A 144,179-nucleotide genomic window follows, 5' to 3' on the forward strand; every position below is an offset into this window, starting at 1 on the left:
TTTAATTGAGTCCGCATCCCCCGCCACATCGAGGTGGCAATTGAAGTCGCCTGCCACCACACAATGCTGTGTGGACAGCACCAGATCAGAAATAGCAATCTGCAGGTCCTCCAGAAAGGAGCCCATAGGACCAGGAGGCCTATAAACCAATAACCCCCTCACGGCTTGGGATGAAGACAATCTGAGCGTGAAAGCAAGGGACTCAGAACCCCCGATAGAAATCTGGGGGAGCATAGAACAAGACACGCTCTTCTTCACCACCACAGCAACCCCACCACCCCGACCCTTCACTCTGTCCTGCCGAAAGATATTATACGCCGGCGGGATGGCAGAGAAGATGTCCGGATTAGATGCCTCGCCTAGCCAGGTTTCAGTCAGTAGCAGACATAATGGATTTTCCCTGACAAGAAGATCATAAATGTACAGGGCATGGCTACCTACTGACCTCGTGTTGAGCAGCAGGCAGAGATGTTTAACACGAGCCGCGGCTGCTCGGCAACCGGTGACCGAAGTCCACATAGGGGACCAGCCACAGCCCGGGCAACGCCTTTTGCCATTAACACGGCCCGGAAACACAGAGCGACAGGAGCAAGAAAATGTCTGTAGGGCGCGCAGCGTCGCCGAGGAGTAGCAAATCATCTTCAGCTGAGGCTGGCCGGGCCAGAGTCCACCCTCGCTCCGTAGCTTCCGAGACGCTGACGGGCGCAGACGGGCAGGACTCTGGCGCGACTCAGGCGCAGCGAAGGCGCCCACCGCTGCGCGTCACCGCTGCGCGTGCAGGTGGCTGGCTTATATGCCCCGACCGAGCATAGGCTGCAGGTCTCCTCCCCCAATATGGCGCCCGGCAAAGTCCCACCACTACCCCAATCCAAGATGGCGAGCAAACACTCCCCGACGCTACCCCAGAAGGACAGGACCCGCCAAACAGCAGTGCTCAAACAATTTAAGGTGCAGGTAAGTGGAAAACGGCGCAATTAAAAGCAAGGAAAAACGAAATAAAAGTTAAACGCAAATATTAAAGAGGAGATTTAAAATAGTACTACAAACAGCGCTGCGCTGAGCTGTGCGCTAATATTATGCCGGTCAAAGCTGAAATACCTTATCTGGCTGACCCGTGCAACTGCCCGCCTTATATGCACCGACCGAGCATAGGCTGCAGGTCTCCTCCCCCAATATGGCGCCCGGCAAAGTCCCACCACTACCCCAATCCAAGATGGCGAGCAAACACTCCCCGACGCTACCCCAGAATGACAGGACCCGCCAAACAGCGGTGCTCAAACAATTTAAGGTGCAGGTAAGTGGAAAACGGCGCAATTAAAAGCAAGGAAAAACGAAATAAAAGTTAAACGCAAATATTAAAGAGGAGATTTAAAATAGTACTACAAACAGCGCTGCGCTGAGCTGTGAGCTAATATCATGCCGGTCAAAGCTGAAATACCTTATCTGGCTGACCCGTGCAACTGCCCGCCTTATATGCACCGACCGAGCATAGGCTGCAGGTCTCCTCCCCCAATATGGCGCCCGGCAAAGTCCCACCACTACCCCAATCCAAGATGGCGAGCAAACACTCCCCGACGCTACCCCAGAAGGACAGGACCCGCCAAACAGCGGTGCTCAAACAATTTAAGGTGCAGGTAAGTGGAAAACGGCGCAATTAAAAGCAAGGAAAAACGAAATAAAAGTTAAACGCAAATATTAAAGAGGAGATTTAAAATAGTACTACAAACAGCGCTGCGCTGTGCGCTAATATCATGCCGGTCAAAGCTGAAATACCTTATCAGTTTGGCGGGAGTGCCCCAAACTGATTTATTGCACTTTGGCCTCTTTACCTGTCATGCTGTCCAGGTAGGTAAAGAAATAGTGTTTCAGCTCAAGATACAAATGTACATGATGTCTGCAATAAAAGGCTTACATTGTCATACTATTATGTGTGGCAGGCCAGCACAACACCAAATAGTGAGAAAGATATATGAACAATGTACCTTCTGTACAAATACATCTCCTAATCAAACAAGGCAAACTGACTCAAGTGCTGGCAGTGTAGGTATGCGATATGGAAATGTAGTCACAAATTTAATTATAACCATTTCATTACAGACACTAAGGGCCCAATTCCAATGTCGTTCAGAAGGCCTTCAAATCGGATTTGGCTTTGCCACATCCAAATTGTAGCCCTTGTTTAAGACCATATCTTACACAGGTCCAAACGACCAAGTACGATGCGAAGATCACATATGCGCCGACCAAATAGTTTCCGGGAGCTGACACCTGTCTGTACGACTCGTTCGTAGCCGAATCGTGCCGCGATATGGACTCTAATTCCGTCCGAGCTAGTACGATGCATGATTCGGACAGCCGCTTTGCCCTGGTCTCAGCGAAACTAAACGGCTGTTGGAAGCATACTTCGGGGATCCGTAGCAGGCCCCCATTCACCCAGGGCCCACCAAATCTGTCACGGGGGTGTGCCCATGGGTCCCCCAAATCCAGGCATGCACAGTGTGGTGGGCATCATGGGGTGCCCGCCACAGGGTGTATGCTATGGGAGCCTGTGTATGCATCTGCACACGGGCTTCCATAGAGCTCAATGGGAGTCCGAGCGAACTGAGTCCGTAAGCATACAGCAGCATCATACTCACTCGTTAGGACTCTCGGTGCACGTCTCGCTCGGAAAGCCCTCCGGATTCGAGTCGTATGGAGGGCTTTCCTAGCAAGATCAGAATCGGACCCCAAGTCGCAAGGATGATGATGTGCCTATATGAAATAGGACATATGGTCCAGATAGTGACACTTTGGTGCTGGTCTTGCATCATGCAACTGGGTTTTTAATAACATGTGAAATCAGTTAAGTAAGTCAAGGTAGTGTGCCTCTGCATTGCATCACTGATCTGGAAATACACAATGCAACACACATTGCTGTTTGAACTAACTCAGTGCAGGGTGATCAAAACATTGATGGAGGGTGGGTAGCTACCTCCTGTAAGACATAACTGTTATACACTTCAACAATATGGGTTCAGGCAAATACCAGGAAATCTAACATATAGCTTCATGGTATAAAATTTCCCAAGGCTGATTTCCTCCCCACACATTTCGAATTAGGCAATGCATGTCAGGAGTGTGTGCATGCATGCTGTATTTTTCATCTGTACCAGTACTTTGTGAAGCATGATGCAGGAAACCTTTAACCATGTGTCAAGTGTGACAGCATTGGTGCTGGCCAGTATAAGTTATCCCACATGTAGGCGAGCAGTGTAATGGGCTGCATGCTGCTCACACAGTACACCCCTGCATGTGTACTTTTACACATTGCAGCAAAATTACTGATTACCTGGCATTGAAGAATGTCTCCCAGAAATGGGACATATGGCATAGGAGGTCATGAGTTTGGCATTTCAAGCAATTCCATGTGCAGACCAGTGACGTGTCCCTAATGTGCTCCAAAATATTCAGTTTGCAGTGAGGTAAGTCTCTTGACATGCTGTCATGACCTGCCAAGCCATATGTCCATACAACTATCAAGGATCACAACCCTTTCAGAGCCACAATCATGTACTTATTACACCTACTAATAGCATTGGGATCCTAGAAGGTCTCAAATTCTCCTATGGCATATGGTGCAAGTACACCTACAAGACAATAATTGAGAAACATTGCATTGTAATTAGAGCAAATACACACTATCTAAATATCATGAACAACACTATTACATTCCAGTGAGTTGACATATTCAATACGTTGGACACACATATGTATACAATGTTTGGAAATATGAAATGCAGTTTGTCACTTTACATGGTAGAGGGGGCTGGATTTTGACACTCAAACACTTCTCACATCACATGCCTGAAGCCCAAAAATGAAAATGTTGCCTTTAATTCAAACAGGTTTGAAAAAACGAATTTGAAAAATGAACAACTGTCGCAATGTGGACATGCCAATACAACTTGCACACTGTACAAAATCTATCTACCTCCCTGCACCTCTCATCATATTTAACTTAGCCACCTATATTTTAAAAAGTAAAGTAGCCATCTCCTACCTGACCGCAGCTCTTACTTGCATCTGATCTTGACCGCGACGCTCCACCAACTGTACAAACAGGTGCACAACTCCGAACCTCAAGCCTGAAAGGAAAAAGGACAATTTTCTCCATTAATGTCAATTGAAAAGCATGTGAAAATGCTTTTAAAATTCTAATTAAAAGTGTTATGCACTGTTAAAGAAATATGTTATATTTTCAAAAATGAAATAAATTATTTTAAATATTGTTCTTTGTTTTAAAAATACTTTAGGTAGTTTGCAGTTTTATTCTACTATGATATTCTCATGTATTAAATTGTATTGTCTGGGTATTATCATACTTCCCCACCTAATACCCCTATATCCCTTACATTCCACCCTTAAAGGTTACTGTGACAGTTCTCCAAATAATTTAAATACTTACTTGTATATTTAAATTACATATTGTTTAATTGTTAAACATTAAAACTCATGTTTAAAAATGAGTACCTGAGTATGAATACACTTCCTCACTCAATATCCCTATATGCCTTGCTTCCCTTCCCTAAAGAGTAGTGTGACAGTCATGAAAATAATTTAAATAATTAAGAATATATTTAAATTACATAGATTTTAATCCTTGAACATTAATACTTGGGTATTAGAATTTATAACCTGAGTATTTATTACACTTACCCACCCAATACCTCTATAGCCCTTGCAGCCCATTCCTAAATGTTTATGTGGCAGTTCTGCAAATCATGTAAATAATTAATTGTATATTTAATGTACATACATTGTCACCTTTAAACATTAATACTCAGGCATTCATTTCAATAACAGATTATTAATACACGTACCCACCCAATATTCCTATATCCCTTTATACAGGTTAGTGTGATAGTCCTGCAAATTACTGAAATAATTCAAAAAATATTTAACTTGCATACATTCTAATCTTTAAACATGACTACCCAGGTATTAATTTTAATACCTGAGTATTAATACCCTTTCCTCACCAGATACCCTTATATCCTTTGCATCCCATACGTAAAGGTCGGTGTAACATCCCTACAAATAATTGCAATAGTTCATTGTATATTTAAATATCATACTTTTAATCTTTAAACATGAATGACCAGGTATCAAAATTAATGCCTGAGTATTAATCCAGTTCCCCAACCCAATAACCCTATAATCCTTGCATTACGTTCCTAAAGGTTTTTTTTATAAATCATATATTATACATTAAAACCATCAATAATATGTATAAATACATTTTAATCATCTATAATTCAATAAACCATATGCCTAAATATATAATTATCTGCAACCATACCGGGTCGCCGGGACGCCGCTTGCTGTGGCATCTGTGCGCCTTATAAATGTAAAATAACATAACATAACATAACATATATTTACCCAGTGAGAGTGGTAAAGGCATGCATGGTAAGCCTACAAGTCAATAGCTTGTGGTAAAGACTGCATGGTGAATGTATTGCATGGTTAAGACTGCTTTGTAATGGGTTTTTCCCCAGCTTCCTGATGCGTATATGGGCATTTTTCTTTTTAATATTAAGAGTCGACTGAGACAGAGGATTCATTAAAACTGTCTGTTCTGGCAAGCGTAATAATTACAAAATACCTTAATATATCAAGATGAATTTGTCAAGTTAAAATTAAGAAGAATTGAACTGGATGTTACCATAGAAAAATATGAACAATGTAATGCATTTCCGTTTAAGCCACTATAGAGAGACATCTCTACAGAGAAAGTCTTTTAAAGAGACATTACTACAGGGATAATTGTGATTGTAAGTTGCCACAGCAAAAAAAAACTATTATAAAAAGGGTGGTATTAGCTAAATCGGAAACATTTAAAGAAAACGGTTCATAATGCTGCAACGAGAAAGGTAGGGTTATGTGTTATACCAAGAGTTTGGATTATAGTAAGGGATGGGGTTTTGGCTATGGTCAGAGTGTGGATGGAAGTAGACACTATGGGCCTCAATAGGCCTCAACAGGCCGTCAGTGGTTGTCCACCCAACATCTAGAGAAACCATCTGACTGTCAAATTGAGATACAAGCGGTCAGAGTGCAGCAGGCGTGGAAAAGATCCAGCCTACAACAGTCTCTAGTAACCCGTCCGGGCAGCGGCCAGAAAGTAATCCCTACAATGAAGGCGGTGCCTGCACAGGCAACACCGTAGGGATTACGTTGCCCATTTTCCATAGCCTTATAATGGTGGTCCCAAAACGTTCCCACTGTAGGCCTCCACTATGCGGCCAGGGGGCTCATGTGGTGCCCCCCACAAATCCATGCACTGTGTACCAGACATAACACGGTGCCTGGAACTCATGCATGGATGTTTAAAGACATGCCTTTTACTACTGCTGCTTGTGCTACCCTTTTCCGGGCTGCAGCACAAACCGCAATAGTAAAAGGCATTTTCCAACTGCCTACACTGTGGTCACATCGTAATATGGCGGGTGGAGCCTCAGACAACTTGTCACCCACTTTCCATCCCACTACAATAGTGGCTGGATGCTCATCCAACCACCATAGTAATGAGCCCCTAACTATCTGGGTTTAATTTAGAATGTCATTTATAATTAGGGATAGGGATCGGACTGAGTTGAGTAAATTTTAGAAAAAGCATCTGCAATACATTTTAATTCCATTGTAATAATTTTAATGTTGATTTACAAAGAATGTAGTTGATATTTATTTGAAGTTGTAATTACAAGCATTCTGTGTATCCTGTTGAGGTTGGTGACTCAAGGGACTGTCCTCATTCTTTAGTGCTTTGTATAGGAATTATGCAAGTAAGATCCTGTACACTAGGTTTAGCTCCATTCAAGCAAGAGGGGCTATACCCTATTAGAATGTATAATAATATAAGAAATGTATTCTATTCTTTTAAACATTTGGGACCAGATGTAGGAAGAATTATGTGTCACAAAAATAAATGTTTTTTGGTATGAACTTACCGAATCACAATATAAGTTTCTGACCCAATACAATTCCATATTTGGAAGGGGCGCGTTTCGGACATCTCTACCAAATACCGAATAGGATCGGTATGTATTACCGGAAAGGGAATGTTTAGGGCATCTCTTCCAAATACGAAATCAGATAGGTATGGATTATTGTCTTGCGACCAAATTCCGGTCGCAAAACATTAACCTTTTGCACCTCCTCAAAGGAGGTGATAAGCCAATAGCAAATGGGAAGGCATCCCCAAGGGAGTCCTTTCACTTTATGAATGTTGAAAAAATTGTTTTAAGAGTGAATGACTCCATTTATTTTCCAAATATTCCCCGTTTTCCTTTAATGAAAAGTTGTTGTATTTAAAAAAAAAAATCTTGATTTAAAAGCAATTTCATACATGGTGGTCTGCTTACCTCAGAAGGTTACCATCCCTGTGTCAGCTGCGATTTCTGGTGGGTCGCAGTTTGTGAGCTACTTCATTAATATTCACGAGATAGGTCAAATTGGATCAAATCCTTTCTTTCCAACAGAAAGTAAGCAGTCCATCTCCTCCCTTTAACAAGGAGTACAGTGAGCTCAATTGCGGTGTACCACAGGGATCCTCTTTGAGCCAGAGTCTCTTCAACATATATATGGCCCCCCCATGCTGCTATTGTTCAAGCGTGGGATTTTAATGTGGTGTCCTACGCTGATGACACCCAGTTGATATTTGCTTTGAAACACCTGGACGTCTCAGTCTCAGCCAACTTTCAGGGCTGTTTATCTGCAGTAGCAGGCCAGATGCATAAAAGCTGTTTACACTTAAAGTTGGAAAAATCTGAGATTCTGATATTTGGCACATCCTTCATATTGGACCGGGCCCATCTGTGGCCTACTGAATTGGGACTCTCCCCGGTACCATCCACCACTGCAATAACTTTGGGGGTAAAGCTAAACCATGCTCTCTCATTCAAGCCATTTGTCTATGTTACCACAGAAGTTTCATTTTCCCCGCTGAATTCTTTAAGAAAGACTCTCAAATTCCTGATGGAACACACCGGAAAGATCATTATCCTGCTGCCTCACCACCTCACCCCCTCAGACGCTCAACACACCTGCTGCTAGGAGGTCCAGGTACCTCGTCTCCTCAATGAGTTTCATCGCCTGGGACATGTTATATGAAGCAGACACCATGCCTGACCTATTATACTCACATATATGAAAGTTGAACGACTTTGCACAATAAGCGCTAAAGTAACAAGATGCTACTGTCCTAATGCCATACAAAAGGGGGTGGTGATGGACGGAGCATCAGAACCAATCAAACACTCACACCCAGTCTACAGATCTGGGTTTGATCCATCACCGTTCTTTAGCCCATTCTGCCACCCCATTTCAGACATGGCCATATGCAAATCAGTCTGACCCTGTGCCTCATGGGAACAGTCCAGCCCGAACTGCCAAGCCATGCCTTCCCTGGACCGGAAACAAGCTTCCTAGGACCGGTTTCTGGCATTTCAGCCGTCTTCAGCCAGGCTTGCTTGAATCCAGTGGCAAAGTGAGCAAGGGACTCACGTCTGAGCATACCCTGCCAACTTATGGCGAACAAAGCGGTACAAAAGGGGGTGGTGATGGACGGAGCATCAGAACCAATCAAACACTCACACCCAGTCAACAGATCTGGGTTTGATCCAACACCGTTCTTAAGCCCATTCTGCCACCCCAGTTCAGACATGGCCATATGCTAATCAGTCTGACCCTGTGCCTCATGGGAACAGTCCAGCCTGAACTGTCAAGCCATGCCTTCCCTGGACCGGAAACAAGCTTCCTAGGACCGGTTTCTGGCATTTCAGCCGTCTTCAGCCAGGCTTGCTTGAATCCAGTGGCAAAGTGAGCAAGGGACTCACGTCTGAGCATACCCTGCCATCTTATGGCGAACAAAGCGGTACAAAAGGGGGTGGTGATGGACGGAGCATCAGAACCAATCAAACACTCACACCCAGTCAACAGATCTGGGTTTGATCCATCACCGTTCTTTAGCCCACTCTGCCACCTCAGTTCAGACATGGCCATATGCAACTCAGTCTGACCCTGTGCCTCATGGGAACAGTCCAGCCCGAACTGCCAAGCCATTCCTGCCCTGGACCGGAAACAAGCTTCCTAGGTCCGGTTTCTGGCATTTCAGCCATCTTCAGCCAGGTTTGCTTGAATCCAGTGGCAATGCGAGCAAGGGACTCACGTCTGAGCATACCCTGCCAACTTATGGCGAACAAAGCGGTACAAAAGGGGGTGGTGATTGACGGAGCATCATAACCAATCAAACACTCACACCCAGTCAACAGATCTGGGTTTGATCCATCACCGTTCTTTAGCCCACTCTGCCACCCCAGTTCAGACATGGCCATATGCAAATCAGTCTGACCCTGTGCCTCATGGGAACAGTCCAGCCCGAACTGCCAAGCCATGCCTTCCCTGGACCGGAAACAAGCTTCCTAGGACCGGTTTCTGGCATTTCAGCCGTCTTCAGCCACGCTTGCTTGAATCCAGTGGCAAAGTGAGCAAGGGACTCACGTCTGAGCATACCCTGCCAATTTATGGCGACAAAAGCGGTACAAAAGGGGGTGGTGATGGAATGTGCATCAGAATCAATCAAACACTCACACCCAGTCAACAGATCTGGGTTTGATCCAACACCGTTCTTAAGCCCATTCTGCCACCCCAGTTCAGACATGGCCATATGCAAATCAGTCTGACCCTGTGCCTCATGGGAACAGTCCAGCCCGAACTGCCAAGCCATTCCTTCCCTGGACCGGAAACAAGCTTCCTAGGACCGGTTTCTGGCATTTCAGCCATCTTCAGCCAGGTTTGCTTGAATCCAGTGGCAATGCGAGCAAGGGACTCACGTCTGAGCATACCCTGCCAACTTATGGCGAACAAAGCGGTACAAAAGGGGGTGGTGATGGACGGAGCATCAGAACCAATCAAACACTCACACCCAGTCAACAGATCTGGGTTTGATCCATCACCGTTCTTTAGCCCACTCTGCCACCCCAGTTCAGACATGGCCATATGCAAATCAGTCTGACCCTGTGCCTCATGGGAACAGTCCAGCCCGAACTGCCAAGCCATGCCTTCCCTGGACCGGAAACAAGCTTCCTAGGACCGGTTTCTGGCATTTCAGCCGTCTTCAGCCAGGCTTGCTTGAATCCAGTGGCAAAGTGAGCAAGGGACTCACGTCTGAGCATACCCTGCCAATTTATGGCGACAAAAGCGGTACAAAAGGGGGTGGTGATGGAATGAGCATCAGAACGAATCAAACACTCACACCCAGTCAACAGATCTAATACCAGCCACTGAGTCACCAAGACAAAATGGTGGCTGTTCACCTTAAAATATCCACTTAAACACCATTGGCTATAAAATAGCCCAACGATGCCAAAACCACCAGCAGTCCTTGAACTGCTCCATTTTCCCAATAATCCGGGGAGGGGCAGACCTCCTTGTGGTCGGTGCCCCCCAAAGCGCCATTGTGACTGTGAGGACGCTTTGACTAAAGATGCTTATTACATAAATATGTACACTGTCCATGGGAGATTTCACATTAGGATTATATAAAGATAGCATGAAAGTGCCTGCAAATAATGCTCCTGGCCTATTGGTATTGTCTGGGCTTTGCAGAATGTCATGCATTAATCTCATTTCAGTATGCTGAAGGGAAAAACAAACACAGCTTGTACGTTCCAATAAACACCACTTCTACAAAGGAAATAAATAAGAAACGCCAATAAACGAAATTGAACCCTTCATGCATCAGCCCTCATTTATGTGCTCTAAGCTCTCCTAGCTACCACTGCTAAGAAGACCATCAAATCAAAAGGAGAGAAAATACAGAGCAACTCTGATTATGTGGCAAAGCACAGTAACCATTTAAATTATGTGTTAATTATAATATCATTCAGTGAGTTTTGCAAGGTGATGTTATCAGGTTTTCTTTAATGGAATATTGATTCTTGCAGCGATCAGGCGATGTGATATATTTTTAGGTGCTCCCCCTGAATTGAATCCTATTTAATGAAACTCAAACGTACACTGCCAAGAAGATGATTCTACATTTTCAGCGTGGAATGTCAGCTTCCAGTCATACGACTTGTTTGCATTTACCACATAATCTGGTGACAGCTGTCAAGCAAACATCCTGATGCAAAAAGTGTGCTTCTTGTATTATATTGTGTTTGTATTGTAATTGCATTTAAATATTGCTTACTACCCCTGATGAGGCGTGGAATCGCCTTTTTGGGGAGCATCACGCCTCTTCGGAACCCATAAAGGATTAGTGGTGCATTAGTATAGTGAAGTATGAAAGTAATTTGAGTGGTGGATATATTAGTCAGTTATTTGGATTGAGAAGGATAGTGGAGGGATAGAAGAGGGAAAAGGCTTGCATTGATATAGCGCGTGTTATCCTTGATGAGGTGTTGAAGAGCTTTTCGATGAGTAGCACACTACTCTGGAACCCAAACAGAATTAGTGGTAATTAATATAGAGAAATATGCAATAGAAATATGCAATTAATTTGAGTGATGGACATGTTAGTCTGGTATTGGATTGAAAAGGATTAGTGGAGGGATAGAAGAGGGAAGAGTCTAGATTTTGTTTTGGGGGTTTATAGTTGTGTTTAAAAAAACACTTCCCTTGGCCATATGTGGGAAGGTAGGATCTGACTGCATGGTTACCCCCACTCTTTGCCTGGTGTTTTGCTGGTGGTTTTTGACTAGTCTGACTGGGATCCAGCTAATCAGGACCCCAGTCTATCTGCTTTCTCCCTAAAATGTTATGCCATGTACTTAGGTACACTCCACATTGGATACTGGGGTACCCTTGTCAGTCCCTAATATATGGTACACATGTACCAAGGGCACCGGTATCTCAGAGACCTCCCATAGGCTGAAGAATGAATTATGCCACCCATGAGAGGCCATGCAAACCTGAACTACAGGCTTGCCATTGCAGCCTGTGTAAGATGGTGCATGCACCACTTACTTTAGATATAGGTTTACTATATCTATAGGTCACTACACTTAAAATCTATAAGTCACCCCTATAGCAGGCCTTGACAATCCAGAAGGCAGGGTGCTGGGTTTTACGTGAGAGGGTGCTCCTGCATAACCAGAGCACCCCTGCAGCCTTCGGAGACCATTCTCCCGGGTTATCGGTGACCCCGCCAGGCATATAGGTAGAGGTGCATTATATGCTCGCGCAAAATGCTATCTCAAAAACGGCTGCAACAAACCATGTCGTATTTGGTATCAAACACCTTGGAATCATACCTCCACACTGGTAACCAGTGTGGGAGGTATGATTTCACCCTTCAGAAGCAAGCTTTGTGGAGTCCCTGGTCTTCCCGGTACCAGCCTTCTCGACCCGGACAGCTGCCGACCACAGACACATTTCTGCCCTCCTGCTGCTGAGCCAAGCTTGAGCAGTGGAAGGCAGCACAATAGGCATCCTGTCACAGGGAGGTATGACCACCTCCCAGACAGGATATAGGGCCATATGTAGGTAGCTACACATTTACCGACTCATAAATACCGAATTTTACCGATTTGGTATTTATGAATCGGTAAATGTGATGTAGGTAATTAATCGGTAAAAAGATTTCGGAAAGGGTCGGTAATTTTGAATCGGTATTTACCGATTCGGTAATGAGGCATACCTTCCCATTGATTCCTATGGGCCAGGAGGCCCATAGGAATGAATGGGAAGCCAGTTACCATTACCAAATCGGTAAATACCGAATCGGTAATGGGGGAGGCAGTATCATGGGTGGCAGGGTGTCACATTGACACCCTGTTGCACCCCTGATTCGTCCATGTGTGCACATGTGGCGCACATACATGCCCTAAGGGCATGTATGTCTGCCACATGGCACTTTGACATCAGCAAAATTTCACGTTTTGCTAGGTATTCGGTATTTATCACCAACCTATATTTGGTGGTAAATACCGAATTCTAATTCCTACTCATCACTCATTTGGGGTTTCCTACATATCATTTCAGGATTCGGTATTTACCGAATCTGTATTTTTACCGATTCGGTAATTTTACCGATACGGTAAATTACCGAATCCTGAAATATGCCCCCTACAACTCAAATAGCTAAATACCGGTCGGTAACGGGATATTTACCGAATTTCGGCCGTTACCGACCGGTATTTAGCTACCTACATATGGTCCTTAGTGTATTGGTGCTGGGTGGGTTCATTTCCAAAGTGCCTGAAAGTCTGCATGTGGAGCATATTTGGCGCACTTTGCATAGTCCAGTTCAAACCAGTCCTAGGAGCCGTTGGCTCCTGCTCCGGCGCGAAACTGAACAAAGGACATGGGAGTAGCCTCCCCCTGTCCTGACCTGGGAGGGTCCCCTGAATCTGCCCAAGTCTCACCCATGGGCACAAAATGGCTTACCTGGCTGTAGGACCCTAGATTTGACGTGAATAAGATTCTGAACAAGAAACCACTGACCTTCGACCATCTTGACCCTCTGGACTTCGCTGGACTTCAACTGGGCCCGACTTTGTCTCCCTCATCGTCCAAAGCCTCGTCTGTGCCCGTGCACCATACAGGCTCTGTGCAGGACCTGTGGAGCATCAAGGACAACTGAAGAATCTCCCTTGAGGACAAGGAGTCACTTCCTTGTGTTTGCAGGCACCTATAACGCAATTGACGCTGCCAAGGCTTGTTGATGCTCTCGCCAGACACCAACCCTTCAGCACTCAACATCCTTCGTGGGACAGTGCGTATACAGCACCTGGTCATCCTCAACATCTCCTGGTCCCTGCAGCTGTAGAGTCAAGGTCTCCATCTTCACACCTGAAGCACCCCGACATCGGTGGGCATTCATCTACCGAGGCCCTGGTCACTCCTGAGTGACCCAGACTCTGTCCCCTCTGCTTCCAGGTTTCTTCCTTCAAGAATCCACCTGTGGGTTCCACCAGACACTTTTCTTCTTTCCAGCAGTGGCATTTCTTTGAAGACTCTCATTGAGAACGACGGCCGTTTCTGACACCTCTTCTGCCCTATGCATCAGGCTTCCCTGGGGTAGGTAACTCTGGTACTTTGGTATCCATGGGTGGGTGGCTCTCCAACCTTCTATGTTCCAAAGGGTTTTCTCGTAATCCACTGGGAATGGTCCTCAAACTTTAAAACTGCAACTGTGACTCTCCCATTGAATTGCACGTAGCATGCAGTCGGGTTCTCACACTGCACCCATCCTCTGTGGAGTCCCTACTTACTCACTTTGGGTGGTTCCTTGAGGTCCCAGTGATTCTACATCCTCTAGACACTGTCTCGACTCGATTCGTGGTTCTTATACCACTATTTTAGTATATGGTTTGGTCTCCCCTGGGAGCCCACAGTGTATTACTGCTACTTACGATTGTTTCTGTGCTACAGTATTGTGTGCTTTGTGTATATCTGCAAGTAGCAGATACTGTGAGGTATTTAAGGTGTGTTATAATAATAAATATATATTCTTATTACTACTGTGTGGTTCTCCTTTCATTTAACCAATACATTAAGATTGCATTCTGGTAAAACACGCTGCTTAACATTCCTTTAAGTCTAATCCTGAAGGCTGTTCTCCACAGGTACCACTTGGATAGCTTTCTAAGGTTATCTTTGACCTCTTTAATCACCATATGGCTTGTTTGGACTGGTGCAAGGTGCCCACTTTAACTAGTGGACATCATATACCAGGCCAACTTCTCACACCATAGCGCAGCAGTCCCATAACCTTTTAGTAAAGTGAAGTTAAGAAAAGGAATGTAATATGCATGGACATCATTTTTTAATTACCTTCCAATAGTTGAGCCCCTCTCCTCTTCAAATCCAACTCATTTATGTATGTGGGATTGCTCACCCACTGCAATCCAGCTTTGGACGGTACCAGTGGTGCAAGTTGGAGGTTCCAGTGGAAGATGTGGGCAGCTGCCTGCAACAATGTTTTCTTTTTTTTTTTTACAAATTAAGCACTGATATTACTAAAACTTTATTCACTTTTTAACCAACCCTCTATCTTCATTGAATGCCCATGACTGCAGCAACAAACACACCACCAGTTGCTTGATGTTTTATTGTAGCTGCAGTCTCCTACATTAAATAAAAATTAGCACACGCACACATGGAAACCTAAAACCAAAACCTTTGTAAAAGTTTCATCTGCTGTATTTGGGGGCCAGAACGTCAACTGAGCCCCAGATGAACATGGTGAATGCTGTTTTTCCAGGGTTTGGTGTCAGTAGCCAGAAAATGTAATCTTACTCTCCACTTGAACCAGTCTCACACCAAGCATGCAAAGGGAGCAACCCCGGTCCTATTTAGAAGAGTTTCTTCCACCATTTTACCCTCCGTCCATGTTATCTTATGTTACCTGAGTTTCTACAGCACACAGCTGCCTCAGCAAAGAGGCGTCCTGGCGCTGCCAGCAGCAGAAAAGACCAAGAGGCTAAGTAACAAAACAGGTAAGCGCAAGGAACGGGAGAGGGCTAGGCAGAGAGGAAAAGAAAAGTTTTAATAGCTTTCCTGAAGTCCAACAGGCAGTCCAGGCTACGGATCTGAAAAGGCAGAGAGTTCCATAGCTTGGCTGCTAAACAGAGAAAGGATCGTCCCCTGGCCCGAAGACGCTTCACTCGGGGGACTCTAAGCAGGTGCTGTCCCAAGGAGTGCAGCTGGCGAGTCGGGAAATAGGGAACTAGCAGATTAGCCAGAAGGCCGGGAGACGCAAGCTTCAGGATCTTAAAAGACAGACAAAGGGTCTTAAATAGGATCCGCTTGGCCATGGGTAGCCAATGCAGCCGCCGGATGACACCAGTGGAGGGGCAACTATGCGGAAGCCCCAATAGCCCTCTGGCAGCAGGATTTTATACACGCTGCAAGCGCATGACCTCAGCCTGATAAGCCCGAAGAAGGAGCAAGCTAGCATAGTCTAATCTAGATAGAATGGCTCATTGAACAATCAGCTGGCGTGTAGGAGGATTAAAGAACCTCAATAAGGGTCTAAGTCCCCGAAGGAGACCGAAACAGGTGCCGGCAACATTCTTAGTGTTATCTTGAAAGCTGAGGATAGAGTCCATCCATACCCCCAGGTTCTTGGCCACCAACTTAGGGGTGGGAACACTACCAAGAGCAGTTGGCCACCATTGCTCACTCCAGAGATTCCTATCCTTCCCCACCAGCAACCTCCATTTTATTAGCGTTCAGCAAGAGGCAGTTGGTGGTCATCCACTCCGCGACGGCGGCCAGGTCTCTCCTAAACCTAGAAGCATCCTGCATTGAACCATCAGAGAGGGCCACCACCAACTGCGATTCGTCTGCATATGAAACCATGGTGAGACCCTGGTTCCTGGCCACCTTCACGAGAGGTTGAATGTATAGATTAAACAATACGGGGCTCAGCGCAGAGCCCAGCGCAGAGCCCTGAGGCACGCCCTGACTGATGGAATGAGCCTGGGAGAGAAACGGGGGGCCGACACTCAGAATGATCTTCCTGTCAGAAACGATCCCACCATTCCAAAGCTAGGCCCACAACACCTGCTTCCTCCAGCGGCACTAAGATCAAGCAAGATCAGTGCCGCCGTATGACCTGAATCAAGAATGGTCTGCAGATGTTCTGTTACAGCCAGGAGAGCAGTCTCTGTACTGTGACCTGGGCGCAAACCATTCTGAGCGGATCCAAGATGTTATTGGTATTCAGGAACCTCATTAAGATGTTATTGACATGAGCCTCTGCAATCTTAGGTACCCATGGAAGAAGGGATATCGGGCGAAAACTTTCCAGTTATGCCAGGTCAAGCGAAGGATTTTTTAGTATAGGAGACACTCTCGCCTGTTTCCACAGCTCAGGGACCACAGCTGTAGTAAAAGAAGTATTAACAACCTGGCACAAAGGAGCCAGGAAGACAGAAAGTGAGTCCCTAAACTGGGCAGGTTTTAGAGGATCGGCCGGGGAACCAGATTTTACTTTCCCACTCAATACTGTGAACTCTTCCTGTGTAATGATGAGAATAGTCTCCAGAGAATGCAATGGAGGTGATCCGCGAAGAGCAACAGAAGGAGAAAACCCTTGCGGGAAAGACCGATAGATGATATCAACTTTATCAACAAAGAAGGTTGCTAGGTCCTCACACTGTTGTTCAGATATAATCACGGAAGCAGAGGAGTTTTTTCTTACTCTGAGGTCCTTGAGAATTTTAAAAATACATTTGGCCGGGTTAGGGCGTAGCTTGATTTCATCTATCTATGTCTTCACCTTTCCATCTTTAATCCATCTTTTAATCCATTCATCTTTCTGTTGATCCACCTGTGCACATCCAGTCATACTTTTTTTAAACATCCATCCATCCTTTCTAGTACACATTCATTCATTCTTCTACTGTTCCACCCATCAACATAAAACAGCATATTCATTCATCGAGCCATTCATCTTTTTATCCATCCATCCACTCTTCATCTTCAGTCTATTCTTCATTTCTTCTATCCACCTTTTCACTTGAGCTCATCCTACGTTTCCCTCCCACCTTTCCATCTACCCATCCATTCATTCTCTCACCCTTCTGTCCTACCTTTCACCTCTTTGCCTTCTTTCCTTCCATGTTGCTTTCCTTTCTGTCACCTGCCCTTCCACTCCCTGTTCTTTCTTTACCTTTTCCATCTATATATCATTTTTTGATCATCATTACTGTGTCTCACTTGCCCTTATCTCATCACCCTCATTTTGTTTTAGCCCTCTTCTGTGTGTTGTCCCTATTTCCATAATTTGGTCCTGACACCTCTGGTATGCATTTCTTTAATAATGTTATTTATGAGCATTTGTCTGCAGACTGAAGAGGCACATAAACATCTAAACACCTTTAAAGTGGGTTCTAGTTTAACAGCCAAGGATGAGTTAAATGGTAGGATAATAATTCCATTCTTAGTCCAGTGGCTGGTCCTAATCAGTGCTTTAGGGTGCACCCCTGGCTCCTGTGATGTACCACTAACTGCCCCTTGCCAAAACTGCTAATTTGTTAACTGAGCTGTGTTCACCAAAACATGGCTTTCTTGCCAGTTTGCAACTTCGTCTCCAGGCTCCTGACATCAGGAGGAGCTATGGGGATGAGCCACCATTAAGCTACAGTGTGCTGTTTAAAAATGAAGTACTTCGTAGGTGACTATCTGGTTTGGACATGTCTGGGGGCGTAGTTCAATTATGGTCTCTTTATGCAGACACTATCTATTTTCTTTAGCAGACATAATGTACTTGCCTCAGGCACCCCAGTACATCTGTGAAAATATGGCTATCATGGTGCACATCAGTGCAGTCCTGATGGCAATGAGGAGCCTCACAGAGGCGCAGAGCCAGAATCCCCAGCACTGTCCCAGCTTTTTTATAGGGGTGTGCTTCCAGTCCTATCAAGAAGCTGGGAGAAGGATTCAGGTGGCTCTTTCCTATTTCAAACCTGGCCTTGTTGCTCTGTCTGGCTCCTCATTATCATTCATAGCTTTAATGTTGAGTACCGAATACCGGCCCTGCTGCTGTGATGGAGCCCCCGAGTTGCCAGCAAAGGAAGCGTGCTAATTAAAAGGAAAATGTATAGTATTTGTCTGTGCCTGTGTGTATGTGTTTGAAAGTATATTTGTGAGTGGTTGTGAAGTAATGGAATTGAATGAGAATGTGTGTGTTTGTTTGAGAGTGTTCGTTAAAGTGATTATATGAATAAGTGGAAGTAATTGTGAGAGATTGAGTGAAGGAGTGTGGGTCAGTGGCGGCTGGTGACATTTGAAAGTGGTGTGTCGTAAACGTTGGGCATGACATTTTTATAGTGAACGATGTGAACAACTTCAATGGACAAAAATCTGGGGGAATAAATCCCATTACATTGCATGCATTTACAATGTATGTGATTACAACATGGTTGTTACAACGAACGCATTGTTACATCGCAGTGCCATTACAACAGAAGTCCTGACAGCGAGTTGCTATAGATGCCGCGCTAGACTTAGGAATAGTATAATTTACTATGCCAACTCCAGTGTGTGCAACAGTAGGAAAGGTGTTGGAATAGTAAATTATACTATTCCTTAGTTTAGAACACCATCTAGAGCAAGTCATTTTAACGACTTGCGTTGTAATGTACTGTGATGTAACAACATGGTTGTTGTAACGACCGCGCTGTAAAGGTAACGCAATGTAATGACCATGTTGTTAAGATTGTATCCCATCTGGGGTCCAGGGTGAGTCCCTCTCCCGAGAAAGAAATGAAATAAAAGATTGGCAAATGGTGCATTTTAAAGAAAATGAATGTAGCGCTAAAGCAAGGTTCATAAAGCAGTGGGAATGTATAGTCTTCAAATATAAAACCCATTAAAAACTGCCCCATATCTTCCTGCATTTATAAGTTCCGCTGTTGCTGCAATGTGTAAATGGTACATGATGACAACTTTGGCCCTTTAAAAAGTATGCTTGCCCAGTGTCTTGCAATGCATGCAGCATTTACTTTGGAAAAATATGCTCTAACCAGACTTCGAGAAGCACCCACAGCTGCTTGCTGTAACAAGTCATATCGAAATATGTGCAGACAGGACTTTAAGAGGAATGAAAAAAGTGGGGGCTTTTTTATAAAGGAACATGTCAAATACATTACAGTGATTGCCATAGTGTGCCACCTGACAGGTATTTTGGTTTCTCTCTAAGATTTAATTGTATCCAGATAATTGACACAACAACTGACACACACCTAAAGCCTGTCAGTATGATTGGCTTTGTCAATGGGTGTTAGCTGTTTAAGATAAATGAGTAAAAACAATGATTTGTTATAAATAATCAACATTGGAAATGTTTAAATTCTGAAACTGTGAGTCTGTGAATTAAAGAGCACTGAGGCCTGAGGAAAGAGTTTTGTCCTTCAGTTATGTGTGCTTTATGTTAGATATGTATCCTCTTTTTTTCTGCGTATCTTGTTCATCTGCACATTTTTAGCCTCCTCTCTTTCCTCTTCAGCATCCTCTTTTCACTCTTCCCCAAATGCACTTCTTTGCATCTCTCTCACTTCACCACCCCCAAACATGCACTGCACCCCCTCAAATTTAAGCAATTTAATTTCTCTATCTTTTGCCTTACCAATATTTTTACATCTGTGTACCCTCTTCACACATATATCCACAGAATTTCAGTTGCAAATGGAATACATAAACATTGTTCTGTGTGCTCTGCAGAGAGGCCAACCCACTGACAGGCACTTTGTTTGGCTTCAGTCTTAGCACTTGCGCGCTCAATAGAAGCCCCTCCTAAAGACCTGTCATGGCTCAGTCCTCAAAGTATGCGCAGAACAAAAATACAGATAAATAACATAAAAAAATAGCCCACTCTTGGCGAATGTAGGTTAAGTAAAGCATGTGACATAAGAGAGGAACTTAATCCCTGAAATGCATTCCCTTAACGTTTTTAAAATTCATTGTTTGCAGGCCAATCCATGTTTTTGGCATTAGTGTTAACTTAGGGACATGAAGAAACATCCAGTTTTAATATCATACATCAGAGAACTGTCCACTGTAAGCACATATTTCTCACCATGCCTGACTCGGATATATCGATCAACTTCGCAAGGGAGCAAGAACCCTGCTTGTTATTTGAATTCTTTTCATGGGGGAACAAATACTGCAGCTCCACTACTAACGAAGCCAGCAATCTGCAGCGAGGGCCAGGGTTGTCACAGTGGGGGAGGTTAGCTTGATGAGGGGTCTCAGCACAATATACATAACAAAACATTAGTATGCAAACACTTACCATTACAGAGAACAAGGCACCAGATCAGACGTGTGTGGTATCTCATGTTATGAGATATTAAAGGGTTGGTGTTCTAATGACAGAACTTATTGATGTCATGGACTGTTGTGCTTGACAATGTTCTGAAAACCTTCAGTTATTGGACTGACTGCTGGCTGTTGGATGAGGTCTTCTGTACTACAATAAATCTACTATTTATCATCAAACCATTGATCAAGTTTCTTATTCAAGATACTTCACTGGCGTAGTCGGCATTGGAATGAGAAGATCTCAACACAAGAGTTAAGTTCCTGAAAAAAAACTCTTTTCCTCAAATTAATGCAAACAAAATTAAGAGGAAGCCACAACTTTGATAGGTCTACCACTATCAAGCATTGGATTATCTATATGAAGCGGGCTTGATTTCAAGTACACCCGGATCAAGATTATCATCGTCTAAGCAGATTCGATTTTGATGTGATTGCTGTCTTGTAAAGGATTGGAAAAGCCACATATACAATCAGCCTAGGTTAGATGCTTAATAATCTGCCTCATTGTGTGAAGCCCAACGCACTAGCGAGAGTTTTATTCTCGTGGCGCTACACTCATCGTCTCTGCTATTTCATTTTAAAGGAACTGATGCTGCAGTTTGTATAGTGTTGTGCGAGGCGGATACATATGCTACAGCCTTCCGTTTGACTTTGCATTCTGGTCATCTTGATCATCGTTCTCGTTTCAAGGGATTGGTTATAGCAAGAATTTTTCAACTTTGATCTACTTTGACATTGAAATGTTCAAAGATAAACATTTGCTTCTCAACGGTCACAGAGAGGCATACCTGGAACTGGAACCTCCACGAGTGGTAACTTCCAAAGTCCATTTTGAGTTCCTGCATTCGGAGTTTTCGTTCCCTGTGAACTGATTCCACGAAGAACTTCTCAACACGTCATCGCGCAGCTGAAACTGAATCTGAAATTGACTTCACGGAAGACTCCGTTCCTCGTCATCGCGCATTACGTTATTCTCGACGTGCATGGTGGCCATCTTGATTACGGTTGCTTAGCAACCGGGAGAGTCTCGACATCGCATCTTTTCGTGACTGAGAGCGCTTTATTCACGTTGTGTATTACATGAACAGTGACTATATATGGATCGGATGAATAATATCAACAACCTAAAGTAGTAGGTCCTTAGTAAATTATCGCTAGTTGGTCTATATATATAATTAAAAAAAAAATTAAAAAATGGTTTCAATTTCAAATGGTTTAAATTTCATTTAAAAGCAAAGGAGCAAACTAGTTTAAACTTTATTTGAAAACTAAGAAGCAACTAGGTGTAATAACTACGTTATATGGTATTATGTAGGGTCACACCTGCAATAACAACTGGTATTACATTAGTTGTGGGCTAAAATATAAGTAAATCAATTTAAGAGTATTATAGGCATGGCACTTCTTTGAGACATTATAGGTAAATTTATTAATTGATATTTGTAAACATTTGCTGTGCAACCATGCAGAACGTTACTGCAGCACCTTTCTTCTTATCGTGCCCTGGTTCCCCTTCAATCAAATGGAAAAAGTGGAAGGTAGTATTCGAAAGATATGCAAGGGTATGTGGTCCGTCATTAAGTGCTGAAAGACGGTCGGCCTTGTTACTCCACTGTTTAGGATCGGAAGGCCAAGATGTGTTCCATAATTTGCCAGATCTTTCAGCTGATGAAGCTAGAGATCTAAATGATTATGAGATCTGTATTAAGAAGCTCGATAAGCATTATTTGCCCAAAGTTAGCACAATCCTTGAAAGGTATCAGTTTGCAAAGAGAATGCAATCTACTGATGAGTCTATCGAGGATTACATAACTCAGTTAAGAAAGCTTGCCTCTTCATGCAAGTTCGATAATTTAACTGATGAACGCATCAGAGACCAATTTATGTATGGTTGCAACATGGAAAAAATTAGAGAAGAGTTATGGTTGAGGGATGAACCGTCCCTAGATGAGGTGTTAATTGTTGCAAAACGCATAGAACACTCATTGAAATGTGTCACGGTGATAAAGAAAGTTGCTGAAAAGGGGGCCAATGTTGAGGTAGTAAAGATTAAAACAGAAAAATGTGATCCTAATATCAAAACACAATCGGACAAAGTAGGGTTGGAAAGAAAGTGTTTTAGATGTGGTAAAGCGGGACATTTGGCTAACAATAGAAAATGTCCGGCTCTCAGTCAAACATGTTCAAAGTGTAAATTAAAGGGGCATTTCACTGCCTGCTGTAAAACAAAACCCAAGACAAAGGTCAAGGAAGTAGAAATTTATCAAAGGGATTGGAGAGAACCTAATTATGAGAATTTAGTTTGTGGGCAAATTGTGGTGCAAGTTGAAGCAAAAACTGAAAAAAAATCAGGTCCATATGATGAGATTGTAGTGGGAGGAGAACGCACCAAGGTATTATTTGATTCTGGTGCAAAGATCACCATAGTATCAAATGACTTTTATGCATCTAATCTCAGGGGAAAGGTTACTCTCACCAAACCAGACATTATACCTTTGGCTTATGGGGGAGAACCCATAAAGTTACATGGATACTTCAATGGTCTTATAGAATATAAGGACCGGTTGATCAATGGAAAAATCTATGTTTCAAAGCGTGGAGACAGCATTATTAGTTGGCTGCATCAAGGGGACCTAGGGGTGTTTCTTGATCCAAATGCAGATTTTCCGATACAGTTGAGAGAGAGGATTCAATCTGTGGATAAGAATGCTGATGATATGTATGCCCATATACTTGAATCTGAATTTTTTAATGTATTTAGGGAAACCTTGGGATGCTTGGAGGGGTATAGACATAAGATACAATTAAAAGCTAATGCAATTCCTGTACAATGTAAGGTGAGGAGTGTTCCACTATCAGTTAGAGATGACATGAAAAAGGAAATAGAAAAACTGAGCAGTTGTGGGATTATTGAGGAGGTTGAAGGATCGGAAGGGCTTGATCCGGTCGTTGCAGCACGCAAACCATATTACAATTTGCGTTTGTGTATCGACTTGAGACAACTTAACAAGTGTGTTGTGGTGGACAGATATCCATTGCCCAATATTACTGAACTGTTGACTTTACTTGATGGAGCAAAGGTTTTTAGTACGTTGGATTTGACCTCGGCGTATCATCAAATTGAGCTTGATGAGTCGTCTCGAGACTGTACCTCGTTTATTACTCCATTTGGTACCTTTAGATTTAGAAGAATGCCTTTTGGTTTGGTGTCTGCGTCCTCAGTATTCCAAAGGGTCATGGAAAGAATATTAAAGGACCTTCCTGGAGTGTGTGTCTACCAAGATGCCATATTGGTCTTTGCAAAAAATGACAGAGAACATTAAATTAGGTTGAGAGCTGTGTTAAAAGCCTTGAGCAAGCATAATCTCACAATCAAAGTAGAAAAATGCACATTTAGATCCAACACCATTAATTATCTAGGTCATAGCATCTCAGGGGAAGGCGTGAAGCCCAAATCCGAGTTGGTCGAAACCATCACAAAAATGTGTTCTCCCACCAATAAGTCTGACCTTATGAAATTTTTAGGGATGATTGAATATTACGCCAAATTTGTCAAAGGGTTTGCGTTAGCAACTGTGAATATGAGAAAGTTACTGCGAAAGGGTGAAGAATACTTGTGGACTGAGAAATGTGAGGATGAGTTTGTAGCTATAAAGGAAAAGCTGGGACTAGCTCCTTCATTGAAGAGTTTTGATCCTTCGGTTAAATCCATATTGGTGACAGACGCGAGTGAGAAGGGGTTGGGAGCCGTGTTGAAGCAGTGTGGTGTTGACGGCATGAAAACCATTATGTTTCTGTCCAGAAGGCTTAGAGATCCAGAGACTCGGTATTCAGTTGTTGAGAGGGAAGCTTTAGCTGTGTTTTGGGCGGTAAAAAAACTCAGGAAGTTTTTGTGGGGTGTAGATTTTGTGGTGCATACAGATCATAAACCTTTAGTTGAGATTTTCAGTAAGAAAGGTTTGGATCTAGTACCTGGTAGAATAACCAAGTGGGTGATTGGTTTACAGGAGTATAATTTTATGATCAAGTATATTCCAGGTATTGAAAATGGTGTAGCGGATGTTCTCTCGCGTTTGGTGCCTTCTGTCAGTTTGCATGAGGACAATCCTGAGTATGAGGAGGATGATGAAATTGTTTGTGTAGTAGATCAGGTCATCATATCGGAAGATAGGTGGTTGGAAGAAATACAGAAGGATACAACTTTGAGTGAGGTTATATCCTTGTTAAAAGTAGGGTGGTGTTCTAACAAAGATGTGTCAGAGGATGTAAAATGTTTTTGGTGTGTACGAAATGAATTGTCAGTGGACAACAATCTCTTGTTTCGTGGGACAAGACTGATTCCTCCGACTAGTCTGAGAAAAGAATTGGTGGACTCTGTGCATGTGGCTCATTCGGGACTAACTAAGTGCAAAGAAAGATTGACTGCTGGCTGTTGGATGAGGTCTTCTCTACTACAATAAATCTACTATTTATCATCAACCCATTGATCAAGTTTCTTATTCAAGATACTTCAACGTGCTCGCATCCACTCTCGCGTATGACGAAAGGGTGAGATCTCTGCCTTTGAATGACAGATGTCTGAAATCAAGCAGGGATAAAGGCTCAGACACCCGAAACCGTGATGCTGATTGCATCACTAGCCTACAGAGTACATGCAATCATAGACCACAATGGCAATGAAGGGCTTTAAAACAGAAAGCCCTGCGTCGTGCATCACAGTTGAGAACGTTGATTTACTGCCTGGCTTCCGTCTCCTGCTTCAGGCGAGGCGGGGCAGGCAGCCTGAAACAGACAGCCCAGAGAACTAAATACATTGATTTATTTGGAGATATGATCATATCTATAAATAAATTGATCTATTTAATATGTTTTATGTAAATGTGAAGGAATTTCAGAGGGATGCAGTCCTTGGGCCCTAATGGAGAAACCGCACCTGGTGTGAGTGCATTAGAAGGAGTGCGTTATTGGAGATTGTGAGAGGGAGTGTAAGTGAATCAAAAGTGTAGCTAACAATGGTGCAGCAGGTATAAGTTGCACAAGGGTCCAGAGTCAGTGTATGTGAAAGGGTAAGTGTGTGTAAGTATGTTTGTATGTGAGAGTGAGAACCAGTGAGTATGTGTATGTTTGTGTGTGAGTAGTAATGAGTCAGAGTGGGAACAAGTAAGTGAAGTGAGCGAGTGTGAGTTAGAGTGATTGAGGGGGAAGAGAGTGAATGTGAGATGGACCGAGTTTGAGAGTGTGACTGAGTAAGAGTGCATTTGTTTTATTATTGTGAGTCTGCAGCTAACCATGGCATACTCAATATAATTCTGGACTTATGGTGGCACCCAAGGCAGCACACTTCCTTTGGCACATTGGAGACAATTCTTGTCAAAAGAAAGGGCACCTGTGGCAAAATGCAGACACTGATAGACCAGAAGTAATTTTTGGCATTGGGGCCCCACTGGAAATATGCTGGAGATTGCATACTGGAGGAAATTCCTGTCATGGGGGAAAATGCTGGTGCTGGGAAATTGGAAGCAATTCTTGGTGTTAGGGAGGGCCCCCAAGGAAAAAATGCAGACCCTGAAAAACTGGAAGTGATATTTATCATAAGGAGGCAACTATGTAAAAATGCTGGTGCCGGCATACTGGAGGAATTTGCTTGACTCAGAAACGTCATGCATGTCATCTTGGGGCTGATCGGCTGGGTTGGGAGAAGCAAACTATGATAAAATGATAACTCTAAATTACTGGAGGTTTTTTTAACTTACAGCTCACACATGTATATAGGCAGTATCAATGGAAACATCCCGGTAGTGAAATATTGTGTGTTATACTTGGTATGTGGGGGCACTCATAATAAAATGCTGACAGTGCCAAACTAAAGGTATGATTATTATAATTATTATTATTATTATTATTATAGGTTTACTTCCACAACTAGCTCATAAAACAGTCATACTACAAAGCCAAATGTATAAATCACAGTTAAGATGCATAAAAAAATCCTAAAGCAGTTGGTTAAAGTGCATCCACCAAGCAGCAATTCACGTAAACATCATTGAATTATCAGCTAAAATCTTGTGCAAAAAAGTGCAGACGATAGATATTTCATACATTTTATCTAGAAAAAGCAGTTCACATTACATTCTTGATATAATTCCATACTAGCTTGCACAATGCCAAATAAAAACAATAGATAATTAAAGCAGCAGTTAAAGAGCAAAGAAAAGAAAAAAAAGAGAAAACACATTTGAATGGAGCACAATTAATTAAAAAACTATAATGAACTACCCAGTGATTTTCTTGATAACCAAACTGCATACAAGTAGCTGCTTAGACTTAAAACTATCCGTCCAAAAGATTTGATAAGCTACTTTGAAATGTCTCACACCCAGGGCAATACAAGGTGGCTTGATCCAAGACTGTTTTGGTCAACCCATCTACCAATCCTCCTGATTTAACATTATGATGGTATAGTTTTATTGTGCTGTTCCAAAATGCCTCTTTGACAACAGCTATAGTGTTGCTATTGAACAATGAGGCATTCCTCCAATACATGCTTAAACCTAGGCCGCTGAGATGTGAATTAATGTGTGAGAGCCACTGGATGAGAGTACATTTCCCTAGGTTCAATACACCTTTCAAGGCACATTCGACAGTGGATAGTTCTGGGGTTGACCAAAATCTTACCCAAAAGATGAAAGGTTTTAATGTGGCTAAACTGCCAATCCAAAACCATTTTTAAAAAAATAAAGAGATGATTGGGGTAATCTTGTGTAAGCTAAATACTGATCTTAAAAAGCTTTGCATGTCAAACCACCAGTACATCCTGCCCCCCTGGATTCCCCCCCCTGATATAGAGACTCAGCCTGCGTCTTTGCCCCATAAACCTCAATGACCGGTAAGACAGATATTGGAGTAGTAGCATTGTACTTCTTGGTAATGGCAAATACACTATGGAGTAGAGTCATTTCAGACTTTTTGGGTAAGAGACTTCCTTGTACATAGTTTATGTATCCTAACTCCTAAATAGTCACAATTGTCAACCAATGGCAGTGTCATTCCCTTCATTTGAAACTCTCCTCTAAATGATCAGTAGGGTTTGAACACCATGATCTTGCTCTTAGAGGATAGCAGCAGGGTGTCATCTGCAAATAACAATGCTGGGACAGAGAAGCCCCCAATCTGGGTGAATCAATGATCAGCTACATCAATTTATATAAAGCGAATACAGCATCGGGGTGAACACGCACTGCTGGCGCACCCCTCATTCTATAGGTATGCAATCTGTTAGCTCGCCCCCTGTCCCCCACCTTCCTTTGGCGAAATTCATCCTGTGAATTCAAATGGGACCATCTAGAATTTTGGTGTTAATTGCCTTTGAAGGAAGAGTGGGCCATAGTTGCTGTCTGGGCACAAGATCGAATGCTGACCTCAAGTTCATGAAGGTTGTGTTCAAGTGGTCTTTGGAGAACTTTATATATTTCCAAGCAATTGAGTAGAAAAATGTGGTCTGTTGTACTCACCCTAATACAAAAATCCTTCTTGTAGGGGGTGGGGGAGAATTGTGGCTCTGTCTATTCAGTCTAGCAGTCTGTCAAGAACCTGGTGATAAAACATCTTCTGTAAGTTGTAGATAAGACTGATAGGTCTGTAGTTGCTGGGAATTATTCTATTACCTTTTTTAAACAATGGGATTAATTTGGCACCATGTCACGTGTCAGGTATTCTCTTGTCTGCCATGATCCTATTTGATAATGCATTTATGTAAGGTCCCCACATGGCTGGCTCAGAGGGCAACAGATTTCCTGGGACCTTGTCTGGGCCTGATTCCTTCCTGGGTGTCAGTGACTGGATGTCCCTGGGAGTGTCATTCAGTGAAAATTGTATCGGATCTTGATCTGTAACGTTCCCTGGACCCTGAGTATCTAATACAGGTTCTAAAATAGAGGCAGTCTCTGAACTAATTGGTGTGTACATTTCCGTGAATTGTTCCACCCACTGTTGAAGCTGCACAGAGAATTCAAGAGGACTACAAGATTTTAGACTACTGTGTGCAAAAATAAACAAAATAATCTCTACTCTTGGAAGCCTCAACCAAGTCCAACCAATTAGAATCATTCCCCTCCTGCTTAGTGGAGGATATAATTAGCTTGTATTGAGTGTGGGCCTCTCTCATTGGCTTGCGAAACCCCTGTTTAATAGCCTTAATTAATTTCCCTTTAGTCTTGTGGGACCCAATTGAATACCAAGAAGGTCCAGGATGATCCATTGTTTTACTACATTGAGTTCCTGTGGTACATACAAAATTTGAGGCCTTAAACAAATTGTTATGCAGGTCAAGGAATGGAATCATGTCAGGGGAATAGTGTGCAATTGCATCTAAAGTGTGGCTGAATTTGGTATAAATTTGTAATAAGTGCCAGTATTGGACTGTAATTTTGAACATTTAACTGTTTTCCTATTGTTTCCTAGGGTTAACACCGTCTTTGAATATGCGACCGAGTCAGTGCATTTCATAAGCAGTTTGTCCTTCAGTGTTAGCTTGAGGGCATTATGGTCACTGTCTAATCTAGGCAAGATTTCAAACTCTAACGCAAAGTGCCAGAGATATGTATCTAGCACTTTGCTCACTTGCCACTGGATTCAAGCTAGCCTGGCTGAGGAGGGGTGTTGCCCCAAAACCGGTCTCCGGATGCTTGTTTCTGGTCCAGGGAAGACCTTGCTTGGCAGTTCAGGCTGGACTGTTCCCATGAGGCACAGGGTCAAGACTGATTTACATATAGCCCTGCAAGAGCACTGCTGCATAACCGACCCCAGTGACAAAACCGCCCCCCCACCCCTCGAGACCACCGAGAAAACGCATGGTGCCAGCTGCCGCCAATCCAGCCCTGCGCCTTACCTGGTATAATTTAGCAGGGAGCAGAAGTCCCCAGTCATCGTTTGTCCCTCACAGTAGGTATGCTTGCAGTGCTTCATAGTGCTGTGTGCTCCGCCACTAAGGCAGGGATCACTGGCACTTTCCCTGGTACAATGTCAGCCGGGAGCAGGAGTCCCCAGGCCGTTGTTTGTCACAATGAAGGTAATTCTTAACATATGGAGAACTCTCAGTGAAAATGTATAAAAAAGAAGGGTGAAATCCTGAAATTATGACATCCACCACTTTCAAAGATCACCAGCCTTTACTGTCTCAGTAGGTGTCCCAACAGACTACAAAAGAAACTTTTGGCCAATATTTTGTTCGCTCATTGTTGAATTCATCAACTGTAAACTGCTTATGGGGGGTGAATTTAATTTGGATTACATCTTGAAATGGATTGAGCCAATCCCAACATTCATGTCATTAGCTGCCATTTCCTTGTTAACTGTCAGCTTTCCTGATTTGGGGCTCGTTTTTAATGTACTAAAGGTACTGTCTGGGATACAAGTAAAGACAAAGTAAATTATATTAAAATGTATTCGCATTTCCTTCACAGGTGTTTTTTTATCAAGCTGGCGCCCCTTTTATGATCCAACGACTTACTAGTGAAAGATTGATATGCATGTGCAGGGACAGTCTTTCACACCCCAATACTAAAAAAACACATAGCTGCTTCTTCTTTAAAATAATGTTGGATTCAATGCATATTAAACTTTATTTTATCAAGGAAGGTAAAACAATCACTAGTACTAAGCCTTCTAAAAGAGGCAGACATAGGAACATTTTCTATTTTTCTATCCTAATAATCATAGCAATAATAACATTTCATAATAATATTAATGACAATAACAATAATAATAATACCTGTATGCAACAAGAACATCATCAGTCATTTAATAGGCTTGATTTTAGTTTTTTATTAGCAGTTTCAATGGCACACATTTTTTGTCAACCACAGAAGAATAGCAGTCTAAAGCAACAAAACTGGGATTTGAACCTGTAGCATGCAGGCTCAACAATAATCACTGAAGGAGACTCATTAACTCACAGAGCTAGTTTACTCTTCTTGCCCCTTTAGACCTGCTGTATGTTTTTTTTGGGCTTTGCCTCGAAATAAAGAAAAACATCATCCACAAATCAAACATTTTAGAATATGTTGATTTGGATTTTTAAGTTCCAACCTCAAAAGCTTGACAACCTCGTCCAAAAAAAAGTCCTTGTTAGATGAGAAACATTGTGTCTCACGTCCTAAATGAACCTTGGTGCATTGTAAACATCGGAAAATATTGTGATGGGCAGACTTACCAATCAGACAAATGTCAGCGCTTTTGCTATTATGTCAGCTGTACCAGCCAGCTTCTTGTTTTTTTCAGCGCCATGAAATATTCAGTCTGTGTCAGAAAATAGAGCTCCGGAGGTATAACTTAGAAGTGAAATTAAGCACGTGTCAAAAATAGATTTTTAAAATATTGAGACTGACAGGCCATTAATACTCATACACTGTGTTCTTTATGGTGTTAGATGTGCTCCTAGGAGGCCGTTTATCTGCCTGCACGGCCTTCCTGAGAGTGAAATATGCCGCAGTGTGCAGCTCAGAAAGAATATGCAAAGACTATACCGGGAATCCAGATGAACCCAGCCGAAGAATGCGATGAGACCATTAAAACACGGAAATTCTTGTAACCAGTGAATCTGTCCGAGCTGAATGCCTGCCTATCTTATACAAAATGAATTGAACAGTGCGGCTCATTATAACCAGCGCGAATGTACATTTCTCAATGCTCTGAATATAAATGATAAGATTCATAAGCTATATTGGATTGTTAGTGCCAAGAAGAGAACTCTCTGGTGTACAGCATGGACGCTAGTTAACCAACATGCCAGGGATGGCAGAGTGACTTCGTGAACGCTTTGACCCAGGAGGCCTCAAGGGGGTTGTCAGACCCCCTGCTCATGAACTGCCTCCTCTTTGTGGCAGAGTGGTTACTGGAAGAGAGAAGAGTAGGAACTATGAAAAATATAGAGGGGTCTCAGAGTCCTTTTTCGTGCCTTGTTTTGCCTTAAGGACATCAGAGTGCAGAGGCCGGGTCGGCTTTAGTGCCAGCGACACTCAGTGGGCCAATGTTTATGGCGCCCCCCAATGACCACCAATGCCACGGATTCCCACACTACCACTCTTTAACAGTGCCCCTCAAGTCTCTATAACCACTCTCTCAGATGCATTTAATTCGTTTTATAGTGCCACTCATACTGGTGTAGGGTGTCAGAGCACTTTGGGGCATATTATCAAGCCAGGCGATAAAATTATCGCCGCAGAAAACTGCCGCTAAAACGGCGATAATGGGCTTGATAATATGCCCTATGGAATTCCAATTGAAGCTCAGGTTAGATGTCCTTCACATTTAACATGGGTTTCAATTGGAATTGCATAGAGCATATTATCAAGCCCATTATCGCCGTTTTAGCGGCAGTTTTCTGCCACTAAAGCGGCGATAATTTTATCGCCTGGCTTGATAATATGCCCCTTTACTTCATACACACACACACTACACAGAGACAATCAATCATAGGCATGTAAATCAGTGTATACAAAATGTTAGGTAAGACAGAGGACAACAAGGTGTAGGAGTCACAGGTCATCTGTACTGGTCGACAGGATAGTTTAAGAGTGCTTGGTCTGGAGGAGAAGCCCAAACTCATAATTTAAACTGTAACACCACGGTTGTGGGTTGTCTTTACTAATAAGAAAGATTTATATCAAACAAACCATTTTCACAACATTAGGATAATGAAAGATGGGGGAATCATAACCCTACAACCTATACTTTGCAGTTAGCATGCACTCTTTGAAGCTGTTAATAGCTCACTGTTCTATACTAGGATTTTAACCTATAAACTGCAAGTAACCAAAGGATCTCTCTGACAAAAGCAGTCACCATCTGAACTAGCTACTTTATATGGAGTTTGTGATCTGCATGGTACACGGTCTTTGCAGCATGCATATTAACCCACTGCGTTACCTTACCATGAGTTAAAACTTCCACTAGTCAAACCTCAGAGTCATCTTGACATTTGTATTGTTCCCTGAAAATTACTGGAGGCCAGAAACGTGGCACAAGGTGCTTTTCAAACCAGAATATACTTGCAAACAGGACGCCCCCACCCGAAGTCAGGGCCCGGTGTGGTCAAACTGGTCGCACCACCCTAGAGAGGCAGCAAAGGCAGTTCCAAAAGGACCATAGGACAGGCAATCAGGAATAGATGCTACCACCTGGTGATCTCGAATTGACATCCATGTCGGATTGCATGACATTTCTTAAGAAGTCTTGCTATCACCTCTTCGGATTACATATTGGCTATCAATCCAGGTGCCTCGGGGATATTGCATAAGATTTTCCACAAATATCCCACACCCTGAAACACTGATACCTTGATTATAGATAATTCCAGCTGCAGTAATTCTGTGGTATTGTCAGTGGCACTTTGAATGTCAAATGAAAAATCCGAGGGCTCTTTTGCAGCCGATTTCCTCATTTTCGTCTCGTTTCCAAGCCAGAGTATTTCTATTGGCCGCTTCCACTTTCATTTTTTACCATTTTTACTAGCATTTTTAGATCTTGAAGTATCATTAAGTACAACAAAATGTGTCTCACTTGATCAATATATGATAATCATTCTTATCTTCCATGATAAATATAGTTCTCGATCCATGCCATTTGTTACTTGGATAACACTCTGCTTAAACTTATAAGAAAACACATATACAAACAATAACCATACTAAGAGAACCATCATGATGGTATCTTATCTGTTAATTCCCTACATAATACTAGGTGTATATATGTTTGATGCTACTGGCAGGTTACTCTGACAGGAGTTGATAAGCTCTCATGAAAGGAAAGATACAGCTTAGGTTTCTAGATAAGTGTTGAGGTTAAGGTGTGATGAAAGGGCCTTCTTCAGTAACTTACCTGTCTATCGTCAACAAGACGATGCTACTACACCCCTGTTTGCTACCATTGAGTATCAAGTTATGCTGGTGCTGGCTTTCACCGAGAAGTGCAATCAAGTTGTTTGTCCTTTTAAACAATTCCTTAAGCCCTGTCTTTCTTTGCATAAGTTCTCTACTGCCTCTGTCCCTTCAATTGTCAAGCCTTGGCGTTTCTGTTTCCATTTTGTCCCAGTATTGCATTGCTCTGACCTACTGAGTTAGCTGGGGGTCTTGAGTGGATTTACTGATCATGCCCGCTTTTACTAGTAAATCGTATACTTATGTGCGCGGGGATCTGCGCCACCATTGGAGAGCCCCACAAAAAAAGTGTTTGGAGATATGGAAGAGATGTTCTCGGTCATAGGGTTGGGAATTGCATTTTGTAGAACGAATATGCATTTTTTTTAATTATGTGAGCCGAAGTACTGTACTATTACTTACGTATCACAAAATCCAGTTTGTCCATCCATCTGTCTTTCCGCCCATCCGTCCGTCCGTCCCTTCGTCCGTCCGTCCGTCCGTCCGTCTGTCTGTCTATCTGTCTGTCTATCTATCTATAGAAGCATGGATAGATAGATAGATAGATAGATAGATAGATATATAGATAGATAGATAGATAGATAGATAGATAGATAGATAGATAGATATGTGTGTAATTATGTATGTAATGCAAATATACCTATTTAATGCATGGTAAAGAAGTATTACTGTATGTTTAAAAAAGTAGATATTCACTGAAAAAAACAAATTTTAAAGTGACGTTATAGTTAGGTGAGAATTTCAGTGACAACATAATGTTTTAAACTTACAAAACCACTAAAGTTCACCATTTGTAGTTAGCTCAAGTAACTATAACTAGTGGCTTAAGGTAACTATAACTCATGCACCTGCCATGCACCGTTTTCTCATCAATAATTTCATTACAAATGTTGTAGTGATATCAATGATGTCATAAAGGGCCACATGCATCAAGCATTTTACTGGTCGCAAACGGGCCAATTCGCAGAATCGACCCATTTGCGACCGGTAAAATGCCTTTTCAGATGCATCAAAGGCATTGCATTAGCTAAATAGGTAATCAAAATTAATTGCAATTACCTAAATTCTTAATGCTTTTAGGGAATCGCAAATTGTGATTCCCTTATATTGGATGAAACAAGCATTTTAGGATACGCTTATTAGCATAATCTGCACGTTGATGGTAATTTGCAAAAACTTTGAAAAATGCACAAAGGTGCATTTTTTAAAGTGCCATGTGGCGCACACACATACCCTTAGGGCCTATGTGTGCACCACATGTGCACACAAGCCAATTTTGGGGGTACATCAGGGTGGCCTTTTGGCCCCCTAGCACCCATGAAATTGCATGCGCAATTTGCGATTACCTATTTGGTAATTGCAAATTGCAAGTGATTTCCTATTCATTCCTATGGGCCGAGGAATGAATGGAAAGGCATTCCCTAATAGCAAATCGCAATTTGTGTAGGGAACATGTAGAAATCGCAATTTATTTAGAAATTCCTACATGCATAAGGAATTGTGAGTCCTTAATAGCTCTTCCTTAAAATCACTATTAAGCAATCGCAATGATTTACTTTGATGCATGTGCCGCAAAATATGTGATAAGTGAGGTAATATGTGGGAAAATTAACAGTGTATGGGGAGGGTGTCAGGTATAGCTACCTTAAGGCACAATTATATAGTTACTTTAGATAACTTTAACTCGTGAAGTTCAGTGGTTTTGTATGTTTAAAATGTTACGTTGTCACTGAAATTCTCACCTAAGTTTGCTGTTATTTAAACTTTTTGCTTTCTCAGTGAATTTCAGAGTTATTTGTAATGTATAGTAATATTTTCTCACTAAATGTAAAGCCAACATCCCACTGCACAAGGGGTGGTGGCCGCAGGGCCTAGCCACAGCATCCAATTCCCCACAGGCAGCCAACCCAAAACCAATCCATTAGCGCAGCAACCCCCAAGTTAATTCATGGCCTGGTACCAAAACTCAAGGCCTTTTTTCTTTTAAACGGGAGGGGGGGGCATGGGGCTCCTCTCCCCAAGCTTATAGCGGCCCTGGGGACCCCTTCCCCCAGGCCAAATTTCTTAAAAAGAGAAGTAGGGCTGCACTGCCCACCTCAATGAACCTTAATATGTCCTGGGGATCCATCCCCTGAGCTGAATACCATAAAAAAGGGGAGCGGGCCATGTGTGCCCCTTCCCAGAGCCTGTATAGGCCCCGGAGACCACATCCACTGGGGTGCATGTTTTGAAAAAAGGGAAGGGGCCATGAAGCCTCCCCTCCCCGAGCCTCAATAAGCCTTGTAGACCCCATCGCCTAGGACCCTAATTTTTTTATGTGGGTTCCCAATTACCAACCGGGGCTGCTACCAAACAGCACATTGGGGGCCGTGGGTGGAGTACATTTTTGAAAAGTTTCAAGTAGACTTGCAAAACAGTGCAAAAGTTATTAGGAAGACAAAAAAGGCATTTCCTATAGAAACATAACCAAACCTACCCAGAGGTGTAATATATGTGTATTAATATTTAGTGACTAAAAAAAGATTACAATGGCGTTATAGTTATGTATGATAATAATATGTATCTTTATGTTTAAAACACACCTAGAAATTCATTGAAAAAAACCCTTGGGTAATATGACATTACAGTTTGGCCTTGTAGTAATATAAAAACGGTCATTTTAAAATTAAAATAACTCCTAAAATTCACCAGTTATAGTTTCCTGAGCTAAGTATGACACGTGTCCCCCACCATGCACTACTTATGACCTCATTTATTACATCATTCATGACATGTTAAATGACATCTCGCACACACACACGCGCACACACGCACACACACACACACACACATATACATATATATATATATATATATATATATATATATATTACCTACTGGTGGTTGCCAGTAGGTAGTTAAAGTTAGGACCTATTGTTGCCAGTAGGTAGTTAAAGTTAGGACCTATTGTCCATAGGAAATATGCAACATTCTATTTTATTTAGAATAACTTTGGCGCCGGTTGACGAATCTTCTCGATATTTTCAAAACTCGTGGCCTGCTCCGGTCCGCTCCTATCCTGAAAGTCTCGGGGTGATTCGTCAAGCAATACTCACATTGAGACTTCATGTCCCATGGTGCATCACATAAAGTCGCACTGAGCATACGCCCACTGAGGGCCGAAATAGAAATAAAAATAACCGGAAATATAACAATGCGAGTGTCAGATGTCCTTTTAAGCCCATGAAGAAGGGGTTTGTATACCCTGAAACGCGTTGGCAGCAACAAGATGAAAGCAAGCAGGAAGGCAAGCTGCATGGGATAGCCGCATGGCACGGTGTTGTCGAGTGCCGTCCCAAAGCTTCAAGGCAACTTTGACGAATAAAATTATACACGGCAGCCTGGCCGTGGGGACAGAGCACCATCGCCAGTTGGGTAAGGAGTCAAAGCCAGCTGGGAGAGGCTGCAGTTCTGAATTGTTCAGGACTTTGAGCACAGCGCACTATATGCAAAATTAGCATGCCGAACTGCCAGACTACCTACTATAGGATATCAAAAGTTGTTTAATTTTAAAACGGACATTTGAACTTACTTAAAGGTATACCAATACTCACATTGAGACTTCATGTCCCATGGTGCATCAAATAAAGTCGCACTGAGCATACGCCCACTGAGGGCCGAAATAGAAATAAAAAGAACCAGAAATATAACAATGCGAGTGTCAGATGTCCTTTTAAGCCCATGAAGAAGGGGTTTGTATACCCTGAAACGCGTTGGCAGCAACAAGATGAAAGCAAGCAGGAAGGCAAGCTGCATGGGATAGCCGCATGGCAGGGTGTTGTCGAGTGCCGTCCCAAAGCTTCAAGGCAACTTTGACGAATAAAATTATACACGGCAGCCTGGCCGTGGGGACAGAGCACCATCGCCAGTTGGGTAAGGAGTCAAAGCCAGCTGGGAGAGGCTGCAGTTCTGAATTGTTCAGGACTTTGAGCACAGCGCACTATATGCAAAATTAGCATGCCGAACTGCCAGACTACCTACTATAGGATATCAAAAGTTGTTTAATTTTAAAACGGACATTTGAACTTACTTAAAGGTATACCAATACTCACATTGAGACTTCATGTCCCATGGTGCATCAAATAAAGTCGCACTGAGCATACGCCCACTGAGGGCCGAAATAGAAATAAAAAGAACCGGAAATATAACAATGCGAGTGTCAGATGTCCTTTTAAGCCCATGAAGAAGGGGTTTGTATACCCTGAAACGCGTTGGCAGCAACAAGATGAAAGCAAGCAGGAAGGCAAGCTGCATGGGATAGCCGCATGGCAGGGTGTTGTCGAGTGCCGTCCCAAAGCTTCAAGGCAACTTTGACGAATAAAATTATACACGGCAGCCTGGCCGTGGGGACAGAGCACCATCGCCAGTTGGGTAAGGAGTCAAAGCCAGCTGGGAGAGGCTGCAGTTCTGAATTGTTCAGGACTTTGAGCACAGCGCACTATATGCAAAATTAGCATGCCGAACTGCCAGACTACCTACTATAGGATATCAAAAGTTGTTTAATTTTAAAACGGACATTTGAACTTACTTAAAGGTATACCAATACTCACATTGAGACTTCATGTCCCATGGTGCATCAAATAAAGTCGCACTGAGCATACGCCCACTGAGGGCCGAAATAGAAATAAAAAGAACCGGAAATATAACAATGCGAGTGTCAGATGTCCTTTTAAGCCCATGAAGAAGGGGTTTGTATACCCTGAAACGCGTTGGCAGCAACAAGATGAAAGCAAGCAGGAAGGCAAGCTGCATGGGATAGCCGCATGGCAGGGTGTTGTCGAGTGCCGTCCCAAAGCTTCAAGGCAACTTTGACGAATAAAATTATACACGGCAGCCTGGCCGTGGGGACAGAGCACCATCGCCAGTTGGGTAAGGAGTCAAAGCCAGCTGGGAGAGGCTGCAGTTCTGAATTGTTCAGGACTTTGAGCACAGCGCACTATATGCAAAATTAGCATGCCGAACTGCCAGACTACCTACTATAGGATATCAAAAGTTGTTTAATTTTAAAACGGACATTTGAACTTATTTAAAGGTATACCAATACTCACATTGAGACTTCATGTCCCATGGTGCATCAAATAAAGTCGCACTGAGCATACGCCCACTGAGGGCCGAAATAGAAATAAAAAGAACCGGAAATATAACAATGCGAGTGTCAGATGTCCTTTTAAGCCCATGAAGAAGGTGTTTGTATACCCTGAAACGCGTTGGCAGCAACAAGATGAAAGCAAGCAGGAAGGCAAGCTACATGGGATAGCCGCATGGCAGGGTGTTGTCGAGTGCCGTCCCAAAGCTTCAAGGCAACTTTGACGAATAAAATTATACACGGCAGCCTGGCCGTGGGGACAGAGCACCATCGCCAGTTGGGTAAGGAGTCAAAGCCAGCTGGGAGAGGCTGCAGTTCTGAATTGTTCAGGACTTTGAGCACGGCGCACTATATGCAAAATTAGCATGCCGAACTGCCAGACTACCTACTATAGGATATCAAAAGTTGTTTCATTTTAAAACGGACATTTGAACTTACTTAAAGGTATACCAATACTCACATTGAGACTTCATGTCCCATGGTGCATCAAATAAAGTCGCACTGAGCATACGCCCACTGAGGGCCGAAATAGAAATAAAAAGAACCGGAAATATAACAATGCGAGTGTCAGATGTCCTTTTAAGCCCATGAAGAAGGGGTTTGTATACCCTGAAATGCGTTGGCAGCAACAAGATGAAAGCAAGCAGGAAGGCAAGCTGCATGGGATAGCCACATGGCAGGGTGTTGCCGAGTGCCGTCCCAAAGCTTCAAGGCAACTTTGACAAATAAAATTATACACGGCAGCCTGGCCGTGGGGACAGAGCACCATCGCCAGTTGGGTAAGGAGTCAAAGCCAGCTGGGAGAGGCTGCAGTTCTGAATTGTTCAGGACTTTGAGCACAGCGCACTATATGCAAAATTAGCATGCCGAACTGCCAGACTACCTACTATAGGATATCAAAAGTTGTTTAATTTTAAAACGGACATTTGAACTTACTTAAAGGTATACCAATACTCACATTGAGACTTCATGTCCCATGGTGCATCAAATAAAGTCGCACTGAGCATACGCCCACTGAGGGCCGAAATAGAAATAAAAAGAACCGGAAATATAACAATGCGAGTGTCAGATGTCCTTTTAAGCCCATGAAGAAGGGGGTTGTATACCCTGAAACGCGTTGGCAGCAACAAGATGAAAGCAAGCAGGAAGGCAAGCTGCATGGGATAGCCGCATGGCAGGGTGTTGTCGAGTGCCGTCCCAAAGCTTCAAGGCAACTTTGACGAATAAAAAAAAAATATATATATATATATATATATATAAATGAACAGCAAGAGACCTCTGAGCCCAGAGGTCAGGAGAACATGCACTCAAACGGAATCCACTTGTTTAGTTGCAGTTGGTTTTAATCCAAAATCAAATTCATCAGCAAAACAAGCCAAACAACACTGGCCCAACGCGTTTCGGTTCTTACTCGAACCTTGATCACGGGTTACCTACAAAATGACCAGGCATCATTTATTTCTATTGTTACCTTAACTTCCTGTTGAAAAATTGGCAAACCATTCTGGTCATTGTAGTGCATTTAAATTGCACATGCTGGTGAATTACAAAAATTCAAAATTTGTAAAATAACATATGGAGAAAAAAGGAAAAGGGGATGAGTTTGTCATTAATGCAATTCTTAACAACGCACTTTTACAAATAGCAATGCCCAATTATTGTGATAATTTGGGAACTCAGCTTTTGAACTCTAAATAGCATTGAATCTGCAGTTCCAGATTTTGAATACCCTCTAAGCGGCAAGAAACCGAAATCCTGTTTCTATCCCACCTTACCACCTGGCAATAAGATTGATTTGTTCCATGAAACAATCATACATGATTTATATCATCTTAATCAACGCAAAGTAAAGGACAATCTCTTGCCTTCAGAAAGACAAGCGTTAAAAAATCTACAACAGGATTCAACAATTGAAATCAAACCCGCGGATAAAGGCGGAAACGTTGTAATCCAAAACAAAGTAGACTATTTATGGGAAGCTAACCATCAGTTGCAAGATGAATCATGTTATAAAGAACTCAGTACCAATCCAACTAAAGAAATTGAAAAAACTATCAACAAACATCTTAATGATTGGTTCAACGAGGGTCTGATAGACGAAGAGGAGAAAAAATATTTAACAGTGTCAAATCCTATTGAAGCTACAATTTACTTCTTACCTAAAGTGCACAAACGCTTAATCAGACCACCCGGCAGACCCATCATCTCTGCCAATGGTTCAATCATGGAACCCATCTCTAACTATATTGATCATTTCTTAGCTCCCATTGTAAAAGATCTCACCAGCTACCCCAGAGACACAACTGATCTCCTTCAGAAACTTGAAGGAATACCTTGGAACCATCAATACAAACTTGTGTCAATGGACGTAGTCTCTCTATACACAAGTATAGAACATGACATAGGCCTAAAAGCATGCAGCTTCTTTTTAGGCAAAAGAAATATCCAATATAAACAACACAACACCATGTTGCTACAAATGATTACTCTGTGTTTGCAAAATAACATCTTCACCTTCAACAAAAAACATTACCAACAAATGAAGGGTACAGCCATGGGCTTTTCCTTTTCTCCAAATTTTGCAAATCTTGTAATGGGGTGGTTTGAACAGAAAATCGCATGGAACTGTGAAAACGACAAACATGTGCAAAAAATTATCGCATGGTGGCGCTTCATCGACGATTTCTTCATAATATGGGATGGCACTAATGAAGAATTTGCAACATATTTCCAAATCCTGAACAATAATGAGACCAACTTACAATTCACTTATGAGATAAGCTCGAATAAAATCTCATTTCTTGACATTGAAATATATGTGCAAAATAACACAATACAAACCACTCTTTTTAGAAAACAAACAGCCACAAACTCAGTCCTTCATGCGGACAGTTTCCATCCCATAAATCAAAAATGGAATATACCTTATGGGGAATTTTTAAGACTACGCAGGAACTGTTCCGCAGACAATGAATTTGAAAACCACAGCAGAGCAATGAAAGTTAGATTTGAAAAAAGAAAATACCCTGGCAGGATAATCCAAACAAGTCTAAAGAAGGCCAAACAAAGAAATCGGACAGAGATACTCAAAAATAAACAAAAGACAAACCAGGAAGACTTCACAAAAATACGCCTTATAACAACTTATTCCACTGAAATCAGTGATCTGGTTCACATCTTGAAAAAACATTGGGGCATCCTAAAATTAGATACCACCATCGCAGACCTCATAGGGGATCATCCCAATGTCACATACAGGAGAGCACCTAATCTAGGTGACAAACTGACTCGCAGTCACTTCAAAACTAAACCACAGAAAACATGGACTAACATCGAGGGTTTTTGGCCATGTAAGAATTGCAAAGCCTGCAAAATTGGCATCCCGAAAAAAGAGGTTGCGGGCAGAAAAGGCGAAAAATTTAAAATTCAACAACACATCTCATGTAAAAGCAAAAATGTGGTGTATGTGGTGGAATGTCCATGTAAGTTGAAGTACATAGGCAGTACAATCTGTGAAATCAAAAAAAGAATCCTGGAACACATTAGAGCCACTGTGAACTTAGATCGTTCTAATGCAATCGCTAAGCACATGGAAAGCATGCATGAAAGCAAATGGGAACTGCTTCGTTACTACGCCATTGAACAAGTGCCATATTTGGAACGCGGAGGCAACCGAGAAAAACTTCTCCGTCAAAAGGAGTCTAAGCACATTGTTTCATTTAGAACTCTGACTCCTTATGGCTTAAATCAGGATGAGGAACTTTTTGTACATTTGTGAACTCATTATTTGGTGGTTATAGACCATTCTCATCAATTACCGTAATATAAGTTTTCTCGCAGTTTTTTTGTAGTTGTAATCCATGCATGGCGTAGCAGCACAAGGCTTAATAGTATCTAGCTATTATATTAATTTTGTACACATGGGTCCAATCAGCCAATTTTGGCATATATAGATGCACAATGTCTCAAACACCCACTAGAGGGATGTGATTCCATGGTTATGTATAGCACCCTGTGTTCGATTCCGGACTCGAGGGTCAATGTAGCCTTAAAATACTGTTTTAATGCCATGCCGTTGATATACCCACTAGAGGGTATTCAAAATCTGGAACTGCAGATTCAATGCTATTTAGAGTTCAAAAGCTGAGTTCCCAAATTATCACAATAATTGGGCATTGCTATTTGTAAAAGTGCGTTGTTAAGAATTGCATTAATGACAAACTCATCCCCTTTTCCTTTTTTCTCCATATGTTATTTTACAAATTTAGAATTTTTGTAATTCACCAGCATAATGTGCAATTTAAATGCACTACAATGACCAGAATGCTTTGCCAATTTTTCAACAGGATTAAAACGAACTGCAACTAAACAAGTGGATTCCGTTTGAGTGCGTGTTCTCCTGACCTCTGGGCTCAGAGGTCTCTTGCTGTTCATTGTACCGGTTGCCCTACCGGGCGTACTACGCACCGCCCCGAACAAAGAGCGCCGACCCTCAACCAAGGGCATCACAGGATTTATATATATATATATATATATTACCTACTGGCGGTTGCCAGTAGGTAGTTAAAGTTAGGACCTATTGTCCATAGGAAATATGCAACATTCTATTTTATTTAGAATAACTTTGGCGCCGGTTGACGAATCTTCTCGAAATTTTCAAAACTCGTGGCCTGCTCCGGTCCGCTCCTATCCTGAAAGTCTCGGGGTGATTCGTCAAGCATGGCCGAGAAAAAAGGGGGCTCCCAAAACGTGTTTTCCCCGTGCAATTTTCCATAGGGAACTTTAGTCGCAGCTACAGCCCGAACTGCTGAAAGGAATTACACCGAAATTTGGCAGAAATGTAGACCTTGGTTCAGAGTTGTGCCTTTTGCTTAAAAGGTGTAAATCCGTTCAGTAGTTCCTGAGAAAATCAAAAGTAAAATAACATATATATCTGGGCGGAGCCTAACCACACATCTCATCCTGGGATCTGATTGACTGTCAGCACTTCATCCAAGAAGTGTTGGCAGCCAACTTGGGACCAATATACATGATAGCACCTCATTAAAAAGCATTGCAGTTAATAGAAGGTTTTAATACTTTTGTTACATTATAAATCATTTGTTGATGGTACCATACTCATTTTAGGAATTGTGGTATGTTCTAAGGTGATTTTACCATGCGAAAAAGCATTCTGTTGGGATATCATGAATCATGTTTGAGAGAAAACTATTTTCTCATGCTTTTTCCACAGAGGTTTTGAAGGTGATCTATAAGCTAAACTGAGAGCATATTTTCTGTAAATTCACATTATCTTTCTCAGTCATGTGAGAATGAAGTCTGACATTCTCAGTCAAACATGTACATCCAACAAGGGCAGAGACTGTCAGTTGATTCCTTTGTGTTCTACTGCAGCTTCCCAGGGAGTTCCAAACAACAACTAGAGCGCTAACAGTCCTACTTATGATAAACGTATGGCACACCTGAAGCCATCTTGATTGGAATAAAGTGGTAACTCTTAAAACATTTAATTTAAAAAGGAACAAAATGAGGGGGTTCATTTTGCCATAGAAAGTAAGATTAGTGCTGCAGAAAGAAAAATGAGGGCACATTTTGAGTGACTTCTCAAATCCTCTTCTATTTCATTAAAAAATTCTGACTTGCAGAATGAAAGATGCACTTTCAATACCAGCAGCAGACTTCCCTGGTGAGCAGTAGCTTTACTACAGTGATCTAATGAGCAACTATAGTGCTAACATTCGGAATTTATGGCAAATGTGTGACACATCTGAATGCCTTCTTGATGGAATCAAAGTAAAAACCTGAAAATATTCCTACTGCGGAGACTGTAGCAAATGAGGAAATTAGGAAACTTCATAACAAATAAGTCTCCTGAGATGGCCACCAGAGACAAAAGAGCCCAAATGTAGCACAAATATCACCCAGATGTAGCCCAAGTATTGCCCAATGACAGAATGTGCCAGAGTGCTCTAAAGAACAACTAGAGCGCTAACAGTCTTACTTATGACAAAAGTATGGCACACCTGAAGCCATCTTGATTGGAATAAAGTGGTAACACTTAAAACGTTTAATTTGCAAAGGAACACAATGAGGGGGTTCATTTTGCCATATAAATTATGATTGTGCTGCAGAAAGAAAAATTAGGGCACATTTTGACTTCTCAAATCCTCTTTTATTTCATTAAAAAATTCTGACATGCAGACTGAAACATGCACCTTGAATACCAGCAGCAAACCGTCCCTGGTAAGCAGTAGCTTTACTACAGTGATCTAATGAGCAACTAGAGTGCTGCCATTCAGAATTTATGACAAATGTGTGACACATCTGAATGCCTTCATGATGGAACCAAAGTAAACAAGAGTTGAAAATGCAATAAGTCTTGCCCTCGTTTAAGTTAAAGCAATTCTGTTTGTAATGAGGTGGCTTTTTAGCTTTGCTTTTGTTAGTGTTTTTCAAACTTTCATGTACATAACATGCATATGCATGCATATTTGTATATGTATATGTATGCATGCATTTATATTTGCGTTTATATAGATAAGCAGATTTTATATATATGTTTATATATGTATGTTTATATATACACATACATATATATAAATGCATATGCATATATATGCATATATATGTGCAATTGTGTGCGTGTAGAGAAAGGTAGAGAGGTAGAGGTGTAGAGGTAGAGAGGTAGAGGTAGAGACGTAGAGGTAGAGAGGTAGAGAGTAGTAGAGAGAGAGGTAGCGAGAGGTAGAGAGTAGATGATGTGTAATAGAGAGGGAGGAGTAGAGAGTAGTAGAGAGAGTAGCAGAGAGTGGGTAATAGAGAGTGAGTAGTAGAGAGCAGCAGAGAGTAGTTGAGAGTGAGTGGTAGAGAGTAGTAGAGAGTGAGTAGTAGAGAGTGAGTAGTAGAGAGTAGTAGACAGTGAGTAGTAGAGAGTGAGTAGCAGAGAGAGAGTAGTAGAGAGTAGTAGAGAGTGAGTAGTAGAGTGAGTAGTAGAGAGTAGTAGAGAGTGAGTTGTATAGAGTGAGTAGTAGAGTGAGTAGTAGAGAGTAGTAGAGAGAGAGTAGTAGAGAGTGAGTAGTAGCGAGTAGTAGAGAGTGAGTAGTAGAGAGTAGTAGAGAGTAGTAGGGAGTGAGTAGGAGAGAGTGAGTAGTAGAGAGAGAGTAGTAGGATGAGTAGTAGAGAGTAGTAGAGAGCGAGTATTAGAGTGAGTAGTAGAGAGCGAGTAGTAGAGAGCAAGTAGTAGAGAGTGTGTAGTAGAGAGTGAGTAGTAGAGAGTAGTAGAGAGTGAGTAGTAGAGAGAGTAGAAGAGAGTGAGTAGTAGAGAGAGTAGTAGAGAGTAGTAGAGTAGTAGAGAATGAGTAGTAGAGTGAGTAGTAGAGAGTAGTAGAGAGTGAGTAGTGGAGAGTGAGTAGTAGAGAGTGAGTAGTAGAGAGAGAGTAGTAGAGAAAGAGTAGTAGGGAGAGAGTAGTAGAGAGTAGTGAGAGTGAGTAGTAGAGTAGTAGAGAGTGAGTAGTAGAGAGTAGTAGAGAGTAGTAGAGTCAGTAGTAGAGAGTAGTAGAGAGTGAGTAGTAGAGAGAGTAGTAGAGAGTAGTAGAGTAGTAGAGAGTGAGTAGTAGAGAGTGAGTAGTAGAGAGCGAGTAGTACAGAGTGAGTAGTGGAGAGTATGTAGTAGAGAGAGTAGTAGAGAGTAGTAGAGTAGTGGAGAGAGTAGTAGAGATTGAGTAGTAGAGAGTGAATAGTAGAGAGTAGTAGAAGAGAGTAGTAGAGAGTAGTAGAGAGTGAGTAGTAGAGAGTGAGTAGTAGAGAGTAGTAGAGTAGTAGAGAGTGAGTAGTAGAGATAGAGAGTAGTAGACAGTAGTAGAGAGTGAGTAGTAGAGTAGTAGAGAGTGAGTGGTACAGAGTACTAGAGAGTAGTAGAGTGAGCAGTAGAGTCAATAGTAGAGAGTAGTAGAGAGTGAGTAGAGAGAGAGAGTAGTAGAGAGTGAGTAGTAGAGAGTGAGTAGTAGAGAGTAGTAGAGAGTGAGTAGTAGAGAATAGTAGAGAGTGAGTAGTAGAGAGTGAGTAGTAGAGAGTAGTAGAGTAGTAGAGTGTGAGTAGTAGAGAGTAGTAGAGAGTGAGTAGTAGAGTAGTAGAGAGTAGTCAGTCAGTGTCAGTCAGTCAGTCAGTGTCAGTCAATCAGTGTCAGTCAGTGTCAGCCAATCAGTGTCAGTCAGTGTCAGTCAGTCAGTGTCAGTCAATCAGTGTCAGTCAGTGTCAGTCAGTCAGTGTCAGTCAATCAGTGTCAGTAATTGTCAGTCCATCAGTTTCACTCTGTGTCAATGTCAGTCAATCAGTGTCAGTCAGTGTCAATCAGTCAGTGTTAGTCAGTCAGTATCAGCTAGAGCAGCTCTGCTGACCTGGTTCTCTTGCTCTAAAGCAGCTCTGCTGACCTGGTTCTCTTCCTCTCAAGCAGCTCTGCTGACCTGGTTTCTCTGGCTCTACAGCAGGTCTGCTGACCTGGTTCTCTGGCTCTGGAGCAGCTCTGCTGACCCGGTTCTATGACTCTAAAGCAGTTCTGCTGACATGGTTCTCTGGCTCTAGAGCAGCTCTGCTGACCTGGTTCTCTCCCTCTAAAGTAGCTCTGCTGACCTGGTTCTCTCCCTCTAAAGCAGCTCTACTGACCTGGTTTATCTGGCTCTACAGCAGTTCTGCTGACCAAGTTCTTAGGCTCTACAGCAGCTCTGCTGACCTGGTTCTCTGGCTCCACAACAGCTCTGCTGACCTGGTTCTATGGCTCTAAAGCAGTTCTGCTGACCTGGTTCTCTGGCTCTAGAGCCGCTCTGCTGACCTGGTCCCTTGGCTCTAAAGCGCCTCTGCTGGCCTGGTTCTCTCCCTTTAAAGCAGCACTGCTGACCTGGTTCTCTCACTTTAAAGCAGCTCTACTGACCTGGTTTCCCTAGTTCTACAGCAGGTCTGCTGACCTGGTTCTCTTGCTCTAGAGCAGCTCTGCCGACCCGGTTCTTAGGCTCTAGAGCAGCTCTGCTGACCTGGTTCTCTGGCTCGAGAGCAGCTCTGCTGACCTGGTTCTCTGGCTCTAAAGCAGCTCTGCTGACCTTGTTCTCTCCCTCTAAAGCAGCTCTGATAACCTGGTTCTCTCCCTCTAGAGCAGCTCTGCTGACCTGGTTCCATTGCTCTAAAGCAGCTCTGCTGACCTGGTTCTCTGGCTCTAGAGCAACTCTGCTGACCTGGTTCTCTGGCTCTAAAGCAGCTCTTCTGACCTGGTTTCTCTGGCTCTAGAGCAGCTCTGCTGACCTGGTTCTGCGGCTCTCAAGTAGCTCTGCTGACCTGGTTCTCTCCCTCTAAAGCAGCTCTGCTGACCTGGTTCTCTGCCTCTAGAGCAGCTCTGCTGACCTGGTTCTCTGGCTCTATCAGCTCTGCTGACCTGGGTCTCTGGCTCTAAAGCAGCTCTGCTGACCTGGTTCTCTGCCTCTAGAGCAGCTCTGCTGACCTGGTTCTCTGGCTCTAAAGCAGTTCTGCTGACCTGGTTCTCTGGCTCTAAAGCAGCTCGGCTGACCCGGTTCTATGGCTCTAAAGCAGCTCTACTGGACTAGTTTCTCTGGCTCTACAGCAGCTCTACTGACCTGGTTCTCTGGCTCTAGAGCAGCTCTGCTGACCTGATCGATTGGCTCTAAAGCAGACCTTCTGACCTGGTTCTCTCCCTCTAAAGCAGCTCTACTGACCTGGTTTCTTTGGCTCTACAGCAGCTCTGCTGACCTGGTTCTTAGGCTCTAGAGCAGATCTGCTGACTTGGTTCTCCGGCTCTAAAGCAGCTCTGCTGACCTGGTTCTATGGCTCTAAAGCAGCTCTGCTGACTTGGTTCTCTGGCTCTAGAGCAGCTCTGCTGACCTAGTTCTCTGGCTCTAAAGCAGCTCTGCTGACCTGGTTCTCTGGCTCTAAAGCAGCTCTGCTGACCTGGTTTATCTGGCTCTACAGCAGCTCTGCTGACCTGGTTCTCTGGCTCCACAACAGCTCTGCTGACCTGGTTCTATGGCTCTAAAGCAGTTCTGCTGACCTGGTTCTCTGGCTCTAGAGCCGCTCTGCTGACCTGGTCCCTTGGCTCTAAAGCGCCTCTGCTGGCCTGGTTCTCTCCCTTTAAAGCAGCACTGCTGACCTGGTTCTCTCACTTTAAAGCAGCTCTAATGACCTGGTTTCCCTAGCTCTACAGCAGCTCTGCTGACCTGGTTCTCTGGCTCTAGAGCAGCCAGTGTTCAGAAGAATTTCTGTATAGTTATACAATAGGCATAACATATAATTTTGCCCTTCTTGCCCAATGCATTTCGGGATATGACAATCCCTTCTTCAGGAGCCTATAAGAAATAAACAATAACAAAGCAATGATAAAGAATTTATCTAAGAAACACGGATCAACAAGTTAATCAAGCAACGGCTCTATATACAACACCCAGCGAGGGAAAAAAGGCTTATATACGTTCAATTAGAGGCAAGAGGAGAGTATATCAAAGGGTGTAGTTAGTCTCTGAGTGCGATGAGATAGTTGAAGAATTAAAGGGAAATGAAAAATAAATAAGGATGCCAATGCATCAAGAAGTATATGAGAAATCACCCTGCTATCGTGTTTATTGCCGAATCAACCACTTCCAGTGATGTAAGTACTAGCAGCAAAACTGTTAAGTGTCAGAAAGATCATTACAAACCGTGTGATATTTAATTACCATTGTAGTAGTCAGTGTATGTATTATGTATAACCTTACTCAATGGTTGTGGGCTGAAATGATGTACTGACGAATCCAAGCGCGACTCTAGTAAGCACAAACTAGAAAAGAAAGTACAACGGTGGCGACCATCATTACTAAACCAACTGGCAACCAAGTGGATGTATGTTAAAAAAAGATTGAAAAAGCGGGATTTACGTCGTCACTCAAAAGTGGATGGGCTCTGTTGATGAAACAATTACTAAAGAGTACACGTGTATCCTAAAAAACACAGATAATGACTGATGTTTATGGTATCATAATCAAACGTCGAAATAAACTGTGCATATAGTGAAAAATTATGCTTACCCAGAATATGGCTTGGAAAAAAGAACAACCACAGCAGAATACGAAGAAAGAGTCACTGGTATTTCACTATATTTATCTACAAGAAAAACCCAATGATAAATTAACACTTGCGACTGCAAGTAGTCGCAGCAACAATAGAGAGACAGGAATGTGCTTCAGAGTTTACACTTACGTTGTGATAAAAATGAGACTCGGTGCAACGTGAAGCTGGAGTGCCGAGAATCGTTCCTGCCACAGACAGCTACCGGCTTAACATCGCTGACGACCAATTTTAAACTGGTGAACTCAGACTGTTCCCGCCCCAGAGAAATGAAAATAGTACTCGCGGATGATAGTAACAAGCATCATCTTAGAATGGTGTTGTTTATGTGATAATAAAAACAACATTTTACTGAGATGACTCCCCACACTCGTAATCTAGAAACGTGGTATAAGCTGTCACTGATCATGTCATGAGTGATGTAATATGTGATGTCATCAGCAGTGCATTGCGGGCGCGCAAGTTATAGTTAGCTCAACTAACTATAACAGGGGAATTTCTATGGTTTTATATGAGTCAAACGTCCAACTAACCATAACGTCCCTGAAACCTATTGTGTTTTAGTGAATATATATATATACATATATATATATATATATATATATATATATATATATATATATATATATATATATATATATATATATATATGTAGAGACGTTATAGTTAGAAATTAGCATTTAAAAAACCTTAAAAATTCACAAAAAAAACAATAGTTTTCAGGAGTGTTATGGTTAGCTGGCCATTTCACTCGCACAAAACCATAGAAATTCCTCTGCTATAGTTAGTTCCGCTAACTATAACCCACGCGCCCGCAATGCACTGCTGATGATGTCACATATTGCATCATTCATGACATGGTCAGTGACATCACTGATAACATCTCAAATGACATCACTGATGACATCACTGATGACATCATCCAGTGAATGTGGTTTAGTTTGAAATTTAAATATGTATTATATATATACAAATCTGTATTGAAGATTGAGTGGATATATAACTGTCTGGATGGAGGATTTAGTAGCTGTCTGACTGTTTAAGTGAGTTACTCACAGACCCACTCAGACAGTGATGCACCCAGCAGCGACTCATCCATAGTGGCAAATGAGATCTGCACGGCCACTTAAGAGCCAAACAGTGAAAACATTTATGTGTTGCATCGTGAAGGAGGAGGAGGTGTGGTCCTCCTCTGGTAATGCAGCTACAGACCAAATGGCTGCTGTAAATTAAAGTGTACATATCAAGCTGGACAAAAGCTCGGGTGAGTCCATTCCGGCATATACACTTTAAATGCCTGTGATAATGCACTGTTAGAGAGCATGGCGGAAGAAACACTGTTCTTTGGTCTCAGATGGAGTTCTGGGTTGCTCTGCCCAAGCCAATTCCAATTCGGCTATCGTAAACTTCAATGAAAGTCTAATGCTCAGGGCTGCACTGGACTGATGTAGCATAGGCAAACTCCACTGGACAATGGAATCATAGGAGGACCTGGGTGAGTGGAGCAGATGTGTTTCAGATCAGAATCTTCTAGATAAAAGGTGGGTAACATTAAGCCACAATGCTGAGTTTGGTTATGCATGCCTTTTGTGTCACTCCAAGAATAAATTGAATGCAAAGACATGATAATAGTTTGAATTCCATTCACTCTTAGAGTGATGCAAAAGGAACATGCAGCTCATCACTTTTAAATGGCACTTTCCACTGCTGCATTCACCCACTCACTCACCCTCACAGAGGCTTATGCACCCACTGACAGACCCACTCAGACAGTCAATCGCCCACTCACAGACCCATTCAGAGATTCATGCACCATCTCAGAGACCCACTGAGTCACTCATGCACCCACTCACTCATTCACTCAGAGACGTATTCACCCATTCACATTCCAACTCAGACACTCATGCACCCACTCACAGACCCACTCAGTGAATTAGGCAGCTACTCACAGGACTATCCAGAAACTCATGCACCCATTCAGTAATCCACTCAGAGGCTCACACACCTACTCACAGACCTACTCAAACAGTCACATATGCATTTACTCAGCCAGACACTCAGCTACTCATACATCCACTCACTCACCCACTCAGAGACTCATTCAGACACTCATGCACCCACTCACTGACCAAGTCATATTTGCATGATCCCAGTGACAGACTCACTCAGACACTCACCCACCAATTCACAGAGCTTTTCAGAAAGTCATTCACCCTCTCATAGACCCATTCAGACACTCATGCACCCAGTTACAGAGACATCCATACACTCATGTACCCACCCACAGACCCACCCAGATCACGCACCCACTCACAGAGCCACTCAGACACTCATGCATCCACTCACAGAGCCACTCAGAATAACACACCCACTCACAGACCCACACAGAGATTCATGCACCCATACACTCACCCACTCAGAAGCTCCTGTACTCCCTCTCAGTCCAACTCACAGCTTTGAAACCACTCACAGACCCTCTCAGAGACTTGTGTACCCACTCACAGACCCACTCAGTATCTCACATACACTGACTCACGTAGACACTTGCATCTGCTCACTCACCCAGTGAGTGGCTCATCCAGCCACTCATTGACCCACTCAGACATTCACAAACCCAGTCACAGTACCATTTAGAGACTCATGCACAAAGTAATAGACATACTCATATTCACTTGTACTCACTCAGAGACCCACTCAGACACTCATGCAACCCTCTCTTTCATTCACTCAGAGGCTTATGCACCCACTCAGACAGACACCCATGCACCCATTCATAGACCAAGCCATATTCTCATGCACCCAGTGACAGACCTACTCATGTACCTACTCACAGACCCAGTCATATTCTCATGCGCCCAGTGACAGCCCCACTCAGACACTTATGCACCCACTTACAGAGCCACTCAAATATACATTCATCTACTCACAGACCCTCTCAGGTACTCATGCACCCACTCAGACACTCATGCACCCACTTACAGACCAACTTAGACACTCCTGCATCCACTCACAGACCTACTCAGGCTCTTACACAGCCACTCACAGACCCACTCAGACATTCATGCACCCATTCAGTCATCCATTGAGAGGTTGATGAAGCCACTTGCAGACCACTCAAACACTTTTGCCCCACTCACAGACCCACTGAGATAGTCATGCACCCACTAAAATACCCACTCAGACACTTGTACACCCACTGATGGACCCACTCAGAAATTCACACATCCAGTTACAGATCCACTTAGAGACTCACGCACAAAGTCACAGATCTACTCATATTCTCATGTACCCACTAACAGACCCACTCAGACACTCATACATCCACTCACAGATCAGCTTAGAGATTCATGCAACCACTCACACACCCATTCAGTCATCCACTGAGAGGTTAATGAAGCCACTCACGGACCCAGTCAGACAGTCATGCACATACTCAAAGACCCTGTCAGACATTTTTACACTCACTGATGGACCCAGTCAGACACTCATGCACCCAGTCACAGACACATTCAGAGATTTATGCACCCACTCTCACATCCACTCAGACACTGATGTACTTGCTTTCAGACTCACTGAGACATTCATGCACCCACTCACACACCCACTTACAAAGTGATGTGTTGACTCAGAGACCCACTGAGAGACTTATGCACCCACTTACACACACACTTAGACACTCACAAAACTACTCACAGAGCCATTGTTACATGCATAGAGTCAAACTGAGAGTTCTAAATCTTATATGTTGTACATTTAGCTTTGCGGATCCATGACGGAATTTACTTAACTTTTTGAAAAAAGGATTTAAAATGAAAATTATTTGCTGTATATGAATAGGGTGGCTCTTAGAGGAGCCTTTGGGTTTATTGTGTATAGGTGATAACTACACATAAAACAGGATGCAGTCTTTCAAGCTGTTAATGAATTTCCTGTTGCCTTGCTCAGAGAAATGTATTTTATTACTTCTAGATTATTGCTCAAAGTCAAAGGTCAAGTTGTTGTAGATGTAGCTTATGTTGTGGTCTCTAAGGAATCCAGAAACTATTTTCTAACATGTCTCCTGGCTTTGTCTATTTGTGGACAGAATTCTTCTGAACTTTTCCATTCCTGCCTTTGGTAAATTTTTGAGTACACCAAGGCAGTGTGGGAGAAAATTGCCATTAATTGCGATTTCCAATCCTCTCCCAGTAAGACTGCATAGGTCATTGCCACCACAGTGCACAATTAAGAGGTCTGGATGTGGGAAATTTGCAATGTTCTCAACCAAAGGCAGCAATTGCTGCCACTTTAACCCACTGTGGCCAATCCAAGTAATGTCCACATTAAGCAAACCCAAGTCCCTGTCAATGCCATTCTTTCTAGCACACTCTGCTGCACAAAACATAGCTGTGAGCCACAATCCACACTCTAACCATTTTAAAGGAAAGAGGGATAGCATACAGGAGAAGGTATACATCCCCTAATTCTTCAATGAAAATTGCGATATATGTATAATACATATTTAATATAACGTACCAAACAACATTCACTGGATGATGTCATCAGTGATGTCATTTGAGATGTCATCAGTGCTGTCACTGACCATGTCATGAATGATGCAATATGTGACATCATCAGCAGTGCATTGCGGGCGCGCAAGGTATAGTTAGCAGAACTAACTATAACGGAGGAATTTCTAGGGTTTTGTACGAGGGAAATGTCCAGCTAACTATAACACCCCTGAAACCTATGGTTTTTTCAGTGAATTTCTAAGGTTTTTTAAATGCCAATTCCTAACTATAACGTGCATGAAACCTCTGGTTTTTTCAGTGAATATATATATATATATATATAACCTACTGGCGGTCGCCAGTAGGTAGTTATAGTTAGGACCTATTTTCCATAGGAAATCCGCAACATTCTATTCCCAATAAATCTGGCGCCAGTTGACAAATCTTCACGAAACTTTCCAAACTTTTGGCCAGCTCTGCTCCGCTCCTACCCTGAAAGTTTCGTGGTGATTCGTCAAGCGGGGGCCGAGTAAAAAGAGGGGTCCTAAAACGCGTTTGCCCCATGCAATTTCCCATAGGATCTTTTGTCGCAGCTACAGCCCGAACTGCTGAATGGAATTGCACCAAATTTGGCAAAGTCCTCAGTTCAGACTCGTGCCTTTTGCATAAATGGTGTGAATCTGTTCAGTAGTTCCTTAGCAAATAAGGGTAAAAAAGTTAGTGATATCTATGGCGGGGGAGGATCCGCGTACCCTACCTGCACCGTAAGCAAACCCACCCCGAACCGAGCGCGCACCCTGACGATCACACGCTGAATGCTAATTTGCTGTCGAGTGTCTGTCTACATTCGAAACCAGTAACTGTTGGCGGCGATTTTCTGCCTCGGTAGAAGCGAGGCTGAAGAAGCAAGGGGAATAAGTGTTTTAAACATATAAAGGGGGCAGAGTGGAAATACTTTGACCCTCTAGATCTGCTAAGGGGGTCCCAGAAGGACCCCCTGGAGCCCCCTTTAAAAAAAAAAACCCGCAAAATACGCGCAGGGTGTGCGCATCCTATCGCGTTGGGTGCACGGATTCTCTCGTGTTGGGTGAGCGGTTCCTAACACGTTGGGTGCGCGGATCAAAGGAGAAAAAAATTGACTTTTTGGGGAGATAAACATCAAGCTTAAGTGTTTTGTTCTTGAGTGGCTCTAAAAAGAGCCGTTGTGTTCATTGAGAGTTGTTGGTACTTATAAGTAAGTACCTATACAGAGTCTAAAGTTGTTGAGGAAGACTCTGTTTCCTTCATCAGTAAAGTGTTCTCCATCTCTCCTATACATCTCTTGCATATGAAAGCGCAGATTGTTATTGAAAATTGACCCCATTCTATAGTCTCGGAGAAAAGCAGAAACATATTTATTCACATGTTTCCTAGCTTTCTCAATTTGTGGACAAAAATGATTGGACCAGTTCAATTTCTGCCTTTGGCATATGTTAGAATACACAAAGGCAGTTTTGGGAAAAAGTGAAATCAATTCTGCAAAGGTGTCCTTCATAAGCATTTCCAGACCTACTCCAGTCAAAGTGCCTAGGTCATTGCCACCACAGTGCACTATTGTGAGGTCAGGGTGTTGGATATGCATGAAGGATTTCACCAATGGCATCAATTGGTGCCACTTTAACCCTCTCTGTCCAATCCATTTAATGTCTACATTTGGCAAATCTAGGTCTTTGTGAATGCCTTTGTTTTCTGCATACCTTTGACTCCAGAAAATATGGCTGTGTCCCACAATCCACCCTCTAAGCATCTTGGAAGGAGGTCTGGATGCACTCAGATGGTCTCTGTAAATGAAATGGCAGTTTGGAAAGTAAGATTTTTCTAAAATGGTGGCTAAGATGCAGTTTTGAAAAAAGACAAGAAATCATTGGTTGTTTGACAACCTTCTACACTGAAAGGTAGGGTGCATATTTCTGTTTTTTAAACGCATGATTCTTATTGGTTAACAAAAAGTGCGTGAAAGGAACATTATATATGATAAGCTGATATGTTGAAAAGTCAAGTACAATTGCTGTTTTGATTAGCAACATTGTGTGCTGAACATGTGACCTGTGTGCTCAGTACAATGTTCCATGACCTGTTTCTATGGTAACAGGCAGAAGGCAGATTGGGGGAAGGGTTCAAATGTATGTCATTTGGAAATGGTTGAAATGTTTAACCAATAGGTTTTGAATTTATGTGGGAAGGAATGTGATTTGATGTTTACATGTATATGTGGGGAAAATGAGAGGGAAACTTTACTATTCTTTGGCTTTGCTGACAGGTGCACAGTGCAGAGATTCTGTATAAGAAAATCTGGTGTGTGACTGATATACTTCTTAATCTACAAAACTACTTGAAAGGTGAGGTCCTAGCTTGCTGCTATTAGACTTGGGACACTGCACCAGCACTTTTTCTTACCCCTGTGGCCGCCCTGGACGTTGCTGACAGCCCTCTTCCACCGTCTCTCCTGCCGCCGCACCGCACAACATCGCGGCCGCAGTGAAGAGGGACTTCACCTCCCAGGCTCCCCAGCGGTGTGGGTGGAGTCGGGAGACGCAGCCTACGCGCCAGGAGGCGCTTCAAATTACAGCGTTGCTCCCGCATTGCGGGACCGCGCACGGGCGGCGCCGGGCTAAGCCCGGGCAAAGGGTGGGCCGTCTACGGCCGTCAGAGGCCGAAGGAGGCCGGGCTGGGCCACAAACCTTGGTTCAGCGAACTGGAGAACCGTATACTTCCCAACTACTGTTCGCGTGAGACACTCCCATATTGTGGACCTTGCTCGTCTTTGTGTAGGAGTAATTATAATTTTTATAGCTTGGTACTTTTCAAGGTCAGGACATCTCTATTAGTGTTGTTGCCCCCATTTGGTCTATTATTGATTTATTACTTATTATATCCCAACACTGATCATGCCTATTGGTAAACATGATAAATCCGCAGCTGGAGCTGGTCTAATTGACAACTACCTGGTAAAAGTGGTTAATAAAATTAATAATGACCGGAGAGCCTCACTTGGCAAAGGGGGCCTTCCTGCCCCTTTTGACATTACCTCCAATTCTGCCGTTCGTAGTCTAATAGAGGCTTGAGCATCCAGGCGGTCACAACGGGCGAAGCCCAGGTTTACCCAGAGCCCTTGGAGGATCCTCCGGATCCATCCACTATTGATTTAGAGGAAGCTTCCCCTAGTCCTAGACCTGTGAGAGCCTGTAGGAAACAACTTAGCAAAAGGGGGGGAAAGCATACTAAAAAAAGAGCGGAAGCTCTGCACCAAGCTCCAAATAGCATTGCTCATGGAACTGTTTTGCAGGAAGGTAACTCCTTAGCTTGTATTAACTTATCACCAGATCAATTTGCATTATCAGTATGTACCTTAGAGGCTAAATTTGAGGCTAAGTTAGCCGAGTATACCCAATCTCTAATGCTTCAAATAAATACTGCTAATTCGGAAGTTAAGAGGCTTGGCGACCTCTTAGAGAATCTTTTGTCCGCAAGTGAAAGAGCTAAGGCATTAGCCACGGGTTCTGCTGTTGTCTCCCAGGGTTCAACATGTGATTCTTCTCAGCGACCCTCTCAGTGTCCCGTTATATCGGAATTTGTCCCCTCTGACCCTATACCATCTAATGGCTTATTTAAGCTATCTTCCATGGGTCAAGGGTGTACATCAACCCTTAGACAGGGAATAAATACTGGTTTTACTAATCTTCCCCCAGATTGCGCGCCATATGTGGTTGTCTTGACAAATGTGCCCCCCTTAGAAAATCAGCATGCTCAGCCTCGTGAGGAATCACATGAGTCTTTAAAAAATAAAACAGTGTCATGGCTCAATAGGAGATGTGGCTTCCCGACAAACCTCGCTGATCAAATCTTATCCACTAGAAGGACGAAGTGGGTCGGCCCATCTCGAAAAATCTGTAGTGGGGATTGCATTATAGTTAACTTTAAATACCCCCAACATGTTAATACAGTCTTGCTACGTGCAGCTTCATTGGTGGGCGATGCTAACAGCGTTTCTGCGCGCCCGCTGGGCTATTTTTATACGCACTTAATTAGATCCCCGAACCGCGTGAGACCTAGACCATTTATCTTCAGGGAGCCCCAGACCCCTGTAGTCCCCCAAGTGTTTAATGTTGATAATTATTGTGGGTTTGGATCTAACATCACCACCCAAAATAGATTTGAGGCACTTTCGGGCATGGAGGCCTGTGATTGACGTGAGGTCCCTGAGATACAGGGAAGGGTTAGTCCGGCGGCTTCGGGTTTCCGAGAAACTGCAGACCCAATACTGAAACATGGAAATTTCCAACCCAATTTTGATAACGTTGTAATTGATTCAGGGGAAATGGTAAAATTGTTAAGTTGGAATATTGCGGGCTTACGGTCAAAAAAGAACGATAGTGGCTGGCAAAATTTTTGAAAACAATATGACATTATAGCTCTTCAAGAGACCTGGGATAAAGACTGTGACTTCTGGCTTGATGGTTTTACTTCCTACTTTGTCCCTGCTCAGAGCTCTATAGCGGGAAGAGACAGGGGTGGTCTCATGTTTTTGATCTCAGTAAATACTATAGGAAGAGTTAATAAGGTTGCATGTACCTCCCATAATTGCCTTATATTGGAAGTATGCCTGACAAAAAATACCAAGTTTATTTTAGTTAACTGTTATAACTCACAGCAAGAGGAGTCCCCTAACGAGCATATTCCTTGGCTGTCAAAATTTTTAGAATCCTATAAGGAAAATCAATCCACTTTTTGTTATTATATCCTGATGGGTGATTTTAATGTGCATTTATGTAATCTAAATTGCCACTATAGAGATAAGGATGGCCCACAATTCACAACCCCTCAACATTTTGAACATAGTTCTAAGGGGGAAGCTCTGGAGGCCCTCTTGTCTAATAGTGAACTGTATGAAGTAGGGTTCCCTGACAAGAATATTCGTGTCCCCACGTATGTTGCTAGGGATTGTGAATCTATAATAGATTACATATTTTTATCTGCAGGGCTCTTAAGGCACGTGATTTTTTATAATGCTTTACGTTCCTGTTTTAGTGATCATAACCCGGTGGCAATGAAATTAACTAATGACTTCTCCCTTATGGATAAACCAGCTTTGACACTTGCTTTAGTCAATGTGAAAGTCAAAGATCAGGGGAGGAGATTAAATTGGAGTAAGGTAATCCCTGAAGATTTTTTTTAATTCAATCACTTCAAAGGTTGGCCTACATTTAAACATATGTGCTGATCCGCCTTCTTGTGGCAGGGATGTAATAACGTCTTTTGAAGCTATTTGCTCTCAAGTGGCTAATGATCTTACTACGAAAGGCAGTGTTGATAAAAGTAAACCTGCCTGTGGCTGGTTTAATCATAATTGTTCTTCAGCCCATAATTTACTTAAAAAAGCCCTTAATGACAATCCTAGAAATAAAGGGCTAGTCACACAGCTAAGGAAAGAGTATTCGCAAGCAAGTCAGGCACGGAAAAGGGAAATAAAACAAGATGCATGGGTAGCCCTAATGGATAAAGCCACACTGAAAGACAGCTCCAAATTTTGGGAAATTATGAACTCCCTCCTGCTATCTGGCTCCCAGAACTCTGCGCTAGAACTGAACATCTCTGAGGAGGACGGGTTAGGCCATTTTGAAAAAATCTATGGGAGTAATCTTGAGCTGGAATCTTTTGTGGTACCAATTTCCAATCCTTCTTTCCCCCCTATCAATTTTACTCTTGAAGAGGTGGAGAAAGCTATTGAGGGTACGGCCGGGCGCAAGGCGCCAGGCCCAGACGGGGTGCCCTCTGATATGTATAAGGCTAACCCTAAGTACTGGGCTAAAATATTGCTAAATGTTTTTAACTCCGCGGCCGTGACAGCTTTTCCGAAGTCGTGGTCCCAATCGATTATAATCCCTGTGTTTAAGAAGGGCCAAAGGGGAGACCCTAGATGTTATAGGCCCATATCCCTGTTGGATTCCTCAATCAAAATCCTAGGAAAGGTTATTTTAGCCAGGATATCAAACTGGGCCACAGAGAAAGGTATAATTTCCAATGCCCAGTATGGTTTTAGATCAGGGAGGGGTACAGAGGATCAATGCCTCAATTTACACTTAATTGTCGTAAAATACACAAAAGCTATAGGGGGCTCGATTTTTCTAGGTTTTATGGACCTGTCCATGGCTTTTGACCTGGTCAACAGGTCTAAGCTATGGTCTATGCTCCTGGAATTGGGGCTGGATAGGACCCTTGTGTACTTTTTGGCGGAATTACATAAAGATCTGAAAGCCTCAATAAGGATGACTCAGGAGGGGAAATGTACTGCTAGTTTTAAATCTGGTAGAGGGGTACGCCAGGGCTGTATTCTAGCTCCTATGCTATTTACATTGTACATAAACTCCCTAGAAGATAACTTGTTAACTGCTTCTCTTGACATCCCACGGATAGACGGTACTCCTATACCTGTACTTCTCTATGCGGATGATACAGTTTTATTGGCCCGGACTCTGCTCGGGCTTCAAAGATTATTGAATTCTTTTGGGGATTTTATGAAATCTTTGGACCTGGTGGTTAACAATGGTAAATCCCATATTATGGCACTGGGTAAGGGAAAGAACCACCTCAAAACCTTTTATTGCAGTGGAGAAGTTATTACTAGAGTGTAAGTGTTCACCTATCTGGGAGTCGTTTTCGAGGATAAAGGAACCTGGGCACCCCAACTATCTACCAAGGTGAATGTGGTACGTAGCTCCTCGGTTGCAATATTGGGTTTTGCGAAAAGGCTGGGAGGGAAACCCTGTGAGGCTATTCTAAATATATACCAAGCTAAAACTGTCTCAATAGCTAGGTACGGGGCTGCAATTTGGGGGTATATTAAACCTGATCCCATACAAACAGAAGAAAATAAATTCTTACGTGCCCTTCTTGGCCTCCCTCAATCTACAGCAACACACTCGGTCCATCTTGAATTGGGGATAGGATATATCTCTGACATCATAAAAATAGCCCCAATTCTGTTATGGATCAGAACCTGGTTGAATCCGGATCTTACGCTGAATCATAGTATCCTGAAAGATTGTATTAAATTAGATAATATGAAGGAAATTCAGTGGCTGTCCTATATTAAATTGATATCTAAGAAAATTGGACGCCCAGAGTTTTTCACCAATCCCGAAGGCCTATGTAAGCACTGCGAGGTTGAGTGAGAATCCCAGGAGATAAGCAAACCTACAGTAAGGGCTCACTTCTTGCTTATTTTATCTTTGGCTATGCACCCATATCTGTCAACAGTTACGAATTTCTATCACAGATGGCTATTGACTAAATTCCGTTTCAACCAGATTCATCTAGTATTAAGTGTCCCACAGGGTTGGGCAAGGCCGGAAGATGTGGCCCCTTGTAAATGTGATGATTTTTCTCTCCAAGATACAATGCATTTTATGTTTTTCTGTCCCCTGTACCTTGAAGCTAGGAAAAGGTTTATTTTCCCCATTTTGAGAGAGAATGCCTTCGTACAAATCAAACCTGCACTATTGTTTCTACAACTAATGGAATCCCCTGTAACTATGTTTGGTGTTGCCAGCTTCCTCGTTTCATCCATTAGGTCAAGGAGGAATAGACTGGCAGTCATATTGGAGGAAATTAATTAGATTTTACTAATTTGAGCCACCGAGATAAATTATTTTTTTTAACTATGAAACTGTTGGAACGTTTTTAAACTGTTTAATCATGTACTGTATACTTTTATGATTTTAAATAATCGAATAAAGTGGTTTTGATGATGATGATGATGAGTTATTTAATTGAGAGGAGGTCTTTGTGATAAGCATTTGTGTTTTTCATGTGTTTGCAGGGAGATAACTGTGCTGTTTTTATATTTTGGTACAAATAGAAATCAGTGATTGTTTATGAATTTGTGAAATGAGTTATGTTTCTACACTAAAATGTAGTACTCCTTCTATATGAAGAAATGTGTTTTGGTATAGTGCAAGGGATAGTGTTGTTTGTCTAGAATCACACAGTGAGTCTAGGACACCCCCGCGCCGCACGGCCACCAGCTGCTGCGTGTGCCTCCCCGCATTTGTGCCTCGTTGCCCGGCTGCCGCCGCGTGGCCACGCCCCCTCCTTCGAGCGGCGTGGTCCGCTTCTCTCCCTGTGCCCCTGCTGTCTGATTGCTTAGAATTGTTTGTATAATTGTATTTTTGCCTTCTGTATCTCGTGTTTTCTTATCCCTGTGCCCCTGCTGTCTGATTGCTTAGAATTGTTGTATAGTTGTATTTTTGCCTTCTGTATCTCGTGTTTTCTGCCTGCGACTAGCCTTCGCCTTCCCTCCCCGCTCCCCGCTTCCCGCCACCGCCGCTAACCCCGCCCCTTTTTCCCTTCTGTACCCTCCCCGCTCCCGCCTCCCAGCTGCTCCGCCCCCCCGCGCACTTCGCCATATATGGCGACCGTGCGAACGCGCAGCGGTCACGCGCAGCGGGCGCGCCGATTGTGCGCCGAAGGCGCGCCAAAGGTAAGCCCGTCTGCGCCCGTCCGCGCCTGGACCGCGCCCAGTGCCAGGACCCCTGGCCCACGAGGACCCCGGCCTGCCCGCCTGACGTACACCGCCACCACCCTCATCGCACTCAACACCGGCCGATTCCCAGGATGCCACCGAGCCACACCACGACGCACCCACGGACCCTTCAGCTGCCACGCCTGCAAGTTCTCCTGCATCCGGACCTGCCTCGCACCAGCACCCGCCAAGTCGAACACCAGCAGCACCCACCTCAAGTGCATCCTGCTCAACACCCGCTCCGTCCACAGACACGCCATCGAACTCTGGAACCTCCTCGACACCACAGCTCCAGACGTTGCCTTCCTCACGGAGACCTGGATGAACGCCTCTTCAGCTCCCGACATCGCCATCGCCATCCCAGAGGGCTACAAGATCACCCGGAGGGATCGCACCGCCAACCAGATGGGAGGAGGCATCGCCATCATCCACAGGAACACCATCCGTCTCACGACCAGCACCGACAACACCCTGACCACCGCCGAACACCTGCATTTCCAAATCCACACCGACCCGAAGACCACCCTCAGAGGCACCCTGATCTACCGACCTCCGGGACCACGCACCCAATTCAGCGAGGACATCGCCGACTTCGTCAGCCCGCATGCCCTCCCCTCCGCTGACTACATCCTCCTGGGGGACCTCAACTTCCACCTGGAGAACAACAACGACCGCAACACCAGCACCCTGCTCGACAACCTCGCCAATCTTGGACTCAAGCAGCTGGTGTCCACCCCCACCTACCTCGCCGGACACACACTCGACGCAATCTTCTCATCCAGCACAGACATCGACTTCAGCCACGCCACAGAGCTTCAATGGACGGACCACAGCTGCGTCCACTTCACCTTCAAAAGAACGACGACCCACCACCACCAGCAACAGGCTGCCCGCAGAAGCTGGAACAAGATCACAGCCGACCAGCTCGCCACCTCCCTGAGCCAGCACCCTCCTGCCAGCTCAGCAAACCCCAGCCAGGCCGCCGACAACCTCACAAAGTGGATCAGCAACTGCGCGGACGAGCTCGCCCCGCTGAGGACCCCGCCCAGCAGACCCGGCAGCAAGAAAGCCCCATGGTTCACCGACGAACTCAAGAGCTCCAAGAAGAACTGCCGAGCCCTCGAGAAAGTCTGGAGAAGGGAACCAACACCGGACAACAGGACCACCTTCAAGCTTGCCACCCGGAAGCACCACCAGCTGATCCGCGCCGCCAAGAAAACTGCATTCAAGGACCGGCTGGACAACAACGCACACAACTGCAAGGAACTCTTCAACATCGTGAAAGAGCTATCCAACCCCAGCGCAGGAAACAACGACATCACCCCATCGCAAGACCTCTGCAACTCCCTCGCCTCATACTTCCACAACAAGATCGCGGACATACACAACAGCTTCAACAACCAACCAACGCACACCACGACCGAACAACCACCCCCCACCACCACCCTCCACGCCTGGACTCCGATCAGCACCGAAGACACCATCCGCACGATGAACTCCATCCACTCCGGATCGCCGACCGACCCCTGCCCTCACCACGTCTTCAACAAGGCCGACGCTGTCATCGCACCCCACCTGCGAGACATCATCAACACATCCTTCGACACCGCCACCTTCCCTGAGAGCTGGAAGCACGCCGAACTCAGCGCTCTACTTAAGAAACCCACAGCGGACCCCACCGAACTCAAGAATTACCACCCCATCTCGCTCCTCCCGTTTCCAGCCAAAGTCATCGAGAAGACCGTCAACAAGCAGCTGGCCGCCTTCCTTGAGACGAATGGATCCCTCGACCCCTCACAGTCTGGCTTCCGAGCCAACCACAGCACCGAGACCGCCCTCATCGCCGCCACCGATGACATCCGAGCCCTGATGGACAATGGAGAAACAGCGGCCCTCATCCTCCTAGACCTCTCCGCGGCATTCGACACTGTCTGCCACCGAACCCTAGTACAGCGCCTCAGCAACGTCGGAATCCAGGAGAAGGCTCTGGAATGGATCATCTCCTTCCTCGACGGAAGAACACAGAGAGTCCGCCTGCCACCGTACAAGTCAGAGGCCACCGAAGTCATCTGCGGCGTCCCTCAAGGATCCTCGCTGAGCCCCACCCTCTTCAACGTCTACATGAGCCCCCTCGCGGCCATCGCACGCCAACACAACCTCAGCATAATCTCCTACGCCGACGACACCCAGCTGATCCTCTCCCTGACCGACGACCCCGCCGCCGCCAGTGCCAACCTGCACGAAGGGATGAAAGAGGTAGCCGAGTGGATGACGACCAGCCGCCTGAAACTGAACTCAGACAAGACGGAGGTCCTCATCCTGGGCTCTTCACCCTCCGCCTGGGACGACTCCTGGTGGCCTCCCGCCCTGGGCACCGCACCCAAACCGACAGACCACGCACGCAACCTGGGCTTCATCCTGGACTCCTCCCTCTCCATGACCAGGCAAGTCAACAACGTCTCCTCGGCGTGCTTCAACATCCTACGCATGCTACGGAAGATCTTCTGGTGGATCCCCACCGAGACCAGGAAGACCGTCACCCAGGCCCTCATCACTAGCCGACTGGACTACGGCAACGCCCTCTACGCCGGTACCACCGCCAAGCTCCAGAAGAGACTCCAGCGGATCCAGAACGCCTCAGCCAGACTCATCCTCGACATCCCACGAACCAGCCACATCTCCGGACATCTGAGAGACCTACACTGGCTCCCCGTCAACAAAAGAATCACCTTCCGCCTCCTCACCCACGCACACAAAGCCCTACACGACCAAGGCCCGAGCTACCTCAACAACCGAATCAACTTCTACGCTCCCAAACGACACCTCAGATCAGCCAACCACGCCCTCGCCGCCGTCCCCCGCATCCGAAGGGCGACTACAGGAGGAAGGTCCTTCTCCTACCTGGCCGCCAAGACCTGGAACTCCCTCCCGACCGACCTGCGCCTGACCCAAGACCACCTCTCCTTCAGGAAGAAGCTGAAGACCTGGCTGTTTGAGCAGTAGCGGCACCCCCCTCCCCCCAGCGCCTTGAGACCCTACGGGTGAGTAGTGCGCTCTATAAATGTCTTTGATTGATTGATTGATTGATTGAGTCTGTGTGCAATTGGGATTCACTGTAAGAGAAGCATTTGGTAACATCATGTATTTGCTGACTTATAAATTCACCCATGCACTCTCCTTGCAGTACTGTAATCTTTCAGTCAGTACCCAAGTACTCATTCAGCAACCCAGGCCTTAGCACATGGACTGCTTCAAACCCCTATCCACTATGCATTCAGTCCTCTAACCCCCTACACACTTGTCTTTCACACCTTCAATTCCCTAGTCAGTATCCATACAGTCCAGCAAACATCCTGTCACTCCCTTTGCACTCCTCTAGTGACCCATTCAGTACCAAGTACTAATCCATTCACTGCGCCAAAAGCCAACCACTTATAAATTCACCCAGGCACTCTCCTTGCAGTACTCTATTCATTCAGTCAGTACTCAAGTACTCATGCATTGAGCCAGGCCTTAGCACATGGACTGCTTCAAACGCCTATCCACTATGCATGCAGTCCTCTAACCACCTACACAATTGTCTTTCACACCTTCAATTCCCCAGTCAGTTTTCATACACTTCTAGCAAACACCCTGTCACTCACCCAGTGTGTTTCCTTATAGTACTGTAATCATTCAGTCAGTTAGCATGTAGTCTTTTAGGGCCTCATGTAGGTAGCATACCAGTTACCACTTCTAAAATACCGAACGTTACCGAATCGGTATTTTAGAAGTGGTAACTCGTATGTAGGTAATGAGTCGGTATTTTTTACCGATTCGTTACAATTCGGTAATTACCGAATCGGTATTTACCGATTCGGTAATGAGGCATACCTTCCCATTGATGGGAAGGTATGCCTCATTACCGAATCGGTAAATACCGATTCGGTAATGGTGGAGAAAATGCAAGGGTGGCAGGGTGTCACATTGACACCCTGTTGCACCCCTGATTCGGCCATGTGTGCACATGTGGCACACATACATGCCCTAAGGGCATGTATGTATGCCACATTGCACACTGCTACGCGCTTCAAAATGCATACACACATACATTAACTATTTACCACCAACTATAAGTTGGTGGTAAATACCGACTCCTAAACACACCCACACACTCCCCCTACATATCATTTCTGGAATCGGAATTTACCGATTCGGTAAAATTACCGAATCGGTAAAATTACCACATCGGTAACGTTACCGATTCGGTAATTTTACCGATTCGGTAGTTTTACCGAATCGGTAAATTCCGATTCCAGAAATTGACCCCCTACATACCAATAGCCAAAATACCGGTCGGTAACGGTATAATTACCGAAAATCGGCCGTTACCGACCGGTATTTGGCTACCTACATGAGGCCCCTAGTGAGGTAGGCTTTAGGGCATGAACTGCTTCAAAGTAGTATGCACTTTGCATGTAGTGTTTTAACCATTGTCACACTTGTGCTTCAGGGCTTAGTTTCTTAGTCAGTTTTTATATAAAATGTGTTTCTACAGTAATAGAATAGTATAAATTTGGAAGTTATTAACATACATTTATTTGTGATTCTTTTTTACAGATACTGTTTTTCAACGTTAAAATAGAGAAATCATGACAGAAAAAAAAAGAAAAAGAAAAGAACAGAGACAGGAGGATTACTTGAAGAAACATCAACCACAAGTATTGAATGTACAAGATAATGTGGCTAAAAGGAAAAAATCTTCTGGTAAGATCACAAAGCAATTTATTAAAAATGTTTGTAGGACCGAACAGAATGTACATAATGCTGGAACTACTGAGAATGCTTCAACTAAGAAAACAATTCAAAATAAGAGGAATAGCAAAAAGCAAATGGTCAGTCAAAGGAGATAAAGTATGGTAAAAGAAGGCAAAATCAGTATAAGGAATTACGCAAATAAATATTTTACAAGAGAGTAGTGCATAATTTGGTGAAAGATGTGAAGAGATATAAAAAGAGAGCTTTATTTTATTAAAAGAAGAAGCATATTGAAAACATTGTTGAAAAGGCTTTTGAAATAAAAAGGAAACTGTTCATTTTAGTATTAAACAGAATTCGATCACTAGATAAACCAATCCATGTAATGAAGGCCAAAAGTAGGAGGAAAAGAGTTATTAATAAAAAAAAATGTTGTGATTTTTTTGGGGAGAATGGAAACACAGTTCCAGTTCAGAGCCTTTATTTAACGAAGAGAGTTATTCACAGAGTGAAAAATTATTGTATACAGTTGACACCAGTGGTAGAGGTTATGAGGTTAGAGACGGTTGTCCAATTCAGAAAGAGAAAATGGTTGAAAGAAATGCAGAAGAAGTGATAGCTGATGAAGTTTTAGGGAGACGTGCTAAAAACCCTGTGTACACTTGGGATTGCAGGAGTATTTGCAGTGTACGACAGGAATCTATTGAAAAATTATGTAGTTTTTTACGAGCCTATACTAAAAAAAGTGTAAAACAAAAGATTAAGTTGTTGCAAGGACTAGACCCTTGCAGAGTGAGAAAACATACTGGTTTCCAAGGTCATTCTCTGGCTTGTCTTTCTAGGAAAGTTTTTCAAAGTGTTTTTCACCATTTCAGAATGCTGGCAGTACATCATACTCAAATGCAGAAGTTAGTGAGAAGATTGTATTATGCAAAAAGTCCAGCGCTAAAGTTAAGTGAGTTGAACAGTGCTCTTTTGCGTGGGCCAGTATCAGATGTGAAGCAGGTCTGTGATGATATTGAGTTTTGTTACTTTGGTCCTCAGCAAGAGAGTGAAGAAACTAACACATTAGAAGATCAAAATGTTGAAGACAATGTACAACCCCTAATTACAGAAAAATGTGAGGATGAAATCCCAAAGTTTAAGGTAATTTCAGGTGAAAGACCAATTGTTTCTTGTATTTGTTGTCGGCGAAGTCACTATAAAAATCAGACTAGGGGTGTCAATCTGTATTTAAAAAGTGAAATAGAAGATAATGATAAGTGGATGGAATTTGAAACTTATTTGATGGTAGAGGACTGTTTTGATTTGGGATCTGAGCAGCATATTTGCAAATATTGTTATAACATATTAGATGAGAATAAAATGCCTGCTAGAGCTGTTCATAATAATCTAGAGTTGGTTGCTATTCCTCCAGGGCTGATAGATTTAAATACGTATGAGTCTATTCTCATTCACGTGTACTTGGGCCCGGTGATGCCACAACTTTCCCACACAAAAATGTGTGAAAAAAGTGATTTTTTCAGCTAAAATTAAGGTTTGCAGGGGATTCTGGGTAAAGAAACGTTGGGTGATCCATGCAAGCCATACCTCCCTGGAAGCCCCCGGGTGTCTAGTTTTCAGAAATGTATGGGTTTGGTAGGTTTCCCTAGATGGCCGCCGAGCACCGGGACAAGAACCCAGGTGACCCCCCTTGCAAAACCAGGTGGTTTTGAGATAGGCAATTTTGATGTCACCACACTACGTTTTGTGCCCTTGCCTGTCGCGGGTACTTGGGCCTCCCACACAAGTGAGGCACCATTTTTACCGGGAGACCCGGGGGAACGCTGGGTGGTGGGAAATTTGAGTGAGCCTGGTGATGCCACAACTTTCCCACACAAAAATGTGTGAAAAAAGTGATTTTTTCAGCTAAAATTGAGGTTTGCAGGGGATTCTGGGTAAGGAAAAGTTGGGGGATCCACGCAAGCCATACCTCCCTGGAAGCCCCCGCGTGTCTAGTTTTCAGAAATGTATGGGTTTGGTAGGTTTCCCTAGATGGCCGCCGTGCACCGGGCCAAAAACCCAAGTGACCCCCCTTGCAAAACCAGGTGGTTTTGAGATGGGTAATTTTGATGTTACCTCACTACGTTTTGCACCGTTTCCTGTCACGGGCACTAGGCCAACACACACAAGTGAGGTACCATTTTTCTCGTAAGACTTTGGGGAACGGGGGGTGGGTGGAAATTTGTGGATCCACGCAGATTCCTGAACTTTCCACGACAGAAATGTGGGGAAAATTTGTTTTTTGACAATTTTTTAGGTTTGCAAGGGCTTCTGTGTAACAGACCCTGGTGGGAGGAGGTCAAGTCACCCCATCCTGGATTACCCTGGGCGTCTAGTTTTCAAAAATGTATAGGTTTGCTAGGTTTACCAATGTGCCCGCAGAGCTAGGGTTAAAAAACTACAGCTAGTCATTTTGCCAAAAAAGTGTCTTTTTTCAGTGCGAAATTGAGGTGTGACCACGTTGTGTTTTGCGCCGTTTCCTGTCGCGGGCACTAGGCCGACCCACACAAGTGAGGTACCGTTTTTCTCGTTAGACTTTGGGGAAAGCGGGGTGGATGGAAATTTGTGGATCCACGCAGATTCCGGAACTTTCCACGACAGAAATGTGGGGAAAATGTAGTTTTTTCGACAATTTTTTAGGTTTGCAAGGGATTCTGGGTAACAGACCCTGGTGGGAGGCAGTCAAGTCACCCCATCCTGGATTCCCCTGGGTGTCTAGTTTTCAAAATGTATAGGTTTGCTAGGTTTCCCAAGGTGCCCGCAGAGCTAGGCTTCAAAAACTACAGCTAGTCATTTTGCCAAAAAAGGGTCATTTTTCACTGCGAAATATAGGTGTGACCACGTTGCATTTTGCGCCATTTCCTGTCGCGGGCACTAGGCCGACCCACACAAGTGAGGTACCGTTTTTCTCGTAAGACTTTGGGAAACGCGGGGTGGGTGGAAATTTGTGGATCCACGCAGATTCCGGAACTTTCCACGACAGAAATGTGGGGAAAATGTGGTTTTTTTTGACAATTTTTTAGGTTTGCAAGGGATTCTGGGTAACAGACCCTGGTGGGAGGCAGTCAAGTCACCCCATACTGGATTCCCCTGGGTGTCTAGTTTTCAAAAATGTATAGGTTTGCTAGGTTTCCCAATGTGCCCGCAGAGCTAGGGTTCAAAAACTACAGCTAGTCATTTTGCCAAAAAAGGGTCATTTTTCACTGAGAAATTGAGGTGTGACCACGTTGCGTTTTGTGCCGTTTACTGTCGCGGGCACTAGGCCGACCCACACAAGTGAGGTACCGTTTTTCTCATAAGACTTTGGGGAACGCGGAGTGGGTGGAAATTTGTGGATCCACGCAGATTCCGGAACTTTCCACAACAGAAATGGGGGGAAAATGTGTTTTTTTGACAATTTTTTAGGTTTGCAAGGGATTCTGGGTAACAGACCCTGTTGGGAGGCAGTCAAGTCACTCCATCCTGGATTCCCCTGGGTGTCTAGTTTTCAAAAATGTATAGGTTTGCTAGGTTTCCCAAGGTGCCCGCAGAGCTAGGGTTAAAAAACTACAGCTAGTCATTTTGCCAAAAAAGTGTCATTTTTCACTGCGAAATTGAGGTGTGACCACGTTGCGTTTTGCGCCGGTTCCTGTTGCGGGCACTAGGCCGACCCACACAAGTGAGGTACAGTTTTTCTCGTAAGACTTTGAGGAACGCGGGGTGGGTGGAAATGTGTGGATCGGGCGACTTAGGGTAATTCAGATTTGTAAAGGAACTGTTATTATCTATTGACTTTCGATGCATTTCTGCCTTCCAAATGAAAGATATTGTGTAAAAAAGAAGTCATTCTAAAAAATGACTGATAATTCTCATGCTAGTATGAGTATTCCCAATTTCAGAAATGTGCAAATATCTACTGTTTCTAAACTCTATATTTTGTTCCCATTTCAGAAATACATAGGTGTCTTTCATACCGATTTTTCCATGTACACATTTTTACAGAATAATTACTATACACCCAGTACATAATAAAAAACCATTGCAAGTTACTGCTCAGTTTTTGGCTCTGGGTTCGTCGGGTTCTTGGTGAACCTAAAAGTCCTATATATCCCCACAACCAGTAATGTCCAGCGGATGCAACGGTATATTGCTTTCAAAGAGCTGTCATAATTAGAAGAAGTTACAGGTGAAAACGTTGACACAAAAGGCTGTTTTTTTCAACTAATTTTCAATTTATCCTATATTTAACTGTTTGTTTCTATAAAAAACTTTGATGGATCTACACAAATGACCCCTTGCTGAATTCAGAATTTTGTCTCGAAAATGTATAGCTTTCCTGGATCCATTATTGCTTTTGTACCCATTTCTGCCATTAACTGGAAGGAGGTCAAAAGCACAAAAAAATGCCAAAACTGTGGAAAAATTTTTGGATTTCTGACAAAAGTCTGGTATCCCCGAAAATCTGGGAAAATGGTGATTTTAACCCCATAAACCCTTTTTTGATAACATTTGCAGGGAAAAACCCAGATGCTTTCATTTGCAGCCCGTTTTTCCAATTTTTCCGAAAAAAACCAAAATGTTGATGTATTTTGGTTTATTTCTGTGACCCCTCTAGGAGAATCCACAAACCCTGAGTACCTTTAGAATCCCCATGATGTTGGAAGAAAAGGACGCAAATTTGGCGTGGATACCTTATGTGGTCAAAAAGTTACAGGGGCCTCATCGCGCACTACCCCAAAGAGCCAAAAAAAGGCTTGGCACAGGAGGGGGAAAAGGCCTGGCAGCGAAGGGGTTAATAACCCTCTTTCTGCTTGTTTCTCACCTTTTCTTTGCCGCTTTCTACTTATTTGTCATGTTTATTTTGCTTTTTTCTGCTCCTTTCTGACTTTTAATCCACCTTTTTCTACTCATTCCTCACTTTTGATGTGTCTCTTGCTGCTCGTTTCTGACCTCAATTTTGCCTCTTTCTGCTCGTTGCTAAACTTTATTTTGTTTTTTCCTACTCATAGCTGACCTTTATTCTGCATCTTTCTGCTTGTTTCTCATCTTTATCATGCCTCTTTCTGCTCGTGCTGGCCCTTATTCCCACTCTTTCTGTTTGTTTCTGACCTTTATTCTGCCTCTTTTTGCTCATTTCTCACCTTTATCTTGCCACTTTCTGGTTGTTCCTGAACTTTAGTCTGCCTCTTTCTGCTGGATTCTCACCTTTATTCTGTCTCTTTCTGCTAATTTCTCACCTTTATTTTGCCTCTTGCTGCTGCCTCTGCCATCTCTTCTGGCTCTCTGCCCCCTGACTGACCGTCATCACTCTCACAGAAAGGGAGCTGTAAACATGCAGCTCCCTGTCTGTGAGAGCAATCGTTTTGTCTGTTTCCCTGCCTGCTTGACAGCAGGCAGGAAACAGATGAAACCTCAGCTTCCAGCAAGCGAGAGCATTTTGTCAGCTATCACTTGCTGGAAGCAGAGTGTTTGGTCTGACTTAGCTTGAGCTTTCAAAGCTACAGCCAAGTCACAGCAAACAACCATGTCCCAGGGGTGTGCACCCCTGGACATAGCAGGAGCGGGCCCTGAGAAGTGGCAGTCCCCAGATCCATGCATGGCTCCAGGAGGAGAGCAGGATGGCTGCCTTCTTTTGTAGTAGACGGGCCAGCCACAGAGAGGTGATGGTCACTGGAGCTACTTATGTCCCTGGATGGGGGCCTTGTGGCTCCCCTCCATTTTGTAAAATGTTAATTTGGCCCCAGGGACGTGCCCCAGGGAGGTGGTGGGTACTGGGGCTTGAACCCGCCCCAGTAGGGGGATCCGTATGGCCCCCCTCCGAATTTAAAGTAAAGCCCCGGGGAGGTGGTGGTCCCCGGGTCTCGAAAGAGCCCATCGACGAGGTTCCACTCGGCCCAACTCCATTATATTGTAAAATCCTCAGGCAGGTGGTGGTCCCCAGGGCTTAAGAGAGCCTTGGAAGGGGGACTTATGTGTCTTTTAATCTACATGCCCCCAGACCTGGCCCAGTAGAGAAGCACAGGAGCCCGCACTTCTTTCTTTTTTCATTTTTTGGCAGGAGCCATGGATCCAGCATGACTCCTGCTGAAAAATATAAACAAATGGAGGGTTTTGCCCTGCAGGACCTCAGGACCCGAGCTACTGTATCAAGGTATTTCTGCCCTGCCTTATTTTCTTTTTTTAAATGTGTTTTCAGGGAGTCAGCTGAAGCAGAGTCCCAAGATGGCTGACAGCACTTCTTTTTTGAAGTTTTGGCAGGCAATCACATTTCAGCGCAGGACTGTCAAATCCTCAGAGGATTTGCATCCATATATATACAAAGTAGGTTTTCCCTTAATATTTCCAAAATGACAGAACGGATTTACACCAATTTACAAAAAGTTTGTTTTCTGGACCAACAGTTACCTTTCTGACAAAATGTGTGTAATTCCGTTCAGCTTATCGCGCTGTAGCTGCATTTTGGGACCTCCACTTTTTCTCGGTCCGTTTGATAAATCACCCCAAAACTTTCAAGACAGCAGCTGAAGTGAGTAGCAAATTAGTTTTCAAACCTTTGCAATTATTCGTCAAACGATGCCAAAGCTATTGGCAAAACAAGAAAAGTGTAGTAATTTAACTTATGCTGTAGCTTCGTATATATGTTTTACTCTCAAAAACCTGTATCTAGCACTTACACTCACTGTATGATGTCATTTGAATTTGATCTATGATGTCATGAGTGATCTCACTCACTATGTCATGAGTGATGTAATATGTGAGGTCATTAGCAGCGCATTGCAGGGGCGTAAATTATAGTTAGCTTAGGTAACTATAACAGATGAATTTCTATGGTTTTGTAGGAGTAAAACCTGAGCTTAACTATAACATTTTTGTAACCTTTGTTTTTTTCAGTGACTATATATGTATGTAAATCAAGTTTCCATAGGAAAAGCATTTTTTGACTTGCCTACATCTTTGGCGCTATTTGCAAAATCTTCCTGAAAATTTTCCTCAAAAAGTGTCTAATAAGGTCTTGTTTAGCATGGGAAGTTTTTGGCAGTCCATCAAGCGGAAGCCAAGAAAAAAAGTGGGGAGGCCAAAAGAAGTGCATTTCTCATGTTAATTCCATAGGGATTTTAGACACGACTAGTCCTACAGCCCAAACTAGTGGACGGAATTACACCACATTTTGCAGAAAGCTAGCTCTTGGTCCAGAAAGCGTGCTTTTTAATATTTAGTGTAAATCAGTATAGTAGTTTTTGAGATAGTAAAATAAATCTAAATTTGTATATCTATTGACACAGATCCTTCAAGAGGCCTACACGGAGCTTCGCTAACACACGTGCCAGGAACAGTGTTGTCATTGGCTGGCCACAGCCTCTGTAGAAAATTGCAGCCACCATTTTATGAAGCAGGACATGGTCCTACGGATTAAAATAAAGATTGGAATCTATGGAAAGGGTCATGGAAAGGGTACCCTGCGAAAACCAGTCGTAATCGCCAGGTCTTTGTATCCAAATTTTCAACTAAATCAAATACTATTAAAAGAATCATCAAAACAAGATGGGATATATTGAAATATGACTCGGATTTTAAAGGTTTGTTTGATCAAGAGCCTTTATTTGTATATACTTGCAGTAAAAATCTCAAGGAGATGTTGACACAATCCCAACTTTTTGATCACAACGAGTTTACAGGCATGCATAAGTGTCACAACTGCGTGAACTGCAACAATGTCATCATAGGAAATACCATTAACCATCCTCGTACAGGCAGAACTATTTCACTAAGGCACAATGGTGATTGTAATTCATGTTATGTCATATACGCTATCAAATGTCCCTGTGGTTTTCTTTATGTTGGGCAAACAACGCGAAAAATTAAAATACGCATTTCTGAGCATAAAAGCACAATACGCACACAGAACACTAAATCATATTTGGTGTCGCACTGGCTTGATCAACATCACACAAATGCACAACTGAGGTTCACCATTCTGGAAATTTTAAAATGTATACCAGGTTTTGATAATGCTAATAAGCTGAGCCAGAGGGAAGTGAGGTGGACAAAATTGTTACAGACTTTGGCACCAAGTGGTCTTAATGACAAAATTGAGATGCAGTGTTTTCTGTGATATACTGTTGATGCATACTTTTATTTTAAGGCATTGTCTTATCAATATGTAACAGCAGACTGTACATATGCGTTCTGTTTCTGGCAACATTCACAAGTTATAAGTTACCTTCTTCACCCGGGTGCAAGTTTTTTCATTATTCACAATATATTTTTTCATTCCACTGCATCTTCCAAATTTTTGTTGTTACTAATCTCACCTTATAAATACATGTCACCATTATTTTTACTGTAATTCCGGGTTGATATAGCTCAGTTTACTCAGCTTTCAGTATTCCATTTCACATAATATCAGTGTTCCTACATTTGCAGTTGGGAAACATTCGTATATAGCGCTCGACTCGTGTCTCTTTTCAGTAGCTCCTGTTTTTATAATTTTTAATCTTACATATACTTTCTTTTCTGTTCATTATACTCCAAGTCGCTGTCACCAGACTATCTTCTATATACCACGTTTCTAGATTACGAGTGTGGGGAGTCATCTCAGTAAAATGTTGTTTTTATTATCACATAAACAACACCATTCTAAGATGGCGCTTGTTACTATCATCCGCAAGTACTTTTTATATTTTCATTTCTCTGGGGCGGGAACAGTCTGAGTTCACCAGTTTAAAATTGGTTGTCAGCGATGTTAAGCCAGTAGCTGTTTGTGGCAGGAACGATTCTCGGCACTCCAGCTTCACGTTGCACTGAGTCTCATTTTTATCACAACGTAAGTGTAAACTCTGAAGCACATTCCTGTCTCTCTATTGTTGCTGCGACTACTCGCTGTCGCAAGTGTTAATTTATCATTGGGTTTTTCTCGTAGATAAATATAGTGAAATACCAGTGACTCTTTCTACGTATTCTGCTGTGGTTGTTCTTTTTTCCAAGCCATATTCTGGGTAAGCATCATATTTCACTATATGCACAGTTTATTTCGACGTTTGATTATGATACCATAAAAATCAGTCATTATCTGTGTTTTTTAGGATACACGTGTACTCTTTAGTAATTGTTTCATCAACAGAGCCCATCCACGTTTGAGTTACGAGGTAAATCCCGCTTTTTCACTCTTTTGGTAACATACATCCACTTGGTTGCCAGTTGGTTTACTGATTCCGGTCGCCACCGTTGTACTTTCTTTTCTAGTTTGTGCTTACTAGAGTCGCGCTTGGATTCGTCAGTACATCATTTCAGCCCACAACCATTGAGTAAGGTTATACATAATACATACACTGACTACTACAATGGTAATTAAATATCACACGGTTTGTAATGATCTTTCTGACACTTAACAGTTTTGCTGCTAGTACTTACATCACTGGAAGTGGTTGATTCGGCAATAAACACGATAGCAGGGTGATTTCTCATGTACTTCTTGATGCATTGACATCCTTATTTATTTTTCCTTTCCCTTTAATTCTTCAACTATTTCATCGCACTCAGAGACTAACTACACCCTTTGATATACTCTCCTCTTGCCTCTAATTGAACATATATAAGCCTTTTTTCCCTCAGTGGGTGTTGTATATAGAGCTGTTGCTTGATTAACTTGTTGATCCGTGTTTCTTAGATAAATTCTTTATCATTGCTTTGTTATTGTTTATTTCTTATAGGCCCCTGAAGAAAGGATTGTCATATCCCGAAATGCATTGGGCAAGAAGGGCAAGATGATATGTTATGCTTATTGTATAACTATACAGAAATTCTTCTGAACACTGTTTGTTTTGTGTTAAATATCATTGAATACAAATTATATTGAAATGTTTCCAGATACGGATGTCATATCTTTCTTTTTGTATTAAAACTGACAATTTTCTGACACTAGACTGATGCATTTGCATTATTCATCAAAGAACTAATTATTTGATGCTTTTGTTGTCAATTGTGAAACATATATACTTGTAACTGCGCTGTGCACCCAGTACACTGGTGGTTTTTCCATCAGCAGAATTGTGTTGCATTTGGCTGGCTGCCCTTCTCTGGGTTGCAAGCAGTCTTTTGATAAAAATATCTTCAGTTTGTTCTAGCCGTAGTGAACAAGGTGTGCGCTGATCCCACATTTTCATATAAGGGTAGCCTGACCCCATGGGTGCATTGTAGGGGGCTTTGAGGGACCCCTTGTGAGTCTCAAAATGCCTGAAACTGTTTTGATTTTTCACATGGTTGGAGTTGTAAACCCATTGCAATGCTCAGTGCAGTTCCCTGTGTAGCGTTGTAGTGGTGTTGTGAACCTTGCTGGATTTTTTTTTAAAACACCCATTCACCCAGTAGTGCATGCATTCAAAGATCCACTCAGACACTCATGCACTATCTCACTTAGCCACTCAGAGGCTCAAGCACCCAGTTACATACCCACTCAGAGACTTATGCACCAGTCACAGATCCACTCAGACACTCACACATCTACTCACAGACCCACTCAGACAGTGATGCACCCAGCAGCGACTCATCCATAGTGGCAAATGAGATTTGCCCTGCCACTTAAGAGCCAAACAGTGAAAACCTTTATAAGTGATGCAGCAGGTGTTGCATCGTGAAGGAGGAGGAGGTGTGGTCCTCCTCTGGTAATGCAGCTACAGACCAAAGGGCTGCTGTAAATTAAAGTGTGCATATCAAGCTGGACAAAAGCTCGGGTGAGTCCATTCTGGCATATACACTTTAAATGCCTATAATAATGCACCGTTAGAGAACATGGGGGAAGAAACACTGTTCTCTGGTCTCAGATGGAGTTCTGGGTTGCTCTGCCCAAGCCAATTCCAATTCTGCTCTCAATGAAAGTCTAATGCTCAGGGCTGCACTGGACTGACGTAGCATAGGCAAACTCCACTGGACAATGGAATCATAGGAGGACCTGGGTGAGTGGAGCAGATGTGTTTCAGATCAGAATCTTCTGGATAAAAGGTGGATAACATTAAGCCACAATGCTGAATTTGGTTATGTATGCCTTTTGTGTCACTCCAAGAATAAATGGAATGCAAATACATGATAATAGTTTGAAATCCATTCACTCTTAGAGTGATGCAAAAGGAACATGCAGCTCATCACTTTTAAATAGCACTTTCTACTGCTGCATTCACCCACTCACCCTCACAGAGGCTTATGCACCCACTCACAGACCCACTCAGACAGTCAATCACCCACTCACAGACCCACTCAGAGATTCATGCACCATCTCAGAAACCCACTGAGTCACTCATGCACCCACTCACTCACTCAGAGTCTTATTCACCCATTCACATTCCAACTCAGACACTCATGCACCCACTCACAGACCCACTCAGTGAATTAGGCAGCTACTCACAGGCCTACCCAAAAACTCATGCACCCATTCACTCATCCACTCAGAGGCTCACACACCCACTCACAGACCTACTCAAACAGTCACATATGCATTTACTCAGCCAGACACTCAGCTACCCATGCACACACTCACTCACCCACTCAGAGACTCATTCAGACACTTATGCACCCACTCACTGACCAAGTCACATTCTCATGATCCCAGTGACAGACTCACTCAGACACTCACCCACCAATTCAGAGAGCTTTTCAGAAAGTCATTCACCCTCTCATAGACCCATTCAGACACTCATGCACCCAGTTACAGAGACATTCAGACACTCATGTACCCACCCAGATCACGCACCCACTCACAGAGCCACTCACTCATGCACCCACTCACAGAGCCACTCAGAATAACACACCCACTCACACACCGACTCAGAGATTCATGCACCCATACACTCACCCACTCAGAAGCTCATGCACTCACTCTCAGTCCAACTCACAGCTATCAAACCACTCACAGACCTACTCAGAGACTTGTGTACCCACTCACAGACCCACTCAGAATCTCACACACACTGACTCACTCAGACACTTGCATCCGCTCACTCACCCAGTGAGTGGCTCATCCAGCCACTCATGGACCCACTCAGACATTCACAAATCTAGTCACAGTACCATTTAGAGACTCATGCACAAAGTAATAGACATACTCATATTCACATGTACTCACTCAGAGACACACTCAGACACTCTTGTAACCCTCTCTCCCATCCACTCAGAGGCTTATGCACCCACTCAGACAGACACCCATGCACCCAATCATAGACCAAGCCATATTCTCATGCACCCAGTGACAGACCTACTCACGTACCTACTCACAGACCCAGTCATATTCTCATGCACCCAGTGACAGACCCACTCAGACACTAATGCACCCACTTACAGAGCCACTCAAATATACATGCATCTACTCACAGACCCTCTCAGGTACTCATTTACCCACTCAGACACTCATGCACCCACTTACAGACCAACTTAGACACTCCTGCATCCACTCACAGACCTACTCAGGCTCTCACACAGCCACTCACAGACCCACTCAGACACTCATGCATCCATTCCGTCATCCATTGAGAGGTGGATGAAGCCACTCACAGACCCACTCAAACACTTATGCCCCCACTCACAGACCCACTGAGAGAGTCTTGCACCCACTCAAATACCCACTCAGACACTTGTACACCCACTGATGGACCCACTCAGACATTCACACATCCAGTTACAGATCCACTTAGAGACTCACGCACAAACTCACAGATCTACTCATATTCTCATGTACCCACTCACAGACCCACTCGGACACTCATACATCCACTCACAGATCAGCTTAGAAATTCATGCAACCACTCACACACCCATTCAGTCATCCACTGAGAGGTTAATGAAGCCACTCACGGACCCACTCAGACAGTCATGCACAAACTCAAAGACCCAGTCAGACATTTGTACACTCACTGATGGACCCAGTCAGACACTCATGCACCCAGTCACAGACACATTCAGAGATTTATGCACCCACTCTCACATCCACTCAGACACTGATGTACTTGCTTTCAGACTCACTGAGACATTCATGCACCCACTTACACACCCACTTACAAAGTGATGTGTTGACTCAGAGACCCACTGAGAGACTTATGCACCCACTTACACACACACTTAGACACTCACAAAACTACTCACAGAGCCATTGTCACATGCATAGAGTCAAACTGAGAGTTATAAATCTTATATGTTGTGCATTTAGCTTTGCGGATCCATGACAGAATCATGACTTACCTTTTTGAAAAAAGGATTTAAAGTGAAAATTATTTGCTGTATATAAATAGGGTGGCTCTTAGAAGAGCCTTTGGGTTTATTGTGTATAGGTGATAACTACACATAAAACAGGATGCAGTCTTTCAAGCTGTTAATTCATTTCCTGTTGCCTTGCTCAGAGAAATGTATTTCATTACTTCTAGCTTATTGCTCAAAGTCAAAGGGCAAGTTGTTGTAGATGTATCTTATGTTATGGTCTCTAAGGAATCCAGAAACTATTTTCTAACATGTCTCCTGGCTTTGTATATTTGTGGACCGAATTCTTCTGACCTTTTTCATTCCTGCCTTTGGCAAATTTTGGAGTACACCAAGGCAGTGTGGGAGAAAATTGCCATTAATTGCGATTTCCAATCCTCACCCAGTAAGACTGCCTAGGTCATTGCCACCACAGTGCACAATTAAGATGTATGGATGTGGGAAATTTGCATAGTTCTCAATCAAAGGCAGCAATTGCTTGCACTTTAACCCACTCTGGCCAATCCAAGTAATGTCCACATTAAGCAAACCCAAGTCCCTGTCAATGCCATTCTTTCTAGCACACTCTGCTGCACAAAACATAGCTGTGACCCACAATCCACACTCTAACCATTTTAAAGGAAAGAGGGATAGCATACAGGAGAAGGTTTGTGCTCAATGTGACGGTTGGTAGAATGACAGGCAATTACAATGGAGGAGTGGACCTGGTTTTTAAAAAGGATGTATTTGATTGGGTGGTGTAAATAATATTGTAGCTAAAAATAGTTAGTGATCTAATAGGTAATGTAAGTAGATCTGTCATTGGCTCTGGATACATTTAAGAGAAGCTATGCTATTGTGGATATGCTTACAATTTCAAGCAGTCAACCACACCTGCTACAGGTGAATCTGAAGCTGGTGTGCTCCTGGTAGAAAGTGATTTGAACTTATGACCTACTGGTACAGTAGAGTATTTCAAAGGAGGTTGCTATGGAGACAGAGGTAAAGCAGTGTGTGGTAAGTATTCCAAATACACTGTTCTTTGAAACTACAAAGCAGATCAGTTTAGAGATAGTATGTAATGTGAAATACCAATTTTCTAATTCAGTACTATCATAGGATCTCAAATGTTGCGGAAAAATGTTACGATTCAGAACATAAAATGTTATGAATAAAAGATTTCACAAATATTAAATGCACTGTTAATAATTGAAAGGTCAAAAAACTGAATATATGATTCTCAGTTTGTGAGCTGTAAAGCTGCAGCAAGGCACCAACCGTTTTACAGTAATTCGCACATCTTTCATACATGACACACACAAAACCATGCACACTGCCAGCTGAGGCCCAGCACATTACAAAACTCACATCAATACACAGCACCATTCTACGGCCCATCACCTTCATAGGCAAACATGACTGACACAGCAATAACACCGGCTGGCGACTGACAGAGTGTGTGGGCTGGTGTTTGGCTAGCAGTGCATGTAGTGACCAGCAGCAAGTCACCAATCACACACTGCCAGCCAAATTCCAGCTCACACACACCTTCAGCCAAGTGCATGCTCACACACACCACCAGCCAACTGCCAGCCCATGCACATGGCCAGCCAATCAACAGTATATGCACACCACCAGCCAAAAGCCAGTCCACGCACAGTGCCAGCCAAGCACCAGTCCACGCATATCACTAGCCAAGCGCCAATCCATGCACACCGCCATCACACTTTTTAACAAGAAAGAAAACACAAACCAATTGGAAATAATACTAACCTATAACTACAAACACAACACCTCTAACTAAATACATCACACTAATGCTGAACATGAAATCTGAACAAAAATATAAAACGATATAGACCAATCAGTTTACATTTATATTCACTGTTGCTCCCAAAAACTCAGTTTCATGTGGTACAATCTAAAACATGTGGGCATACAAAGCCCAGTGTTAGAAGGACAATTGGAGCTGCACATACTACTCTCCATCTGCACACCTCTTCGGATATAGACTGTACATCTCCTACAGGGAAAGTCTTTTAAGGCCATGGGAGGAATGTAATCAGGAAAGTGGCAATCTTTCAATCTAGACACACCCTCCACTGCCACAACTCTGAGAACTCTTGCCTGTTCCCCCACATCAAGGCTGCCTATCACAGACATCTGAAACTGAATGAATGTCATCTTTGACTCTGGAGAAAAATCGTTGAATACAACAAAAGCATTAAACTTTGCTTAATGGAATAAATAGATAGCCAACTTCTTATACCAAACGTAAGCCTTATGAACAGCAGTGTAAGGTTCCAACTCTGATCCCCTCTATCTAAACCTCTCATGTGCTCTTTGTAGTGTAAAATGCTCAGAGGTTTTGCACTTTAGCAACCTGACCCCAAATAGACACAGGTGAACTACTTTCATCTTGGATGGTAGTCAGCATGTAGACATCTCTGCTGTCAGAAGATTTTACAACTAGAAGTTCATCATTACCATGGCACTGCACTGATGCTTCTCAAGTTTATACAAACAAACTTTTTTGAGTAACTTTTATGGTTAGATTCCATTGTGCTACAAGCCACAGTGTCACTTCGAACAATTCCCTGAACAATTCCACACCAGTGTAGACGTTATCTATGTATAAATGGTGACCTTTGTTAAAAAGTCCTCTACCAAGTTCCTACACACATTTCTCACTAACTCAGAAAGTGGACAGACAACCAGCAGGGTCAATACTGGATCCCTACTGTTGTACACCTGAAATGATAGACATATCCAGTACCACTCTAGGACAGCATATTTATCTTAACTCCATAACGTACCCTCTTGCTAGGAATGTACGGCCTAAACACCAATCGGCCCTTGTACAGCACCAAAGACTTATCCACTGCTATTTCTTTCCCTGCAATATAGATTTCTGAAAATCTACAAAGTGATCAAGAACAGGCCGAATCTTAAAAATACAGTAATAATCAGGATGATCTTGTGGCAACGCTAAAGTATTATCAACAAAATGCAGCACTTGAAGAAGAAGCAAATACAGATAATGACTCATATTGCAGGAAATATAGCCATTGCCAGCAAGGGACTAGAAGACTAATATGAATACAGCAACGGAAAGTTTTCAGTATTCACTCTACACTCTGTGACACCACTAAAGCAAGCAACACCGGTTGCACCTTGTTTGGGGCGACCCATAGTTTTGCTCTTCCAATGGGAAGCCTTTGAGCCCTTGGCTGCAATCCAGATGCCTCTTGCTGCACTATCGACACATTAGTGTCCTCCTCTAAAAGAGGCACTTCCTCCACACTCAGAGTGGCTTCATCATTCGATTATTCCTCTCGGACAGAAAATTCACTGTCAGAATCCCAGACTTCCTCCTCTGCCTCAGATGAAGAGATAGGGACATATGTATGAAAATGCCCATTTGCGATTCTCAAATAGTGCTTTTTTGCGAAGCGCTATTTGCGAATCGCAAAACCCTATGTATGTAGGATTTGCAATAAATTTTGCGAATCCTACATATTCCTTAATTGCGAATCGCATATTGTGATTTGCAATTAAGGAATACCTCCCCATTCATTCCTATGGGCCAAGAGGCCCATAGGGATGAATGGGAAGACATTCTCAATTTGCGAATCCCAATTAGAGAATCGCAAATTGGGAATGCAATTTCAAGGGTGCGAGGGTGTCAAAAGGACTCCCTGTTGCACCCCTGAAATGAGCATGGGTGCAGATGTGGCACACATACATGCCCTAAGGGCATGTATGTGAGTCACATGGCACTTTGAAAAATGCATAAAAGTGCATTTTTCAAAGACATCGCAAATTACCACCAACTTGAAGTTGGTGGTAATTTGTGATTAATTAAGTCCAAATTGCACTTTTTGTGTGCTTTTTGCATTGCATTTAAGGAATCGCAATTTGCGATTCCTTAAATGCAATCGCAAAATAGGGAATTGCAAAATTTGCGATTCCTTATTTTGCATGGGGTGGTTTGTGTCATACATATGACACTGCTGTTTTGCGATCGCAAATCCCGAAATTCTGCGAATTTCGGCATTTGCGATCGCAAAATTGCCTTCATACATACGGCCCTTAGTCTCATAATTATAGTTAGAGGAACACTTGAAAAGCAACCCAACAACCTGCTGAGCGGTCATCCTGCAGCTAGCCATAATCCTTACTAAGAAAAGTAACTTGACAAATAAGTCAACGATTCCCAACACTATGCAAAACAAATAGTAAATAAAGTGTGGATTATCAAACAAAAAGTAAAACTACTGGTATATAGCAATTGCAATGTAAAGTCAATCAATACAAAGCACACAAAGACTTATATACTGTAAAACAACATCACTCACTAGACAGAAACAGCTAGACTCACCAGCATCCACACCGCACAGACACAGCAAGCACCAACAATATCCCACTAGAAAGGAAAAACTAAAGAACATGATACAGAAGACAACACAATACCCATTGTGCTCAAATAGAAGGCGAATTTCAAACACAATCAAACAGAAGCCAAGTATGCTGCTATTACTTCAGCATTTAAAAAAGCACATTCATGCAGGATAATGATACGTACTTTGAGTAAACAGTACAAAACAACATTTCTTACCAAACACATGCAACAACAAAAACATCAGATCTACGAGTGCCGAAACCGCAAGCAGGAGCCGCAGCAAATGAAAGCAAAAGCTTTGCACTAAAATAAAAAAGAGAAATAAAACATTAAAATCACAAATGATGTCAAGAAATAAAACAGTTAACATTATAAAACAGTATGAAGTCTGCCCATCACCATTCAAAAGCTAGCCTCACACATAGCCAAATGCCAGTCCATTTTCACCGACTGCCAAGTTCCACTCCATGCACTCCGCCAGCAAAGTGCCAGTCCATAAAATTTGAAGATCAACAAAGCGGATTGAGAAGTATGGTAAAAATGGGGACATTGATAATGTATATAAAGAAAAACATAGTGAGTTATAAGTGTCAGGTAAATGTAATAAAAATTGGATATTAGTTACATATCCCGAAACATTCTTTGAAAAAACGCTGTAATAATTGCTTGCACATGAAGTGAAGTTCTTATGGAACTAGTCAACCATTTGATCAGTAAATGATATATACAAGCAAACAGACTGACATATAGGTGTTTAGATAATGAAACAGTCAATAAAAAATATATAGTTATGTACTGAGCCATGAAGTTGGAATTAGGTGACTGAAAACATTGACAGTGGTGAAGTGAATATTTTTCTGTCCTACATATAGTTTTGTTACATTATACAAAATGGTATATTCAGTTTATTTGTAAGGCTGTAGTTCGGTGTTGCAGCCGTGCTGAGATCTGTAAATAATATACTAGTAGACATATTGTAAGTCTGATTGTGCAACACAGAGAAGACTGAACTCAAATACGTGTAAGGTGTGCTACACCACAACCTGTGTATGGAGTTTGCACTGCTATGTTGAATTGACATTTACAAAACTTCCCAATCTCTTAAACTTTTCATTTATTCCGAGGCCCGCTCTCTCCCCAGCAGCTCCGCTGTTCTTTGCACCGCATCTGATCTCCAGAGCCCCACGCATGCAGGGTTTGAGACCGCCCTGTCCCCACCTGGCTGGTATTGCTCATTGCGCTGCCCCCTCTGTGTGTTTCTTATTGTAGCACTGTTTTTTGGCTGTTATTGTTATTAATGTTATTATCTGTGATTTTGATTGCTATCCCCCACTTGCTGTGATGTGTTCCCTGCATTCTGCCATTATCTCGGTGCCCACCAGTCTTGTTGGATTGTGTCCGTTTCTTCTTTTCTTCAGCTGCCTTTTTATCCTGTTCCCGCTGCTGCCTCAGCCCCCGTGACCCCTCCCCCTGACTGCCCTGCCTCCTTGCTGCACGTCGCTGCCCCCTCCACTACTTAATGGCAGCCGTTGCGCGGTCGCGCCATTGGTGCACTGAAGGTGTGCCTAAGGCAAGCACGTCTGTGCCCGTCTGCAACCCGACTGCGGCTAGCGCCACGGACTATCACTATGACACCATCACCCTCCTCGCTCTCAACCACGGAAGACTCAGAGACTGCCAACAGGCCTGTTCTCCTGCCTCCACTGCTGCCAGACCCTCACCACACCTCCGGACTCCAACACGGCTGACGCCAGCAACGGTGACACCCTAAGATGCATCCTCCTTAAAGTATGCTCCATACTAAAGCATAACATGGAAATGTGGAACCTACTCAACTCCCTCTCGCCCGACATCGCCTTCTTCACTGAGAACTGGACCAACATCTCCTCTGCCCCCGACATCAACATCGCCATCCAGTATGGATACAAGATCCAGAGGAAGGTCTGCCCCAACCACCCGGGAGGAGACCTCACCATCACCCACAAGAGCACCCTTCGCCTCACCACCTCCAGCAAAACCCTCTTCTCGGCCGAACACCTGCACATCCAGATCCAGATCACCACCAATGCCACACTCTGAGGAACTCTCGTCTTCAGACCCCGCAGCCCCCGGACACCCTTTGCCACCACCATCACCAACTTCATCACACCCCATGCCATCGCTTCAATGAACTACATACTCATTGGAGACCTAAACTTCTACCTCGACAACCCAAGCGGCCCCAACTCGTCACCACACCGACCCATCGAGCAGGACTCACCCTCAACCGCATTTTTGCTGCAGGAAACAGCGTCCACTTCAGCCACACAACACAACCAACATGGACCGACCACCACTGAGTACACTTCACCGTCTACAAATCCAAGGCACCCAAATCAACTCCACGCCCACCATGGAGGAACTGGAGCAAAGTCACCGACGAGCAACTTAACTCCACCCTCATCAGAGACAGCCACAACTGGACGATGTAAACAGTGCAGCCATAGAACTCCACTCTTGGATCTCCAACTGCGCGGACGAGCTCACCTCGCTACGCAACACCGACAAGCAGCGCCCCAGGAAAGCCGCCTGGTTCACCACCACTCTCCAAGAAGCCAGGCGCACATGCAGATGCCTGGAGAAGAACTGGAGAAATGGCAAGACAACCGAAAACGACTCCACCTACAAGGACGCCATGATGGACTACCACAACCAAATCAGAATCACCAAGAGGAACTTCATCCACAACAAAATCCTCGCCAACTCTACCAACTCCAAGGATCTCTTCAGCATCATTCAGGAATTCACCAGCCCGCGCAGTGTAGCAACAGACATCACCCTCTCCCAAGACCTCTGCTACAAGCTTGGAACCTAGTTCCACCTCAAGATCTAAACACTCTAGACAACTTCATCCACCATCCTCCAGACTCCAATTCGCCCCCTGCACCCCAAGGACACCCACCAACACATCATCTCCAACTGGACACCGATCACGACCGAAGAAACCGCCTTGACCATGAAAGGCGTCTACTCGGGGGCCCACACCGACCCCTGCCCTCCTCACATCTACCACAGAGCCGCGGCTGCCATCGCACCCGAACCGCAACACACCATCAACATCACCTTCAAAACAGGCATTTTGCCAGACGAATGCAAGCACGCAGGAGTCGGGCCCCTGCTCAAGAAGCCTACAGCGGACCCCACCGACCTCAAGAACTACTGGCCCTTATCGCTCCTCCCCTTCATAGCCAAGGTTGCAGAGAAAACGGTCAACAGGGAACTGACACGATTCATCAAAGAGAACGCCATCCACTACTTGTCCCAATCCGGATTCCGAAGCAACCACAGCACTGAGACCCCCCTTCTCGCTGCCACAGACGACATCCTCACCCTCCTGGACCAGGATCACTCTGCAGCCCTCATCGTACTCGAGGTGTCAGCGGCATTCAAAACCGTCTCTAACCGCACACCAGTCGCCAGACTGCACGACACCAGCATACAAGGAACAGCCCTGGACTGGATCCGATCGTTCCTCACTGGAAGAAAACAGAGAATCAAACTATCACCCTTCCTCTCCAATCCCATGAAAATCACCTGCGAAGTCGCACTTGGGCCATCACTGAGCCCGACCCTCTTCAACATCTACATGGCCTCCCTCACAGCCATCATCCGACAACACAGCCTCAACATCGTATCCTACGCTGACGACACCCAGCTCATCCTCCCCCTCACCCAAGACCCCAGCACAACCAAACTCAACTTCCAGAAGGGAATGCACAAAGTTGCAGCCTGGATGACCAACAGCTGTCTAAAACTCAATGCAGAGAAGACAGAAGTCCTCGTCCTCTGAACCACCCCTTCTGCATGGGACAACACCTGGTGGCCGACTGCCCTCGGAAGCCCACCCACCCCCTCAGACCAAGCTAAGAACCTGGGTATAATACTCGACTCTTCACTCACCATGTACCAACAGATCAACGCTGTCACATCCAGCTGCTTCAACACCCTCTGCATACTTCCCAAGACCCTCAAATGGATTCTCCCTGAGTCAAGGAAGACAGTAACCCATGCACTCATCACCACCAGACTGGACTATGGAAACGCACTCTACGCCGGCATCAACAAGTACCTACTCCCTAAACTCCAGAACATACAGAACACCGCCGCCAGACTCGTCCTCGGCATCCCCCTGCAAGAAGACATTAGCCAACACCTACAAAGACTCCACTGGCTTTCCGTGGCGAAAAGAGTCACCTTCAAAATACTCACCCACACCTACAAATGTCTACACAACAACTAACCCAAATACCTCAACAACAGAATCAACTTCCACGTACCCAGAAGAAACCTCCGATCTTCCAACCTTGCACTGGCCAAAACCCCGCACATCCACAGAGCCAGAGCAGGCAGATGATCCTTCTCTCACATTGCAGCCAAGACCTAGAACGAGCCACAGGCAGACATGGGCCTGAACACCTTCAGGGAGACTCTCAAGACCTGGCTCTTCGGCTAACAGACCTGCGTACCCCCACCTCCCTCAGCACTTTGAGACCCTCATGGGTGAGTAGCACGCTTACAATTCCCCTGATTGATTGATTGATTGATTAAATATAAATCACCCCTAACATAAGTTGTAGGTAGGTAATAGGGTAGGAAGGTGTGTTTGAATGTCAAAATGTGTGCTTTTAATTTTTTGGTGAGTTTGAATGATTGTTAGAGAGTAATATACCTAGTTAGACATCCACTTATCTCTCTATGCACTCACTAAGATACCTATTTAGAAAACTATGGAGCCATTCATACACATAGTCACTGTCAGAGGCACTTACACATTCACTCATAGCCTGTCACAGTAGCTATGCATTGAAACAGTGTTAAACCCCAAGACTCACTAACAGAGGTGGTAAGAAATTCGTACAGTTACTTGCATACACATTTAGAGTTTCAAATTGTTTATATGCCAGCAAGTTAAATAGTGACACAGTTACTTACCTATTCAGTGAGACATGCACACAGGAAATAGTATACACACTCAAATATGTATTTAAATACGGGCAGAAGCAAGTGACCTATCCAGACAAGTTGCAGTTTAAATATGTCTCAGGCTTGCTACCGCACAGCCTGTGTGTGCAGTTTTTCAGCTAGGTAGAGTAGGTATTTTAAAGTGCTTGCCACGCTTTAAACTTCCAGCAGTAGTGGAGCCAGCTGTATATACAATTAAAAACTCTACCACTAAGTAACACAGTCATTAACATATCCATACAGCCACTTGCATATAGATTTACATATCCATAGAGTTACTATGAGAGCTACTCTTACACTGATTTACTTGCACAAACACTCAGACACCCAAACAGGGACGTATACATTGACTCAGACATGTATTGAAGTGCTAGCACAACCAAGGTACTCTTCCAGACAAGTAACCATTTACAAATGTCTCGGGTCTGCTGCTGCAAAGCCTGTGTGTGCAGTTTTACTGCTATGCTGACTGGTATTTAAACCCCTTATTCGGTCTTAAACTTCTTTTGTGTTACATACAAGTCACCCTGAAGGTAGACTGTATGAGGTAAGCATAGGACACAGTGCTATATTTATAAAAAGCAGACACCAGGACCTACCAGAGCAGTTTTGGAATCAATACCCAAGGTATCGGACACCCTGCACCGAACACCAAGAAAAAAAGAGTCCAATCCACACTCCAACAACACAGGATGCAGGCACCAGTCAATGGACTTTGAGACCCCTTAGACCCTCTCCATGAGTGTCCCAGATGTCCTGGAATCATCTCTAAACTAGGCCTGGGCTAAAATTCCGTTCCGCTTGCGGAAATTGCGATAATTTGACATTTTCGCATTCCGGGGAAAGCGCGAAAATGTCAAAATTTCCGCAATCCGCATCTTACCGGTAATTATTTTCTTGCTCGCGCTGTAAAAAAATACATTCTCGCGTGCGTGCGATCGCCTTACCTGAATCCCTGCATTCGCCGACAAGTTTTCCCGATCCGGTCATGTTCTCTACGAGATGTTGGATTGTTGGTAGCCATTTGCGCTGTCTCGCGACAGTTCGCACCCGCATTAACGTCATTTGTCACGTGATCACATCATTTGTCACGCGATCACGTCTTTCTTCTCGCGATCATGCACCGCAAGAGTATGAGAAGATTGAGATCTCGAACACGTCATTCTCCACCGCGAGCGAGAGCGTGAGCACACGGGCACGTCGTATCGAACGCGAAAAGGAGCAAGAGACCCCAAACACATCATATCCAACGCGACAGGGAGCGAGAAAACGCGATCAAGTCATTTTGGACACACCATCGACATCTGGCGGAAGTAATGTGAAGCTCGAGAACTCGAACATGTAAAATTTTCAATTTGGAGAAGAATATCAGCTCTAGCAGCATGCAACCTTCTGCAAATGATGATTTGGCTGTCCTTTTTTGTGCAAGGAGTCTTTTTTTAAAAAGGTGGGGAGAGGGAGGAAGTGCCACAGAATCTCCAACTTCCTGTTCCTGTCCAGCAGGCTCCTCCCAGTGCTTTGTCCATCTCCTGCTCATTCTGCCTTTGGATTTTGAGCTGGAAAGATCACTCTTTTTGTCTGCTGCATCATTACAATTGGATTTGAGGAATATTTAATTGGATATTTTACAAGTAAGTGGTTTGATTGGGGGCATTGCAGTTGTTGTAACTATAATTTATTTTTGGTAACTATCATTTCTTTTTTTAAAAATGTTGTGGGTAGTAGTAGTCAGCAGTAGGCCCAAGCTAGTCATGGCCTCATGGATGTGTGCATGATGAAGCAACTGTTCCTTTGGTGTTTTTTGAATGTATTTAATTTTCAAGCATCATTTAGGGCCTGGATGGCATTGGATTGAGTTGGGAAATGTGTTTTTTGGGGTGGGCTTTCTGTTGTTGGGCTTGGCCTTGTGGCTGGTGGCCATTTAGAAGCCTAGGCCTGCAAGCTTGTCGGCCTTGTCTGCCAACAGGCCTGCTTTCATCCAGTAGGATCAGAGCAGGTAGCCACAGCTTTATTAATCAAGTGTTTCTGTTTGGTCTGTTGAATTTAGACATCAGTTAGGGCATGGATGGCATTGGATTGAGTTGGGAAGTGTGTTTTTTTGGGATGGGCTTTCTGATGTTGTTGGGCCTGGCCATGTGGCTGGTGGCCATTTTGAAGCCTAGGCCTGCAAGCTTGTTGTCTCTTGTCTGGCATTGTTGTCTGCCAACAGGCCTGCTTTCATCCAGTAGGCTCAGAGCAGGTAGCTACAGCTGTATTAATCAAGTGTTTCTGTGTGGTCTGTTGAATTTAGACATCATTTAGGGCATGGATGGCATTGGATTGAGTTGGGGAAGTGTGTTTTTTTGGGGTGGGTTTTCTGATGTTGTTGGGCCTGGCCATGTGGCTGGTGGCCATTTTGAAGCCTAGGCCTGCAAGCTTGTCTGGCCTTGTCTGCAACAGGCCTGCTTTCATCCAGTAGGATCAGAGCAGGTAGCCATAACTGTATTAATCAAGTGTTTCTGTGTGGTCTGTTGAATTTAGACGTCATTTAGGGCATGGATGGCATTGGATTGAGTTGGCAAGTGCGTTTTCTTGGGGTGGGCTTTCTGATGTTGGTTGTCTTAAAGACATGCTTTTGTTGTGTGTGTCTGGTGTATGTTGGTGTGCAATGCATGCACCCTGCAGACCTTTTTGGGGCCTGTGAATTTTCGTATTTGCATTTTGTTGCATTAAAAAGGCAGAGCAGTGTGCTTTAGCATGCATCCTTTGCCTGGCTTTTATAGGTCTTTTGTCAGCTCCTGGTGTTTCCGAGGCCCCCTGCTTGTTTGTGATTTGTGAGTGTCCATGTGGCTGGTGGCCTTTTTTTGTCTTGGGAGTTATTAGTGTCCTGCTTTTGCCATATAGGCCTGCATGGTTTTCCTATTGGCTTACTGCTTCCATCCATCCACCTCCTTTGCCAGCAGCAGCTCCATGGATGATGAGATGCTCAAATAATTTAATGGCAAATAGGGTCCACCCCACTTCCATTACATTTTTATTTTGGTGGTTCTTATTATCTTTCCTATCCTTCCTGAGAGTGTAGTGTGTGACTGTATACAGTAGTATAACATAGCCCTTGTTGAAAAAAAAGTCAGAAATGGCTAGACTATATCTTTTGTTTGCACTAGTACAGTAGTAAGTAACTGAACCACAACAACAAATGCAAAATTTCACTGATGTTCTTCTCCTGGCTTATTTGCTTTTAGGTGCACAGAAAGCCAGAGGAGGAGGTGTCATCATCATCACCCGTTGTACTGCCAGCCAGACAGAAGTCCTGCTGCGCATCCCGTCCACGAGTGGCCAGAACTTGTTGTGCATCTGCGTCCTGCCTGACATCTGAAGAAGATGGCCCCAAAGAAAGGTACCAGGTCCAGTACCAAGAAATTTGCTGGTGAGAAGAAGGAACAGAAAAAGGAAGTGCCATTCACCACAACTGGTGTGCCGGCCAATGTTTTTTTTGGCACCAAAAAAGTTACGCCTGCAGCAACGTTGTCCGGGAACCAAGCTGGGAGCAGCACCTCAGCACCAGCGGTCCAACCCCACCAACCTAGGCTCAAGGCCTTGAGTGTCGCAGAGGTAGCCAGTCTACTAACGAGCAGCGATGTTGAAATGTCATTATCGCAAAGTAGTACACAATCAACGCAGGCGGAAACTCAGCAGATAAGTGTGCAGCCGCAACAAGAACAGCAGCAGCCACAACAACAGCCCACCATAGAAGTTGTTGCTCCTGATGTCATTTCAGGAAATCGAGCTTCCTGCAGACAAAGTGGAGCAAACCACTGTTTCGGAAGATCTATTGTCTTCCAGACCACCAGCAAGGAAAAAGGAGGCTTAGTCCATCATCTTCTTCTTCAAGCCCCGCTTCTGATGATCGTGATGCCACTTGGCAGCCACCAGCTCAGTCTGAGAGTGATGCACGCCACAAGACAATGCTTCTGAAATGGAAGGTCCCAGAAAAACTTGGAGTTATGGAGGTAGATGTAGAAGAGGGGGGTGATGTTGATGAAGACGAGCCAGTCATCACGCACATCACTCCCGCTCCAAAGGGATTGGAGACCAACATTCTCACCCTATCCAGAAGGGCTGCTACTAAGCTGGATGTAGCACGGATATCACCAACACAGGTTACACCACCACTACCTCCAGCTGCCATATTTTCCAAGGCCTGGCAGGGACCAATATCCAGCTCAACCATCTCAGTAGGTAGTGGTAGTAAAAGTCGCAGTGTAGCTGCACAGGGTCACATTCCAAGTACACCCTCCAGTTCATCTGGTATTGAAAGTGGCACATCCAGCAGTGCCAGAAAGTTCTCCTCCCCAGTTTGGGACTTCTTTTCTGTTAGCACCAAGGAGGAGAACATTGCTATATGCTCAATTTGTCGACATGGTGTTCGGCGGGGTAAGCTTGGTACAAACTATGGTACCGGAGGCCAAGCAAGTCATCTCAGAATACACCACACTATCGTGTGGGAGAATAACCTACTTCAGTTAAAAGAAAGTAGAAAAACTCAACCCATTGAAGTTGGTCAGGAAGAATCAGGGGGCGATATTATTGCGGTGGAAGGTGAAGAAGAGGGAGGCATTTCTAGCCCTGTCCCCAATAGTGTAGTGGTACCGCCCACATCCTCCTGAGTAACATCTGAGTGGCACCGCAGTAAGAGCCATACTCAGAGTCAGGCTGAGACACCAAGGCGACCGAGTACCGCAATGAAACAAACTGCGTTGTTGAGCCTAAGTGGGTTAATGAAAACAACAGCACCACAAAGGAAAGTAATCCAGCCTACCATTGAGAGCATGCTTAGGTTGGAGGGGCAGTTCCAACGCAACCACCCAACGGCACGGTTGTACAATGTGAATCTGGCTAAAATGTTAGCGCTGGACCTTCTCCCTTTTTCATTTGTGGAAGGGGTGGGTTTCCTTGAATTTGTGTCAGCCATCTGCCCTAAATGGAAGGTTCCCAGCCGGTCATATTTCGCAAGAATTGCTGTTCCGGCACTATATCATGAAGTGCTAGAATTGGTTGGACAAGCTTTGCAGCAGAGTGCTGTTCACAATATCCACCTGACAACAGACATGTGGACCAGTTGCCAAGCTACAGATCACTGCACACTGGGTCTCTTTTGTGGGGGTTAGAGATAAGCTATCTGAACGAGGTGCTGTTGACACAGCTGCGATTTTTAAAGGTACTCGGAAACATGCAACTGTAGCCATGTTCGCCACTGAGAAATCTCATACTGCTGTAAACATTTTGCAAGAGTTTCGCAGCAAGGTTTTTGAATGGCTGCGCCCAAGAGGGCTTAGTATTGGTTTTGTTGCCACAGACAATGGCAGTAATGTACTTAAGGCCATGGATTTTGGTTCCTATTTCAGGGTTCTGTGATTGGCGCACTGCATAAACATTATAGTTCAAGACTTTCTGAAAAAGGAACCCATAGTAAGCAACTTACTGGCCATGTGCCGAAGAATATGCACTAATTTCAGCCATTCTTTTAAAGCTCGGAAGCAGCTGAGGATCATTCAACGTGAATATAGGATGCCAATCAAAGCACTCATCCAGGAGGTGGCAACACGTTGAAACTCAACGTATTACATGCTTGATCGTCTGTTTGAGCAGTACAGGCCACTCAATGAATATGTCTGGCAAAGAGGGGATGCTACTGTTAAAGGCATGACCCTTCAGATGGAGCAATGGGGCCTAGTTAAATGCCTGACTGAGATGCTTCGTCCTTTTGAGGCCTTCACACGTGAAGTCAGCAAGGAGGACTGTACAATGGGCCAAGCTATCCCATTATTGCAAATGGTAGAGCATCAGCTGAAGAAGGTGTCTGAATCATACAAAGGTGTAGAGGACAAAAAGGGACCCTATGACTTGGTGGAGAGCTTAGACCGTCGCTTAGCTGAAAATACAAGGATAGAAAATAAAATTTTGTCACAAGAACATTACATTTGTGCCACAATTCTGGATCCACCGGCAAAATTTGGACTGAAGACATTCTTTCCTTTTTCAGAGATTGATGTTGCCCGCTACAAAACTTGTATAGCTGAGGCAGCGAGTAAGTTGGAAAATGAACGGCTGCTGATTAAAAGCCCGCAAGATCAACCCACAAGAAGTACTGCAGCCTGGCATGCAGCATCAAGTGCAACTTCAGAGGCTGAGGGCAGTGTGTTTGGATCACAACACTCACCATCACTATTGACAACAGCAACAATAACTGGATCATTAGGCCCAGTAGAATTGTTAGACGTTTGGTATGTACAGTTAGGCATTAATAAGCACAGCGCTGATGCACAGAGAAAAGAGCCTGAAAGCTTACCAGCAGCACCCCTGAACATTGAGTGGATGGTCCAGGCCTATCTGGACGACCCAACAGAGGTGTACATTGATCAAAACCCATTGCAGTATTGGTATAGGAAAAGGTCTGAATGGCCACTGCTCAGCAGGCTGGCGATAAACTATCTGGCTTGCCCTGTCGCAAGTGGCTCTTCCGAACGTGTTTTCAGTGCTGCTGGTTCCATTATAACAGTGAGAAGGACCAGTCTCTCCCCCAAAAATGTGGAGAGGTTAACAATGATCAAAATGAATCAGCACTTCATACCACCGAATTACACAATACATGATGCAAGGGAGGAAGATGAGGACAGCGGCTCAGGTGACGGAAGTAGCGTGTCAGATGATTACCTACTACTGACTGAAACCCCAGAGTTTGAGGACGAGCTATACTTCCCTGACAATTAGGCTTGCACTTACTGTCTTTCTCCCTTTTTTTCCCCTTTATTTGTGGGTCTGTTGTTCCGGTTACAAACTTGTGAATCACAACAAATCCATTACCACCGTCTTCTACTCTTCTTATTTAACATACAAGTTTCAGGTGTCTGCAATTTGACAGTACAGTCCTCCGAATCCAGCTCCTCCGCTCCATCATACTGAATCTCCCGCCTAAATCCATTGCCCTCATGAATTATGATTGGATGATGGAAAATAGAAGAAAAAATAAAAACTTTCCTAGTCCCGCCAAAAGAAGTGGAGCATGAATCAGATGACTACTATAGCTATCCTCCTTTAAGAGCTGAGAGAGACTGCCCATTAACTGAAAATGAGATGGAACAGGTAATGATTGATGCCATGCATTGGACGCAGAGTCGCAGACTGAGTGATTTTGTTGTTGTTTGTTGTGCATGAAGTTATGTCATTGTCCACTAATCATCTTTCTACAGTACACACTAAAAGTAACTCAAGGTGAATTTTCCCCTTCTTGCAAATAAGAAATTTGTACTTCTCCTGCAGCTTGATACATTGATTTTAATTGAATAGAGGAAGGGGACTCAATCTGCGCACTGAGTATGATTGACAACAGCACCGTCCATGATGATGATGGCGAAAAAGACGGCCCGTTAACTTAAGATGAGAAGAAACAGGTAATGACAATTATTGGCATGCATTGGACACCTGACTCTGAGCGATTGGTGTTTTTGTTGCTTGTTTGTTGTGCACGAAGTGAAGTCAAAGTGTACTAGTAGTCTTACTGAACACACTAAAGAGTGACTCAAGTCAATAATATTTCTACTCTTGTTGTGTAATAACAAAATGTTACTTCTACTGCAGGCCGATCTTCACAGTCAGTCAGCACAAGTATCGGAGATGATTGATTGAATAATAACAAGTCAGGACGACGTTTAATGAGTGGCATAAAAGCCTAAAGGTACACACGTCAACAACAACCACAGCAGACCCAAATGTCTGTGTAGAAGTGGAGTCGAGTGTAGCGGTGGGATGACTGCAGTGCATTGATTTACTAACTTACATTGTAAAATGCTATGTTTGGAATGGATATGTGCTTTGCCTTTGTCCAACTCTTTAAAAAAGAAAAAAGTACTCTAAACGTAGGATGTCCTAAGCAACGTGCCGTCAGGCCTGTCACTGTGGGCCTGCTCTCTCCTGTTGTTGTTGAAGGTCAATGCTGGAAACAGACTAGAGTAGAGATGATGCATAAATGCCGCCTCGGAAAGTGTTCTTGTTGCACTACACCATAATTTGTGCATTTATTTCAACTTTGTTTCTCAATATCCCCTTTGTTTTTCCATCTACACTTACAGGCCGGGCCTTGCCCTATGCTTGGGAAAACATTACAATGCACACTTACCTTACCAAGAAATCAACATTTTTTTCCAGCAGGGCAGTGGCGAGTGGCGACACCCAACATTGATGGACGAGAGGACCAAGAGGAATGCCGAGATGCAAATCCAGTCCACATTTTTGACCAGGATAACACAGTAACAGTATAAACTTTCATCTTCTTTTAAATAATTTGATTCATTTTTTGTCTACAATCTTTACAACAGTGTGTTCTTGTTGTTGGTATTATCATCATTAGGTTTGCTCTCTGTTTACGATTCATCCCTACCAATATTTAAAATTTCTATTTGCTATCTGTAAAAGTATTAAGGCTGGAACAACAGAACAAGAAGTGTATGTAATCCGGGTATCCTTATCAATCATCATCATGCATGCATTTCCTTTTTCTCCCTTAACATATGGATATGGTAGTCTTCAAAGATTGTCGTTTGTTTGTCCATGCGCATGGTTTTTCACTGTCAAACCTTTCCCCAAACCCCCTTCCCATCCATTCAACAAACCCTAACCCTCTTCCCCCGGGCTGTGTGACTTATTGTCGAGGTGTGACTAAATTAAATGTACACCAATACTTAATCACACGCATGCTGGGGCGGATGTGGCGAAAGCAACAGTATTTCAAGGCAGAGCGATGATCTTCTTCTGCTTGCCCACACATGAGTAGTATATTTTAGAGGTGATTTTATTTAACAAAGGAACATATACCTCAGCATTAATTGCCGGCATTGATTGGATTTGTTGTCATTCCTCATACACAGCACTAACTGTTACGCTGTAGGCCTAGTCAAGTGACTCAACACAACTATAGTTTGTAACTCTGTCTAGTAGGCTATCCCCACCACCGTTATGTTTTGTTGTAAAATATTTTAGCATATTATTGTTGCTCGGTAAGTTCTGTACTGTACTTCATTCTTCTACTCCTCGAACAGTCTCTCAAAGGCGACTGACTGTCTCATTTTCTTTTTTTGCAAATGCTGCTGCCCTGCCAGTGTCTACTACGACTACTATACTACCGCCACCACCCCAATCATGGCATGTTAGAAAAAGGAAACCATCTTCACCATGCAGCCATTGCTGTGCTGAAGTTAAACATCAAGCAAAGGTAAGAGAAGTTTGGGTGAGGCAGAATTAATAATGGACATGTTTTCTATCTGTTTGTGTCTTACACAGTCAGCCAATTATTTCAATCAAACACTGGCTATGGGCGGGCCTGCACCAGCAAGGAAACAGTGTGATGTAAAACAGTAACCCCACCTACAAAACATTAACAACATTGCATGTAACGTAGAAAAATAGATTTAATTGACCCTAACAAAAATAAATTAAAAACCCACAAAAGCTGACCCACCCCCCTCCCTAACCCCAACCAATGTCCGTAAGAAAGGCCAGAAAATAGTCCAAAACCCCAACGCCCAATTCACACCCACCCAAACAAGAATTAAAATAGGGGCAGAAGACAGGGACTAAGGTGTGGGGCGGGATTGCAGGAGAACACACATCTGCTCCTCTAGACGGGCGACGCGGATTCTGAGGGCGCGGCAGTTGCAGCCACAGGGGGGGGCACCAGAGATGGTATTGAGGTGGCGGCAGGCAGCCGCCAGATGGTGGCGCCGTACCGCGGGAGGGCGGTGGCTGGGGCCCGGGGTACTGGAGGAGGCTTGAAGTGCTGCTGCAGTCTCCTCCTCCTCCTCTGCCGAGACCACCAGCCGCCGATATTCCTGCTGGATTGCCTCCAGCTTCCGGCGCCGTGCCTTGGCGGCCAACTCCTTCCGATTAACTTTGGAAGGAGTAGCTGTGTATCAAAAAGAAAAAACAAGACAATTGTAAAATATACTCTTAGAAAAACAGTAAGACAAGTTAATTATACACATAGTGGCATGGTAGCGCTATAAAGCACAGTACATAACATTTTAAATCTCACCCGTCCTTCTTCCTTCCACCCGTCTTTCACTTTTTAGTTGAACACCAGGTGATCTGATCTGACTTTCATAGCGGAGTTGAAATCAGATAGATGAGGCCATTGGTTACTCAATACTCCCACCCCTATGCCAATTAAAGGGTGTCTTCACTCTTCAAACATACACAACAACTCTTACTTACTTAGGACATTGGATGGTGGGCGGACTTTGTCCGCCCGCCATCCTCACGCTAAAAAGGGCGGGGGTCCCGTGGGGACAATTAAGATGCGCCCGCCACAGTGGCGGGCGCATCCCGTTTTTTTTACATTGTGGTGGGCGGTGCCGAAAGCAATGCTAAAAATACATGTTGTGCTTTTCCAAGCACAGCATGACAGGCCCCGCGCGGAGCCTGCCACGTTGTGCTTTGAAAGGCAGGGGGGTACCATAGCATAGGTACCCTCCATGGGGGCCCCCAAGCATACTCCGCATGCCTTTCCGTGGCGGCAATGCCGCCACAAAAAGGCATCCCAAAATGCAGATTATATGGCTGGCGGTGTGTTCAGACAACGCCACCATATTGAACCCTTTTCCGCCCGGTCGACATGTGAGGGGTCTTTTCTACAGGGATGGCGGGAGGTTTGCCCCTGCTGGGTCAGCAGTGACTACCGTCGGCCTGGCGGGAGCAATCCGCCCGCCATACTAATTGGGCCCAAAGTCTGAACAGTACAGTATATACATACAGTACACCCTTGCAGTGAGTGTAGTGTCAACAATAGTTAAGGATTATGAATCTAACTTACCACAGCCCGCCACTGGTGCTGGCACTCCCCCTACCGCTCCATCGTCGGTATCGGCAACTGCCGCATCCTCTCCCTCCACGTCACCTTCGCTGGCCCCGGCAATGGTGGTCGTGGTCGGTAGTGCGCCTAGAAACCATTACACATTTTTTAGGCGTCATTTACACCTCCCCCTATTGGTCAGTAGCAAGATTGAAAAATGAGTTAATAGTATATATATAACATACATCACTAGTACAAATCAGGTAGTAGTAGAGTAGACACTAATAGTTATATATGGTCCCCCTAGGGTCATTCTAGCCTTTGCTTAGTTAGCCCGAGCCATGCAACCATTTTACCCCTGTGTCTTTTATTTTTTGTGTCTTTTATTTTTTGTTACCTTGCAGCTTGTTGTATAAGACACCTTTGAGCCCACATGACCTCAAACTGCTACCGTCTACGCGCTGCGTACAAGCGGTCAACCAAAACATTAACAAGCCACTTTTTTATGAAGTACTGGTGTACTGTTAGTCCATATTGCTTATCCATAAATGCTACACTTTTTGGCTGGGCTGAGAAATGCTTGCAAGTTGCAATATACTAACGCGCACCATTTTATTTTTCGCATTACAGATGGAAGATTCCTTTCTACGAACCAGAGCTTTGCAGAGCTTATGATGCAACAACTACCAGTACTAGGTTCTTCTAAGGTGAGGGGTCCCTTCACTCAGAGATCTTCATTTATAAATTTATATAAACTAAATTCCTAGGGGATGATGGTGCTTCCACCACTGTTCAGTTATCATGATTTAATTCCCAACTGTAAGTAAGTGTAACAATGTTTAGTGTTTTAATGTTATTGATTTTCATGTTGGTGCTGCATTATATAATAGAAAAATAGTAGTAGTAATACAGACAGTCATCATAGCAGAGGCAGGGATAACAATATTTTTGAAACCGTGCAGATCGGAGGATAATTGTCGGTAAAAAATAGCATTGGGAAACTGAAACAAAAGTTTGTGAAAAATAAGGTGCAGTAAAAGTTATGGAATAAGAATTATTATTAAAAACAAGAAGACTTACTAGGGCCAGCAGAGGAGCCCTTGTTGGTGTCCTCCTGTAGTGTTGTTCTCCCGCCGACTGCACACTCCCTGTCTGCCTGCCCCTGGGTGCTGAACAGGAAAGATATAAGAAAGAGACAAACATTGATAGATGGTGTCAAATAAATTAAATATTTTTAAAGAACGGTCATAAAACACTTATGTAAACAACAATTGCAATAACTAAATTGACCAATCTCATCTGGTCAAAAAGTAGTATGAGGGGATTTGTGGATCGACTACTTAATATTTATCAACGGTAATCCAGTCTTCCATTCTGATTCCAGAATACTAACTAAGCCTAAGTACGATGTACCACCCGACCTAGCCCACCTATTTCAGGCATGCCAATTGTACATTAAGTATGCATTTCATTTTCCACTTCTTTTAGTCCTCAACAATGCATATGGTCAAATGGAGGACACATGACTACATTTTTTGTATACACCAAATTTTGGGTTGATTGATTGATGCTGATGTTCTGCTAGTGCTAAGCCAATTACCACCACTCATTAAACAAACTAGAAATGGTTCTAATAAAGACTGGCGTACTAGCATCATGTGACGTAACTGAGGGGGCATCACGCATACCACTAAAAAATTACAAACACATACAAAGTAACTAAACCTAAGTATCAATCCACCCCTATCTCTTAGTGACAGGACAAAGTAAGGACTAGAGGCACTATAGCAGTACATAACTTAATTTCTCTAAAATAAACTCTTACAGAATCACGCTAAGCGAGCGCAAACGCAAAGTTGCAAACAAGTAAGATTAGTAGTAGTGCAGGGGAGCACCTGTGTCATAACAATCACAGAAGACTTTTAAATGTAATTAACCTGGAATGTAAGCAGGAACATTCTAGCTGGTTGGAAGAAAAAAGGATATTCTCAATATATAACACAGAGCAGAAGAACAGACACAAAGTAGTAAGAATTAAATAGTTACTCACCAAGACCCGGGACCTCCACTCCTAGCAGGTCCAGCAGGTCCTGCTCACGGTCCAGGATGTCGGACCACCAGTGCGTCAACTGCGCCTGCGTGCGCTGGACCCCAGAGCAGCGCAACACTGCCCGGCGCACCTTCCCCCACCGCTGTCGATGCTCCCGGAGCCCATACCCGGACCCAGGCCTGCCACCTGCTGCCAGGGTTGAGGGGAGGGGGCGCTGCACAAAGAAAATGAGTGCAGCCAACTCCACCTCCCCAAATAAGGCCCGTGCCTGCACCCCTTGAGGGCTCCGCCTTCCACAAGGAAGGCGGTTACGGCTCTGGCTGCGGCGAACCCTACCCTTAGACATGGTTCTGGGGATGAGAGACGGGGCGGGAAAAAAAAGGTAATAAAATTTAAAAATTAAGTAAAGGAAATAAATAGCAGGCAATAGAAAGAGTGAAAAAGTAGCTAAATAACAAAAAAAAAGTAGACAAAAACCAAAAATATAGAAGCAGGAAAATAGTTAGAGAAATAATAAATAAAAAAGATTAAAAAAAAGTGGCTTCAAACAAAGGATTGGAAAGATGCAGGGAGGATTGAAAATCAGGCCCCAGAACCATGCAATAGAGTGAAAAACAAGATGGCCGCGCCCATTGCGACCACGTGCGCAAGTTCGCAAGATATTTTCTCCCCGAGCACGCAAAAAGCAACGTAAACAAGTAAAAGTGTTCCCAAACAGGAAATAGGTACCGCGAACGGGCGCGAGCATGCATTGCGTGACCCAGAACCAGAAGTAAGCATTGCGGGCAGGCGGGACAAGTGAAAACAAGATGGCCGCACCCGTGAGCAACTGCATGGGTAAGTTGGCGAGCCGCGATCACGCAAAAAATACTGCGAACAGGCGGGAAAAAGACTTCTGCGTCTTCGCGATATTTCCGGCGTGTTTGCGGAGATTTTCAACATTTTCGCGATAGTTTGCGAAAGTGAATTTTGCAAATTTCGCCCACCCCTACTCCTGCCTTCCCCTGACCATGAGGACCATCTGGACGCACAATGCTTGGCTGCCCTATCTGCTCTGTACCCAGCCTCGGTAACGACCAACCAGCTATGCTTCTGTGGTCCTGGGGCCCTTGTGACCTGCTCGGTTGAGTGGGTCCCCCCACACTTACCTTTAAGTCCTGCTGTGCAGCGTGTTTTCAGGTTACTCCCTTCTTCGTAGTGCGCCAGATACCAACGACGTCAGCACCCTGCTCCCGGCAGAATCAGGGATGCTCCTGAACATCTGCTGCTGGAACATAGGGCCTTGCCTTTCTACTTACCCAAACTCAGAAGGTGAACCTCGAGAACCCATTGTGTGATTTTATATGCGTTTTCCTTTTTTTCCCATTGACTTCCATTGTGTATAATTGCACACAAAAATGATTTATTTTGCAAACTTTAAAGATTCATAACTTAAAAAGTACTAAACTTTGAACGAAGGTCTTGGTCTGAAAAATTATATACAAATCAATGCTATTGGTATAGTTTGGTCTTGGATTTATTCTTTAGAGTGGGTCTCATTTATTGCCTCTGTGAGTGTAACAAATGCTTAGTACTACCCTCTGATAAGCTTAACTGCTCGCCCACACTACCACAAATTAAGCATTAGTCTTACCTACTTTTACCTCTGTATACCAATAAGGCATCAACTGGACTTTCTGCACAGCCTGTACCACTTTTTTTTCCACACTATATGCTGAGCCAATGTACTACATGAAGTCACTCAGATTTGTACTCAAGTGCTGAGACAAGCAACTTCACCATACAGACAAGCAGCTGTTTATTCGTCTATCAGCCCTGCCAGTGCAGAGCCTGTTTGTGCAGTTTTATTGCTATACCACTTAGCATTTAAAAGCCTTTGTCAGGTCTAAGAATACTCCTCTAATACATACTAGTAACTCTTAAGTTAGGCCATTGGCATTTATATAAGAATTTAAATGGATAAATTATGTAATATTATATAAGATATAATAAAAAGCTAAATATATCTATTTGTTTTGTGTGTGCATAGTTCTACTTCTACTTAAAAACAGATAGTAAAATGCCAAATAAAACACAAAGAGGAAATAAACAGAAGAATTAATGCTATTTCCTTACAACACAAAAAGTAAAGGAACACAATGTGGACAATGTGGTTAAAGAGAAAAGAGCTGCTGTAAGAAAACTAAGCAGGTTCTTAAAATAGTGTGTGGAAAAGTACCAAGAAAGGAAAAATGTAAGTGAGAGCAGGTCTAATAAATTGTATAAGAAAAAAGATGCTTCAACAAAGAGACAGAGGCAGTTTAAAGAAATTTGAGGCAGAGTGTTCCGTAGCAGGGTAATTCAGAATCTCATTCAAACTATGTGTTAGACCTGTCAGCCCTAGAGTGGTCTTACCCCACATTTTTTTCCCTTTCTGCCTCAATTTTTACCACCATCGTTTGTTGGACATAGGACTCTGCGCACCTTACTGCTGATGAACAGTGCTGAGGTGCAGGTGCTCTCTCCTAATAATATGGCTGCCAAAGGCCCCTGCTACTGCGGAGTGGCCACTGTCCTTCTAGGTGCTAGTAGTTGGGATCAGGCTGGGACATAATGTTACTGTAACCCTGAGCGTCCCGCCTCTTGTCACCAGAAAAGCCACCACAGAGTCCCCACCCCCCATGCTGGCGCCAGATCTTGCCGCCTTTTTGTAGGGTCACCTGACCTAGGGGTATAAAGGTAAGGGAGGGAAAACCTGACAGTTAGTTGGTGCACTGCTGGACCTGGGGACCCTCCACCGGAGTAAAGGCTGCTGAGCTAGGGGGTGGCTACACTACTGAGGATGACTGATTCTAAAACCTGCTGCCCCAAGTCAGATGAGTGATCCTGCCAGTCTGCTGACCTTGCCCTGTGTGAGCGGAACCAGGGACACCCGCTCCAGCATGCCTGTCCAGACCTTACATCACCACTTTCCCTGCAACTAAGGCCTGCTGCTAATACCACCAACTCTGAGGTACCGTAAGGCACTAGACCAGCTGAGCACTGTGACTTAAATGAACAGTGAGCCTGAGAGTACTACCCCCCTGGAGGCCCCTGAGACGTGATCCCCGCGCTGAGACCGCAAAGCGTTGTGCCCTAAATGTGCTGTGACTGGTAGGCGCTGTGTAAGAGCGAGCCCTGCGTCCAAGTTAGCATCTTCCCCCCTGCGATGCGGAGAAGAGAAGCGCTGTCGGGGGTGACTCACCGCCGCTGGTCGGGTACCTGTCTGCAAGCGCTTTGACCCGGCGAAGCACTGCGCCAAAGATCACCGCCGCGGCCCTGGGAGAGAGGAGCTCTGAGCCTGCCGGTCCGATCCCCTACTGCGGCGGGGAAACCTACCGTCTGCCGTGCCGCCCGTTCCCCAGGTAAAGGCCCGAGAGGAGTGTAGAGGGGGCTGACTGGGGGCGCGGCTTAATCGAGGGAGGAGCGCCCGGATGGGGGAGAGGCCCAGTACGAGCCTGCCTGCATGACGGATTGCCCCCGCTCTCCCTGAAAGACTGGACTGGGGAGTACAGGAGCGCTGGGGCCACCGTCACGTTAATGCCTTAGCCAAGCCTACAGCAGGGAGGGCCGCCCCGGGAGACCATGGGGGTGGTTAGCTTTTGGCTGTAAGATACTGCATAAGTTGAATTCTTTCACCAGGGGAGCGCTAGCCCGGGTGAGGCTCAGCACCCGAATGATTACCAAGGCTAAGCCTCTGCATGAGGATGTTTACCTATGTTGCCTCTATTGAATACACACCTGCCTAAGAAGGATGTCCTTTAATGAATCTCTGCCTAGGGATTATTGCATGCGTGTATAGGCCTGCCATAACAGTGTTACCTGTGCTCCCTGCCTAAATTGAGCCTCTGCCTAAGAGATGTTTCTGGTATTGAATAATTGCCTGAATTTCCTGGATGTTTAAGGATGGTTAGTTGCCTTATTGAATACATGCATAAGAGATGTGGCCTTATTCAATACATGCATAAGAGATGTTGCCTTATTCTACATGCATAAGAGATGTTGCCTTATTGAATACATGCATAAGAGATGTTGCCTTTTTGAATATGCGCAAAAGAGATGTTGCCTTCATTGAACTTGAAGTGGTGCCTATTTGTTATGTGTGCTTTACTGGGTCAGTCTGAGTGTGTGCTGCACAAATACTTAACACTTAGCCACGGAGTGCCTTCCCGCCTCTCACCAAGCTACCGCGTCGGAGCCGGTGGTCCCTGGGACCTTCCGTTTCTAACACTATGAAACAGTATAGAGGAGAGAAGCAGTAAAACAAAATGAACGTGTTGAGGCTGTAGTTGATAAGGTATTTGCCCTGATGAGGAAGCTATTTATTTTGATACTGAGCAGAATTTGAACACTGGACAAAATAGTGTTGTCTATGAGGAGAAGCGGAAAGTAAAGTTTGGCGAATAGACATCATTTTTACCCTCTAGTGGCTCTATTTGATTTACTCACTTTTTTCCACATAAGGCTGTTTTTTGGTACACCGTATTCCATAACATTTAATAGATTCCCTGTCGACTTTATCTCCCCCAGTGATAACAATTTAACAATTTAGTCTGTACATGCATTTCTGCTCCTATATTATGTTGTCCTGGCTGCAATGTATGTCAATACAGTCTAGATTTAAATTTTCTCAATTTAATTTATTATTTTATTTACTGTCACTTGATCTTTTTCTATAAACTACAATGATTTGTTGTCTTCATGCATTTCATGACAATGTCTTGCCGAGGATTAATACAAGTCTCTGTTCTTAATAGCATGCAAGTGTTTCATGAATCTCGTTTTAATTTACATTTCGTGCTTCCATTATGCTCTTCCTTGAATTCACAGACCTTCCATGTGTCTTGAAAGCTGCAAAGGAAAACATTGCCTTGTCTGGTCACATTATCTTAATTTTTCAAGATCTCTCTACTGCGATGAATGCCAGACAAAAGGAGTTCCTTGATCTACGACCTCAAATGAGACAGCTGAGCGTCCGCTACGGCATCCTTTAACCTTTCCCATGCAAAAATCACTTATGAAGGCTCCTCGTGCTCTTTCTGATGATCCTTTTAAATTAAAAAGGTTTCCTCAAACCATTTCATCTAACACTATGTACACTAATATTCAGAAATCATAAGCATTTTGTATTGCGCTTGTTTTCTTTCTTTCCCAAATTTTTTTAATACATGGATTTTTTTACATATTTTTTATTTTCCTTTTCTCTGCTGTTGTTCTTGTTATGGTGTTGACACGTCACATGCTATTTTTCAATGCTCTTCTTTTCAGATCTGGATTTCCGTCCATGATCTGCCTCTTCTTTTACTTTTCTATACTCCCTTTCTCATATCTGTCCTGTTCATCTCTTTATCTTTATTATGTCAGTGCTTATATGTCATATAATATCATTATGTCTCTTCAGTCATGCTTTATGTTGTTTTAATATATGGTGTCATTTTGTTGCCGTTCCAGTTTCTGCAGCTTGTCACTCCTGTTCCAGTTCACTTCTCACTGTGTCTTCAATGTCTAAGGAGGAATCAACCTTAACAACGCGGTCATTACACCGCAATACCTTTACAACACGATCGTTACAGCGACTGTGCTGTTAGTACACGATGCATTTACATCGAAAGTCTTTACAACAAATTCAATTAGGGGGCGCTAAGGTATTGGAAAAGAATTCCAACACCTTCCCTACTGTTGCGAAACTAAGTCCAGCACGCCCCCTAGTTAAAGTCATTGAAAAGACTTGCGATGTAAATGCATCGCGTACTAACAAAGCGGTCGTTGTAATGACTGCGTTGTAGTAAAGTGTAGTAAAGTGCTATATCCTTGTAAGGTTGTCTCGTGCAAGGCCTGTGAACTTGGAGATCCGATTAAAAGACAAAAGGTACTTTTGCATTTGTCTAAGTTTAACTCCCAAATTGCCTTCTTACAGGAGACTCACTGTAATGATGTTAAATTGCTTAAATTGAAACGACAATGGATTGGTCAGGTTTTTTCTTCTCTGGCTATTGATCACAAGGATGGCATTGCTATTCTCTGTCACAAAGCATTGAAAGTGCAAATTGTATCAACTAAATGTGATACTAATGGTTGATGGGTATTGGTCACTGCCATTATTCATAATAAATATATTTTCTTGTTCAGTATCGATGGCCCAGTCACACCTGATCCTGATTTTTGGCATAATACTAAAGTAAAACTTGCTAATATTGGTGACTCCAACATCATTAGAGCAGGTGACTTTAGCAAATGGCTGGACACCTTTATAGACAGAAAGTCTAAATGAAAATTTAGCCCTCACAAATTTCATAAGGCATTCTATTCATCCATCGCATCTCGACTATTATTTGATGTTTGGAAAACTTGCAATCCTGATTAGTGTGAATTCACTTTTCTCTCCAATGTACATCATACGATGTCCATAATTGATTACATTTTAGTTACAAAATCCTTACTCCCTTTTGTTCAATCATCAGAAATAGGTTCTAGTTTTATTTGTGATCATACACAAGTAATGTCCTCCTTTGATGAATCTTTTACTGTCTCAAAATCTGGTAGATGAAGATTTGATAATTCCCTATTATCTGATAATAATTTTATAACTGAAGCTGCTGCTTTTATTCAGAATTTCTTTCAAATTAATTAAACTAATAATACATCAATTCCTAACAATCGGGATGCTTTCAAAGCCTCATTTCATGCTTTCACTATAGCTTATACTTCCAAAAGGATGAAAAGGTTACATTCTCAATATCTCACTTTTCTTCTACAAATTAAGACACTTAAACATACTTACTTTACTTTCAAATATTCCTGGATTTTACAAGACTTAATCAGAGCCAAATCCAAACTCAAAAAACTTGCTACCATTGATTCATGCAACATCTTGCTTAAAGTAAAATCTAAATTCCATGGAGGTCAGAATGAGACTAGCTAACTACTTAAAAATAAAGGCATAACGTAAAAATATAGGCCCCATTCGTAATGAATCTACTAATCCCACTGTGATTTCTGATTCTGATATCTCCAGCGTATTCCAATCATATTACATATTACTTTATACTGAGGATACCACCCATCAGAACATAATGTGAAACATTTATTCAATGGTCACCCTAAATCTACCTCCCTTTCTAACACATTACAGCTAAGGGTCCTGGCCCTAATTTATTATTTATTGAATTAATTTCCACCCTTTAAAACATTCTAGCATCTCGTCTAGAAACTGTTGTACCCCTTCTTGTCAAAACTGATAAATCTGGCTTCATTAAGGGCAAAGTTGCTGCAGACAATGCCAGGATGTTTGCTAACATTCTTGCATTGACTTGCAAAAACAGTTCTCCTCTTGTGGCCCTGTCTCTAGATGTTGAAAAAGTATTCAACAGCATTAATTTGCACTTCATATTCAGCACTGTTCACTGGTTTGGCTTTGGACCAAAATGTATCTCATTCATAAAATTATGATGTTCCGAACCTTGTACTAGTGTTTTTGTCAACAATAGTTTATTTCCATTATTTTATTTTACAAATAGGTACTCAACAAGGTTGCCCTTTTCCCCTTTACTTTTTGTCCTTTGTTTAGAGCCATTCCTTGAATGTATTAATTTTTATAGACATATCCAGATTTAACCAAAATTCCCCAGTTATATCCAATGCAGATGATATTCTCATCTACATGTCCAATCCCTTGACCTATCTTGACCCTTTCTTACAAGACATTTCTTTATATTCTAATGGTTTTGGATATAAACTTAACTTTTTTTAAACTGAAGTGTGGACATTGAATTCCTTTTGTTATAAATATATGTTTGCCAACACTGATTTTACAATGTGTCCCTCTAAAATTAAATACCTTGGTGTCTGGTTTTCTCCTAATATCTCCAACACACTCAACCATCATTTCCCTACTCTTAAATCAAAATTAAAAATATTACTCTCATCTTGGTCTTGGCTACATTTAACATAGTGGGGTAGACTTGATACCACATGTTCTTTATGCAATCCCTATGTTACCTCTCATGATCCCTAATTATAACTTTTCACAAATGTACTCCATTTGTACAAAATTCCTATTGAACAATAAACGTCCATGTATTGCCCTCTCTAAACTTAAATGCCCCACAGAAATTAAGGGGCAGTTTGATTCCCTGATTTTAAGTTTTATAACTCTGCTTTTTTGATTGGACAATTTGATGTCCTAAATAATGACTTTCAAGACTCACAAATACCACGATGGATTACATTTGAATGATCCTTACTGAATGATTTCTCATTCAAAGATGCTATTCATCTGTCCAATTTTACTTTTCGATCCAAAAATCCTACTTTAATATACTCTCATCATTTTTGCATACACTATTTTCGACTGACTTGAGTTTCAACAATGTTTTTATACTCCTCAATTTGGTATGATACATTTTTCACATTTCGCCACAAATCTTTCTACTTCAAACACTGGAAGGAAAAGGGCAATATGTTTGTTCATTTTTTAAACAAAAAGAGTATGCAGTTCCTAAGGGGACTGAAGGTGAACAAAATGGGGCGAGATCCAATGGTGGTAATGAGAGGGAGGATGGGGAATCCTTCCTTTCGGAATGAGGGCCCTCACACTGCTTCATCATTGAGCATGCCCCTCATCTGATCGGCGCTGCAATACCCGACGGGCACCCTAAATAGGGCGCTCTTTGGCGGAGATCTTTTATTCCTTGCCATTTGGTGCAGTGTGTGTAAGGGGCTCTAATAGTGTAGAAATGCAGTGGTGTAGGTACTAGTAGACCGTGTGGATTAAAACAGGGAAATGGGAGGATCAGGGAGACTAATTCTCAATTAACAACTCAAAACGTGTCACACGTTCGTCCTACCCCAACTACCACATGCCACCCTCCCAAGGTCCACCCATGTGGCATTATCCAGGGTTCCCACCAGGAGCCCCAGGATACCCTCATGGACCACAGGTATTCTTCCAGGGTAACAACCCACCTTTCTTAGGCAGAGGCTGGGGCAGAGAAAGAGGGCGGTGAAGAGGAAATGCCAAGCAAGTAAACTGGCAAGAACAAACCCAGAACTCCGTGGAAACAAGGAGTATGATGAGGGGGAAGAGAAACTAGTAGTCAATCTCTCCCACAGAAACCTCACGGAGACCGAATTTCGGGTTCTCCGTAAAGGTTTAGCCTATGTTCCCACCCCCAAGACTGATAGGTTTCGAGGCAAATGTGAGATCCACAGTTTCTTCCAAAAAGTCAGACTAAATGCTTTTTTCAAAGACAGACCCAAACCTAACAGCAATGACACAGGTTTACAGAACCCTTCAACCTTTACATCTAACAGCAGCATGGTGCCAAATGAAATCCTGATGTTCGAGCAAGCTGTGCTCAAGGACCTCAAGGAGATCGGACCCAACGCCCCCTTCCACATCCTCTCCAAAGCAGAATGGTCTGCTGTAAGATCCCTGGCTGATGACCCCTCCATAACCATCAAACAAGCTGACAAAGGGGGTGTGACTGTCATCATGTCAACCTGCGACTATGACATTGAGTGCCTCCATCAACTTAGTAACAACAGGTATTACACCCCTATCAGCGACAACCTCACTAAAAGACTTTCCACCTTCATCTCAACGATGGCGTTTATAGCAGAAACAGAAGGTTGGCTCACTAAAAAGGAAGCAGACTTCCTGGTGACCAAAGACCCCAAAACACCATATTTTTACATTTTACCGAAAATACACAAGGGCGCCAGCCCAGTCCCAGGTAGACCAATAGTCTCCGGTATTGGTTCTAAGTTCTATCTAAGTTTTGCGATCACTTTCTACAGCCATTAGTGAAGCAAACACCCTCATTCCTGCTTGATACCACTGCTGTACTATACCTCATTGAGGATTTCCCACGCCAGAACAAGATCAACTTTCTGGTTACGCTAGATGTGAAGGCATTGTATACTAATATACCTCAACGTGCCACCCTGGAGGTAATTGAGGATGCCCTTGGCTCTTAAGAATGGGATTCACCCACCCTGGAGGTAATTGAGGATGCCCTTGGCTCTTAAGAATGGGATTCACCCACCCCAATCCACTTCATCATGGAGTGTGCCACCATTGCCCTTACCAAAAACTTTGAGTACAACAATAAACGCTTCCATCAAACACAGGGTACATCCATGGCAAGCACTTTTGCTCCCAGTGTGGCCTGTCTTCACATGGAAGCTTTTGAGACAAGATCTATTTTCAATCCATCCAATCCGTATTCAGCCAACCTGATCATGTGGAAGAGGTACATTGACGACATTTTGATCTTCTGGAGGGGTGATAGAAGGAGTTGTAATGAATTTTGCTTATGGATTAACACCTTGAATCCGTATCTCAAGTTCACCCACACCATCTCTGACTGCGCTTTTTCTTTTCTGGACCTTAAATTCAATCTGGGAACAGGGTCTTTGAACACAACACTATGCAAAAAACCTACTGACTGCAATAGTCTTTTGCTCTTCAGCAGCCACTACCCTATGGCTCTCAAACCTAACCTACAGTTTGGCCAACTCCTCCGAATTAGGAGGAATTGTAGCTCAATTGAGGATTACAAGGTGGAGGCTACAAAAATGGCATCAAACTTAAAAAATTGAGAATACCCACAGCAGACAGTATCATTGGCAATGAAGAGAGCCAGGAACAACAACAGAGAGGCTCTGTTTTACAAAACCCCACAAGAACCAACTGAGTGTAACTTCCTACACACCTAACTCTAACAGGATTAGGAACATTATACGTAAACACAGTGACATCCTTAATATGGGTGAGTTAACACTGCCATTACCCAGATTTGCGTTCAAATGCACCAACAACTTGAAAGACCTGATCATACATACCAGGCCCAAAACCAAAATAGCGCTGACTCAGAGACACTTATGGGACCTACCACCCGTCATCGGCCACTACCCCTGTGGATCCTGTGCAGTCTCTCCTCAAACCTAACCTACAGTTTGGCCAACTCCTCCGAATTAGGAGGAATTGTAGCTCAATTGAGGATTACAAGGTGGAGGCTACAAAAATGGCATCAAACTTAAAAAATTGAGAATACCCACAGCAGACAGTATCATTGGCAATGAAGAGAGCCAGGAACAACAACAGAGAGGCTCTGTTTTACAAAACCCCACAAGAACCAACTGAGTGTAACTTCCTACACACCTAACTCTAACAGGATTAGGAACATTATACGTAAACACAGTGACATTTGTCAACAAGTAATCATGCCTATGACACCCTCAGATGGGTGATTCTAGAAGCACATATATCCATCACCCCAGAGGCACTGTTCAGATTCGAACAGAGATGGGTACATCATTTGGCCACGGACACCTATGGTCTCAACAAAGATATTCCCTGGAGCACCCTCAACAGATCTACACTAACGGAAGGTTATAAGTCCAACAATCAAGAATGCAAAGCTACGTGGTGCTGCAAACACCGTGTGAACCTCTTCAGATAGTCAATACATCACTGAGCCAGAAGATTAAGAGTCCATCAGCCCACCCTTGTTGGCGAAGCTTCGTCATGTGTAACTCTAAGGGGTCAAGGTCTGGGCCCACTAATTCGAGCCAGCCGGCCCTGTTGGGTGCCCTGATCCAAGATCCCAAGATCGAGAAATCTCCTGCCACAGTGTGCAATATAACTCTTGAAGACTCAAAAAAACATGTGTAGTGCTCTAGCGTGAAAGTGCTTTAAAAATGATTACATGGTCAAAAAATATGTTTATTAGGAATTGACCAAGTATCATATCTAAAAACCAAAATAGTCATAAACAACTCTGACTATTCCCTGTCTTGGACTCATAAGGTCGACATGTTTCAGCCGTGAGGGTCTGCTGACCCGGCTTTCTTCAGGACCTACTCTTGATAGTATTTAAGGCTACTGCAGGATATTTTTGGTAAAAATAGTGTAACGAAACTGTGTAAAAACCAGTGTAAAAAAACAGTGTAAAGAGACAATGATTCTCGAAGATAATTATGATATTTTCATAAGAATTGAGTGTGTGGCCGAAGCCACCCTACCAGACTAGCAAAGTTATTGCTTGTGTATTTTCATTTTATCTTCTTTCCTGAAAGGAATAATGAGAATCAACCCGTTAAAAATTGTTTCACACACAGACAATTTGCAGCACTCGCAGCCTGCGTCATATAGTGCCTATTTGTGCACTATATTCATTATGAACAACCCAAAACGTGGTTAACAAAATGGGTCTGAGTTTGGATCTAGTGACTCTGAGTCATCTGCTAACGGGTTTCCTCGAGGGCGAGGGAGGGGACAATCCCGTAGGTATAACAAGAGACGCGGGACACAAGGTTTTTATCCCAACCAAGGCCAATGGTCGCCTCCGGGGCCCTGGGGCTACAAACCAACCCCTTTTCCATCACATTTACCACCCTTCCCACCACAACAACAATTTTTTTCTAATCAGTCTTTTTTAGACCAAGGCCGAGGGCGAACGAGGGGCAAACGGAGAGGCACTGCAACCGTTCACTGGCAACCAGATCCGATATTTCCAAACACTCGGAGCAGGAGGGGCAATCTTCAGCAAACCCCCGGCTCAACCAACGATTGAATGACCTTGTAGTGAATTTGAGTTCAAGGGTCCTTACAGACAGTGAACTAAGTGTCCTCAATAGAGGTTTGGGATTTGTGCCAACTTATTCAGGTGACCCTTTTACCCTGAGATGTGAGTTAGAAAATTTCTTTAGGAAAATCCGACTCCATTTTTTTTTTTAAGAACAGGGAAACAGATGACAATATCTCCTCCAGATATCAACACTATCAACACTGGGTTACGACCCAAAAGCAATTTCACTCCTATGGCACACCAGGTTCCCTCTCAGGTGTGCACTTTTGAGAAAGCAGTGACCTTTGATGATGGCGCTATGTGATACACGGCCTACTAATTTCTGCAACTTCTCCAGAAAAGACAGATTGGCCCTCCAAAATCTGAGTATGGACTCGTCCGTCACTATTAAACCAGCGGACAAAGGAGGTGCAACCGCCCTGCAGGATACTGTCGCTTACCGGACGGAGTGCCTCCGGCAACTCATGGATAACAAATCCTATCAGATCTTGGAGACGGATCCGACACCTAGGCTCACCTTGGAGATCAAACATCTGGTTGAGGAAGGGGAGGCAGAAAGATGGATTACATCGCAAGAGGCTCAATTCCTGGTGACAAAAAATCCAGTGATGCCTTACTTCTACTGCCTCCCCAAGATTCATAAATGCCAACAACCCCCCTGGGACGTCCCATCATCTCTGGGATCGGCTCACTGTTAGAGCCTCTGTCTAAATTCGTGGATGTTTTTTTGCAACCAATGGTGTCAGAAATGCCCACCTATTTACAAGACACCTCCGATGTCCTTCGAATGTTGCCAGATATCGAGTTTAACAGCAAAACCGATATTCTGGCTAGTTTCGATGTAGAGTCCCTCTACACGTGTATCCCGCAACTAGAAACTCTGGACTCCATCAAGAGACTCTTAGAAACACGGGATCTAAACAGCATAACTCCCGTTCACTTCATTATGGAGTGTGCGAGGATAGCAATGACGGAAAAAAAATTCCGGTTTGAAGACCAGATTTTTTTACAAATCTCTGGTACGTCAATGGAGAGTGTCTTTGCACCGAGCCTCGCCAACCTCTATGTCCACCTGTTTGAACAACATCATGTACTGAACGACAGCAACCCTTTTTATAAACATCTGGTGCTGTGGAAAAGGTACATAGACGATGTACTGGTGGTTTGGCGAGGCTCCAGTCTGGAGATCCAGGCCTTTCACGACTGGCTCAATGAGCGAAATGCCTTTTTGAAATTCACTATTGAGTTTGATCAACAGCGCCTGTCCTTTCTCGACATTTCCATCTTTTCTGTCGGGGACTCTCTACACTGTGAACTTTTTAAAAAACCGATGTCCAAAAACTCTCTTCTCTCGTTTGACAGCCATCATCCAAGGGCCCTTAGAGAGAATCTTCATGTGGGCCAGTTCCTGCGTATCAGGAGGAACTGTTCTACTAAGGATCTCTTCAATAAACATGCTGGAGAACTGGCACACAAACTTCGGTCACGTCAATACCCTAAACGACTAGTGCGTCAGGCTTGGAAGAGAGCATCCAACAACAATCGGGATGCACTGTTAGATCACAGCACCAGAGGGACCTCCAACGATAGGCTTACTTTTGTAACCACCTTTTGTACCCTCTCTAATAGATTACAAAAGATAGTACGTAAACACTGGAACATTCTAAATGTGGCCTCAGATACCATTCCCTACCCCTTATTTTCATTCAAAAAGGGCCCTAGTTTACCTAACAGTTTGGTGCATACACGACCATCTACACAACCCACAGGTACTGTTAACACTTTGTGGTCATTACCCCCGGTACGAGGTCACTACCCGTGTGGGTCTTGTAGTGTTTGTCCTCAGACGACTAAGAGTACATCAGTCAACATAGGGACGAGCCGACCATGGATACTTAACAGCTACACTAACTGTAACTCTGATTGCGTGATATACATGATTACGTGCCCTTGCTCTCTGCATTACATCGGGTACACCACACGCGAAATCAAGCTTCGAATTAGTGAGCACAAGAGCACTATTCGATGTAAGAAACAATCCACTTGCCTTACAGATCATTTTTTGACTAAACGACACCAAGCTGACGACCTGAGATGGATCGTTCTTGAACGACCTTTGATTCCCCAACATGTCAGTGATATTTCTAGGTATCTGTTTGCAAAGGAACAAAGGTGGATTTTCAAAATGAAAACGGACACACATGGTCTGAATGACAGTATTCCATGGACCTCCATTTAATGGAGTCTATCACGATCTCTGTATTTTTTCTGTATTTCCATACACATGAGAGTGTTTGTCCGTGTGAGTCACTACATGGGTTAGTACTGAATCTACAGTGAACTATAGTAATGAGGACCTAGTAGTAATAACATCTTATGGCTCGAAGCCAGTTTACAACTTTAGGCAGAGTCAGACTTCAGATATGGATAGTATCGTACATCCCCTCTCCCGGTTCGGCTGTCCTGTAAGTGATAATCCAGATGTAGAACGCCAAAAGGTTTTTTACGTAATATAGGAACATCACTCAGATCCTTGGGAAACAATGAGCATTTGGACCATGCATTGACCATTGGTTCCACCAGTTAGGTTTCGCGCACAGTGAGGCGCCTTTGCGGGGAACAGGACATAAATCTTTGGCATCTTACACTCTATTACCTATGCATGTCATGGGCTCAGAGTCTTGCAATGTGACTGTGGTTTGGTTTGTACGGTGACATCGGCATGCTTAAATCAAGTCAGTCAAAAAGCATGTCTTGATTCATAAGAGAGGCAATATCGATGTGGGAACACTGGGGACTGCGCATGCACGTAGAGATAAGTGTTGCCACCTCGACATATGCGAGTATGTAATTATACTTGTGACTGCATATGCGCTTTTGAGGCTAGTGATACCATATTGCGTATGGCGACATCGGCATGCACAAATTAAGTCAGCCAATTAGTATGCCTTGAATCACAAGAGAGGCATTATCGGTGTGGGAACACTGAGGACTGCGCATGCGCGTAGAGATGAGTGTTGCTACTTCCGCATATGCGAGATTCTGAGTAGGCTTGAGACTGCACATGCGCTTAGAGGCCTGCGTTACTATCTTCGCGCATGCCTGTCCGGTAATGGGCGCTCTGAGCCAATGAATACAAAAAATACATACACACCTGTTGCTCTAACATCCTAATTGACTAATTAGAGCGGATATTTAAGGATTCCCTTCCTGCCTGCCGACACCTCCCAGACTGCTCGCAGTCAAGCTCGAGGAACCGACGGACAGGTAAGGAAAGGGGAATCGAGGCTTTTTGCTACGATGAGGGTCTTCACTACCACGGGGCATTCTGGCTAAATTTCTCAAAAATTCTTTTGATTTACTGTTGGATGTGTGGGGAATTAACAAGACCATTATGTTGAAGTTATTGTCAGCAAGCTCTCCCCAGGTTTTGATATGATAAATACGACATTGACATTTCATGTAGTGTATGAAAGGGGTCCAGGTCCCTATTTTCTCGAAGTGATATCACAATCTATATAGTGAGATGGTATACAAGTGTACTACTTGCCTGGTAAATCTGGCCTGTTATGCATGAGGGGTATGTCTTCCATAAGTCAAGAGTTTATAGGTTCTAGATGTTGAATTTATTATAGGGACGTCCAGGGCACAAGTATCCTCGTGCAACTTGTCCTTTTGTCCTTATTTTTTAACAGAGCGGTGCCTCCTTCACCGAGCAGTCAGCCGGGTGAGGTGAGGTTTTCCTCCCACAGAAAGCTGGGTGAGTGCAATTTATGTTCTTTAAGAAAAACCTCATCATTTTGTTAACCACGTTTTGGGTTGTTCATAATGAATATAGTGCACAAATAGGCACTATATGACGCAGGCTGCGAGTGCTGCAAATTGTCTGTGTGTGAAACAATTTTTAACGGGTTGATTCTCATTATTCCTTTCAGGAAAGAAGATAAAATGAAAATACACAAGCAATAACTTTGCTAGTCTGGTAGGGTGGCTTCGGCCACACACTCAATTCTTATGAAAATATCATAATTATCTTCGAGAATCATTGTCTCTTTACACTGTTTTTTTACACTGGTTTTTACACAGTTTCGTTACACTATTTTTACCAAAAATATCCTGCAGTAGCCTTAAATACTATCAAGAGTAGGTCCTGAAGAAAGACGGGTCAGCAGGCCCTCACGGCTGAAACATGTCGACCTTATGAGTCCAAGACAGGGAATAGTCAGAGTTGTTTATGACTATTTTGGTTTTTAGATATGATACTTGGTCAATTCCTAATAAACATATTTTTTGACCATGTAATCATTTTTAAAGCACTTTCACGCTAGAGCACTGCACATGTTTTTTTGAGTCTTCAAGAGTTATATTGCACATTGTGGCAGGAGATTTCTCGATCTTGGGATCTTGGATCAGGGCACCCAACAGGGCCGGCTGGCTCGAATTAGTGGGCCCAGACCTTGACCCCTTAGAGGTACACATGACGAAGCTCCGCCAACAAGGGTGGGCTGATGGACTCTTAATCTTCTGGCTCAGTGATGTATTGACTATCTGAAGAGGTTCACAAGGTGTTTGCAGCACCACGTAGCTTTGCGTTCTTGATTGTTGGACTTATAACCTTCCATTAGTGTAGTTCTGTGTTTTTTGGGGATTGAAGGTATTGTAGTCCTTAAACTAGTTCCCCTTTGAACCCCTGTGCATATATTAGTGTTGAGCACCCTCAACAGATCCCAACTGTAGGACATACATACAATATGCCCCCGCCACACCAACGTGAAATCTATTATTCTCATTCGAAGAACCCTTGCCTGCCTAGAGTCAGTTACTGCACTACATACCTGATTCCCCACTGTGCCTAACCTTTGGAAGTATGAACCGAACCATGCCCCACATGATGTACTAACTAACCCTCAAGCACATGGTGCCTTCTTCTGTGCCATACCACTTTTTAGCAGCACCACTTAATCTTTCTGCACCAAGACTAAGCAAGACTCACTTGTACTGTTTATAACTACATGCCTTTTCTCAACACCTGACAACATGGCGCCCATTATTTCTTAACGCTGCCGCCAATGCATCTATAACGACATGCCCCTTTCTCAACACCTTATGAAATTGCGCCCATTAATTGTAAACGAGAATTCCAACATGGCCGCCGCTTATGCTCCATAGGACGATGGGAGGTTCACAGTCTAGCATCACGCGACCCACGTAGATGCTCCGAAATGTGCGCCATTTCCGCTGGTTTATCTGCAGCCAGAACCGGACTGGCAGTCACCTCCTGGATTCAGCACCGCAGGGTAGGTCTTCCGCTGAGTGGGCACGAGACAAAGTGAGTACTTGGGACCCCCGCTTTCTCCTTCAAACAGGTAATCTCTCCAACGCTTTGGTTGCACAAGGCAAGCACCCCGAGGCACCATGCTCTGATATCACCCGCTGGTATCAGCAGGACACTGCCACACGGTATGTACACCACGAGCCTGAGGCATGAGAGCCAAAGGTCCGGACAGGGTGCTTGACCCCCCGGGGCCATCACATGTTCGGCCTTTGGCTCCAGGCAGTCCTGACACCACTTAGACCGTGGTCCACAGTCTTTGAGGTGGAGCGCTGAATAATAGCTAATCCCGGGCGTGGCACTCTGCCCTTGCTACACCAAACGCTGGGTCTACTGAAACCATGCCATGAGAACATATGTTTTTTCTTTGTTATCTTTAACAGTTTACCACCTTTTGGCCCCTTCCTTTAGTACTATTGTTACTTTAACGTGTCCATTCTATGCCGCAATTCGATGGGGCCAGTCTTGAAGATATTTTAGGTGAGTTATTGGGTCTTACCACGCCGAGTTTATGGTTCTTACCGCGCTGCTGCTACAGTATATATGTTTTAACGCTTTTTAATGCACTAGACCTATGGCACTGAACTTTATTGCTGCACAATCAGTGTTTGACGAAGGTGATACATACAACTTGACACGTGAAACACACAAGGGTGGTGCACATGAATATTGGTGGCGTGATCCTCTTACAACGTCATGATCGATATGACTGTTTTCATTTTGCTGTTCTAGATTGGCTACCGCACCTATGGATACCACACCCTTCTGCTGCAACAAAACTGGTAAAACTAGATTAATACACCACATTACCACTGTATTGAGTGTAGATACATCATCTTATTTAGGTCCTGAATAATTGCTGCCAGATCCTTCCGACTACATAGGCAAGAAACATGTTGACCGAAGTAATTTAAATGCAACTATCTGCAACATTACTGTAGACAGTCGCCAAACAGATTTTAATCAGGGTGGGAGGCAGGATCATTAAAATTAGTCTCCCTGATCCTCCCATTTCCCTGTTTTAATCCTCATGGTCTACTAGTACCTACACCACTGCACTTCTACACTATTAGGGCCCCTTACACACACTGCACCAAACGGCAAGGAATAAAAGATCTCCGCCAAAGAGCCCCTATTTAGGGTGCCCGTTGGGTATTGCAGTGCCGACCCGACAAGGAGCATGCCCGATGATGAAACATGACACCCAGCAGGCTGGGTGTGTGAGGGCCCTCATTCTGAAAGGAAGGATTCCCCATCCTCCGTCTCATTAGCCACCATTGGATCTCACCCCATTTTGTTCACCTTCAGTCCCCTTAGGAATTGCATACTCTTTTTGTTTAATACTTACAATAAGGCCTCTATGCTGGATCTCCAAAGCCCTTTTCGTCCCTCCTCCTTGATAGCAATATGTTTGTTCACAATTTGGTGGAGGATAATCCTGTCATACTTTTTTCCCATTGCAAATGCAATATCACTTACCTAATTCTTCTTTAAAGGAATATGAATTAATCTCCTCTGCCACCTATTCCCTTTTTCTCATGCACAATTTCCCTTCTCACTCTTTTACACCTCTACCTTTGAAGCCTTTGGATGTAATTTACCATGACTCCATTCCTAAAGCTAAACAAATATAAAACATTAATATTACCACCTTCTGTTCGAACTAAAAACTCCCTTGACATATTATGGGAAACTGATCATTCTATAATGTTCATGCACATTTCTGTGGCATATTTAATTCCCTCAAATCTGCTTTTATTACACAATCTCTACTTTTTGTTTCCAATACAGCTATTATTACCCCCAAATGTCTTTCTAAATTTTACCCTTCTGCTTCTTCACTATGTTGGTCATGCTCCACATGTAACAGTTCCTTGACTCATGTACTTTATTATTGTTCACATGTTCTAAGCTTTTGGAAATCTATTTGGTCTAAATGTTTAAAGATCTTCAAATGTAATATACCATTAACTTTTCAAAATGTTTTTATAGGATCTTTATAACCTAGCTTTGAACCCCAATATCCCAAACCTCTGCTGTTTGATCTTTTCAATGCACTTGCTTTCAAAGTTATACTTTCTTAGTGAAAAGATGCTTCTAAATTAACTGTATTAACATGGCAGAACCTTATATGGAATGAACTTAGAATACACACTGTCTCTTCATTAACGTTACAACAGATGATCAAATCGGATTTATATTAGTTACCTTTTACTACCTATCTCACCTCACATTCCCCATGACCATTGTTAATTATTTCTTTCCTCCTCTCTCTTTGCCCCACCTCTTCACTCTTTTCCATTTTTGCTGTTTGCTCTCTCATTCTTTTTCTCTTATTGCCTCTTTTGCCTTTTTATATAAAATGATAAACATTTTCCTTATTACATAAGTTTTCTTTTCAAACACATTGAATAACATTTATGTCTATTTTCTATCGCAACTGTTGCTCTTGGTAACTTTATTTTTATCTTTGTGGCTTTTATTAGCCGAATAAAGAATCTTTGACTTGACTTGAATAACAGGCTGACTCAGAATACAAATGCGGAAAATTGCATACCTGATCCAGCATGTTTAATGGTCGAGTGAGTTAGGAGCAGAATCAGAGAATGCCACTCCTGCTGTGATCACACTATGTATGAGACAAAAGCACTAGAACATTCTTATTACAAGATCCTCTGTGCACAGCACTTGGGTTGCCAAATGGAGGCTGGTCTCTGGTTCTTTTTATGGGTTTGTAGACCCCAGAATGGGATTTGTTCACACTGACACAGTCCAGTGGGCTGTTTTGGACCTTCCTCAGGACCCACCAATCCAGCATTTGGCGGAAAACCATCCAGGAGTTCAAAAAAAGGCACACAAGTCTGTGTGAGCTTGTGTACCCCGAGACAGGATGTCAGAACCCATGAATGGGTCCAACAAGAGTCAAAGAGCTCTCTACTGGGCTTTATGGATGCAGAGGCACTGTGCATAGACGTTGAAACAGTACTGGGGCCCATAAACGATGCCTTGGAGCCTGAGAACTCTGAGGAAACATTTACCTTTTCTATTTTAATCTAAGTGTGAGGGGATTTTGGCCCACACAAGAGTAGGGGAACAGGGAATGCCACTACTGCCACCTTACAGCACCCTATTTTTGTTTCAGGGACTGAGCCCCGCATCTTGTGAAATTAGCTCAATAGATATTGCTCCATTACAGGCAGTCAATCATGTGCCTCATATCCGATGATCAGGCTCTGGATTCACAAACCAGAAGTGGATGTCACGTATAAATGTAGTTTGTCCAATAACGATGAATGTTTTTATTTATTTATGCCACACACACTGGTTCATTGACCAGCTACAGACTAATGGCCCATTTAGCTCTAAATTTTAACACATTCAAGCTTTCCCTGCAACAATTTTTTTTAATGTCAATTTTTCAAAAACTGTTGAACAGGTTGACACCAAGCCAAGGCATTTCTCCGAGTATAGTTCTACTTTCAGGGGAAGTTTCATTTAACTCAATTCAGCTGTTTTTTTCTGTAGGATTCAGCAAAGAATCCTATAGAAATTGAAATGAAAAAGTTACTTATTTGACCCTCCCTTCCCTTGACGGATCTGCAGTAAACTAGGTATGCTGAACTCAAATAGATGAATTTTTTCTTTTAAATATTTCAAGCTGGCTGATTCCAAATAGCATACTTTTCTGTGTATCTTCAACAGAGCAATTCTTTAACAGAAAGTCTAATGTCCCAATCCTTCCCATCACCCAGCTGAGGTATCGTGATGAAACGCGCTCCTTTGACAGGATGGTAATATTTCTATCCTTTATGCCAATCTGCATGCAAAAATCAATATGGAGGCCAGCAGTGCACTGCGCCGTATGGCAATTATTTCATTACGAAGCAATCATATTTCTTTGTCAGACCAGGTGTCACTTTTGCCGCGGTGATTACTGGTTTCCCGATCTCATAGCTTTCCTCGGCTTGCAAATTATGAACAGATAAATGCAAGAAGACTTTTGAATGGCTGATAATTTTATCAGGCTCGTTTTTAGCATTCTGCGGATCTCATTTTTGCAATATCTTTCAACGCGATGAATTATAAGCCTGCCTTCCATTTAGCTTAAGCAAAATGCCCAATTGAGCAGCGTGGGATACTGTAGGCAGAAACCATTGGCACAATAATGACGTTGGGCATAAGGTGTGGGCAGTACAACTTCAATTGAACTCATTTTTAATACTGACCTATTTGTTTGTGGGTCTTATCTCACATATGTCTTTAGGGTGCATAATATCTAGTAACCACTGACGTGGGAAAGCACTTATGGGAAATGGATTCCTGATTATTCAGATTAAACCTTATTTAATGCGAAAGCATATTTCTAGAATAAATTATAGATGGTATCCATATTTTGGTATTGCTTCCGATAGTGTGCCAGCTATTGTTTTGTAAAATGTGCTAAATGCGAAACCAATGTCCCCCCATCTGCAGATATATTGGAGAAGTCTGCCAATTTAGGTTAACTGATTATTTGTAAGGGACACGTTGTAGCGAAAATGCCTTCAAAACTTCTATTTCAAAAAGAAATATGTCTGAACAAATACTTTGCGGAGACTTTTCTTGACTTTATACAACTGTGGCATATCCAAAATAGCAGCGTATTAGCATGTTACACTGCAACATTTTATGGTTTGCAAACTTTAGGTAATTCTCAAACGAAAACTAGGAACATTTCTAGCTACGGTGCTGTAATTGGAAAGAAAATGACTCCATGAACCGATCCATTGGGGGAAGAGGTGTTTCAACAAAAGGGTGGATTCACGATGGATAGAGACATGAAAAGTGGAGTCTGACAGTCAACTTATAAATGTATTTTTCAAACCCTCTGCCACAAAGAAATTGACAACAAGGACATAGATTGCAATATATCGGTTTTGGATGACTTAACTGGTGAGAAAAAGGCTGTAGTTTGAAATTCTTATAGGAGTTGAGTCACCAGTTGAAGAGATGTTTGTGTGGCAAGCAATTTTCAGGGGGCTAATCATGACGGTAAAATAATTGTGATGGTTAATGAACCAACACGCTGCATGCAAAATGCAATGCTTAGGTTCAGATATTTATTGGTTTTTCCCTCAATCTGTTATCCTAAGGTTGCTAAGAAGGGCTCCTTCGGATAGTAATAGAGTCTTGTCAGTAGGACAGACATCCCTAACCACTATAATGCATTTTGAATCTTGACATTGTGTTTTTCCTAACCATGCAATCTTTCTTTCTACTATGTTTTGTTATTAGTTTCAGTTTCCGAGCAGCACATTAATTAATTTCCTAGAGGATTATTCCATATTTTACAAAACATCCAAATAGTCCTACTGAAGTCCCTGCTGCATTTCCTGGTTGAAGGTCGAAAATAAATACTCAATTACTACTAGTGAGAGGAATAAAGTACATCAGGTATTAAAATATATAGTGCTGGATGAAGTGAATTGATCTCAAATCATCTTTCTAAAATACGTTCCATACACTTTCCAAACATATTCCATTTCCATAAAAAGTACAAATAAAAAAACAAGCTGAAAAAACTTGCATCGATAAAATATCTAAGAGACATTACACCATATAAAATAAAGCCATAATTTCATAACTTCATCAGTGTCGGAAAAAACAATCCATTAAAAGGAAACAGTTATAAAGGTTGACATCTTCTACTAGCCACTGCCCATGGGTAATGCGAGGGAATAACACACATAGGGAGATGAAAGCTGATAGATAAAGTGCAGTGCAGGCTTATATTGAGTAAAGTTGTATTTCCTTAGCATGGGAAGTAACAAAGCTTTCCTTTGGGGCCTATAAAGAGTGCAAAAAAAGAACATATGTAGCGTTGATTAGGATCGCAAAGTTCAGTTGTAAACATTGTATTGACCAAACAGAAAGCCATAAGAACAGGGGAGACAATCTAATCACATCCTCGAAATAAGGTAAAGCCAGTTCTGAATGCGATAGATAACTTGTGCAAGAACGGGGAAGTGAAAGCAGTTTTTTACAAAAAGTATCCTCTACAATTTGGAGCGGAGCAGGGTCTACCGTTTTCCAGGTCGCTTCCCCATAAGTGGTACTTGCCAGCATTTTCTGTGAATAAATGTGTAACACTTCTTGGAAGGGCTTAGAGCCAAGTTTTTGAGAGAGGTGAACCTAAGACGTGATCCCATTTTCCAAAAGGGCCTTTCTGTTTAGTAACATCTTTTCCCGGATAGCTTGCTATCAAATGTTACTCCAAGATAGGTGAATGAATCAACAACCTCCAGTTTCGGATTATCTAAGTGAATTTTAAAAGGTTTCTTAGCGCGGGGACCGGCAATCAAAATACAGGATTTCGTGACATTAACACTTAGGTCAGGCTAGCCATATAACTCGAGTAGTCCTGAACGAGTTTCTGTAGTGCAATCAGGGTTCTGGCCATGAGTATGCGTCATCCGCCTATAAGAGGATTGGTAAGGGAGTTGACTCTATATAAGGGATGTCCTTCGTGGAGCACCCCAAAGTTACATCTAGCCCATTAGTGGACAGAGAGAACAGGAGTGGGGACAGCACACAAACCTGTCTTACTCCCTCTCGATATTAAAAGCCCTTGTTCTCTCACCACTCCTACCATATCGGACATGTGCTGTCGCTCCTGTGTGCAGCTCTCTAATAAAAGCAATGATGGGGGGTCCACTCCCATTTCTACCATTATTGCCCATATTTTACTGTGCGGTACACAGTCAAAAGCAGGTAATAAGTCCATGAAAGTCACGAATAATCGGCCATCCTTTGCTAGTGTATTTGGAAATTATCATGGGCATGTTTAGGCACTGATCAACAGTGCCCTTTCCTTTCCTAAAACCATACTGGGATACTGCTAATATGTTTTTCTCTTGGGCCCAGTCCTCTATCCTGTTTAGAAGCACCCTCCTCTTTAGTTTTGCTGTACTATCGATTGAGGAGATAGGTCTGTAGTTTTTTTGGTTCTACCCTATCTCCCTGTTTGTAGATGGGGGCAAGAAACGAATGCTTTCAAGAGCTGGGGGGCCAATCTTAGCTGCCACATTAAAAACACTGGTCAATAGCGGAGCCCAGAGCTCTTTTGTTTCCAATAATATATCAGCCGGGACCCCCTCGGGTCCAGGGGCCTTCATAGAGATACTCTGGGTCAAAGCTAGGTGAATTTCTTCTACCTGAAATAGTGAATCTGAAGCTTTTTTTAACTTTGGGAATTGATCAAAGTTACTAATTGCAGCAGGGTTTTGGAAAATATTCTGAAAGTGAGATGCCCAGCCTTCTTCTTCAATGTGTGAGTCTAGGGTCAGTGTAACCTCCTGTTTAAAATGGGGGGCATTCAGCACTCTCCAGAACTCATACGAGTCCTTTTTGTGAAGCGCTAATCTCAAATCTTCCAAGACCTTAGAGTTTAGCTCGTACTCTGTTCTCTCTCGTTCTCTTATAGTTTACATGCAGAAAGCTTACACAACCCTTATTCCTCGGGGTCACTCGTAAGGCTTTATGTAGTGTGGTAGCAGCTGTCGAGCAGTCGTGATTAAACCATGATGTTTGGGTCCCAGCTTCCTTCTTCCGATGGTGTTTTAATTTGCTTTTAATCCCTTCCAAGATTCCTTCAAAAGCTGTAAGAATCTGATCAGGTGGAGCTCCTACATTAAGGCTGGTCATGGCCTCCGGATATTTCTCCATGAGAAGAGTATGGAGGAAGTCACATCCCACCACCTTGCCCCATTTTAAGATGTGCCCATTGTTTCTAGCCAGGATCAGCTTTGGTACAAGATCTAGCTGACTGTGGGACTTGAAGTCCCACCGGATGTTACAGATCAGGTATGCGTGATCACTGAAAACAGTGAGTTCCACACATTTATTGTTGAGCCTATCACTTAAGGATTCCCATGCAATAATAAAATCAATAGTAGAGCCTACAGAGGAGGAACCAAATGTCCTATCCAGGGTTCCTCTGGTTACATTTATACTGTTTTCAACCCCCATATCCTAGACAACTAAGATCCTATTCAGTGCTTCCCAATAAGGGGAGTGGTTAAAGTGTACCATTCGGCTTCCACGGCCACCAGTTATCCCACAGGCTGCACTGTCAATTAGGTGGCAGACCCTGATATTAAAATCACCCATTCAGTAAATCCTGAGTGTTTTCAGGTGGCTAGTGGAGACTTCCACAAGGGCTTTCTCTAGATCATCTACCACAGTTTCCATCATCCCCTCAAAATTGTTGTTGTAAATGGTAATTATCAACAGATGTCAATCATCCTGCCCTACTTAAATTAGGTAATGAAAGCATATGGACTCATAAAAGAACTTCAGGACTCTTATGCATGGTATTTCCCACAAATGTGGCTAGCCCCCCCCCTTTCCCCCCTGCCTGCTTTAGCAGTAACTGCAGGTGTCTGTAATGTTCTGAAACCATCAATCGCTATGTCACCCATCACTCAGGTTTCTTGCCAACAGACTACATCATAATTATTTATTTCATTAAGCCACTCTATATCATCCCGCTTCTTACTTAAACCTGTGATATTCCAGGATATCACTTTGATTTCCTTAGATGGATCACTCTTGCAGTCAGGATAGGTAGCTTTAACCATACAATCTCTCTCCTCAGCAATCTCCCAGAGTCAATCACACTCTTCCAAGCTTTCTCTGGGGAGAATCTGGTACCTAGCACAATAGAGGCTCTTCTTATAACTGGCTCAGGTTGGGCTGTTGTTAGGTTACTTTCCGTTCGTAGCCGAGTCTCAACCGTGCAGACTACATGGGGCTTGCAAATGTAGCTCAATGGGTGGGAAGATATCTGTGTTTCCTCTTGTGGGTGCCATCGGTAGGCATCCCAGTAGATCCTTAACCAAGTTCTTAGTGTTGAAGGTTAACACAATACAATCCCTCTGAATTGTTTTGGTTGATGGGCCCACCCAAGGGATTCTTCTGACCATAATCATGGGCCTGTGTATAAATGTGCCATTCCACCGAATTTTGTCAGCCAATGCAGTGATTTCCCCATCAGCTGCTCTGTAGATTCATGTTGGGAGGTCTCAAAGCCAGCACGTTATCCAGAATGAACACCAGGGGGCTAGCTTCAGGTGGAAGAGTGAGGGACGTGATACAGTTTAACTCCCCCTCTACTTTTTGCTTGTTATTCCACCACACCCCGGCCCCCTGGAGCACCATAGGTGGTATGGCACTGGCTGGTTAACTAATTTCTTGGGTGGCGCTAGGAGCCCGATTTCTATTCCCACTCCCTGTGAGGCGAGCATGGTTCACTGTGAGCTTGCTGGGCCATGTGGGTGGGTGGGGAATGTTTGTGACTGCACCTCCCATTATGCTCTTGGCTTCACCCTCCTTCCCAGCATGCCCATACTTCCTTCCTTTTGACTCTGCTTCCCTGTGAGGGCGTGTGACAGCAATGGCAAGATGGCGGACTGTGCAGTCCTGGTGTTTGTTGGTGCCCAGGTCCCAGCATGGCCTTGTGCTCCCCACAAAAGAGCCCAGTGTCACACATCTAGTCAGTCCATTCCCACTCCCTGTGAGGCGAGCAGGGTTCAGTGTGAGCTTGCTGGGCCATGTGGGTGGGTGGGGAATGTCTGTGACTGCAACTCCCATCATGCTCTTGGCTACACCCTCCTTCCCAGCATGCCCATACTTCCTTCCTTTTGACTCTGCTTCCCAGTGAGGGGGTGTGACAGCAATGGCAAGATGTCATTCAGTGCAATCCTCATGTTTGTTGGTGCCCAGTGCCAGCATGGCCTTGTGCTCCCCACAACAGAGCCCAGTGTCAGACATCTTGTCAGTCCATTCCCAGTCCCTGTGAGGCGAGCATGGTTCAGTGTGAGCTTGCTGGGCCATGTGGGTGGGTGGGGAATGTTTGTGACTGCACCTCCCATTATGCTCTTGGTTTCACCCTCCTTCCCAGCATGCCCATACTTTCTTCCTTTTGACTCTGCTTCCCTGTGAGGGCGTGTGACAGCAATGGCAAGATGGCGGACTGTGCAGTCCTGGTGTTTGTTGGTGCCCAGGTCCCAGCATGGCCTTGTGCTCCCCACAAAAGAGCCCAGTGTCACACATCTAGTCAGTCCATTCCCACTCCCTGTGAGGCGAGCATGGTTCAGTGTGAGCTTGCTGGGCCATGTGGGTGGGTGGGGAATGTCTGTGACTGCAACTCCCATCATGCTCTTGGCTACACCCTCCTTCCCAGCATGCCCATACTTCCTTCCTTTTGACTCTGCTTCCCAGTGAGGGGGTGTGACAGCAATGGCAAGATGTCATTCAGTGCAATCCTCATGTTTGTTGGTGCCCAGTCCCAGCATGGCCTTGTGCTCCCCACAACAGAGCCCAGTGTCAGACATCTTGTCAGTCCATTCCCAGTCCCTGTGAGGCGAGCATGGTTCAGTGTGAGCTTGATGGGCCATATGGGTGGGTGGGAATGTCTGTGACTGCAACTCCCATCATGCTTTTGGCTACACCCTCCTTCCCAGCATGCCCATACTTCCTTCCTTTTGACTCTGCTTCCCTGTGAGGGGGTGTGACAGCAATGGCAAGATGTCAGTCAGTGCAGTCCTGGTGTTTGGTGGTGCCCAGTTCCTAGCATGGCCTTGTGCTCCCCATAACAGAGCCCAGTGTCAGACATCTTGTCAGTCCATTCCCACTCCCTGTGAGGCGAGCATGGTTCAGTGTGAGCTTGCTGGGCCATGTGGGTGGGTGGGAAATGTCTGTGACTGCAACTCCCACCATGCTCTTGGCTACACCCTCCTTCCCAGCATGCCCAAACTTCCATCCTTTTGACTCTGCTTCCCTGTGAGGGAGTGTGACAGCAATGGCAAGATGGCTGACTGTGAAGTCCTTGTGTTTGTTTGGCTACAAGTCCAAAGAGACCCCCTGTGCTTCACACAGCAGCACCCAGTACGGTGTATCTTTGGCTGATATTTCACTACTGTGTGAGTCAATGCATTCTACACAGTGAGTTGTGTGGAGTTTGTGTTGAGGGGTGTGTGTGTCTCCACATGCTGGTAAGTATGGTCAGAGCTGTCAGTCCTCCTTCCCATCCGGCCAGACATCCCACCATGAAACGTGCTTCCATTGGAGGGCGTGCAAGTTGCATTTCAGGATGTCAGTCCTGCTTCTGATTGGCGCACAAGTCCTACCAGGGCCTTGTGCTCCCCACAGCAGGACCCAGTGTCAGCCATCTTGTCATTTATTTTCCACTCCCTGTGATGTGGGCATGGTTCAGAGAGGTCTTGATGGGCCAATTTGGAGGGGGAGCTTCACCTGCATACCCAATATTGCTTCCTGTCAGTTAGCTGCACTGTGAGGTAGTGTGTTTGTGGTGGCAAACTGTCTGGCAGTGTTTATTTGGCTTTGTGCCACTGCCTTGCTCTATTTATTTGAAGGTTGGTACATGTCATGACACAGTTCCAAGTCCCTATGAGATGGCAGGTATTGTGTTTGTCTGACTAGCATACACATCTTGGAATGATTATCTATTGGTTACTGTGGCTTTGCTCACGGCGCATGGTTTCACTGTCCCCTTTCCACACAATATTGAGTATGTTGTTTGTGTACTCACCAAGCTCTGGTATGTCTGCTAGACCATGGACGCTCTCTGGTGGTAGGATGTCCCACACCTTCTCCTCCCAGGTCCTGAAATTTACTGGTTTGGCAAGAGGGCCACCGCCAGTGTGCTGACTCAAGGCGTGATCTTTCTCGATGAGTTTCTTGACCCTCCTGCGCACGTCATACCACCTGTTCTGGATATCGTCCTTTGTGTGCAACATCGGTGCTTGTGCGTTCACCTTGTCCACAATCCTCGCCCACTTCTTTGTTTTCTGTGACATGGGGGTCCTTTGGACCAATGTACCAAACAAATGTGGCTCTACTCTGATGATCTCGTCTACCAGCACTTCTAACTCATCATCTGTGAACTTTGGATTCTTCTTTGGGGGCATGGTGATGGGTGGTGGTGGTGAGTGATGTGTGTGTGAGGGTGCAAGTGAGGGTTGGTTAGTGTTGATTTTGCTAGCTGTATGTGTGTGTGCTTTTGGTGAGGTGCTGATGGTGTGAAAGTTGTGTGATGGGTGAGTTGTGAGTGTGTCTGTAGTTGCTGTGTGATGGTGTTTTCTGCTGGCTGTCGTCTCCTATTTGCAAAGGATCATGGTAGTGATTGATGTCATTTATATATGTGGAGTTGTGGGTGTGTCTTTGTTCCAGGTTTTTTTTTTTTTATTTATTGACTTTGTCATTGCTTGTTTGGTCCTTTTTTTGTATTTTTTCCTTTGGGTTTTCTAGGCATGAAGGGGACGTTCTTCTGACCGAGACGGACGCTGATGTTGGCTCGTGCGGGCTTCTCTGGCTCGTTCGCGCTGATTTTCTTTTGTGTTTCATATGCTTCGGTCGCAGAGATCTCTATTGCTTGAGGTTCTTTGTTTTCTGCGCGTGTCGGTCATGCGGCTTGGGCTCCGTGCGAGTCGGTCTGGCTTTACTCGCATTGCATCGTACTGCGTGGATCAGACATCGCGAGTACGTATCTATCGGGTTCATTCTTGGTATGTGTCAGTCGGTGCAACTCGCGTCGGTTTTCTGGGTGAATCACTGTTTTCCCTACGGCTCGGTCGTAGCGGCTTGTATTCCGTACGTGTCGGTTTTTATTCACACCCGTTGCATCGTACTACACAGGTTGTACGGCGCCGGTCCGTGTTGGTCGGTCTCCGTTCCGGGTCCGTGTCGGTCGGTATGTTTTGTGGCCGTAATCGGTCCCAAAGTAGTATAATAATTTAGAAATTCATTAACAATATCATTTTGTGATATGGCAATTTTCCCATTGGAACCATGAATTCACATTTATTTTGGATTTATATTTTTTAATACTTAGCTAATTAGCTAAAAGCCGTCCAGATCTGTTAGCATTAAAACAAAATTTGGCTTTAAATTTGGAGAGTTGAATACCGGCTCTCCTACTAGGAATAGAATTAAATTCATATCTAAGTTTTTGTAATTTCAACCTATACTGAGGGTCATTAGAAGTAATAAAAAGCCTTTAAAATGTTGCAATTTGTTTTTCTAATTCTTTAATTCTTACATTAAAAGTTTCATTTTCATGTGCCATGAGAGAAATGGAAGCACCTCTAACATAAGCTTTAAAATCATTCCATCTATTTAGAACTTTCTGGGTTAAGATGAAAGTAATCCTGAATAGCATCCAAAATTTTCAATTTATTTTGTTCATTGAGAACAATATCCATATTCATTGTGATTTAAAATTTAAATTAAATTGCAAAACAAAAGAAATTAAAGCATGATCCGATATGTCAATATTACTAATGGTAGGAGTAATTGCAGAGTGAATTAATTGTCAAGAAATTAGTAAATAATCAAGTCTCGAATGTGAATTATGTGTATTAGAAAAAAAGGGTAAACTTTTTTCCATAGGAAAATGTAATCACCAAATATCAATTAATTTTGTAGTCTTAAGGAAAGCTTTAAAAGTAAAAAAAGCTTTGGGACAACGGAATTTAGTGAGAGATATTCTATCCAATAAAGGATCAGAAATAAGGTTAAAATCTCCACCAACTATTAGAGGAACATTACCTAACTTGAGTACTTCAGTATTTAAATTAGACCAAAACAAAGGATCATCAGCAGTTGGACAATAAACATTAATTAAAAACATAACAGAATCATAAAGTTTAATTTTAACTATGACATATCTACCTTCTGAATCCGATGATTTACTTAAAATTTGACAATGAAGTCTTTTAGCAAACAGAAAGCAACACAATGTTTCCTACCTTTAGCAGGAGAAGAAACAATAGTATCAACCCACTTTTTTCATATAATCTAATATTTTATCTTCAATATGTGTTTCCTGAATAAAACAAATATCAGCTTTACAACTACCTAAATAACCCAAAATCTTAGTACGTTTTATCGGATGCTGTAAACCCTTAACATTTAAAGAGGTTATTTTAACATTATGAATGTTAGCCATAATAAAATAGAGAGAAGAAAGAGAAATTTAAGTAGAGGAGAAAAAGATAAAGAAAATTATAGAATATAGTAGTTCTAAAAGCAACGTGTGAGGAAAAGATGGGAAAAGAAAAAAGACAAACAAACATAAAAATGACAAACACAAAGAGACATTAATAACAAATATGAAACGCACACGCACTTAACAAGCATGACCGTTGGAGCCCATCGCGAAAAGAATTGCAAAATTTGTCAGAAATACAAGTTAGAATACTATTCAAGTAGCAGAGTCATGGGTATCCATAGAATGCTGTGAATGATGTTCCAGGAACAATTTTAAATCTTCCGGATGTTGGAAGGACTTAGAAAAGTTATCTTTCCAGATTCGCATCGTTGAAGGATCAAATAAACCATACCTAAAACCAAGACTTCTTAGTTGAGGACGCATGTCAGTGAATTCTTTGCGAATCTTAACAGTCTCTTTGGAAATGTCTTGGTGAATAAATATTTTATTGCCATTAACCATTAAGGATGGAATTTCTCATGACGCTTTCCTTATCAAAACCAAATGATGGTGACGTAGAACCTTAAAAATCATTTGTCTTGGCTTAGTATGAAGAGGATTGCGATGGGATGGAATCCTATGCGCTTTATCTATTTCACATTGCTCTGGAAATTTAATATTTGAAAGACTAGGAATCCCATTCTCCAGATATAGTCTGCAATTAGAGCGTTCAACATCCTCTGGTAAATTAAAAATACGTAGATTGTATTGCCTGTTGCGATTTTTCATATCCAGCAAATGAGCAGACATAGGAGAAATGTTTGCCACTACTGGTGTAAAGGCATCAATTTTAACTTTGTTATTCTGTATTTTAATGGAATTATCAGAAACTTTCATTGACATACTAACCATATCTTTACATAGGTTTTTAATTTCTGACCCAATAGTATCAGTGTTGGCACGTAACGCATAACGTTCGTCAAGAATTAATGTCAAAGAACGCTCACTAGATTCCACCACTTTAGATTTGACAGGAGGAGAAGAAATCTGTTGTTTCCTTTTATAATTGGTATTTTGCAAATTTTTATTCTCCCTTTTCATATTTTAAAAAATGAGGGAGTACATAAATGCAACTCACAAGGAGAAAAGATAAATGTAGATAAATGCAGCAAAGAAAAAGATGGTACAGCATCTAAAATAGACTGTGGGTGTGGTTAGGCCAAAGCTAGACCCTTTCCTGAATGCTTGCTCCGCCTCCCTGACAGGAAACCTGGGCACTACCTTAGGGAGAGCTCCAAGTTGATTCAGGAGGAAGAAAAATACTGCCTTTGATGTCCTCAGCGTCGAAAAAAGCACCACAGCAGCAGGTAAAGCTTCCCAGGGCTTTCACGCAAAATGAGCCTATATTTTCTCTCTGTGACAGTTAGGTAACAGGCTTTGCCATCACTTGCCAGAGCATTCTCAAGTTGGGATTTCTAACTGGTTCCATCCTCAAAGCTCATTGGCTATATAGGCCTTGTACTACACCTAGAATGTACTGTGGAGGATTACACTTTCATGACAGTCGGCAGGAAGAATCTTGAGGAGCTTGCTCTGGAGGGAAACCTTTTGTAGTCCCCCCTGAAAGAGCGTGAAGACACAATTAGCAAATACTATGGGCAATCCTAACGATAGGTGCACTCTAGTGTTATTGGCAGCACAAACCAAGCCTTAACCTGAGTAGCAGCTGCCACCAAGTGCCCTCTACCATACGTTAAATGAGACTCAAGAACCATTTGTCATGAGGACTGCTCAGGAAAGAGTCTGAAAAAAAGCTAAGTACAGAATGATAAACAGACTAACATAGACTCTGTCTCTACAGAAATCAGGAAGGAGACCTCAACTCTAGTGTAAAGCAATACATGTTTTGATGTGAAGTCTACCTATAAGGGACTCAGAAGAAAATCCTGGCTCATTCCCAAAATGGTGAGCCTTTATACCTCTTTTAGAGAGAGAAACTGTACAGTCACCGTGGTCTGAGTGAGAAGGTTACAACCACTACTAATAGGTAAATAGAAACCACATCACTTGGAAATATTGAAAACTGTCTCACATCTAATGAATACGCTATGCTACGCCATAAACAGAAAACAATACATTCAGAATATAAACAGCAATAAGAAAGTGGTCTTCCATTTTTAAACAGTTGTCGAAGAACATCAAAAACACAATACATTATATTTTATACATGTTACAGGGCGAGCAAGACCATAGAACCAACAAATTCTTGCATTATTAAATAAATAATGAAGGTCACAATGAAAGCTCTGTAGTGCACAGGCAGGTGGTGGGATTACTTTGTCAAATGTTAGAAACGACAAGCATTAAAAATGTGCTAACTGAAAGTCTTAACAAAAGATTCTCCTTCTATAAAACACAATAAAATCATTACATTTACCAATCATTAGTGTTAAAATGCAAAATTATTAACTGCAGAATCTGCACTCACACTCTCACATTTGATAGTGTGTGATTCTTCCTCTGACAGAATAGAAAGGAAATAAAGCTTGCATTGGTGATTTTTTGGGTCAAATCTATGCCTGGTCTCAGGGATTTGGCTAATGTATACTCGGACCTTAATATCTCCCACAATTAAAATGGATCAGATGTTGAGGGCCTCAATCATTGAGAACAGAGGGAGCAGAATACGTTAAGACAACTGAATACAACAAGGATCAATACTGTAATGCTAGAATCCAGATTAAGTTGCCGCTTTTTCACAGGAGGGACAGAATTTTGGAAAAATCCCTGACCCCAGTTGTAAACCCATTCCAGAGCTGTGACCAGCCTGTGTTCACTGGCCATCACTATCCAGAATAAGCATACACAGGTTGAGGTAGAAAACGTCAAGTTAGGAGATGCAGAGAAAAAGAGAGAGAGGAATTTTAGAGAGATAGGTTGTGTATGAAGTAGGATAAATTGAAGTTGCAACAGTGGGTGCTCCATCTACTCGGAACCTATTCTCTTTTTGCCTCTGCATACTTAAAGACTTTGTAGAGATGAACTCTGTGGCAAACATGTATGGTCAGGTAAAGTTGATGGTATCCAAATCTCAAGCAAGGTCAAGCTTTACTGTATAATATCCTGTGTGAGTATAACGCAAAGAATACTGATGAAAGGTATATGTATCTGCACATGCCATGATAAGCCCTGTAGCGTGACAGGGCCTCCCGGGAGTCTGTGCCGGATGAGGGAGACCTCATCTGGCACAGACACCCAATAGGCCTCGTTTTGCTGCAAGGCTTATCATGGCCATTTGCTGTTACATATACCTTTCATCAGTATTCTTTGCATTATATTCACACAAGACATAATACAGTGAAGCTTTACCTTGCTCGAGATTTGGACACCATCAACTTTACCTGACAATACTTCTTTTCAGCCTTGAGAAAGTCATTGGACGAAACACGTGTTGACGGTTTGCTTGTATTGAAGACAACATCAACAAAAATGAGTACAACTGTTTGTGCAAATAATAAAACATATAGGGGCAGATTTACAAGCCCCTTGTGCTGCCAGTGCACCAATTTTTGTGACGCACAGGCAGTGCATTTTTCTGCCCGATAATTACAAGGACAGGAAAAGCCACCCTGCATGACTTTTCCTGTCCTTGAAGATACGGCCCCTTTACACGCAGCACTTTGCATGAAAGGGGCATTCCATGGGTGTTGCTGTGGGTGTTCGCACGCATCACCCATGGAACCAGACACATTTCCAGGTTTACAAGAAATCGTAAATCTGGAAATCCGTCTGAATGCTATGCCTCCCCAGGGGAGGCATAGGGATTCGCAAGGAGGAGGAATGCATTTGTTTCTCATCGGTTTATTTCCTCTTTCTATGTGTGCTGCATTCTGCATCATGCATAGTATGAAAGGAAATGACCTCTAATGATTGTTTATGTAAAGGAAGGTGTCCCTTCCTGTACATAAACAATTCTTTAAATTAATGAAGTTTTACAAGTGCTTTATGTGCTAATGCTACACACGTGGAAGTCGTAAAACGCCATTTCTGATAGTTTATTTGCAGGAAGGGAACCCTTCTTGCACATAAACAATCATCCCTGTGACTCAGACATCCTTGCACCATGGTGCAAGGATGCCTGTGTTGGCGTATAGCAGCAGTTCGTGCACCAGCGCATGGGCAAGCACAGAGATGCAACATATTGTTTTAAACATGTTGCATCAATGTGCTTCAAAACGAATGCAGCGTGGCACAGCAAAATGACTTGCTGCACTGTGCTGCGTTAGTTTATTGTAAATCTGCCCCATCGAAAATATGCATTGAGTCTGAAACAAGAAGATTATTATACTGTATCATATACTATTATAGTGGACTGCTTTTTGTGTGCTTCGGTATTTGGTTTAATGTTTATTGCCAACCAGAGGCTCCTCTTTATTAGCTACTATACCCCAGGCTGCAGGGTTTCTATACCATGGAGGCACCAATGCAATTTTGAGTTTGCTACTCTGATTGAGCTTCCCTAACATATCTGTGCAGCTATTTGAAGTGCGGAGTTCCTCTGGCATAGCCATACTGTTTTGTTCATTTCTGTGGCAAACATGCATTGTTGTTGTTTGTGACATATGAGCTTGCATGTGAGGCTTACCACTTTAATTCTAAATAGATAGCACCAGAGTTTCTGGTCCGTCAAATTGAATCTTGGTTAAAGTCAGAAGGGTGGGTATATGAAAGAGTCACTGTTTAGTTAGTTTGTACAGCTCAGATATAGGTTTATCATCAGGAAGAGCACAAAGTTAAAAACATTAAACTTGCAGGATTTGAATCTATGTAAGTACCTGAAAGTAATGATGACTGGGAAGAAAATGGCAACTTTTGATTTAATTTATTTTTTGTTTACTGAGCAATATTTGTCCTCCAGATTTTTGTTGTCACCTAGCTGACAAACTTCGTCCATACCTCAAGCAGTTGGCTGTGATGGTCAGAGAGTTGTAGCTGTGTGTGCCAACAATGACTAGTCATGCTTCTCTCATAAAAAGTCTAGTAAACTCTACCAGATTAATGGTGGGATTTCTAAACCACTCTAGAGGTCTGAAGATAATTATCTAAGTAAAGATGTGTTAGCAAATAAAATGAAATGAAATGAAAAGTGCGATTTATATAGTGCGACAGTCACTCCTAACGGAGTCTCCTAGCGCTGCAGATAACTAAGAACGACTATGACAATGTAAACTAAATCAGGGCCAAGGAGCAAATATCTATTATTCCAAAGATCCAAGTCTTTATGGCTCTTCTAAACCGCTCTTCCTGTTTGATCACTCTCAATTACTTTGGGAGACTATTCCACACCTTTGCACCCAAGACCGTTGCTGATTTCCCTCCTTTAGCTGACAGTTTGAAACCAGTTACTGTAAGTAGATTTGCAGAGCTAGATCTAAGTGTCCTTGTTGTAATATATGGTTTGAATTTTGTGGAAAGATAAGCAGGACCCAAACAGTGAAATGCTCTGAAAGTTGTCAACAATAGTTTGAACAGGATTCTTTTGTGGATCGGAAGCCAATGCAGAGTCTTCAAGGCGGCACAGGCAGATGCTCTACGTGGAAGCCCTAGAACCAATCTGGCCGCCGCATGCTGAACTACTTGAAGTTTCCTCAGGGAGGCTTTATTCATCCCTGCCAGGAGGCTATTACAGTAGTCTAGCCGCAATAAAATAGGAGCTACTGTTACCGTTTTCCTTGCTGCAAGCGGGATTAGATTGAATTTTTTTTTCAATGTTTTGATGAGGCCAAAACAAGTCCCTGTTAGTTTTAATACATGAGGTTTGAATGAAAGAGAAGAGTCAAACCATACTCTCAGGTTTTTTGCAACCTCTACTGTTGAGAGGGGGGCTGAGGTGTCATCTGGCCACCAGACCTTAAGTTGGAAAAAATAATTTTTTCCAATTGGAAGGATTTCTGTTTTATCAGTGTTACAGCGGAGGTGGTTGTTTTTCATCCATTTGAAGACTGCCGAAAAACAGGCCTTAAAATTTTCTTCGGCTTTCGTAGATTTCTCTTCCAATGACAGAATCAGTTGGGTATTGTCAGCATAAGATGTAATTTCGATCCCAAAAGTCGAGATCAACGAGATAAGTGGAGCCATATATATATTAAACAGGAGAGGACTAAGAGAGGCCCCCTGTGGGACACCCTAAATTACATTACGTTCTGATGATAGAAAGGATCCCAGAGAGACAACCTGTTTTCTATTTGACAGGAAGGATGTAATCCATGTCAGTGCAAGGTCAGAAATGCCACAAAATCTTAATCTGGCTAGCAGGATATCATGCAAGATGGTATCAAAAGCGGCAGACAGATCTAAATGGATCAAGACTGCCTTCCTGCCACTATCTGTTATGAATTTTAAGGTGTCTGATATCTCGAGTAATGCTGATTCTGTCTAATGTTTTGAGCGGAATCCAGACTGGCAGCGATGAAAAATAGATGTAGACTCAGAAAAACTGGAGAGTTGTTTGAAGACTATTCTCTCTGTGATCTTACCCAATATAGGTAGCAAGAATATAGGCCTATAATTAGACAAATTAGATGGTTCAACATTCTGTTTTTTCTTAAGGGGCTTCACAATAGCAAATTTCCATTCATCAGTTACTATGCCCAAGATTAGAGAGGAATTCACTATTTTATTGATCACCGGATTCACACCATCAATAATATGATGTAAAAAAGCTGGGGGACATGCGTCCAGTGGAGAACCTGATTTAATGGCTAATATAGCCACTTTTGTTTGAGCTAATGAGGCAATTTGGAATGCTTGAAGGGCGGAACTGCCCATTCTATGGTCTAGTACCTTTCCATCGAGGAAGTCCTGAGGTCTATAAGTCTTAAAATTCCTTTGAATGCTCTTAATCTTGTTTTCAAAGTGGAGTGCAATTTCGTTACAGAGTGTAAGTGACGGAGGGTTCTAGGAGTGTAAAGCTTTGGGATCTGTGAAAGATTTTACGATTTTAAATATTTCTTTTTGATTATGCTTTGCCATAGTGATTCGGTTGTGAAAATATTCTTTATTTGCGACTTTAATGGCCAAATGATATTGTTTCCTAAATGATTTAAAAATTTGCAGATTCGTTACTTCATATCCCCTTTGCCACTTGCGTTCAAGTTGTTTACAATGCAAATGAAGATCCGCCAGGTCTTTTGAGAACCAGGGATCGTTGTGGTTTTTCCTTTTGGTCGTACGAATACCGCTCTTAGGGGGATCTAGTTTGTTCCCTATGGATGTTAACCAGTTATTGAACCTGATCGAGTTCTCTCCCGGTTCCCCATGAGTGTTGGAACCGTGTCTTGAGCTGTTGCTAATAAAAAGGGATTGGAGACTAAAAACTGCCATTTACGCCTGGGTGCACCCGTATTGTTACTGTCACTTCTGCCTACACCGACGTTTTTAGGAATTGGAAAGACGAAAGGGATAAAGCTATGATCAGAACACACCGGTGGAATTGGTTAGGAGTCGTTTGCCAAGGCCAATTTTCATATTCACCCTCCTACCACATGTTTAAAACAACCTGGATGATGGCAGGTTGTATGAAGAGCCCCAATACCCTGTGGGGTCTATGCACATACTGTACTTTATAGAACATTTTGGAGTACTGCACTGGGACTATTCATGTACTACAAATTTCTATTCACTATCCTATGTTCAGAGGTCTCTGCTTCCTCCATGCCAATATTTTGTATGTAGATGTTTCTGCACACACACTCATACATTTTTGTAGTACATGTAGGAGGTATGGGCGAGGGGTTTGAAAATTGAGAATATTTACTACAAACTTGGAAGGGTTTAGGTAGGGATAAGGAGTGATCATGGGAAGGCTAAGGAGGGGTTTAAGGAGGGACAAACGCACATGCACAAAACACTAAGGACGTTGCTATTCACAGACTGCATTTCTAAAGTTAGTACAGCCAAAAAGAACCCAAATCAGTTTGGAGTTTACTCCAGATCATACCCGGAGTAAATCCAGCATCACAAGTGGTCAACCACTGGCACATACTTCCATAGCAAATGATGGAGGCAGGGATTTAAAAAAAAAAAAATCTAATAAGATTTTTGCTTTAAAATAAATTAACTTACTTTGACTATTAAACATTGTATATACTTCTTATTTAATATGTAAGTATATTTAATGAATACAATATTTTATAATAATTTTTAAAAAACAAATTCCATACATAACGTTTAGCATGTGTTAATGTGTATTAAATGAAAAAGCAATTGTACTGTAAATTGGATATTTTCAATAAATCATTAAATAAATATTGATGCATTATATTGATATGTATAACATTATTTAATTTCTTGATATACTTTTAAGATAATGGTGCTGTAAGATTTATTCCAGGTCAGAAATTTGCAAATACTTTACATTCATGTTTCGATTGAAAATATTTGCTAATTATTTTAAAGATGAATGAACTTTTTTTAATTTTCCCTATCCTTTACTAGAGGTATATGGTCACTCCGGTGGTAACTTTACACTCATAACATTGGCTCCACCCCTGAGTTTCAGGGGGTGGAGATATGTAAGTCTACATTTTGAAATGACTTCACATTTGGAAATGGTTAATAGCTTAAAGTAGCAAAGTTGTTAACACGGCTAAAAGTAAATTTACACATGATTATTTCTACATGTCTAAATTTGCCTTTGTGAATGGACCCCTATGTGTCTACATGTTTTGGGCATTTTAATACTGAGAGTAGTATTACTGAAAATCAATGACACATAGAACTTACCCATAATATCACTGCCTTAAGAGCTGCTTCAGAACCCTCCAACTAGCAACATAGAAAGCTGCAGCAAGGAGGAACCTGATGATGAAGCATGCCAAATAACATTGGTGAGAGTTTCTGTCTATTTTATAGAGGTCTTCTTGAAACTTTTTCCTGTAAGAATGACTAACGCATATCAAGGATA

Source organism: Triturus cristatus, chromosome 10, assembly GCF_964204655.1.
Source record: "Triturus cristatus chromosome 10, aTriCri1.1, whole genome shotgun sequence".
Lineage (NCBI taxonomy): Eukaryota > Metazoa > Chordata > Amphibia > Caudata > Salamandridae > Triturus > Triturus cristatus.